This window comes from Dicentrarchus labrax, unplaced genomic scaffold, assembly GCF_905237075.1.
Source record: "Dicentrarchus labrax unplaced genomic scaffold, dlabrax2021, whole genome shotgun sequence".
NCBI lineage: Eukaryota > Metazoa > Chordata > Actinopteri > Moronidae > Dicentrarchus > Dicentrarchus labrax.
Window position 1 is genome coordinate 27185667 of NW_026136702.1, and position 144179 is coordinate 27329845.

Here is a 144179-nt window from a genome sequence, read left to right on the forward strand (position 1 = left end):
CACCAAGGAATTCCCTAACACCCGCATTGTGATCTCCACCCTGCTGCCTAGGACAGACACCCCTCCTCACGTCATCCATGACATCAATATGGAGATCAGAAGAGGTTGTGCCACCTTACCCAACGTCCACCTGGCCCTCCATCCAACCATTGGCACCTGGGACCTCTACGATGGACTCCATCTACACAGAGAGAAGGTGAATATCTTTGCAAAGACCCTCAAAGACACGGCCCTAGGACGCAGCCCTTCAACCCTCTCTTCTACCAGAAGCTTCAGAGACCATCACAGACCCCCCCCCATCATCAGCCCCGGATCATCCCCCCTGCTGTGAGGAGACACACCAGCTCAGCCCGGACCCTACACTAACCACACGCCCACCACCTCACCACTGTGAAACAGAACCAGCTGAGGCCACTTTCCCCCTCCTCAGTCCCTGCCCAACAACCCCTTATACAGCATCGGCAACAGAGCCATGGAGCAGCACGTCCCCCTCCCCATCCACAGCAGCAGAGCTATGCTGCAGCTGTAGCCCGGCCTGCTGTCACAGCCCCTCCCCCTGCTACCTGTGAGCTGAGAGACATCAGGGAGATGCTGCACACCCTGTGTACCCGGCTTCTGTCCAGCTAAGATATATTTACTCAGAGCACTTTCCCATTTGAGTTACAAAACAACATGGACATATATTTGTTAGTTAGTAATAGTAATAGTAATAGCAATAGTAGTAGTCAGTACAATGGTAATATTATTGAAAATAGTACATCTCCATGGAATTAATATCAAATTATTATTTTAAATATATAGATAGTAGAAGGTTTTTTAAATATTTGTCTCACTATACAGGTTCATTTTGATTGTTTTCTTTTTGATGCGTTCATTTCATATAAGCTGTTGGAATATTCAGGGTCTCCACTCCTCAACCTTTGAGCTGAAGAGTGGAAACCCTGAGTTCATGAAATCTATCAAAGACGTTGATATCATTGTATTGACAGAAACATGGTGTCAAGATGATTTGCTCACTCACTGTCCCCCCGGATATAATGAAGTCATGGTGCCCTCCATTAAACTAAAAAACATGCAAGGGTAGAACATCGGGGGGGGATTTTGGTGTGGTATAAAGGAGATCCTTGCAATCAGATCTCACCAGTAAAACAGGGCAAATCGCACATTTGGTTGAGGTTAGATCAAACCCTAGACATAACCGATAGGGATCTATACCTCTGTGCAATTTACATACCCCCAGTGGATTCTCCATATTTTGAAGAGGACATTTTTGACACCCTGAATTCAGAAATTGCCTATTTCCAGGCCCAGGGAAATGTACTTCTAACTGGAGATCTAAATGGACGTACAGGAATTGAACCTGATATCACACAGGGCAACAACTATGTATTTGGTCAGGCCCCCCTGTTTACCACACCAAACATCACCCGTCGGAATAACCTTGACTCAATATTAAATCAAAGTGGCATCTCTGTCGGGCCTTAGGCTTGTACATAGTTAATGGTAGGTTCAGAGGGGACTCTTTAGGGAGTTTCACATACTCCTCAGCTCTTGGGTCTAGTGTTGTAGACTATGCCATCACTGACATGGACCCCTCAACTATCAGTGCATTCACTGTCAGACAGCAATCCCCCCTTTCAGACCACAACCAAATTTATGTGTTCTTTAAATTGTCAGGTCAAATTAGTGACACAAAAAGGGAACCCAGTAAGCTGTATAAATGAAATCCTTCTTACAGATGGGCCCCAGACAGTGGAGACAAATTCATCAAGGCTTTGAACTCCCCTGATCTGATGAATTACATATCAATATATACTCACAATCAATGTATCCCTACCAGAGATGGGGTAAACAAGGCCATTGAGGATATCAATATGATATTTCATAAGGCAGCTATTAGGGCTGACCTCATAAAGCAAAGAAGGAGACCTGTTAAAAGGCAAAATACTGACAAATGGTTTGATCAATAATGCAAAACAATCAGAAAAGAGCTGAGAAAAATAGCAAATGAGAAACATCGCCAACCGAACAACTCAGCCCTGCGCATTCGATACAATGAAATTTTAAATACATATAAATACACAATTAGGATCAAAAAACAAAATTATACCCAATTGAAACTTGAAGATATTGAGAATGCCATTAACCAAAATCAATACTCGGATATGTCGAACAAGTTCAACACAAAGCAACAGCAGACATAACCCATCCAAAATGGTGAAATCTGGAATAATGGAATAATCACATTTTGAAAATCTGTACAAAGACATACCAATCAATCAAATTAATTCAGATCAAAGTATTATGAAAGAAAAACTCCAAAAATTAGAAGAAACAATGAAAGACAACCAAAACCCCCTTGATTTCGAAAATTACTGGGAAGAAATAACCACACAGACAAAATGTCTGAAGCCAAGGAAAGCCTGTGGTCCAGACAGCATCAAAAACTGCTCAAAAGAAATGCTCAAAAGCAGCACCCCAGAAATGCAGGGTGCAGTGTTACATTTGTTCAATGTTTTACTACAGGCAGGATGTTTTCCCAACCTCTGGTGCAAAGGGCTCATTTCCTCCATTCATAAGAGTGGGGACAAATCAGACCCTAATAACTACAGTGGCATCTGTGTCAGCAGCTGTCTAGGTAAACTATTCTGTAGTATTCTTAATACAAGAATACTAGATTTCCTTGAGGAACAGTCAATCTTAAGTAAAAGTCAGATTGGCTTCCTGCCAAAACACCGCACCACCGACCATGTATATACCCTTCACACTTTAATCAACAAACATGTACAACAAACTAAGAATGGAAAAATATTCACCTGCTTTATTGATTTCAAGAAAGCTTTCGACTCTTATTTGGCATGAAGGGCTCTATTACAGACTTTTAAACTGTGGTATAGGTGGCAAAATGTATGATCTGGTTAAATCAAAGTATTTGGAAAACATGTGTGCTGTTAAAATTGGAGACAAACTAACTGATTTCTTCCCCCAGAGAAGAGGCGTTCGGCAGGGTTGCAATCTTAGTCCGACTTTATTTAATGTGTGAAATGAACTGGCTGTTGAGTTGGATAAATGCGCTGCTCCGGGCCTCTCCCTCCTAGATAGAGAGGTGAAGTCTCTGTTTTATGCTGATGACCTTGTTCTACTGTCTCCTACTGAACAAGGACTACAGCTACAGCTGGACGTAGTAGAAAAGTACCGTCAGAACTGGGCCCTGGCAGTAAACATGAAGAAAACCAATGTCATGATCTTTCAAAAACGCCCCAGGTGTCATGAGAACAAACACCAATTTACCATCAATAATCATGTCATTGAACACAGCATGAGTTATACATACCTTGGAATAACTATAATAGCATCAGGGAGTTTCAACATGGCAGTGAATGCTCTAAAAGAAAAAGCTCGAAGAGCTCTATATGCAATTAAGAGAACATTTTATAATTTCCATATTCCAAAAAAAATCTGGCTTAAAATATTTGATAGTGTCATCCAGCCCATTGCGCTGTACGGTAGTGAAGTATGGGGTCCACTCAGTCATCAGAACTTTACTTGTTGGGACAAACATCCAACAGAATCTCTACATGCAGAATTCTGCAGATACACGTACACAGAAACACACCAACAAATGCATGTAGAGCAGAATTAGGCAGATACCCACTGATAATTAACATTCAGAAGAGAACGCTCAACTTTTTTAACCACCTGAAATCCAGCCCCAGAGACACCCTCCACTCCAAAGCCCTCCAAACCCAAGAGCCGAGCACAGAAAAGAGTCCCCTATGTCAGTTGGTACTGAGACTAACTGCCCCCTCTCAGACACACTCTGACCAGCCTCACAACAACACTGCTCTACAAACAGTAATCAGAGTAAAGCAAATTATAGCACAATGTAAAGAAAGCTATCTGGACCATTGGGAAGAAACAACTAAAATCCAAAGTAGATTGGAATGTTATCTTGCCCTTAAAAGAGATTGTGAATTAGCAGAATATCTCTTTACTGTCAGAGATAGAAAGCAGAGACAGATCCTAACCAATTACAGGCTCAGTGACCACAAACTGGCAATCGAAACAGGAAGACACAAAACGCTCAACTTTTTTAACCACCTGAAATCCGTACGCAGAGACACCCTCCACTCCAAAGCCCTCCAAACCCAAGAGCCGAGCCCAGAAAAGAGTCCCCTATGTCAGTTGGTACTGAGACTAACTGCCCCCTCTCAGACACACTCTGACCAGCCTCACAACAACACTGCTCTACAAACAGTAATCAGAGTAAAGCAAATTATAGCACAATGTAAATTCAATTCAATTCAATTTTATTTGTATAGCGCCAATTCATAACAGAAGTTATCTCAGGACACTTTTCAAATAGAGCAGGTCTAGACCGAACTCTTTAAAACATTAATTACAGAGACCCAACAGTACCACCATGAGCAAGCGCTTGGCGACAAGGGCAAGGAAAAACTGCCTGTTAAAAGGCAGAAACCTAGGACAGATCCTCCTGCGCTAGGTTGGTGGTCGTCTGTCTCGACCAGTTGGGGTGAGAGAGAGAGAGGCAGAGAGAGAGAGAGAGACAGACAGACAGACAGGTGCACAGCAACAACAGTATTGGCAATGGCAATCTAGCAGGACCATGGCAGGAGGCTCCACCAGGATCGACAAGAACCTGCGAGACGAGAAAGCACAAGAACTCCGGGGAAGAAGTGAAGTTAGTAACGTGTATTAATGGAACATGAATGAGTGCAGAAAGAGAGAGGAAGGGAGGAGCTCAGTGCACCATGGGAAATCCCCCGATAGTCTAGGCCTATAGCAGCATAACTAAGGGATGGTTCAGGACTCACCTGATCCAGCCCTAACTATAAGCTTTATCAGAGAGGAATGTCATAAGCCTACTCTTGAATGTGGTGAGGGTGTCTGCCTCCTGAACCACAAATGGAAGCTGGTTCCACAGGAGAGGAGCTTGGTAACTGAAGGCTCTGGCTCCTGTTCTACTTTTAGAGACTATAGGAACCACAAGTAGCCCAGCATTCAGAGAACGTCGTGTTCTAGAGGGGTAATAGGGTACTATGAGCTCTTTAAGATATGAAGGGGCCTGACCATGAAAAGCTTTATAGGTGAGGAGGAGGATTTTAAATTCTATTCTACATTTTACAGGGAGCCAATGCAGAGAAGCTAGTACAGGAGAGATGTGATCTCTTTTTCTAGTTCCTGTCAGTACTCGTGCTGCAGCGTTCTGAATTAATTGGAGCGTTTTAATGGACTTATTGGGGCAACCTGATAATAAAGAGTTGCAGTAATCCAGCCTTGAAGTAACAAATGCATGGATTAGTTTTTCTGCATCTGTCTGTGATAGTATGTGTCTAATTTTTCTAATATTACGTAAATGAAAGAAGGCAGTCCTAGAGGTCTGCTTTATGTGGGAGTTAAATGACAAATCCTGATCAAAGATAACTCCAAGATTCCTGACAGTGGTGCTAGAGGCCAAGTTAATGCCATCTAGAGTAACTATATCTTTAGACAGTGAGTCTCTAAGGTAAAGAAAGCTATCTGGACCATTGGGAAGAAACAACTAAAATCCAAAGTAGATTGGAATGTTATCTTGCCCTTAAAAGAGATTGTGAATTAGCAGAATATCTCTTTACTGTCAGAGATAGAAAGCAGAGACAGATCCTAACCAATTACAGGCTCAGTGACCACAAACTGGCAATCGAAACAGGAAGACACAAAACATCATGGCAACCAAAAGAAAACAGAAAATGTGGTCACTGTTCGAGGTGAGGTTGAGACAGAGATGCACTTTCTCCTACACTGTACAAAATTAAATAATACTAGAAAAATGTATTTGAACAAGTTTCAGCTCTTTGATACCAGATTTCAAAGAGCTGAACAACCTCTCCAAATTAAAAATACTCCTCGGAGAAGGAGAGCAGACACACCTTGCTGCCCAGTATGTATTAACATGCCACAACCTGAGGGACAGTAAGTGATCGAGGCACACACACACACACACACACACACACACACACACACACACACACACACACACACACACACACACACACTGTATATAACTAATATAATTTTCATAATGTATATATCTTTGATTTATTTTATTGTATTTGAATACTTTGCTTTGGCAACAAAGCCCATTTTGAATTTGAATTTGAATTGAGAAAAAGTCAAATTATTGCAGCAAAATATGTCTCCTCATGCCACGAACAGAGGACAACCAGTGGAAACTCAGATAAATGTATAAAATAATTGATTGTTTTAGGTTTTTTATATATATATATATATATATATATATATACACACACACACACACACACGTTTACAGTTGTATCTATGTATTTTAAATTAAAATATTTTAATATATTTTAATATTATATATATTATATATTATATTTAATCATTTGTTATTACTGTTATATTGACAACAGACTACTTGTTTTAACTGTAGCCTGTTACTTTACTACTGTTTTAATTACATTTTTAGTTGACACAAACTGATTGATTGACTGATTAATTGTAATTAATTAATTATTGACTGAGATTGATTGATTGTGACTGTGATTGTGATTGAGTCAATCATAGTTACAGTATTACCAACAGTATAGATTATAATTAATTTATTGTAAATATTGTTTTCCTTTATTGTTATTATTATTTTTAATTCCAAACGCTTGCTTTGGCAATATGTACAGTGTTACGTCATGCCAATAAAGCCATTTGAATTGAAATGAATTGAAGTGAGCGAGAGAGCAGGGGAAAGATACTGCCCTTCATCCGGCTCACCGGAAATTCTTTCCCAAGTGAAGTCATGTTAAATAAAAGTTTACTGCAGTGCTTTTACTTTGAAAAGGAAGTTTAAACTGTACTGAAATAGACTACGTAAATATGACTACCAACAGATCCTTTCACTGTGCTGTTTTGTTGGGAGACGCTCACGGCTCGCGGTAAAAATAGGCAAGACCTCAACTCTCTAGTGAAGCGTCACTGCAGACGCAGCTGAGAGGTGCGTCTCACGTGGGCAGTGTACCGCCACCCAGACATGGGCGGTGTGAACAAGCCGTGAACAAGCTATACTCTCTTCATCAACTAATGATTTAATCGACTACTAGGGGACAGGCTTGGGAACCAGAGGGTTGCCGGTTCCAGTCCCACAGACCACAATATGGACTGGTAGCTAGGTGCCAGTTTCACCTCCTGTCCAATGCCAAGGTGCCCTTGAGCAAGGCAACCTAACCCCAAGAAACTGCTCATGGGGCGCCACTAACTTGGCAGCCCATCACTCCACCATCTCTCTCCCTGTTTGCATGTCCACAAATGCATGAAGTGTGTATTTAAGCGTGTGTGTGTGTGTGTGTGTGTGTGTGTGTGTGTGTATAAATAAAAAAGAGTGAAAAAACAATTTCCCCAATAGGGGAACATATCTATACATCTATCTATACGAACATTATGAATGTTGGTGGGTTTTGAGACAGGAAGATATGCAGAAACAAACACGAATGTGCGCACAAGCATATTGTGATACATTTCCTGCTCTGCTCTTTTCCACTTTACCTTGTGTGTTCCCTATATTTAGCTCAGTCCAGGGAAATGAAGCAACACAGGCAGGAAAACTAAGTTGGGAAAGAATAGAAGGAAGTCTAGTGACCATTTAGACAAACAACTTTAAAACTAAGATCAGTGCTGGCTGAATTCGCAGCAGTACTATATGTGGCTGAGACAAAGAGCTTCAGAATGGGGCCATTTGAAGAAAGACTTGGGAGATATTTTTGATCCAGAACTGACAACTGGAGAACTATGCTGGTTTTAGTAGCAGCCTTGTGGATTCAGCTGGATTTTGGTTATGATGTGGATTTAAAAGGACAGCAGTGGACCTGTGAACATGTTTAAAAGAAGGATCTGTGTGGTCTCCTGGTAGATCTGGAAAATCTCAGAAGATTGGTAAGGTGCATAATGTGTTTGTCTAAATGTCTGAATAGAAACCTGCAACAACATTAAAAATATTCGGGATGAATAGCCATGGATGTGGGGAGTGGCCCATACAGAATACCTATGTACAGGGTCCAGAATTATGTGCAACACCCCATTGTGTTGGTTGGGAGACAGGGCAGCATACAAAATGAATGATAATACATACAGTATTATACAGGACAGCTGTGTGGGTTCGGTTCTGGCATCTAGATGTCAACTATGTAAGGGCGACATGGATTCAAGCAAGAAATCACATAATGGGTGTCTAGCATAATGCGGTGCTGACAAGACATGTTAAAAAAGCAAATAGAAAAATTGCCTCAGAGCACTTTAATGCTTAAATATTGAACACTCACTTGGTACAAATTATGAATTTCTACTACACCCCTCTTTATGACAAAATGTTAACTGTACACACAAGATATCTCATCTCTCTCATACCATGACATTTTCTGAGTACATTCATATTCCCCTCGTGTTTAATTTTAATCTCATTCATGTAAGACTATCCTCAGGACCAACTTTACATTTTTAACCCTAATACTGGTAAGAATCTAAGAGCAGAATGTTGCTCCTTGCACTCTGGGTGCTATCAACATTGTATCCTCTCCAGCCAGAAAGTGGACTTTTGTATCATGTTGGATCTTGTCACTTTTTGGACACATTTGGACCTAAATCTTACTCATAACTGGATGCACTGTTTATTATATTATATTAAAGCAGTTTGCAGAAACATATGGGATAAATTGATGGACACCTTCATAAAAGGGTGTCCATCCAGTCTGTTTTTATAACACTGTTGCATTGTGTAATTATTAAGCAGTTTGTTGGCCTGCTTGATTCCTTCTCAGTGATCAAAATACTAAGATGCAAAAACGTTAAACAGACTGGGCCTCACAGGTTGAAGTATGGACAGCTCTTGTGACAACCTATGAAAACCTCTGTGCTTCACAACTTTGTCTTTGCTCTTCTGTGTTTTCAAAATAATCCAGTTGCATACTGTGGCTGTGGCTCAGAGGCAGAGTGGCTTGTTCCTTAATCGGAAGGTTGTGGGTTCAATCCCCGGCTCCTGGTGCCACATGTCGACGTATCCTTGAGCAAGATACTGAACCCCAAATTGCTCCCGATGCCATGTCGGTGTGTGAATGTGTATGAATGTTAGTTTCTGTTCGATGGACTTTGCCGTGAATGTGTGTGAAAGGGTGAATGTGGCACGTAGTGTAAAAGTGCTTTGAGTGGTCGGAAGACTAGAAAGGCGCTGTACAAGTACAGGACTGTTTACCATACATAATGAGTAGTAGCACGAATGACACATTTAACACCTAATTAGCATAATTATTTCATTAGTTGTCACCTGAGAAACTGCACAGACCCTATTAATTTATAAAACAGTTCAGTTTATTCATTATTTCAATTACCTGCAGTTTGTTCAGAGTGCAGTTACCTCTGTGTTTACTGAATAGCCCTCTCCGGTTGCTGCAGGAAGACAATTTCACACACTTTTTATCATATATGAAAAAGTGGAAAGTTCAATAGTGACTGATAAAGACATTGTACATATATAATTTATATATGTTATCGGGAAGTCACATTGAGATTGAGATCTCATTTACAATTGAAAAATTAGTAGAGAGAAAAAACAGAATAAAATCATTTAAACAGCTAATATTGGGGCCCTGGGTCCTTACTGGTGAGGATTCGATACTGCGGTCGATACTGCGGCCCTCTGATACATGTGGTCCCCCTCTCTTTCTCTCCCCCTTTCCTGTATCCACCTGTCCTATCAAACAAAGGCATTAATGCCCCTAAAATATCTTTAAAAAAGGTCATATTTAAATATACGTTCATATAAGCAACACCATGACAAATTATAAATAATAATAGAAATAATAGAAATACTTTCAAAATGTCTTTCATGTAGGTATAAAAAGAATCGAGTAACAATAAATAAGGTAGTCATTTCTGAAGTAAACCTAAGTTTTATCTTAGCAGCAGCTTGGGCATCCAAGAAGGCACTTATGCTGCATTTTTTTTAAAAACATGGTGGCACCAGGGGGGAAATACAGTAGTTTTGTTAATGTAAATATCAATTGTTGTCTCTGATAATCACATCACATGATTTCTTTTAACCCAGCCCAGTATCTGTAGGTAATACGTCCATATTAGATAATTCCACACGTCACTATTTCAATTGACAGTGCAGGAAGTTGTCCTTTATGAAGCCAGACGGAAAGTGAGTCTGGAAATGGACGAGTTGTGTGTCTGACTTTCACGGGGGAGATCAGAGCGCATGTCCTGTCACAGACAAACCTCATACCTGAACAAAAGTTTATTTACCACCACTACAATTTTTCCCCAACATTAACCATACTGTGGTTGTCAGAGTACACCAAAGTTTAACGTTAGAAATGTAAAGTATGGGCCCCAGCATATAGAAACTGCCGGATGCTAACTTGCATATATTGGGCAATTAGCATTATTAGCATTAAATCTAGTATATGGACAATATTTCAGCAACTGCTTGGCTGATTTGGACAATATAGGTGTGGTTTTGGGTCACTCCCAGTGTGCCAATTTTAATTAATCATTTATGTGCTTAATAAACTGGGCTTGCATTTTAAGATGAAAAAGGCAGTAAATCAACAAAAAAAAGGAGGCAAACTAAACCCACAGAAATTAACACATCAATTGTAAGTTACCATCAACAGTTACACTATGATTATTCCACTGTAGTGACCCCTCCCTCTCGCCAGCCTGAATCCTGAGAGCAGTCTGTAAGATGGACCAAACAAGTGCACCCAGTCCCGATGGCATTTGATTCAGTAAGCTACTAAGGTGGGATCTTAATGGAAAAAAGTTGAAGGTCTGTTGTGTAGTATATTACCAAAGTGTCTAAAGGGGGCGTCGAAAAAATTAAATCCCAAAAGCAAATGACCCAGAGAAACTGTAGGCAATTACAGCCCTCTTGAGCATCTGTAAGCATGTTCAGTGCACTAAAGAGAGGTTTTATTAAATCTCCTGGATGTTTAGAGAACCCAGTGATACTAGTGGCCCGGGATGGTACAGTAAAGGAAGCCACTAGTAGTAAAAGTGGAAATCCATCCGTATGCCCGTTCAAGGGTGATCAATGTTGCAGACCACAGAATGGCAGGCAGAGCATTACTAGGCAGATTGACTAATTTGGGGAGGTTTATTGTCATCTGTTGATGGGAGCACTGTTCTGTTCGCTTCTCTTGTCACCCACAGTTGCGATAGATGGGAACAGCCCAAGCCCTTCTTCTACTGATTCCAACTTGTCAGGTGCTGAATTCTACTACTAGAAATTACTGCAGACTTGCACAAGGGCAACAACCAATACACTTGCCACAGCCTCAGTTAAGGATGAGAACACGGGAGGGAGATGAGAGGCTCAGGGGGCAGCAGACTTTCCTTATAGAGGGTATGCGTTTACGTCACTTCCGCCCCTCGACACGCCCCCTCATTCGAACTGAGTGGCAAAAGAAATTGCCCACAATATGTCAAAGGATAGTGAAACTAAATAAAATGGATCATAAAAACAAATTAACGGCAGTCGGACTCGCAAATGATCCATTCGAGCTCCCCAAAACCATCTGGTCCACGGACATTGATATGTGGCCAGATATCGGATATTCGGACATTTATATGTACCTGATTTGTACGCCAGGTAAATATATACACGGCAAAGCCTAAAGGCATACAAAAGCCTTGATGCTTGGTCATACTTTAAGGCGGGATTTGTCGGCGAAATTAAAGTGATGAGAACATCGATGGATATTCTGGTGGTCTGTGGACAGGTTTGTATACAAGTTATATATATTTATGTTTTTTATAAACTGAGTTAGCTACTGTCAGGCATTATTTGTCAGTCCCTCCAGAAAAACACGAATAAACGCTTGCATGATTTTATAATCCCCGCATTTTCGTTGCAAAAAAGTCACATATATATATATATCTTAGTAGAAAGTTGAAAAATGTTGCGTTTACTTTACACAAGAGCAGCCAGCAGGAACGTTATGCAATGACGTAATTATTATGCGACGTGAACGTCATTGAAAAGCTGCAAACCCTGCGATTGCACTTTTTTGTTTCCAGTGGGTTAAATCATACTACTTTCAAAAACCTTACAGTTGTAAATATTAGCAGTGTGTACATTTGCGTTACAGTAAGAGATTGCACTTTGTGCATTGGAAGCACTTATTTTAACAGAAGATGGCTACCTCTGCAAAACAGGAAGCACACATTTTATTTTTTTATATTTTATTTATTCATTTTTACAGTTGTAAAGTTGTAGCATATTCCTTTTGTAAAGCTACAGAACTTGTTTGACTCATCAATGTTTTGTAAGTCTGAAATAAAACCAGATGAGAACTTGAAGCACTTTCTGTGATGTAGTATGTTTGCTTATCATAGGAAGTAATAGGAAATTACTCTTTACATTAAGGTAGTAGCCTAGTGAGAACAGGGTGTTGGGGGAATCACTTTTTATTCTCTTTTACATCAAACCGCAGTTTTTGCAAGTTCCCACAATTTCATCGCATAAATTGCATACATATCCTGCTTATATTAATAAAACATGCCGCATAATTAAGGATTTTTGCCTGCAACAATCACAAAAAAAATCTGTATTTTTCTGGAAGGACTGATTTGTTTGTAACTGACACTGCCACTCGCTAATTGTACAGGTGAAACACAGCCAGAGAATGAATGAGCCACCCTTGAAAACTTGGATAGCTGCAGAGAAGACAGGGACAGTTGTGACAGCACATTGTACATGCATGGCAGGACTTGGAGAGACATGTTCACATGCAGCAGCGTTGATGTTTGCAGTAATGTCTGGTGTGAGGCTGCGTGATGACACGCCATGTACTTCACTGCCATGTCAGTGGCTTCAGCCAACACAAAAAAAGAAAATCGCCTGCTCTGAGTAGAAAGGTTTTAGGTCAAGTTGACATGAGTGTGGTCAATGAAACTAAATCAAGGAAGTCAGGGCCCTGTGATGCTACGTCCAAACCTACAGGAGATGAAGTTGCAGACTTTCTGAATAAGCTGAAGTATGCAAACCCAAGAGCTGCTGTGCTCTCTGTAGCTCCAAACCACTCCAAAGATTTTGTCCCAATGGCTCTGAGAGATGGCTATCCTATACCACTGGGACAACTTTATGATGCTGAGAATGCTTCTTTGACATACAATGAACTTATTGAAAAATGTGACAAGGTGTTTGAAGAATTGAAAATGACAGACAAGCAATGTAAGCTTGTTGAACAGGAGACAAAGGGACAGGCTTCATCAAGGATGTGGTATACCTACAGATGTGGCAGAGTAACAGCTTCCAAGTTTGGTGCAGTTATCAAAAGCAATGAAAATCAGCCCCCAAAATCACTTGTGAAAGCTGTATGCTACCCCGAATCAGCAAAGTTTACCACTGCAGCAACAAGGTATTATTTATTGCTTTAACAACATAGTCAATTTATGAAATTTCAAAGTTGTTCTCTTCTCAGAAGGATAGAACTAGTGAATGATAAAATCTCTTACAAAACCTGATGAAAAGTAATTGTGGACATGTATATGTATGCCCTAATTTAAAAGTAACATGTTTTCCTCAAATATTTTCAGGTGGGGCATTCATCAGGAAAACAAGGCAAAGGAGAAATACACTGAAACCATGTCATCAAGACATGTCAATTTTGATGTGACCCCCACTGGACTCAATATTTCCTCACATTACCCTCACCTAGGCGCTTCCCCGGATGGGAAGGTGTCTTGTGACGGTTGTGGCTCAGGCTGCCTGGAAATCAAATGTCCCTACTTGGCAAAAGACAAGACACTGCTTGAACTGTCAAAAGAAAAAGACTTTCCCTTGGTCACATCTTCATCCTCAGATGTGACGCTGACACCTAACAGACAGCACAACTACTACTTTCAAGTGCAGTGCCAGATTCATGTCACAAAATCTCTGTACTGTGACTTATGTGTGTGGACGCCTTCAGAATTGTATATTGAAAGAATAACCCCAGATGTAAATTTTGAAAGACATGTTATGAAGGCCACAACGTTTTTCAAATATGGAGTGCTGCCAGAATTATTGGGAAAATGGTTCACCAAAAATGCAGTACTGAATCCTGGTGCAACATCTCATCTGTAGGACTGTTATTGTGTTAAGCCCTTCACCTTAGGGATGATGTTGCAGCTTGCACTTAACTTGTACATATTTATACGTAAGTGACACTTTGCCTACAGAGAAAAGATGATATAGAAAGTTATTTTATGATGGGGGAACTACTGAACATTTTGAAAAGCCCCAAATTACTGACTGATGCTTGTGAACTGTTTCCACCTCCCATTCAAAGGAGCAGTTGGTGACACATTTCACATTTGTAAATATGTTACATTATTATTCTAAACCAAAGTTTTTACAGCATTTTTGGCGTAATCTTTTTCTTATTAGTCCTATCATTGTATATAAAATGTAACTATTTAGAATGTAAGTCTGGGGTTATTTCCACACACTGTTTACATGTCTAAGGTTGGAAAGTGACATATTAGCATATCTAGACTGACTTGACAGTTGTGTCAAAACTATTACAATTATTTTCAATAAATAAATAATAAACTTTAAGAGCCTATTCTCCTTTTGTGAAAGTATATAGGTATACAAAACAATAACAGTATAAAAGTATATAGGTATACTAAACAATAACATATATACATACTAAATATGATAACACATAAACATGAATATGAACATACTTCATATGTTACTGTGAAATAACTTACAGAGTAAATACATAACAGATACATCACAGAGTAAATATTTACAAAATGTAACCCTTTCCGGTCTTATCAATGAAAATCACGCAAAAGTTTTAAAATTAATATTTACACTTATCATCCAATATATATTGATACCAACTATTAAGACAAAAGGTTTGAACTAAGGTTCACCTCAATCTGAAGGCACTATGGACTAAGACACATATTGCATAAAGCACAGCATGTTAACACAATCTTGTCTATAAGGCTGTCCTCCACTTTGCCATTTTCCTCCACTCTAATGAGACTTACAGGCAGCGTTGAGCCCAGAACTGTGTATTTCTGCCTCAACATTCCAATCACTCTTTCGACGTGGATTCTCACACGAGAAATTTCACGAGCAGATTAAATTTCTTTTCGGCTAAGCTGTTTCTTCCCTCGTGTGAATGGAGGCGTTATTAATTCTGCGCAAAATAGGCCAACACTATCCTCAATTGTGAAACCTCGGTCAGCCAGTACCAGGTCCCCTGGTAGGAGCTTGTCAAGGAACCCACTGTGTTCTGTCAGGTGTTTGTCTGTAACACGTACACCCCAGGCCTTGGACATGAAAGAGATGCTTCCTTGTGGGGTGATTGAAATAAGAAATTTTATAGTGTTGTGTTGTTTGTAGTTGCTCCAAGTTTGAGCTCGAGCTTTTAAGTCAGAAGGACGCTCTATGAACACTTCAAAGCAGTCGATTATACTTACACAGTTCTTAAAAAATGTACGAAAACAAATTGGTAAGCTGTGTCTAAGGTCTTCTCTTTCTGGCCACAATATCAGAGGATGAAGCCTGCTTGCCATAACATGTATCCAATGGTGAAAGACTCTGGATACTGTTGACTGGTGAATCCCAAAGAGGTAACCTAAAATTCCTCTGACAGATTGAGGTGCAGCTTCATCAGTGTAAGAAGTAGTTCCTGAGCAGGCTTGAGGGACTGCTTTGGAGTAGCAGGAAAAACTGACAACACAAAGCTAAACAATAACATGAAAGTCTGTAAATTGGGAAGTCCTGTGAAAAATTTCATTTTGCTGTCATCAAATTGTGAAGGGTCAAGGGTACAATGCTTCAACTCACTTTCTAGTCCATGAATTTTATCTCTCAGTGATTACCATTCGATGTTAAAAGATTCAATTTGTTTATATAGGGAGGCAATGTCATTGTGTGTCTCCTCTGTCTGGACCTCAGTGCCTTGGACTCCAGTTTCAGTTTGTACCTGTTGTGAACACAGTCACTAATCATTAATACATGTCTGAATAGTGGATGTGCAAGTGCATGCAGAAATGTACAGTACAATGAAGAGTAAAACATTTATAACTGTGATTATAAACCACATAGTAATGACTACAGCAGAATCATGCTTTATAAATGATGAATTCAATATTTACTAATCCATAACTAATGTGCTTATCAATGATGAATAAAACATTTTTAACTGTGTTTATAAACTACATACTACATACATTCATGTGTTATAAATGATGATTTCATTATTTATTCATGCTTAACTAATGCTTAATAGTGTGTACTCATTTTAAAGTGTTACCATAAAGTTTTTCCATAATACTGTCATTTCTCTTGTGCCATTTCCCTCTTGCACTAATTTGATTGATAGAATACACCTGTAGTTGCTCCTGTGCACATCAACAGTGATGTAACCTGGCGTCACTGGGTGTTCAGGTCTTTCAACATCAGACACCCTCGCCCAGGCGATCCAGCCATGGTTGATAAGACCACAACTTGTGTTCAGGCATTTGCTCCTCCCCATGATCCTCCTTTCTTAACCCAGAGACATCTTAAGGCTTTCTCCGGTGCCTCTGTGTTGTTCTTGATGCCTCCTATCCTTTCCTTCCAGTGATGTCCAGTTCTATCCAGGCTTTGTGGAGTGTAAAACCTCTGCAGCCAACCTTGGGCATACACCTTGTCTTCCAGCCCTGCTTCCAACAGTCCACGGCACGGTCAGCTCCATTACAACGATGTTCTTCGTTGTCTCTGAGACCAGGATGATGTCTGGCCTCAAGGTGGTTGTGGCAATGTATGGTGGAAACTTTAGCTCTTTCTCAAGGTCCATGGAGTGGACTGTCAGGTTTCCTGATGGACTGGCAGCTGTACTGCAGCCTTTACAAAATAGTTTGGGTGGTGGGGTATGCATGTCTACCATTGCTGATTCCCATTTTAAAATGGGTTTCAGAACCTGGTTGTGGAGCCAGTGCCCTGCCCAAGAGCCTTTGGGCAGTAGCTGAGGATGTGCTCTACTGTTTCTTTGCCTGAGCATTGCAGGCAATCCAGGGATTCTGCTTTGCCCCAGAGAAAGAGATTTGATGGGCTGAGCAAGACATCATACACTGCATGAATCTGGAACTTGATGCGCTGACGCACGACTTTCCAGAGATCAGTCAATGCGACGCATCAGTCCATGGTCTGCTCCCACTTTGGTCAGGCCCGCTTCTGCCTCATGCTGAGCACTCAGCTGGACCTCTTCTTCTCCACTGCTGCCCTCACTTCCTCCTGGACCAGCCTCCACCTCTCCTATTCCTTGGCCTTGCACTAGGGAGCTGGAAAGGTTCCTAGACCAGCTCTTTCCCTAGTCACTGCTGTAGACTCCGCTTGCAGCCATTTTACAGCCATACAGCCATTTTACAGCCATACAGCCATTTTCTCTCCATTTTCTCACCATTCTCAACTCCACCCCTGCCAAGGTCACCTAGGGGTCGCTGAAGGCCTGTATTTCTGTTACACCAGGGTTGAGGTCTTTTACTGTGTCCCCCATTTTTTTTCCAAATGTCCCTGTGCAATTTGCCTAGTAATTCTCTGCCTACATTCTGTGGTCTACATACATATGTCCTCAGGATTTCTACTTTTACTACTACTCCCAGTGGTTTCCTTTCAGATACCATCCCAGCACACTAGTATCATTGGGTTTTTTTTCTGAGCCTATTGTAATTGGGTGCAAACGACTCAAGCAGAACTGGAGAAATATCTAAGAAGACTGAACATTCATATGGCATTGAGCTCTCTTTATTATAAAATGTAAGTCCAATTTATTCAGCATATAAATTCCCTACAATTGACACAAAATTAATCATATTAGACCACTGTGAGTTGAAATATGTCCACTTCTGGTTTAAATTCTATTTTGTAAATGTCAGAAATGGATTCAGCATTCCCAATCAGGAGGGGCAGCTGTGGCTCAGAGGCTGAGCAGGTCATCCACTAATCGGAAGGTTGTTGGTTCGATCCCTGGCCACGTGTCAAAGTATCTTCGAGCAAGATACTGAACCCCAAATAGCTCCCACATTGAATGTGGAATGATGCATAAAACCTTGGGGTACTCAACGTTTACAGGTTCAGTTGTGGACTCCCGGGCACTGAGATGACACATCAGAAAACAGTTATGACATTATCGTGTCATTTTTAATTGCTTTGAAAGGCACTAGCGAACAATGTTCTGGGCCTGATCAGAAAACAGTTTTATAGGTTGATTTGGAAGGCAGTAAGAAATAGTCGTGTTTAGTTTGACAACTTCTTTAAAACAAGTTTTAAGTCTCTACAAGTGGATTGGCATATTGTTCAGAAATAGATGGAAACCAAGGGCAAGAAAGAAAGAAAGAAAGTAAGTAATCTGGAACAACATCTGGTAATTAAATCTAACAGCAATTCATTATTTTAGAATTGTAAAAGGGCTAAAAATATATTCCATAATGACTATTATTATTATTATTATTATTATTATTAACTAGTCTTCCTTATCGCTGATTGGCTTCTTAAGTTAAATAGGCTGGTGCAGGGGCTGCTATGACTGCTGTTTTATTCAAGCAGTAAATAAGAAAAAGTTACTCTACTTTAAACTTTAATAAACATGGGAAAAATGACCGTCCACTCATCCTGTCTTTAGAGCTGAGTTTTTTTTTTTAAACTAGTTCATCAAAAATACCAACATTATGTAGAGTGTTCTGTAAAAGCAAATGTTCTCAGATGAAGTGGCAGCAATTGTACATCAGTATATCAGCCTGTGCTCTTTGAGAGGGATGTTATTGTATAATAGATCCAAATCTTTTGGTAATGGAGTGTCAAAGGAAACCTTTTTCTTTTGGTACCAGTGGATCTCTTTATCATCTTTATCTCTGTAACAAGAAACTGAAGTGGTAGCACTTACTTACTTACTACACTTACTTAAATAAAGTGAAGCTGTGTGCTCCTTACTCTGCAGAATGTCAAGTGGCTCTGTGAAGGGCATCAGAAGGGTATAGTACACATTACTCATTGATGTGCACATTAACTTGCATGTTAGAATCAAATGATCTAAATTAATAATTGATGAATACATTTGTTGTTGTTTTGTTGTTGATACATTTTCTGCCAGTTGGGTAATTAATTAAATGTGTGATTAATTCACATTTTAGACTATTGTGTTTGTTCATCATTCAGGTGGAAAAGAGGTTTGCAGTGGAAAATTCATCCATACTTCCATCCCCCTCTTGCCTATAATACAGTCCTGCAAGATTATTATGATAAATCATTTTAAAATGTGTTTCATATAAATACAAACTACCCCTTCATATACAATTCAAATAAAAACACAATTCTATTTATTTTCTATGGCATGAACAAGGTGGTGGTGAAGGTGTTTAAAAGGTTGATAGGAAGAGAGCAGGTTTTCAGGCTTTCATTTCTTGCTTGGCTGGGAAAAACACAGATGATATAAAATGCTGATATAAAAATATATCCCCTAAAAACCTGCTGTTTGCATTTTTTTTTAATATGACGTTGTCATCATCGTCTTCTTCATGTTCATCATCATCAGTCACTACTATTGGTCTAGTTGTTGCTACTGTTGTTGCTGTGCACCTGTCTGTCTGTCTCTGTCTCTGTCTATGTCTATGTCTCTGTCTCTCTCTCTCACTCTCTCTCTCTCTCTCTATCTCACCCCAACTGGTTGAGGCAGACGACCACCCACCTAAAGCCAAAGGGTCTGTTCTAGGTTTCTGCCTCTTAACAGGCAGTTTTTCCTTGCCCCCGTCGCCAAGTACTTGCTCATGGTGGTACTGTTGGGTCTTTGTAAATGTTATAAGGAGTTCGGTCTAGACCTGCTCCATTTTAAAAGTGTCCTGAGATAACTTCTGTTATGAATTGGCGCTATACAAATAAAATTGAATCGAATTGAATTGAAATTGATTATGGCTGATTGGTGTATATACACACTGAATGTAAAATGTGACAAATGTGTGCAGGTTGACACCAGTAGAGTTGCTGTCAAGTGTTGATTTGTAGTTAAGTGATTATTAAGTTAAGTCTTAACAGACTTACACATTTTATCTAAATTCACCAATATACTCTCAATTGGTCTTTAATTATCTTTGTTTACATATATATTATTATATTCACTAACCATGGCAATGAAAATATAGAATTATAATGGTTTATTGCATATAATGAATAAAGGTAAACAAAGATAATAAACTGTAAGAGGGATGAAGGATGAAGGGATTAGGTTCGAGGGATGGAGAAGATGAGAGGGTAAGGGTTTGGGGTCGAGGGATGAAGGGATTTCTCAAATCAGGGTCGTGGACGGATGGATGGATGGAGGAGTTTGGGGTGTGGTCTTTGTTCCCGAACTTTGTTAAAACTTCAAACAGAAATGCAAATTGTGTTTTTAGCTGTTTGTAGGTGGGAAGTAGGCAAGGGATTTGTTTGTAGCATTTACATTGGTGCATGCGGTTGAGAATGCGCTGTCCGAATTTCCAAATTGCAGCTTTTGTAAATTCAGTGTTGGCTTCAGTTGCCAGCCACCGAGGATGCTGCTTGATACTGAAGGGATAGCCACAGTAAAAGAGATTTGGGGGTATAAAGGGAAACTAAGCATATACAATGTGCATCAGTTTTTTTATTGCATTAATTACCTTTTATTAGAAGCAAATGAAGTACAGTAGGTGGGATTAGCCAGACTAACTAACCAGGCTGTTAAGGTTATGCACTCACTGATGAAAAAGAAAATGTGAGTGGCTGTGAACACACAGACACACACACAAACACACATGCCCACACACACACACACACACACACACACACACACACACACACACACACACACACTCATATAAACCCAAAGGCCATATGCTTAAGTTGTCCTACCAGCTGTCTGAACCCAGGGTTGATGTAACATCTGTCTGCAGCAGTGACTACGCATGAGTCTAGTGTGCTTCAAGCATCAAATTCATTCCTTATGCACTACCTGTTCAGTGTGTCTTAAATCCTTGTAAGAACAACACTGCGTTTTAGATAAGTCTTCTTCAAGCTACAGTTAGAAACCTGAATTAGCACATGCATTAGGTTACAATTACAGTTAGGTGCACACAGTTGAGGCATTCATTTAATTACCGTGAAATTTTATTAATTAATTTCTATGATGTATTTTACATTTACTTTATGCCTGAAAATGACTGCAGAAATCTATGGTATCTTTGCTTTGACATAAATAACTATCTTCTCTTTTTCTTCATCTAAAATTATATAGTAATTTTAAATAAATCTCCTTTCTGTCATCTTCACTGAATGATAAAAATGCAGATGAATTCAGACATTACAGCTGCACTAATCAATATTTATTGGATTAAACTATACCATGTGTCTGCTGGTACTGATGAACCCACACAGAATTAAAACCAACAACGCAGTTACCGATACGATACATTAACGATACAGTGGAGCCCCCTGCCAATACGATGCGATACGATTCACCTTTGTTCACGATGCGATGCGATTCATTAATGATTTGACAACGATTTGACTTTATACAATGCGATTCGGTTCGATACGATTCATGCTGCGATTCAAACCGACACAATACAAAGAATTTACAAGCCCACATCTGGTTTCTAATGTATTTGATACTTGATTGTTTTCTATAAAGCAAACCAACAAATCCAACTTGAAAAGAAGATGCAATTCAATATGGTACAGACAGAGGATTGTTTTATTCCTAATAAACACTAAATCATAAACAAAAAATATTTTTTTCATTACATGTGTTTTTAATCTCATTCTCTACTTATACAACACTAAATGTATTGTATTCGGGCAATTTCTTTTGGGCCTCTTAATAAATAAAACAAAACAGTCCTTTTCTCAGGTCCTTTTACTAATAGTGTTCTCTGTCTGTAATTTCACAATGTTTTACAAAACACTTATAAAACTTCCCAACATCAACAATGTGCATTGTGCAAATAACTTCATCATAGTGCAATGCCCATACTACTGCCTACCAGACTGATGTGCTTGAGCTGACACTCTTCTAGTTGGCTAACTGAGCAGTGAGAGCAGAAATCATTGAGATTTATACAACAATATAACAGTTAAACAAAAATAAACAATTGCAACTGCTTACAAATGTAAAAAATTTAACTATTGACTGGTAAATGGACCTGTACTTGTATAGCGCCTTTCTAGTCTTTCGACCACTCAAAGCGCTTTTACACTACGTGCCACATTCACCCTTTCACACACACTTTCACTCAGTGATGGCAAAGTCCATCGAACAGAAACTAACATTCATACACCGATGCACGGCAGCGGGAGCAATTCGGGGTTCAGTATCTTGCTCAAGGATACTTCGACATGTGGCACCAGGAGCTGGGGATCGAACCCACAACCTTCCGATTAAGGAACGACCCGCTCTGCCTCTGAGCCACAGCCGCCCTATTACTGACAGCCACAGAAACTGTAAACATTGCTCACACTGAGGTATATCAACTAGAGGTCTTTCTTTTCAAAGTGCAGAGTCCACACTACTCCTGCACTATTGTGTGTCTTCCAAGGTACACTTAATATCTCCTCTTCACCTGTTGTGTTGCTTCCCTCCATTTTTTCTGTTTACTAACGAACTGCGTCTGCGGCGCCACGCAAAAAGATAATGATGGTGCGTTCAAGGCGTCTCGAAAACACGGGTGCAGAGGAGATAAACTATGTAATAATCACACTGAAGCTACCGGTGCACTCGCATCGCAAACGTCTGTCTCAGACCACCGATTGAAAACGGTGAATCTCTCCATCCCTAATGCCTGTGTGTTTGTCAGAACTCACCATAAACTCAGCTTCTTTCAGTTATTTCTTCTAGTGTCTGTACATTTATGAGCCAGATTCATAAAGACTCAACATATGCCAAGTTGCTCAAGTAATCGTTCATCTAAGATGTGTCTTTGTGCCACCCTAAGCAATAAAAGGTAGCAGCATTGTTTGCATTGTAGTATGATGATAAAAACGCTATATGCAACGATGTAATGTAAAGGATTATGGTTTGGGTGTGGGTTTCAGGACGGATAAAAAAAAGGACTTGTATGGACTGACTTTTGACACATGAATTAACAACAATCTAAGTTAAAGGACCAGTCGAGTAAGATTTTGTGGCATCTAGTGGTGAAGTTGCAGATTGCAACTAACTGGGAATAAGAACAGGCTGTGAAGTGAAACTATAGTGGCCAAGAAACTAACACTAATGTAGAAAGATGGTTAAACATGGTGGTCTTGTTACCTTAGAATGAGCCTTTTTTATCCACAGATACTGCAGGTCGCTTCCCATGGAACCCAGAAGGGACAAACCAAACACTAGCAGTAGATAGGGGTGTTTGCCACCTTAGTTTCTCCTTCACACTTGAAATGGTAGGCTGAAACATGGGAGTTGTGATCTGCAACACTGCTAGATGCAACTAAATCCTACACACTGGACCTTTAATCAACAATTTAATCATCTTCATATTTAATTATTATTGTGCCTTGCATAAGCAAGCACAATACTACTCTTCCCCGTGCTTATTATTCTTCCGTACGCTTTTTCGGCGCGCTTCTTCTCCCGCAGCTTTTGTCGCACATACACAAAAAAGGTATCAAAACGTGCGGCTCGATGAGGACATTAGTGCTATGACTTTTCTAAGAATTTCGCCAAACGGTTTGCCGGTAAATCGCCAAAAACCGGTCCAAAAAATGAATAGGTGTGTATTGCGAGAACCTCCAACTGAAAAAAACTGCCAGAGTGCGTGACATCATCGCTAGAGTGTGGGGAGAGAGAAAAATTTGTGGAAAAATAAATTTGTAAACTGCTGTCATGGCCACAAATTTCACTCTACAGAAATAATTTATAGATAGAAACGTAGGTAAATTCGTTGGGGTCGCAGTGATACTACTGCTGAAGCTGTCAGACAAGTAGTTTTGGCGGGAGACGCACTGATGCGCCAGCAACGCCCTCTCACGGCCCCATCTACTCCCATGTTAAAATGGAGAGGAGGAATCTCGAAAGGAGCTCGTTGAACCTCTTCTCTCTCAATCTCCCCAGGTCACATTTTTTAACTTTAGCCACTGAAACTCGGCAGTGCTATAGTCAACAAGATGACGACGCCCACGGTGTTTTCGGTTTTCATTTCGGTCGTTCCTGGCCATGGGTTCGAGGGGATTCATTTTAAATGTTTCTGTCTCTCTGAGGAGTTAGAGACAGAGAGAGAGCACGCGCAGCTGCTGTGGGCTCCCCTGATTGCCATGACAACCAAAGCCTGCCACACACACACACACACACACACACACACACACACAGCTAGCTACAGAGAATGACAAGGCATTAATAAGCTAGCGCTAGCTGGCTAGCTAAAGATAATTAGAAGGCGGCTAACAAACAAACAATTTAAAGCTGAATGATTTTAATATTAACACAAAATAAGTTCAATACACCTTAAATATTTTACCCTACTATGAGCTGTTCCTTAATTTACATTAGCACTCCTTCAGGAGCATAATACAATTAAACACATTAACCAAAGCTAGCACTTAGCTAGCGATTAGCGGTTAGCTAGCGATTAGCGCACAGCTAGCGATTAGCGGTTAGCTAGCGATTAGCACGTAGCTAAGCGCTAGCTTTGGTTAATGTGTTTATGTGTGCTAGCTCTAGCTAGCTACCTAAAGAGAATTAGAGGGTATTAAAATGCTAGCTGAAGAGAATTAGAAGGTAGAAGAAGGTATTATAAGGCTAGCTAATTAAAATGCTTTGCTTGCTAGAGAGGATAAGCTACTAATGTTCTAGCGCCAGATAGCTAGACAGAACAAGGAATGAATGTGCTAGCACTCGCTAGCTAGAGAGGACAAAGGATTACTGTGCTAATTAAACGTCACAAAAGACACTGAAATTCTTAATTAGCCATCTATTTCAACTTGTTACACCTGACACAAGTAATACAGATTTAGTAATGTAATAAAACATCAAGTTAGATTTATTTTGTGAGGAAGAACTCAGACTGTTGTAACTGCCTAGGACTGCACAGTAAGAATAGTTTTCTTTCTTAATTATGTATTATTTATTAATATAAATATTGTTATTCATATTATTGAAAGCATTACTTATTATTGTTGTTATTATTATTACTATTATTATCATTATTATTATAACTACATACTTATTATTCCCACCATTGTGGTTATTACTTATTTAGTTACTTTAGCAATTTTAATTAAACCATGACGCTTCCTGCATAATCCCAGGACAATATTATGCCAAACTCCATTTAAGAAATACCATATATTAACAATTATTTGCGCTTACATAAAAGCACATAACTGTAGAAACACAAGAAAAAACTCATCATATCTCAACAGTCTTCTTGTTAATTCGGCATCAATATAATACATAAATACCAACTTTTTGGCCGACTTTGTCGCATAAACTCGTTACCAGCCTCACTATTTCAGTGGGAGAAGACCGTGGCAATAGATGGAAAAAACAAGATTTGTCATTAAAATACGTGGTTGTTAGTGGATCACGCGGACGCCGAATTAAACACGGGTGTCTCCCCTCATTGTACTGTAAACTACTCGGCAATGTCAGTAATGTATGGGCCAGTGTCACGGGCCAGAGCAAGGCACAATCAAAATTGCTTTAGGAATTTTCTAGTTAACAATTTTATTATAATAAATATAATTTAATTATGTGGTGTCCCTGCTCTCAAAGTGTGCACGTTAGAATTTAAGCACATAGTGGTAATTAAGATAAAGGCAGGGTTAAGTGTAATCAGCGGATGGCTCTCACAGATGTAATCAACCTTGTGTGTGTGTGTGTGTGTGTGTGTGTGTGTGTGTAAGGTCACATGGCAGGACTGCTGCTGCTCCAGGCTGCTATGTTTACCAACAAGAAGAGGAGGTCATAGTGTAGTATGCACTCCACCATTGGAGTCTCTCTGCTTAACAGCCAGTAGCAGCCTGCAGCATCCAGCAGCAGTTACATTTATCTCAGTGAAGGGACTGATCTTTAGCCTGGATGATTGCTGTTACACTGCTGTTTAGGGGGTAAGATTTGATCACTTGTGGAATATAGATTGTGTAGTTTGTGTAATTAATTTTTTTCTGTGACAGCAAGAATAAGATTTAAAGGCTGGCGGCTGTTGCCTTGCAAAATGAATGAACAAAATTACTGCTTTAGCAAGGAGTTTCTCAGTTATGGATTTATTTTGCTGTCAGTGTTGGGCTGTGTGTGTGGTAAGAAGTTCAAGTTAAAGATGGGATTATACTGTCGTTTTGTTTCTGTGAGCGTTAAACAGATGTGTGTATGGCAGGGCTATTTAATAGCGAGTACTGTGTGTCTGTACAGGTGTTCGTCTTTATTAGACTTTCTGTCTGAATGTACGTGTACGTGTTTGCCCCTACAAGCAGTGTATGTCACTGATAAAGCACACAATGACGCATCCGTAAACCAGAGGCAGAGACACAGTGACCCATTGTGGAGGCAGAAAAGCACAAGTCATGCTAAAGGGCACAGCTGACTGTAACATGCACAGCTGAGCTGTGAAATCAAAAGGATGAATAACATAAGAATGTGTCAGTGTGTGTATCCCGTAGCAGTTGACATATAATGCAATAATGTTTGACCTACCATGAAAGCAGCACAATGTCTACACAGACAACGTGAGAGAGAACACTTGTAGAAGTTTCAGATTGGCCTGTTTGTTGTTTGTGAGGGATCTCTGTGTCACACAAGTTGCGTCGGTGGCAAGCAACTTGCTTTGATTGTGCAGATTTCCTGTATTTTACTTAGATAGAGACAGTGCAAATGGAAGTAAAACAGTGCAAATGGATCTGCAAAATACAGATAGAAATTGTCCATTGTCTATTATCTGTTGTCCTCCCTGCCTTTATGAGACCTGTTGTACAGTCTGATGGCCAGGGCGACGAAAGAGTTTTTGAGTCTCTCTCTGTCTCTCTCTGTCTCTCTCTCTCTCTCTCACCCCAACTGGTCGAGGCAGACGACCACCCACCTAGAGCCGAAGGATCTGTCCTAGGTTTCTGCCTTTTAACATGCAGTTTTTCCTTGCCCTTGTCGCCAAGTGCTTGCTCATGGTGGTACTGTTGGGTATCTGTAAATAATGTTTTAAAGAGTTCGGTCTAGACCTACTCTATTTGAAAAGTGTCCTGAAATAACTTCTGTTATGAATTGGCGCTATACAAATAAAATTGAATTGAAAAATTGAATTGAGTCTGTTGGTGGAGCTAGACTGGGACAGCAGTCTGCCACTGAACACACTCCTCTGCCTGGTGAAGGTGTTGTGCAGAGGATGGTGGGTGTTGTCCAGTATGCCACTGTCACCAGAGAGTCCAGCCCTGTGCTCTGTGTTACTTAGAAGTAAGTGTGATTTAAATGTAGGTTACTGCTTAAATCAAAGCATAGGCTACCTCAAAAGTCAAGATTAGGACCAACAAATGAGTCTTATCCCAAGAACAAGCTTGAACAAGGAATCAGCTATGTTATTCTCAATTTCACTAGATTTAGATTTGTGATAGGAACAGTTAGTTACTGCTGTTATTGTCTTTTATGAAATAATAATTTAAAAAAAACGTTGCTTGTGCAAGTTGCTTCTCTTCCCATGGAGTCAGTGAGCAGAAAAACTACGGACCGTGCCACACTGCAATTGCAACCAACATTGTCATCAGAGGGTGTATTGTCTTAAAATTCTGTCATGGCATGTCATGTCAGGATTCAACAATTATGATCCCACCTAGCATCTACAGCCCACACCTAACCCCCCCCATTTTTTTTTACTGCCGCAATGTCACTGCCATATCAAGGCGGGAAGGTTTTTTCCTTACAAGACTAGGTTGAGCAATCTTATATTGCAATACCTATCAGCATACGAAGACATACTGAAAAAAATGCGAAATGTCACAACAAAATATCCACATTTGTTTTCCCTACTGTATCAAAGTATCCTTTGATAGTTGCTGGTGTGAGTCTGTGGATAGATGGTGAATGTTTTGGTACAACAATTTCTGTTATCAGGTCATGTGTAAGGCACACACAACCTCTATCCCACTGTGACCCTGCACATGAGGAGCAGGTATAAATAATAGACGGATGGAATCTATTTGGTGCTGACCCTATGCTCTTGAAGTATCCAAAAGCACTGCATATCAAACTCACATATTTACATGACTACTTTTATTACTATAGGGTCATGAGAAATATAGTACCTTAAACAAAGTCACATGTCAGAAAAGGCTACAACCCTGCTCCTTTAAAGACCAACATGCTATTATTCATGTCACCTGGCTAAACAAGGATTTAAAAAGGATGTGGGCCATAGATTCACCAAGGCAATGCCATCATAGAGACAAATCCCTTACCAGCACCTAACAATGCCAGTCATTAAGAAGAAGAAGAAGAAGAAGAAGAAGAAGAAGAAGAAGATATACTTTATTAATCCCCTAGGGGAAATTGTTCTTTTCACTCTTTTTTTTATACACACACACACACCCAGGCTGAAATACACACTTTCATGCACTTGTGGACATGCAAACAGGGAGAGAGATGGTGGAGTGATGGGGCTGCAACATTAACAGCGCCCCATGAGCAAGCTTGGGGTTAGGTTGCTTTGCTCAAGGGCACCTCGGCAGTGCACAGGAGGTGAAACTGGCACCCCTCCAGCTACCAGTCCACACTCCATATTTTGTGGTCTGTGGGACTTGAACCGGTTCCCAAGCCAAGTCCCTACACACTGAGCTACTGCCGCCCCAAACATTAACATTATAACAGAGAAAAAGTAATTCTCACAGTACCCTGAATCTGTTACATACTGTATACTCCAACATCCTCTAGCTACTGTATTCCCTGGTGTCAAGACACAGGATATGCACAATAGATCAGCTGTCTTAACAACCTTGTATAGCTCATAGTTGTACTATGGACTTCTAGTCAGCAGTAAATTCAACTGATTGATTGTTGAGATGGAATTTGCCACAAGCAAGCCAGAGTGTGGTTTGGTTACAAACGTTAGAGCTTGGCTAGATGAATTCTCTTCAAGAATTGTTGTTGTTGTTACCTTAGAATAAGCTGTTTTTATCTACAGAGGGAGCAGGTCCTCTTCTAAGGAGTCTGCCATGTTGAGCTGCCATGTTTCTACAGTAGCCCAGAACATACTTACAAACCAAACATGAGCTCTAGATAGCATTCTACCATTCTAGTTTCGTAGCCACCATAGTTTCTCCTGCATGCTTTGAAAGACTGTGCTGTATTCAAACGGTTGCAATCTGCAACTTCACTTCAAGATGCCACTGAATCCTACACACTGTTCCTATAACTAAGACCTTACAATCAGATGGGTAGCTGTAACCACTCCCAAATAAAAGTGGGGTATCTTTGGCTTTTCCTACAATTGTAAATAATTACTGGTAGCCCCGGCCGGGCACAGCCTGAAAGAGTGACGTGGCCAAATGGGTGGCAGTAAAGGCAGAGGGCCTAGACAGACCAGACCCGGGCAGCAAAAGCTAGCTTTGGGGACGTGGAATGTCACTTCGCTGGGGGGGAAGGAGCCGGAACTGGTGCGGGAGGTGGAGCGCTATCAATTAGATCTGGGGGGGGCTTACTTCTATGCACAGTCGAGACTCTGGATCCTTACTCCTGGATAGGGGTTGGACTTTATTCTTCTCTGGAGTTGCTCAAGGTGTGAGGCGCCGGGCTGGTGTGGGGATACTAACTAGCCCCCCGGCTGAGCGCCGCTACGTTGGAGTTCACCCTGGTGGACGAGAGGGTCGCCTCCCTACGCCTATGATCTGTGGGGGGTGTAACTATGACTGTTGTTTGTGCTTTTGCACCAAACAGCAGTGCAGAATATTTGGCCTTCTTGGAGACCCTGAATGAAGTCCTGTATAGGGCTCCAGTAGGGGACTCCATCGTTCTCCTGGGAGACCTCAACGCACATGTGGGCCACGATGGAGATACTTGGAGGGGCGTGATTGGGAGGAACGGCCTCCCCGATTTGAACCAGAGTGGTGTTTTGTTGCTGGACTTCTGTGCTAGTCATGGATTGTCCATAATGAACACCATGTTTGTACATAGGGATGCTCATAAGTGTACGTGGTACCAGAGCACCTTAGGCCAAAGATCTATAATCGATTTTGTGATCGTATCATCAGACCTGAGGCCGCATGTATTGGACACTCGGGTAAAGAGAGGGGTGGAGCTGTCAACTGATCACCATCTGGTGGTGAGTTGGGTTAGGTGGCAGGGGAAGCCACTGGACAGACCTGGTAAACCCAAACGTGTAGTACGGGTAAACTGGGAACGTCTGGAGGAGGCCCCTTTCCGAGAGACCTTCAACTCCCACCTCCGGCGGAGCTTCTCCTACATTCCTGTGGAGGCGGGGGACATCGAACCGGAGTGGTTGATGTTCAAAGCTTCTATTGCTGAAGCTGCTACTGTGAGCTGTGGTCTTAAGGTCTTTGGTGCCTCAAGGGGCGGTAACCCTTGAACACGGTGGTGGACACTGGTGGTCAGGGAAGCTGTCCGACTGAAGAAGGAGGCCTTCCGGGATATGTTATCTTGGGGGACTCCTGAGGCAGTTGCAGGGTACTGGCAGGCCCGAAGGACTGCAGCAGCAGCTGTGAGGGAAGCAAAACAGCGGGTGTGGGAGGAGTTCAGAGAGGTCATGGAGAAGGACTTTCAGACGGCACCCAGGTGCTTCTGGAAAACCGTCCGACACCTCAGGAGGGGGAAGCGGGGAACCATTCAAGCTGTGTACAGCGGGGATGGGACATTGTTTGGATTGTCTGACCTCAACTGGGATTTAATTGAGCGGTGGAAGGAACACTTTGGGGAACTCCTGAACCCGACTAGACCAACAAACCCACCCTCTGTGATAGAGGCAGGGCTGGAGTGCGATGGGGGATCTGCATCAATTTCCCTGCGGGAAGTCACTGAGGTAGTCAAACAACTCCACAGTGGCAGGCTGTGGTGTTGAGGGACTGTCTTGGTTGACACGCCTTCAACATTGCGTGGAAGTCAGGGACAGCGCCGAAGGTGTGGCGGACTGGGGTGGTGGTTCCCCTATGTAAAAAGGGGGACCAGAGGGTGTGTGCAAATTACAGAGGCATCACACTACTCAGCCTCCATGGGAAAGTTTTCTGTAAGGTGCTGGAAAGGAGGGTCCGGACGATTGTCGAACCTCTGATTGAAGAAGAACAGTGCGGGTTCTGTCCTGGTCGTGGAACAACAGACCAACTCTTTACTCTTTCAGGTGTCCTGGAAGGGGCCTGGGAGTATGCCCATCCGGTCTACATGTGCTTTGTGTATTTGGAGAAGGCATATGACCGGGTTCCCCAGGATATCCTGTGGGAAGTGCTGCGGTAGTATGTGGTGAGGGGGCCACTTCTCAGGGCCATCCAAGCCCTGTATTTCCAAAGCGAGAGTTGTGTCCGGATTCTTGGTTGTAAGTCGGACTCGTTTCCAGTGGGTGTTGGCCTCCGCCAGGGCTGCACTTTGTCACCAATCCTGTTTGTGACTTTCATTCCCACGACTACACCTCAATCATGGATATTGAGGTGTAGTCGTGGGGGGGGGGGGGGGTTGCAGTTTGGTGGGCTGAGGATTGCATCGCTGCTTTTTGTGCATGATGTGGTCCTGATGGCATCATCGGCCTGTGACTTTCAGCACTCACTGGATCGGTTCGCAGCTGAGTGTCAAGCGGCTGGGATGAGGATCAGCACCTCTAAATTGGAGGCCATGGTTCTCAGCAGGAAACCGGTGGATTGTCTACTCCGGGTAGGGAGTGAGTCCTTACCCCAAGTGAAGGAGTTCAAGTACCTCGGGGTTTTGTTCATGAGTGAGGGTAGAATGGAGCAGGAGATTGGCCGGAAAATCGGGGCAGCAGGGGCGGTATTGCGGTCCCTTTATTGCACTGTTGTCACAAAAAGAGAGTTGAGCCAAAAGGCAAAGCTCTCGATCTACCGGTCAATCTTTGTTCCTACCCTCACCTATGGTCATGAGAGATGGGTCGTGACCGAAAGAACGAGATCCTGGGTACAAGCGGCTGAAATGGGTTACCGCAGGAGGGTGGCCGGTGTCTCCCTTAGGGATAGGGTGAGAAGTTTGGACACCCGCGAGGGACTCGGAGTAGAGCCGCTTCTCCTTTGTGTCGAAAGGAGCCAGCTTAGATGGTTCGGGGATCTGATGAGGATGCCTCCAGGGCACCTCCCGAGGGAGGTGTTCCTGGCACGTTCAGCTGGGAGGAGGCCACGGGGCAGACCGAGGACCAGGTGGAGGGATTATATCTCAACACTGGCCTGGGAACGCCTCGGGATCCCCAAGTCAGAGTTGGCCGATGTGGCCAGGGAAAGGGAAGTTTGGGGTCCCCTGCTGAACTTGTTCCCCCTGCCACCTGAGCGGATGAAGATGTATGTATGTATGTATGTATGTATACTTGTAGCCATATTATCAATTAAGTTGTTATACAGCTGACAATTACATGTATGCCACAGTGGGCATTGATTCTATGGATCTATGACAATTCTTAATCAGGACTATGATCCACAAAAAGGGATTTACACATATTAGTGCAACAAAAGTCTGTGGGATTGCTAAGTGACAGACACACCCTGACTGGTAGAGGGGTTATATAAGGTTACTGCAATCACATAAATAAATTACATACATAAGGCAAAGGCTATTGCTCTTAGTATTATTTATGAATAAGAACTTTTTGGTAATGTGCGTACGGCAATTACTAGACACATTAGGAATGACCACATCTCAGCATAGTCCCTTTTAAGATCTTATCCATTTACACTCAAGGAACAATGCTTTCATTCACTCAACTGTGTGCACAGACAAACACACACACTGATTATGTTTACACAAGCATCAAAGAATAAATTAAATTTTAGCGATTATGTGCAAGTGATGTCTTTTCTATTTGTTTTTTACATTGATCAGCCATAACATTATGGCCACCTGGGCACCCCAGCATTAACTTTTCTTTGCTTCTAACACATCAGCTTTAAGGACAAAATGCTAATACATTTCAGTGTGCGGCAGGAGGAAGCTTGGATCGAACTGCCAGCCTTCTAATTAGTGGATGACCTGATAAACCTCCTAAACCACAGCCATCCCATTAACAACATAACAAATGTGCAATGTTTAAGGGGTCACTTGTGGTTTCAAACCCACAGAGAATTATCACCCAACTTTAGTTTATTGTTTTGTTTTATGGCCACATTTTTCCCATTTTAGTGTCTGTCATCAACCTTGTTCACTGCTATAGTATATAAGTGTACATTGTGGAGCATTTAACAGCTAAAGAGCCAAAGAAATTAGTGGAGACCAAAACAGAACTCAAAGGAGAGTGAATATATCTACTTTTGTCAGGTGTTCAGAAATTTGACCTTAAAAGCATGCTAATGTTGCTCCATATGTGTGTAATATAGACTATTTTTTATTTTATTGCCTTAATTGATAGAGACAGCTGAAGGTAGACAGGAAAGGGGGGAGAGAAAGGGGATGACCCGCAGCAAAGGGCATGGGACGCCAGCTCTATCGACTGAGCTAATGAGGCACCTGGCAACTTTTTTTTTAAATTCTGCAGCACATCTTTCGAATTTGCTTCAGGGGGAATGTAAACAGCAGCAACAACACCCACTTTAATTGCATTTGAGCAGCAAGCATCATCAATATAAACAGTCCACCTCCTCTTGTTCTGCTCTCTATCGGCTTAGAACACGGCCTGCCCATTGAGTGCTGATCAGGGATATTGACTGAGTAGGTCTCTGTCCATCATAGCTCCTATCCCAGATTTTTTCCCCTTCTCCTGAGGTTACAGCACCCGCCGACCTGGCTGGTCCTGCTTATCTGGCTGGGTGGACTGTCTCAAAGTTTACTGTTCCTTAATCCAAGCCCCACACTTCCTTCTCTGCTGACTGTGGGCTATTTCTGTCATAGGTAATACGTTTCAGCAATTAAGCCATTACTTGTTCCTCTGCTCTCATGTGGCCAGAATGATCAATTAAGGCTGCTTTAAACTCAAATGGTAGCATGATTTGGAGAGATTTTTTTTAAATAGTTATGGTCTAATAGACATGGTCTCAATAAATCCTATCAGTTTTGGGATTTTTATCTTTGATTATTATTGTTGAGTTAAAAATGTCAACTCATGCATATATAAAAAAGTTATTTCAATAACTTTCATAGCTGTGGTTACAAATAACCCTGGCATGTGTAAAAATAACAATGTGGGTTATCTAAATATTACTGTCGAGAGAAAAAATATCATCAAGGGTATAATATCCAACCTGTAAATATAAACGTCAACATTTTTGATAAAAAGTCATATCATGGGTTAAAAATATCCTCATTACGGATAGAAACATTGACATGAATAGAAGGGCCCCATCTAACAGACACTACAGCTCTGCTAGAAACGGCCTGAAGAAATGAGAAAGAAAGAAATAAAGGCTGCCCTACAGTGGAAGGACCTAATGATATGGAAATGGCAGTAACAAGAATACATATTGCAATATATATGGCACTGGCTGCGCATTCAGATGCTACAGCTGGATGACTAGCTCCTTCAAACTTCTCTGTTTGTGCTTTTTGTTGTTTTGTTTGTCTGTTTTTGGCTGAATCGTATTACACCATCTTATACCAGTGCAACTTGCTTATGTAATCCTAAAATGATATAAAATAATGTGAAAACCGGTCTCCCTGTTAAGGCTTGTGGCACAATCTACAAGGGGAATGGCCGCTTCATGGGTGCTCTTTCCAGGCGCATCCTTTTGGGGAGGTGTGCAATGCGGCTAGCTAGGCATCCTCATCAACCTTCACCAGGTTTTATCGGTTAAATTGGTATCGTGCTCCTGAAGGGTTATAGTCACTGGTACAGGTTCACCTACATTCATAAAACTGTGTTTACATATGTAAATAGTAATTTTCTGTATTTGGTTGTGTTTTCTGTATTTGGTTGTGTCTTCTCAATTTGCAGCATATTTTTCTAAATGCAATGTTGTATTGTTTGTGAAGATGTTTTCTTAATTTGCTTCTTTTCACCTCTGGGCCACTGTACTTCAGCATTTTATGGTTATAGTTTACATCCAATCATCCACTGAAAAATTTAAATGATCAGTGCATCTTTCAGAATATTATGATTTATGAAATGTTTTCTGTCTTTTTTGGTACTGGCAAAAGTACAAAACTTATACATCCTTTACTTTAATAAATTGTATTCAAATGCCCACCCAATAGCCTACCAGTTCCGTTCTACAGTGTCAATTCTGTCCCTAACTTAAATTAATATTGTTACTCTATAAAGTGTTATTTTGTCATTAATTGTGTAATTCTGGCATTGTTGGCTAAAAAAAATCTGTTTTGGTGGACACAGGGAAGCCTTAATATGTTTGGTGTGCATGCAAAAAATATTGTCAAAAACTGCCTGCTTTGCTCCTTTTTAAAGGAGACAAATAAAGAGTCAATATAGATTAACATTGCTCTGAGGTCAAATTGATTTGCATAATGAGCACATGCCTATGAGCTTAAAGGACCAGTATGTAGGATTTAGTGGTATCTAGTGTTAAAGTTGCAGATTGCAAACATCTGAATACAGTTAAGCCTTCCAAGCATGTAGGATAATCTATGGCGGCTGCAAAATGCAATCTAGAGCCTGTATTAGGTTTATCTGTTCTGGGCAACTGTAGAAACATGGTGGTTCAACATGGTAGCCTCCGTAGAAAAGGACCCGCTCCCTTTGCAAATAAAAATGGCTCATTGTAAGGTAACACAAACACAATTCTTATTTTCATGTGATTATACACTAATGAAAACATACCTATGAATTTTATATTATATTTCTGCCATTAGATCTTCCTAAATGTTACACACTGGACCTTTAACAGTTTTATTGATGACAAACAGTACATGGACAAATTTGACTTTACATGAACACAAAACTAGCAAACTAGCAAAATGCATTTATTCTCATACTAACAGTTTGGTTAAATTTTTTTCCCAATCATATAAATATTATCTTACTGATCTGTCTTTCTCCTGCTCCCAGGAAAACCCTGATTGGTCCGGAGCAGTGAGCAGTGAACTGTTGACCTCTGTCCATCACTATGGGATCATCCACATTGGGAAAGGCAGCATCTCTTGATGCTCTCTTAAATGAATGCATTCATGCATTTGGTGAGTGACTGTTAATTTTATATATTATATATGTATATGTAATTCTATTCTTACGGTTAGGGTTTTTAATTTTAGTTTAATGTATGCTTAATGTATATTTTGTATTTTGTATGCTACTGGATACTTGAATTTCCCTCGGGATAAATAAAGTATCTATCTATCTATCTATCTATCTATCTATCTATCTATCTATCTATCTATCTATCTATCTATCTATCTATCTATCTATCTATCTGACAACGTAATTAAATTGCAGTCAAGACTGGATTACCTACCTGACAAGGCGGCATAGATTGGGACCAAGACACTAAATTCATGTGTGGCAATTAGTTTGTGATAATATGAGTAAATGATTAACATGAACTGGAATGGAGAAATAATGTGAAACAAGGGCTCACATCTTTGCCCCACAAGGGTTAGTCCAGCCCTGACTGTGACTGAAAGTCCAGCCTTCATGAGTGTCAGTGAACATAATATTCCAACCGCCATAGCATTCCACACAGGCACATTCGCTTAAAGAATCAGGCTGGCAATTTTCTATATTTTTCTCATTTTAAACAAATCTAATAGAAAATCAGTGATGTGTCTGTCTCTTAATACTGTCTCCACAACTTCAGTTTACTCAAGTAAACTGCACCACAGCCTCTCTTCTGTCTCTGGATCTGGAGGGTCTCACTGCGCTCCTCATGTGAATAGACAGGCAGAAGCAGTGTACAATGCCTGCTCTACGTGTGACAATGCCTGTGCAAATGCCTTCCTGTTAATGTCCTGAAAACAGTTATATAGTTCAGGAAACTCTAAACAGCAGGGATCAGTCTCATCCATTGTAGTTATCAGTGGTTGTCGGTAGTGCGTGTCGTGTAGGAAAAGGTTCAAGCTAATTTAACTCAGGCAGCGGGCGGTTGTGCGTGTAATACGCGTCAGTTTCAGTTTGTGCCTACTTGTTGCTCCACCCTTCAGATTATCCCACTCATTGAACATAAATTACAGGCACATCAATTGCTACTTGTCAGGAAAGATCTTACTATGGACTAAAAGTGAACCGTGCTTTGCTGCACTTCAGCCTTGTGTGTCCCTGGTATACTAGCTACAAAGACGCAGAGTTTTTGGTTTGGATATAAATTGTAGGCCTACTTAGTGGCGAATTATGATTTAAAAAATAACGATTAGAGGTGGTTGAGATTGTTAATTCAGTTTTTTGCTACAATAAAACAAGCTCTTTCATCAGAGAAGAGCTTATGAACATCACAGGAACAACCCCAGCTGATCTATTTCCTCTTGTCCATGGTGTTATTGGACATTCTTCTCAAAGGTGCACTCACCTTTGCTCATGCAGTGAAATGTGGGAGGAGAGAGAAACAAGCTGGTGCGCTCGTGCGTCTCTGCCAGCGTGGACAGTGTGCAACAAACTGGATGAACTTCAGCTACTGGTGGGGAAAAACGGAGACTTTTTTTCATCTTCTGTTTTATGCTTTAAGGAAATGTGGCTGTGTGGATCGAATACACTACAGTTGGCAGGCTTCCAACTTTTCAGGGCCGGCAGGCAGAACTCTCCAGCAAAACAAAAGGTGGAGGTCCCTGTTTTTACACTAACAGTGGCTGGTGTAATGGTGTGACAGTGATCCTGCAGCACTGATCTCCTAATCTGGAATCTTTTTTCATAAACTGCAAACCTTTCTACTCCCCCTGTGAGTTTTTTACACTGTGACATCTTCATCAGTTTTTGTAAGGTCACTGTGGAGAGGCCTACAAGGACATCAGCAGCTACAGGAGACCATCGCTTTGGAGAACCAACTGGCTGACGACCTGAATGTGCTTTACTGTAGATTTGATAAACCCACATTCACATGTGACGTCATACACCAGCCTCTGGACTGTTGTGTAGGCTACCATCACCACCAGGGTGAGTTATAACAATGACTAACATAGTTCACAGCCAAACACAGACAGTTAAGTGTTCAGGAGTGGGCACAGGGACATGTTTAAAGAGTCAAAGTTTAGCAAGGCGAAAGAACAGTACTCTGAGAAATGTCAACACCAGTTCTCAGCCAAGGACTCTGTCTGGAAGGGGCTCAGGCCATTGACAGTATAGGCTTAGACCAACTACAAACCTAAAACGCCCTACTCCATCGACTTGTGCCTGGGAAACTTTCTAAATTCTACTGTCACTTTCAAAGACAAAGGGACACTCCTGATCCAGTTAGGTAAAAAAAAATATATATTTTGAGCGATTTACCTGGATTTTTATTGTGACAGGTCACTTCACTTATTCTCTCTCTTACCCCTCTTAAGCGCTTGGTATACTCGCAGTTCTTGACCTGTCGCGTGACAATGTGACGTCACAGGAGCGCCGTAACTATTTATACTTTTTTTTTTTGTTTAGCTTTATTGAAAAAGTACAAAAATAAACAATAAACAATTCTGGCACTTTTCATAGTACATACATTTCACAAGTGTAAAGAGAATGCCAGGTGAACATCATCCAACATTAGTGCAAGCCAATTCACAATAACAACATACACATTAGTGCTTCAATACAATAAATTCGGAGCAATTGAAATAAAATGAAAATAAACATCTCAAAATAAATAGTCAAAAAAATAAAATAAATAAAATATATATAAAATGGAATAAACATTGCTTTCATGAGGGGGATTCAAATCAAATTTAACTATCCTTTTCAGTGGGAAAATTCTTTAAGTTATCATATAATTTTTGTGCCTTAATTTCTGTTAGAAGTTTTAAAGATTTCATGTACAATTGAAATTCATTCATGAAGACAATAAATTTGGGTGATGACTTCATAACTCTATTCTTGTGGATGAAAAATTTGGCTAGACAAAGGATTACATTGCAACAGAGTTCATCATTTTTGTTTTGCAAGATCATACCGAAAGTGACATCATCTCTAGAGATAGCAGCTGGAAATAAAACTATTTTTTGTTTGATCCAATTGTGATTATAGGTTGGTGGGCCAATATATTTTTTGTTAGAAATATAAATCCACAAGGAAGTGCTTTTTGTAATTTAATAAAGTCTGATTTGGAAGGGTTGAATTTATGTTTAGTGCAAAATTGTTGATAATCTAAGAGATTACCATTGGCATCCATTAAGTCAACTACAGACCATATATTCCTCTCATACCAATCCTGATAATATAATGATTTATTTCGGTATAAAACATATCTATTATTCCAAAGCATAGTAGTGTGAGGTGAAAAGTTATGCACATATAGCATTTTCCAATATAATAGAATTTGTTTATGAAACTCTGACAATGGTATAGGTAATTTGTCGATGTTGAAGTCTGCCATAAGAAGACATTTTAAACCTCCAATCTTATTGAATAGGGAATTTGGGACACAGTACCAAAATGAGTTGCTATGTTTGAGCCAAGATTTCAGCCAATTCATTTTTAAGGTTCCATTGAGGCAATCAAAATCAATAACTTTTAAACCACCATCTTTAATTTCTTTAATCATATTGCTTTTTTTCATATAGTGTGGCTTGTTTCTCCAAATAAAATTCAGATTAATTTGGTTAATAGATTTGATTAGTTTATTTGAAATGGCATTAGAGTAGGCTGGGTAAATGCACCTTAATAAACATTCCATCTTGGTTAGGTAAATTCGGCCGAGTATTGAGAGGTCTCTTTGGAGCCATACATTTAATTTGGCTTTACTCTTTTATTTTTTATTTTCTACATTCAAGTATTGACTTTGTTTTTGGTCTTTTGTTAGGCGTACTCGAAGGTATTTAATTTCCGACTTGATAGGGATGTTACAGATGTCTTTTAGAGTTGTATCATGAATTGCAAATAGTGTAACTATTTATACTTGAGAGTGGTGGTCGCGACAATAGTTGCAGTCTTCTCCTGAACAGAGGTGTCCCTACTGAGAAAAGGCTACCGACTTTGCTATTTCTACACACTAGAAGAAGAGGAAAAATTATTATTTTATTTTTTTCCAATTTCCCCTTTTCCAACATTCATGGCGAGAATTCTGGCACCTCTGGGCAGCTGTGTTCCTTCTTTGAAGGATCGTTGAGTATACACAAGGCTCGTGTATACTCGCCGTTCCGACCTGTCGTGCGACAACGTGACGTCAAAAAGACGTAGATCTCGCTGGCAGGATTTTGGAACGGTCGTGCGAGGTCGCGCACCACTCTTTTTTTCAGCTGAGCGCCACAAACCGGAAACAGGAAGATGGACGATCTGTACGATCCTTCAATGAAGGAACACAGATATGCCCTGAGGTGAATTCATGGCGAGAAATCGCGTGAAAAGGTCGAGAACGGCGATAATCACTATAAACGTTACGAAACGTCCAAACTGCCTATTGCAACCAAGCTCGTCGTGTTGTGTGCCAAACAGAACGCAAAAACCCGCGGTTACTCGTTTTCAAACACGGATGTGACGTCGCTCTCGAGCTGCAAATCGCGATTAACGAACGCACCACGGTGTACTTTGAGGAGCACCGAGCTGGATGGCTGAAATTACGACCAAAAGGGGGTGTGTCTCGGTGAAATGTCGCAAGATATATATATATATATAGCTGCGAGATTTACACTTTCTAACTCGGCCGGTGGATTTACGAGGCAAATGGATAGCACCATTCTTCCTCCTTCCTTTCATGGACTGTTGGTAACTACTGAGCATAGAAAGTTTCATATAACTCAACAGTGTCAACAGGTAAGCATTAATTATTGTTAATGTTACTGTACTGATGTGTTTTTACTATGTTGTTGTGATGATATGATTAACGCTGGTTACTGTAGTAAGTGTAGTCTTTGAGACAGTGCAGGTGAGGTTAGTTTAATGCTATGCTTCACACAGACACAGTCTTTGCATGCAACTAACTCCCTTTACCGGCATCGTTAATCTAAGATCACTCACACACCAACACACCAAAATTCGGCTCTAAACCTCAGCATACACATATTATTTAAGGATGGGGCCCTGAGGAATTTAAATGTTAATTAAAGTCATTTTCTATTATCTTTTGATAATTAATAGTCTTTGATAGTTAAAATTAATTGATTGCACCAACATAGTTTGGTGAGCCTTTAAACCACTGTTGGCACTGATTTATCATAGAACCTATAATCCCAACCCCCTTTGACCACCCTCCACCAGCTCCATCTCATCCAGTCCCCCAGCTCAGCAGGAGCCTAGGTTTTTCCACAACTGATGGTTCATCAGGACCAAAACCTCCCACCACAAGAACAGTGTTTGAATCTGCAGCTGGCCCTGTCAACAATCAGCCATTGACACACTCTAAAAACAAATGTCTTGGCTCAACAAAGAAAATTAACACAGTTAACAGTTTCCATCTCTCATTTTGAGTTGTGACTACATAGAATGAATTTATGCGCAACCAAAGAACTATATTAAGTAAGGCGAATTAGCTTTTCCTCTACAATGACAGGTATTTTTAATTACCACCTACTAAATAATTGGTAGCTTAAACACAAGTTTTTAAGTTGATTATTCATGAAATTAAGTTGTTCCAAATAGTTTCCCCATATTATTTAAAAGGCATTTTAAGTTTCATGTACTTAATAACCAAAATATTTTTAAGGTGACACACATTTGCCCTCCAGGATTTTGGATCCCTCGACCATGATGGTTGCTGTCATATGGTCAGACTCTGGGGTGGACCGGTCACTGATGGTGGCAGTTTTCATCAGTTGTCTATTGAGGCCTGCCTCAAATGCTACAGTTTCCTTGTATAGCAAATTATAAGAAAAAATACATTTATTTATTAATATATTCAAAGTATTTTCCCATTCCATGCTGTCAACAGCTATCTGAACAGACCATTGTTATGATATTACAGATTGGGGTGTGGCCAGAAGTGTAATATACTTAAAACTTTAATGGACAAGGAGCAGGTTTCTGCCCTGTGTATTTACACTGCCTACTGTGGATTTAATTTTCTTTCAAGATGTTGAATTACTTACTCTAAACTTTTTGAGAATGGTCCTCTTCCTTCTCTCCAAGGCAGTGGTTAGCTACGTCTCTGTGTACTTCAGTTGTATTGGGCTATTTTAAAAAAAAAAAGGAAAAAAAGGATCAAAGGAAAGTAACTAACCACATATAATCTGAATTGGTGACTGTCAACAAAGATAAGCCTAATCATTTTCATACATGGAGAAGCATGTATTTTATATGTCTGATTGTCACTCCTGTTGCTCCTGTCCTTGATGAGACTACATCCTTAATTTTTGATGTGCAATGGTCAAGTCTGGCCATTTTCTCTGGAATTCTTTATTTATCTGTAGACCACACAAACGGAAAAAATTAGAATTTTAACGTAACCAAAGACCAGGCAATAGGAGGGGCCAGTCAAGTACCCTGCTAAATTATTAATATGTATCCAGTTTAATACATACAAACAACAATGTAGTTTACAGCTAAACACATAAGATGTATCATGCTGACTCAAATAAAAAGCTCTCTCAAGCTTAGCCGATTTGCCAAATAAAACTTTATCATTCGTATACACTGCTATGCTACACTGAAGGGTAGAATTGCTAAACTACGCTGCTAAATATGACTAGCCTTAACTATGTTTATTAGTACAACATATACCATCAACTGTATTAACAGATGTAGCCTTACCTTCAGTCACAAGTCCACTGCTGGTCAAATCACTGAGCTGCAATTTTCTGATGTTAAACTCAGAAAAAAACAAAATTCTTGTTCTTGGCCCCAAAAACCTTAGAGACTCACTGTCTAAAGATATAGTTACTCTAGATGGCATTACCTTGGCCTCTAGCACCACTGTCAGGAATCTTGGAGTTATCTTTGATCAGGATTTGTCATTTAACTCCCACATAAAGCAAACCTCCAGGACTGCCTTCTTTCATTTACGTAATATTACAAAAATTAGACACATTCTATCACAGACAGATGCAGAAAAAGTAATCCATGCATTTGTTACTTCAAGGCTGGATTACTGCAACTCTTTATTATCAGGTTGCCCCAATAAGTCCATTAAAACGCTCCAATTAATTCAGAACGCTGCAGCACGAGTACTGACAGGAACTAGAAAAAGAGATCACATCTCTCCTGTACTAGCTTCTCTGCAATGGCTCCCTGTAAAATGTAGAATAGAATTTAAAATCCTCCTCCTCACCTATAAAGCTCTTCATGGTCAGGCCCCTTCATATCTTAAAGAGCTCATAGTACCCTATTACCCCTCTAGAACACTATGTTCTCTGAATGCTGGGCTACTTGTGGTTTTCTATAGTCTCTAAAAGTAGAACAGGAGCCAGAACCTTCAGTTACCAAGCTCCTCTCCTGTGGAATCAGCTTCCAGTTGTGGTTCGGGGAGGCAGACACCCTCTCCACATTCAAGAGTAGGCTTAAGACATTCCTCTTTGATAAAGCTTATAGTTAGGGCTGGATCAGGTGAGTCCTGAACCATCCCTTAGTTATGTTGCTATAGGCCTAGACTATCGGGGGATTTCCCATGGTGCACTGAGCTCCTCTCTTCCTCTCTCTTTCTGCACTCATTCATGTCCCATTAATGCATGTTACTAACTTTACTTCTTCCCCGGAGTTCTTGTGCTTTCTCGTCTCGCAGGTTCTTATCGATCCTGGTGGAGTCTCCTGCCACGGTCCTGCTAGATTGCCATTGCCAATACTGTTGTTGCTGTGCACCTGTCTGTCTGTCTGTCTGTCTGTCTGTCTGTTAATGTTAATGAAGGAATTTCTTTTTGAAGGACAACAATGGTGCTCTATGGCACAGAGAAAGAAGATATATCTGGCTTTGGATACACACACAATACTTGTTAGTATTGACTGGTCTTTTCATGGGAAAAATGGAATATTGAATATTGAAGCTGCAAGCAGAAATGATCACTCAGTGATCGCAAAGCCAATCGAACAGAATCTAATGCATTCATGCCCATTCACTCACCGATGCACAGCATCAGGAGCAATTCAGGGTTCAGTATCTTGCTCAAGGATACTTCGGCACATGGCAGGAGGAACATACCAACAACCTTCCGATAAGTGGACGACCAGCTCTGCCTCTAAGCCACAGCCGCCCCACTATGTAAAGCATGGCTATGAAGCTGCTCATTAGGTGGCACCATCAAGCCATTTTGCCACGCCCATGTGTAAGACCCATATGGCATGTCAGTTTTTGTAACCACTGACATGTGCCATGTTTCATGAGTTTTAGAGCATATGTAGGTCGCAAATTGTTTTATATATTTGCTGTAATAATAATAATCCTACAATGATCCTTTAACAAAAACAACATGATTATTGTTCCGCCATGGACATAAATTTGAATTTGCACATTTTATGACTCACTTCTCTTCATAGATGACAATGGGGAGCTGCAGACCAACCAGCTTCCTCGCAGCCTGCTGCTGATGCATCGCTGGTACCTTACATCCTCAGATCTGGCTGGAAAACTACTGATGATATATCCGATATGGCCGAAAGCATACAGAACTACAGCTAACACACATCAACACAGTGCCTAATATCATTAATGCATATATGCAATATCTTGAAGTACTATTATTTCAGCTAGCTGTGGATATGCGCTTTGAATTCAACACACTGTAAAATAATCCCTTATCTAATCCAATTGCATAAATTGCAGGAAATCTTACTTTGTTTATTATTTTGCTAATTTAATTTAAACCAGGTCATTTAGAGCTTTGTTGACAAGCATAATTCATTGCATCTTTATTCAAAGATGGAAAGAATGATGTCTTATCTACTGCTCTGTGTTCTCATGTGAGAAGTAGGGTCATTATCTATTACATTACATGCAACTGGACTGCTTTTTGCTACCAACAAGTCCTGGTGGCCATTAGAAAGAATGCAGCTTAAATGCATTGGTCTCACTTCACAGACCCGAAGGCTCTGTCCACTATTTATTACACAGTCTATGGCTAAGACACAATGAATAATGATTGTACAATTCCTCAAAACTATTCTTGGTGATGTACTTGGATGTACACGCAAAAAAATGAAAGAAGTAGTTGTATGAAGAATTACAATTTCAATTTTAAATTTTGAAATTTTATTTGTATAGCGCCAATTCATAACAGAAGTTTTCTCAGGACACTTTTCAAATAGAGCAGGCCTAGACCGAACACCTTACAACAAAGAGAAGAAGTTCAAACCCTGCCTAGCCTACTCTCTCACCTCCACAAACCTGACCAATCACTGTGGTTGTGGTTGATACATTATCTGTTTCAATAAAGTTAATAGTTAGACACACTATTATAAAACCTTGACTTAAACATGAGCATGATGAGGATCTGCCATCAAAATCAAATCAGATTAGCAATAGCCACACAAAGAAATGCTGAGAGATGAAGACATGTAGGCTTCTCATAAGATTGTAAATGATGATGTTGTCAGCCAGCCGCACACAGCAGCTAATCTTTAAAGTTTATTACTAATGTGCTTAAGGTGTTGATATAACAGTGTATTAGTTTGTCAAATCAAATTGTCCTTAACTTAACCCCACATACCGTGACTGCAATGGTGACAACTGCCAGAGAACCAGGCTGAAGATTTGTTATTTAATGAGGTATGGTACTACCACATTAAGATTTCACCTTCAGTGTCTTAGCCTCTGTGAAATCTAAACCCAAGACCACAGAAAACCAAGACTCATTTCATCTTATGCCAGACTTTATTTCCCAGTGATTCTTTTTTTCAGTGGAAAGTTTTTTTGGTGCTAAAATTAGGTGTTTTCCATTCTGTCATGGGTTCATCATCTTTTCAGTGTCGAAACATATACTGATCAAATATATATGTTTGTGTTTAGGTACTGGATAGTGACATTCCCTGCTGAGTTCAATCTAGACATGGGTCTGATCCAGATAACAGAAGAGTTCAGAGATGTGGCTGCCCAGCTTGGCTGTGAGGAGCATTTCAAACTCCTCGACATCTCCACCATGTAAGACACCAATATCATATAGATACACTTGTAGAAACTATTGACCAGATGAGTATAGGTAATAGGTATAGGTATATCAGTATATGGGTAAGAGATTAATTGTGCAAGCAATTTAGTCCTCACCCTAAAGTAAAATAAATACCAATTCCAATCTTAACCCTAAACCAAAGTCCTTATGCTAAAATATCAAAATGACACAACCTCATTAATGAGTGGAAGCCCAGTTGTTCTTGTTTTGCATCTTAAACAACAGGCTTGAATACCTACATAGACATAGCTTAAACTACCTACAACCTTGAAGGATCATAGTGGTGATTCTGCAGCTTTTTAGTTAGCTACAAATCCTCCATAATTCATATTGGTGTGTCATTTTCTAAAGCATACCATACGTTTCTGGATTAACTGTGTTCGTTTTTTTTTGCGTTGTAGTCCATCATATGACTGGATGCGCAAGCTGACCCAGCGAAAGAAGCAGGCAAAGAAAGGCAAGGCCTCACTGCTGTTTGACCACCTGGAGTCCATGGAGCTGGCTGAGCATCTCACCTTCCTGGAGTTCAAGTCTATCCGGAGGATATCGGTATGTCTACAAGCAGGTCTGCTTTTGTCCAATTTTCCATTGATTTTACTTTTTGTGCAAGGGTCTGTCGGTCCTTTCGTGGGTCTGTCCACCTCTTTGGTCCTGACTAAAACATTTCTGCTTGGATGAATTGCATTTTGTACAAAAATAGCTGCCAGAGGAAGAATACCTTGAACTATGGTGATCCTCTTACTATTTGACATTGAATTTTTCTCTATTGAACATTTTCTTCACAACTATTGGATGGAATGCCCTGAAAGGCTTGAATGTAAAAAAACAACAACTTTCTATTCTATGTATATTCTTATTCTATGTGAGAAGCACTGGCTAAAGAGCTTTGATGTGAAGCCAGCTGGCTTCTGGGTGAACTGTTTCCACTGGCCTTTTTTCCACTGGCTAGGTGGGTCGTAGGTTAAAAATGCCAGCAAGAAAACAAAGTTTATACTTAGGGTGTTATTGGAATTGTGATAAAAATTGGAACTGATAAAATTAACAATTTTTGTATGTGAATAAGTTTTATAGTGACATGGAAAGCTGCTGCTTGAGTTAACATTAACTACTCACCTTCCCCACAAATACTTTTAAATTTACAATTTAATTTGGCCGCATTTCCAATAGCACGTATGTATTCCTACCTCATTGGAAGATTGCCTTTTTGGCACATTGGTGCTCCCAAAGGGCTAAACTTAATAGGCAAATTCACGAATATTTACTAATCACTTGGTTGAGATGGGAATGTTTTGGTGATGGGGTTGGCAGATTAGTCCAAAGTTGAGGTGGAAACGTAACTGGGGTTTGGAGGGGTCCAGTGAAGGGAGAGGCAGTCCAAAGAATGGTGTCCAAAAGTAGAAGGCAGATGAGACTGGAGGGAGTTATGTTGGTGGGAGGAGTCAGGTTGGGAAACTGCAGGCAAAAGAGAAGAGGTTTATTAATCTGGCAGAGACAGAGACGTGAATCATTTAAGGCTGGATGCGTAACTGACGGTGTTAACAAAGTCTACAATCTGGCAGAGTTTTAAGTAGGGGAGCAGGTATATGAAGCAGAGCAGGATGACAATGATGGCTGGCAGCTGGTGACCTGACTCCTGCACACCTGACTCCACTCCTGTAATCAAACATACACACAGTCACACAGAAGTGGAGGGCTGGACATAATACGGATTTTCCAATTTAATCATTATCCTATACATTGCACCTGAGGACCCTATAGGCCCCTGAAAATTAGACTGAAAACTGACAGCTGGACATCTAATCTGCAATTCCATTTTATCCCCAGTTCACTGATTACCAGAGCTATGTGATGCATAGCTGCCTGGTGGACAACCCGACCCTGGAGCGCTCCATTGCTCTTTTCAACGGAGTCTCGCAGTGGGTCCAGCTCATGGTGCTCAGCAAGCTAACACCTCAGACCCGTGCAGAGGTTATTACCAAATACATCCATGTGGCTCAGGTAAGACAGCATTTCCATCTTCAATGTCAAGGGGTTTATTTGTTCCAAACAAAACATGGCTATAATTTTCTTTGCCTAACACTGTTAAAATATACTGTATATGCAATGTTCCTGCTGACAACAGACCTCAGGGAGGAAGCTGATTGGATCAGACTACCACATACGTTTCACATTGTCCAGGCTTCCATATCCTACCCTGAACACCCAGCCAAAAACAGAACCCTTGCATGCATATTGCATATGACTCTGTTTTCCTACATAAATGCAACAGTAAACTGTATAGACGCCAGTATTTCATTCATACACCAGTGTTCCAGTTATATAAAGTCAAGCATCAGCTATTAAAATTTGTGAACCTGAAGACTACCATTTGGTCACAACTATCAAAGTAAAGCACGTATAAGGTAAGATCAAAATGTTTGCAGTGGCAATATAGCTGAAATTCTTTGTGTGTTAGTGTGGTTGTTGCTACTGTTGTTGTTGCTGTGTCTCTCTCTCTCTCTCTCTCTCTCTCTCTCTCTCTCTCTCTCTCTCTCTCTCTCTCTCTCTCTCTCTCTCTCTCTCTCTCTGTCTCTCTCTTCCCCCCCCCTATACAAATAAATAAAATCAAATTGAATTATCAGGTCAAATAATCAGGTGGGTCGCAGAATAAAGTGCCACACCTGTTATCCCGTAATTATGGGGTCTATTCTTTTTAAGAGATAGTGAGTTGTCATTATGAGATGAGGAAGTCATAATGTAGAAAACATGGAGAAAATAATTTAACATTTGATGGTATAATGGTAATAATTTTTTATTATTATTATATTACAATATATAATGTATATTTTTATTGTATGTATATCTTTCTTGTATAGTCAAGTATCTATCTATTATGAATGGTCAATTTAGCTGTTGCTTATGACATCACCTGTCAGTGAGGGCATGCAGTTTTTTGTTTTGCACAAAAGCAGAAAAACTAAATTTGGTTTTAAAGAATATGACCAGTTTTCAACCCAGACTTGCTGAATTGTGCATACAGCAATAGCCTAGCAATATGCAACACTATTAATGAGAGAAAGTATTTTAAGCAAAAACACACTTAACTATTAAGAAGAAGAAGAAGAAATACTTTATTAATCCCCTAGGGGAAATTGTTCTTTCACTCTTTTTTTATACACACACACACACAGGCTGAAATGCACACTTTATGCACTTGGACATGCAAAAATTGAGAATGATGGTGGAGTGATGGGGCTGCAATGTTAACAGCGCCCCATGAGCAGGATAAACAGTAAAGAAGCAAAAGTGATATCTTAAACATGTCACTTTCTGTCATCAGAAACTTCTGCAGCTGCAGAACTTTAACACTCTGATGGCCGTGGTGGGGGGACTGAGTCACAGCTCCATTTCTCGACTAAAGGAGACTCACTCTTTTCTGGCTCCAGAAGTTGTGAAGGTAAGTCAATACCAGCCTTTGAATGCAATTTTATGTACATCCACACACACTGGAGTATGCATTACTCCAGTGTAGTCAAATAAACATGCGTTGCCTGTTTTGTTACAGACTTTTCCTTCCAAGTAGAAATGGTAAAGACAGTCAGCCACAATGTCTGGATTGAGATATGAGTCAAAATGCCTTTCACTGCAGCTATCTGCTGGCTCCAGTTAAACTCCATCATACTGGGGTCAATGGAAAAGCGCCGTATAAACATACATACATTTTCTCAAGAGGTTGCCACAAAGCACTTATTTAATATAATAGATACAACATGAGTGCCCTCTAGGATGCCCCTCCAGGGAAGAAAATGTAAAATAAAAGTGGCAGTTGCAATGCTATAACATTTTTGTGCCTCTAAATGATTAAATAGTTAAAGGTCCAGTGTGTAACATTTAGGAGGCTCTATTGGCATAAATGGAATATTATACACAAGTGCTCGATATTGGCTTTTCTGCCGATATCTGATATTCCGATATTGTCCAACTCTCAATTTCCGATACCGATATCACCCGATGCCAATATATGTAGGCTTTTTACACCAAAACTGTTAGGTAACAACATAACATATCTCCTATTGTGAAATTAACGCATTATGCCTAATTTTATTGTGATGCCCCACTGGATGCATACATAAATGCAACATGGCTTTCCAAATGTAAACACTGTCAGTGCAAAATAAGAGAACAACTTCAACTTTCATTGTATTAATACTGAAAAGAGCGCTAAAGCTAATCGCTAGCTAAGCGTTAATTGCTAGCTAAGCGCTAGCTTTGGTTAATGTGTTTAATCGATTATGCACCTGAAGGAGTGCTAATGTAAATTCTAAGCCAATTGTTAGTTTGGTTAAGGAACAGCTCATAGCAGGGTAAAATATTTAAGGTGCATTGCACTTATTTTGTGTTAATATTAAATCATTCAGCTTTAAATTGTTTGCTTGTTAGCCACGGTTAGCAACCAACCAGTCTAGCGTGTAGTTGTTGTTATACGTCATCTAGCGCGCGCCGGTAAACGTTCCATGCTGCGTTCATGCAGGCTAGGAAATGCTGAAGCCTACAGAGCAAACATTGGTTATAAAAACCTGATACCGATAATTCCTTGATTACATTTTTTAGTGAGTATAGGGATGTCCGATAATGTCGGCCCTCCGATATTATCGGACATCCCTATACACAAGCAGTTTTAAGTTAGTTGCAGTCTGAAACTTCACCACTAGATACCATTAAATCTGACACACTGGACCTTTTCAGTAGTGTGTTTTTATTAGAGAGGAGTAGATATGTAGTAGACATAGGTGTAGATATATTTTAAAGATTCAGTGTGTAGGATTCAGTGGCATGTAGCAGTGTAGTTGCAGACTCTGTCGCTTCACCCTCAGCTTCCAAGGACAAAGGACAAAATTAAACAATTTTAATCTTAACCAGGGTTTGGAACTGTTTCACAATAAATGCATCACAACTTTGACTTTTTGAGTTTGCCACTGCCACAAAGGTTCTACACGTAGGATCTCTGTGGCTAATTTCACTTCCTAATGTGTATCTTGGTGTCAGTTCTTTAAAAAAAAGCATTGATCTAGTCATTAAACTGGTGCTGTTAATGTGCAATAAGTTGATTAAGGTGCAATACCCAGGTCAACGTGCAATTCACTTAATTATTATGTCATTCTTTATAATTATCTATAAATGCTGAAACACCACAATCTTGAAACTCATTACTATTTATTTTATTTCTGTCAGCAATACTGTGGAATATGTTTATATATGTTTAGATTCACATTTACTTCGTATATAGGCTCTTACTATCTTAATTTTTCTTAGGCTCTTATTATATGTCAATTGCCATTTTAACTTTTACTATGTGTGTATATATCTATACATTCATTTCTATTCTATATATTGTGTTAGCTATTATATATGAGTACTATTACAACTGTAACAAACAAATTTTCCCCCGGGATCAAAAAAGTATTTCTGATTCTGATCTATTAAAGCAATAGTCATCCAAAACGTAACTCTATTATCAAAGATTCCTAACATGTCAGCTTCAAAGGTGGCTGTCAGAACATGGTATTTTCTGTGGCTGTCAGTCCTAACTTTAAGACTCCTATGTTGTTGGCCCAAGAGTAATAGCCTACACAAAGCTTTTTATTGCTAAAAGTAGCTCCTGAGTGTGAGAGGTGTTCAAAGTAGCCCAGAGGAGTCACTACCAGCTGCTTACAGTCAATAAAAAGCTGCAGGTAATTATATTAATCAATTTAATTATATTAGTAATTTAATTAAATTTCAATAGATATTTTCATTTGATTCGATTTACTTTAATGTAATGTTTAAAAAATCATTAGTTATGAAATTAGACGTGTCACATGAATTGCCATATCTGAACAACTTTAAATTCCACAGATCTGGAGCGAGATGACAGAGTTGGTCTCTTCCAACAACAACTACTCTTGCTACCGAAAGGCCTTCAATGAATGCCAAGGCTTTAAAATCCCCATCCTGGGTGTGCACCTTAAGGACCTGATTGCAGTGCATGTAGTCTTTCCTGACTGGGTTGATGACAGTAATAAGGTGAACCTGGTGAAGATGCATCAGCTCTACATGACCTTCAATGAGTTAGTTTCATTGCAGAGTGCAGTGGCCCAAGTGGAGCCCAACATGGACCTCATCTACCTGTTAACGGTGAGGGTTTGGATTAGTCACTGCAGTAGTCAAGCATATTTGTAACAAATGCACACACAGCTTTGTATTTGGGGGGAAGAAAAAAAAGGCCTGAGCAGGAAAGCTGTTTTTTTTCACTGTATGCTGTGATATACTGTATTTCATTGTAAGTTCTCTCTTGAACCAACAACTACAATTTGAGGAAAATTTGTGTCACTCTCAAAAGAATAGTTACATACAAACAAACATACGATACATTTTGGTCAATATGCTTATATTCTTATTCTAGAATGGAGCTCTGCACTGGTGACTGCACTTGTGATTGTCAGCTCGGCTGTATGTTACCTTGTTAAAAGCCTCAAATGGTCATGTATTTACTTGCTGATGTACATACTGAAGTGCATTTGACCACGTAGCTTAGAGAAGAAGTGAACAAACTACATAGTCAGTGACTATGAATCTTTGAGCTGAGTTGAACAAAGCGATTTGTGATTTCCACTTATTAATATGGAATGTTCACCCTCTGTGATGAGAATTTATTAACTTAGGGAAATATAGACTTGACTGACTATGGCTTAGGTTGGACTAGTCAGACCAACTCTAAATTATTTTTGTTGCACAAAGCTTACAATCTTAAGTAGGACTAATTTGCCATGAATTCTGGGTAGATTAAAACTTTGCAAGGAGCAGGTGTGTTAAGCCGCTCAGCTCAATTCAGAGTATGTCTTCTGGACTTCCATTTTAGATTACTTTTTATTTTTGTGATAAACTTTTATTATTGATCTGATAAACTTAAGAGCAAAATTGGTCTAACACTTTAGATCAGTCTAAAATATCTTTCTGAAATTGGTCCCTGATTGCTGAGATTAAAATTGGTTTAAAGCTATGGTTTAAGTTTTCCAACCTATCAGCCAGAATATTGTTACTGACACTATGGAAAGCTGCAATTAGCTTCAGAAGGCCAAGAATACTTAGTTGGTCATTTCCAAAATTGCAGTTTATTGCTCAGAAATCAGACTTGTCAGAGGCTTGTTTCTTCCAAAATTTTGCTGAGAAACAGTTTGAAAGTTGTTCTAATGTATAGTGCTCTGTTGATTTGACTCTTAATGAGGAAGGGACACCAAATCCCTTCAACACAAAGATAAGCACTGGAATACTTTCAACTACCACTCACGAGTGTGATATATGACTAATATTCAGTATACATTATGAAAGCTTATTCAAGGAATTTTCAACTAATAATATCCAAAATCTGTGTTTTCAGCTTTCTTTAGACCTTTATTACACAGAAGATGAAATTTATGAGCTGTCATTGCTAAGGGAACCACGTAACACAAAGTCATTGGTAAGTCCACACACTGAGTGCACACAGTTTCAACAAAATTTATATTTATGCTGAAAGTGACCGTGCCCAGACCCTTTTACACTATTTGTGTACCATAATAGTTCTTTTTGACAACTAGTGCTGTCATTTAGCATTCAGAAAGAAAAGAAAGATATTACTTTGTTGCTTTTGAACTACACTCTATGGACAAAAGTATTCGACCGCCTGACCATTATACCAACAGGGACTGTAATGACTTTGTATTTAATCGAAACACCTGAATTCAATAATTAACACGTGTGGCCAAAAACTTTTGTCCATATAGTGTATTTGTAGCATTGGAAATCTGTAATCTGGGTGTAACAGAGTATTTGCTGAGTCCTGTGTATGTGTGTCCTTCTTCACAGCATACCTCACCAACGACTCCCAACAAGCCCCTGGCTCCACTGGACTGGGCCTCCCATGTCACCACTAAACCAGACCCTTCTGTGGTCAATAAACATATCAGGAAGGTGGTGGATGTGAGTAGACAACATCCAAAATTTCCAAATGATGCCTATAGAATAGACAGAAGTAAACACATGTGGGTAAAATAATATTGTAGTAATTTGTTTCTTGTCATTGGAAAAGTCTGTATTTAGGAATTATGACCATGACCATGATGACTATATTTCTCAAGAGGATTTTGAGAGCATCGCTGCTAACTTTCCCTTCCTGGACTCCTTCTGCGTTTTGGACAAAGATCAGTGAGTGGGGAACACTGAAAGTTTTGAACAGATGTTCAAATAATTAAATTCTGTAGATTTTAGTCCAGCCTAGTCACAGCATTATGACCTGGCTTGCTAGAACAAAGTTCTCAAACTGTGGTTTATGTACTACCAGCGACAGTCCCAGGTAGTCTGACCAGTGTTGGGAGATGCCACACATAGCTGTTCGTCCAACCATATTTGCCAGTAACATAGCTATTTTCAAAATGCTAACATTTCCAGTTGAAAGCTATTTCCCCTGCTAAGTAGCAGGGCAGCTGAAATATTATGAAAAGCAATATTTTTATTTTTAATTTTCTCTTGAAGGAAAAGCTCCAAAGTGATTTTCTCTGCTTCTCCATCACTTAAAGCACATGTTCCTACATGTTGCCACATTTCTTTTGTGGTGTCATAATTTACACTACAAAATAATGAGTGCATATGTATATTCAATTTATTTATTTGTATAGCGTCAATTCATAACAGAAGTTATCTCAGGACACTTTTCAAATAGAGCAGGTCTAGACCGAACTCTTTAAAACATTAATTACAGAGACCCAACAGTACCACCATGAGCAAGCACTTGGCGACAAGGGCAAGGAAAAACTGCCTGTTAAAAGGCAGAAACCTAGGACAGATCCTCCGGCTCTAGGTGGGTGGTCGTCTGTCTCGACCAGTTGGGGTGAGAGAGAGAGAGAGAGAGAGAGAGAGAGAGGCAGAGAGAGAGAGAGCGCGAGACAGCCAGACAGACAGCAACAACAGTATTGGCAATGGCAATCTAGCAGGACCATGGCAGGAGGCTCCACCAGGATCGACAAGAACCTGCGAGACGAGAAAGCACAAGAACTCCGGGGAAGAAGTGAAGTTAGTAACATGCATTAATGGGACATGAATGAGTGCAGAAAGAGAGAGGAAAGGAGGAGCTCAGTGCACCATGGGAAATCCCCCGATAGTCTAGGCCTATAGCAGCATAACTAAGGGATGGTTCAGGACTCACCTGATCCAGCCCTAACTATAAGCTTTATCAAAGAGGAATGTCTTAAGCCTACTCTTGAATGTGGTGAGGGTGTCTGCCTCCCGAACCACAACTGGAAGCTGGTTCCACAAGAGAGGAGCTTGGTAACTGAAGGCTCTGGCTCCTGTTCTACTTTTAGAGACTATAGGAACCACAAGTAGCCCAGCATTCAGAGAACGTAGTGTTCTAGAGGGGTAATAGGGTACTATGAGCTCTTTAAGATATGAAGGGGCCTGACTATGAGGAGCTTTAAAAGGTGAGGAGGAGGATTTTAAATTCTATTCTACATTTTACAGGGAGCCATTGCAGAGAAGCTAGTACAGGTGTGATCTCTTTTTCTAGTTCCTGTCAGTACTCGTGCTGCAGCGTTCTGAATTAATTGGAGCGTTTTAATGGACTTATTGGGGCAACCTGATAATAAAGAGTTGCAGTAATCCAGCCTTGAAGTAACAAATGCATGGATCAGTTTTTCTGCATCTGTCTGTGATAGGATGTGTCTAATTTTTCTAATATTACGTAAATGAAAGAAGGCAGTCCTAGAGGTCTGCTTTAACCTTACTTCAGTAGCTTGTAGTGTAGCTTGCTACTTTAAATAAATGTTTAGTGCTGAACTACTTACAATTTAAGATTAACTTGTAGCTAACTAGCTAGATTTTCATAGTATAGCTTCTCAAATACTGCAAAGGATCATAAAATCAGATTATTAATCAGATTGTACTGTTAAAACTGAAAGGAAGTGTAATTTCTCAATCTTTATAATGTTATGTTTTTGTAATATAAATATTATTGTGCTTTTTATACATTGAAAATCTGTATGTAAGTTGGAAGCTTTATTCCTGAATTTCTTTTCTGAAGCTTTTTGTGAGGTCCCTGCTCTTGAAAGGTGCTATGTACTTGCTTACTTACTCACACTTACACATGGTACCTATCATGGCTGATGTTGTAGTTTATTCTTTCTCTACTCTTTTCTATTCCCCTGTGCTGCTGTGCCAAATTTGAATTTCCCCTATGGAGGATCAATAAAGGACCATTATTGATGCCATCTCCAACATAGTAGTGGAGATGACATTTTTGTTATTTGCATTGAGGTTGAGGTTTTATTTTGGCCTCATATAAGATACATTGATTGTACTTGCCCTTAGGTGTGACCACAGTTTGAGAACTATTCTAAAGAGGCAGTTTGAGGGAAAATTTAGGAGAGAACACATTCCTTTGCTATGAGGCTGGAGATATACTTGCTTTTAACTACATGTTCAGGTATGCAGGATGACTGCCTCATGCAGCCTGGGTCCGTTTGAACTGTTGCTTGTGTCTGTGTCTGCTTGTGTCTCAGAAATGTTACGTTCATGTGGTTAAACACCTAGTTTATTTCCAGCAATACTGTGACTTTCGTTGAATCTTAGGGATGAATAATGTGTTACATTTTGTCTGACCTTGTAGGACAGGCGGCTGTGGCTCGGAGGTAAAGCGGGTCGTCCACTAATCGGAAGGTTGTTGGTTCGATCCCCAGCTCTTCCGCTGCATGTCGAAGTATCCTTCTGCAAGATACTAAATCCCAAATTGCTACCCATGCTGTGCTTCAGTGTGTGAATGTGAATGAATGAGTTAGTTTCTGTTTGATCGCCATCACTGTATGGCATGTAGTGTAAAAGTGTTTTGAGTGGTCGGAAGACTACTTGCTAAAGTACAGTCCATTTACCATTTACGACTGGAACACCTGTAAATGACTTCTTCTCTGGAGTAATTTACATTCTCACCTCCTTTCTTTCTTCTCTCTTTCTGCCTCTTTCTCTCAGAGATGGATTGATCAGTAAGGATGAGATGATAGCGTATTTCCTTCGGGCTAACCCACTGCTCCAGTGTAAGATGGGTCCGGGTTTCATCCACAGCTTCCAGGAGATGACATACCTGAAGCCCACCTTCTGTGAACATTGTGCTGGATTTGTGTGTATCTCTATGATTCTGTCACTGCACATTTCGTGCCTCCTTAATTTTGCTCCTATCAATGAATGAAAATAGCAATTAAACCATTGCAATTAAACCATTGCAATTAAACCAACTGACCTGCTATGAGCCAATCAGTCTAATTCCACAGCCAGAGCTGTGCCTGGCTCTTGAGCAGGGACCACACACTGTGAGGTTACATTCTAACAGAGGCAACAGGCAACAAGGTTACAGGAAATATTGTGATGACTTGTAGATTGTTTATGGCTTTAGCACCATGTCTCCATGCTTTTATCTCCTAATATTATATTTTTATTTTGTTTTTTTTTTGTACCTACCTTGCTGCTTCCTCACATTTCTGGAGCTACAGCTCTGGGGAATCATCAAACAGGGCTACAAGTGCAAAGGTATTGTTCCATTTCATTCCTCTGTTAAGTGAAATTTAAATCTACTTTAATTTTATCGTAATAGTCAACAACAGTCAACATAAATAAATGCCTTGCTCAGAAATGTTTAAGACTGGGAATGGCTCTATTGGTGTTGTCCAAGATGATACTGTATTTGAATTCAGTTTGATTTGTATAGCGCCAAATCATAACAGAAGTTATCTTAGGAATTTTCACTTTTCCAAATAGAGCAGGTCCAGAAATGTAAAATTATTTACAGAGACCTAACAGTTCCCCCTCATGAGCAAGCACTTGGCGATGGCGGCAAGGAAAAACTTCCTTTTAAGAGGCAGAATCCTCGGCCAGACCCCGGCTCTAGGTGGGTGGCCGTAGATATGCGCACAGCAACAACTACACTAATAGTAGTGACTGATGGTGATGATGATGATGAACATGAAGAAGTGTTCATATAATTCCCTAATGATGGTAGCAGTTTTGGGTGGTACTTCGTATGATGCTATCAAACACTCAATGCAAAAATGTAAGAGATGTAAAAATCTCATCCATGCATGCTAAACCTTACACCTACAAAATCCTGCCTGTTCTGTCTTAGCTCGACAATTTTTGAGGAGAACTCTGCTGAAGACCTTGCTAGGAATGGAAAGTTCCTAGCTCGCCAGTTGTCATTGCTGCAACTGACTTTTTAGGGAGACATGAGGCCCTTACTCTAGTTGTTTGGGATGACATCCTATTCCTATATCTTGGTAAAGAGATGGCAGTGGTGATATATGCATTTAGCAAGTCTGCAGAGGTGGGAAATAACTAAGTACAAATACTTAATTACTGTATATAAGTAGTTTTTTCGGTCTGTCTATTGGTCTGTCTGTAGGTCTGTCTAGATGTTCTGTTGTAGTAGTGATGTGTTTTACATTATATTATGGTTGTCTTAGTTTTAATGATGAATGAGCTATAAAAAATAACAGCCTGCTAAATAATTTGTTTTGTTTTCAATTGTGAAAATTGGTCTTAGTTTAATATTTGTCTGTACTGTTTAATTGTAAGAGGCATGCCAAATTAAAATATAGCAAAATAATTATATAAAAAAAGTATAAGATGCACAATAAACAATGCATGGAACAATCTAATGTTGTAAAAGAACATAAGTCAGCAGATAACCTAAGATAGAACACTTATACCCTAATTGCAAATATTTTCAAATTTTCCCCTACTCAGATATAGGTAGGGATGGGCTTTGCCATCGCTGTGTGAATGTGTGTGAAAAGGCAAATGTGGGATGTAGTGTAAAAGCACTGAGTGGTTGGAAGACTAGAACGGCGCTATACAAGTACAGGTCCATTTACCATTTATTTGTCCAGGTTTTGGTGATAGGGTGAATTGACCCTTTTTAAGAAATGTGAAACTGAACGGACACTTTGTATTTTCATACATGATCCCCAGATCATGCTACTATCTTGAAATCAAGTAGTATTATCTGCCTGTCCATTTGCCTCTCTTGAAACTTTTGTCCTGAACATAAGCTAATGTGTCTATATTACTTTGCAGACTGTGGAGTAAACTGTCATAAACAATGTCGGGAGCTGCTGGTTCTGGCCTGTAGGAAGCTGATCCGCTCCAACTTTCTTGGCAATGTTTCTCCAGCCAGACTGACCCATAGCTCACTACCCAGCAGCCCTTCATTGCCCACCTGTGAAGGTTATCTTCAGCTACATTTATTAAACAAAACACAAACAGCAAAAAAAAAAAAAAATCTATACAAATTATTTAGTTATTTATTTGATTGCCAAATTCCTATTTTCTGTGTTCCCTCCTTCAGATGAGGACGAGGTGTTTGAGTTCCCAACAATCACCTCAGCAGGTCCAGCTCTGGATCCTCAGTCCATCACCCTTATGACTGGCTCAGCCCAGAGGATCTCTGTGCGCCTGCAGAGGGCCACCACAAGCCAGGCCACCCAAACTGAGCCCTTGTGGCCCGAACACAGCTGGGGAACTACAGATGGTGGCTCCCACACCTTCCCCAAAATGAAATATAGGACTAATAGGAAAACATCTAAAAATAAAGGATTTGCCCGCTGGGAAAACCAAAATAACGGGCAGCAACAGGCATTTTCCACTCGGTGCAGCATGGACTCTCAGGAGAAGTCAGATGCCACAGGACAGTTTGTACAGAATGGGATTACACACAGAGGGAAGGTAATGGAATAGGTGGTTTTATTGTTTTATTTAGGTGACATCTGTAACATTTTAACATCAATAAAACATTACTATATTCATCTTAAGACAACACTTATCTGACAATGGTAGATGGTGAAATGTGGAGGTGGAATCAATCTTGTTGCAGACATGAGTATTTTTGACCTCAGGAAAAGTATAGCATTGGCAAAATAACTTCAAGGTCCACTTACTAGCTTTCTCCAGAGTTATCCCCCTCATCTCATAGTCATCATCTGCAGATAGTATTGTCACACTGATCACATCTGAGCTATTTCCTTAAAAAATGAGGCAGTGTCATTCACTAATGAGGGTTGAGAATATTTGGTCAAACCATGAACACCACCTCAATGAGGCCCCTAGGGGGCAGACAGAAATCAACAATGCATTAAAGCCATGCGTAGTAGCTAAATGTCAATAGCTGTTTTCCTTTTGGAAACAGAGCAGTTACAGCAAGAAATTCTACAGACGTGTCTATAAAGCTACAGTTCCACCAGTTGCTGATTCTGTAAATCAACAGAAAACCTTCAAAATCTCTCTGAGGCCAAAGTCAGTTGAGGGTGAGGGACTTTTTGCTGTGAGGCAACAGTGCAAACCACTAAGCCACCATTTCCCATTTTAATCTACATCATAAATAATAACATATTCAGGGCGAGTCTGATGTCTCTTAGGGTTGAACACATTTTAATCAACATTTCCAGTAGGTCATGTGAGGCTGAAAATCAAATCATTTTAAAACATTCTAATCATAAGCATTATCCACCAGAATATCAATAATTGCAGCAGCAAATAATAAATTAATAAAATAAAACATGTTGCTGCCAGTCAGTATTTGAACAGTTGATTACATTTATTCACTGTGGTTTGACTGATCTGATCTGACCACTGTAATACAGAATAATGCAAGTCTTTAATAAATGTGCAGATATTTGTCAAAGTTATTTTTAAGTCCTACTTTTAGGACATTTATATAAATGCACTGTCGCCTCACAGCAAAAAGTCCCTCACCCTCAACTGACTTTGGCCTCAGAGAGATTTTGAAGGTTTTCTGTTGATTTACAGAATAGTGTAACAGTCATGTAGTCACAACAGTCACTCTGATTTGATCAAAATATGTTAAATTAGGGGCGCACGGTAGCTTACAGAATAGTGTAACAGTCATGTAGTCACAGCAGTCACTCTGATTTGATCAAAATCTGTTAAACTACTGTGAGCGCATGGTAGCTCACTTGGTAGAGCGCATGTTCCATTAGGCTGGGTCCTTACCGCAGCGGCCCAGGTCGGATTTTGATCTGCATTTTTTAGAAATGCTCAAACTATAGGTGCTTAGCAGAAACCCGCAAGTGGCTGAAAGTGGTGTTTCTAAGGCAGTGTTTAATCTTTGTAAAATTATTTTGACAGAGAATTGAATTGTGAAATGATGCCAAAATGTAAAAATTTGCATTGTATTCTACAAAATCATGGGAATGTATTCTTTCACATTTGTTCCTCTAATATTTGTTTTATTTGTTCTGTACATTTCTTTTGATTAAAAGTGTGCCTTGAAAAACTGAAGAGAATTATGCTACAGTATGTTGTCCAACTCAAATTCAAATACAATTAGAGCAAGGTTACAGTGAAAGGCATGCATGAAAAGCTGTTTAGTGAAAATTCCAAACTCTAAACCAAAACAAATTCCAAACTAAACTAAGTATCCAAAGCGACTAAATATCTCTCCTCTTCCTCTCAGGACAGCTGACTTAATCCCGGTGGTAAGGGCCTTTCCCGGGGGTCCAGAAAGGCTCTAGCAGCTGGTACCAGGAAGCTCTTTGGTCTGGAGGATGTGCTGGGCTGCCTAATGTCCCCCTTCAGTGACCTGGAGTTATCATGTCCTCTCTAGATTGCAGCAAAGACAGCTACATTTGGACGCTGTGCAGCTGAATGGCAGGACATACTGTGTGATGGAGAAGAGCTCAGTGGATAAACACCCACCTCCATCTTTGCCTCCTGTGTGCCGTGTAACAACTAGGGATCAGAGTAGATTCCTAATAAGTAACGTAGGTTTGAGTTTTGATCCGGGTGTACATAAATTTAGCACTTGAAATAGTGAGACAATTTTTAAACATCACACAAGTGTGGAATGCATTCTGTTTAGTGTATCAATGCCACCCAGTTACTTACGTATATAAACCAACATAATGTATTCAGCTTGGGTACACTGTGACAAAGTAAAAGCCAGGAACAGAAACTTTATCCTGCATGAAAAAAGCGACAAGCAAGTTCTTAGTGGTCACTACCAGAGTTCGAATGATCAGAAAAAGCATGATGGATGTGGCGGAGTGCGTAGATTTGCGCAAAAAAGGGAAAGTAAACTATCAGTTTCGCTATATTGATATGATGGACAATTCCGCAAAAACTTGGATTATGTAAATTTTGTCATGTTCATTTTTTTTTTTTTTTTTTTTTTTTTTACAATATCTGCACCTTGCAACTACAGTGAGGTTAACCCTTGCCTTAAGGTTAAAAAATAATCTACTCATGAGTTTAACAGCAGAGACAACTGCCCCAAAATAAAAAAGCAGCATGCAATTTAATTACTTTTCCTGACCCAACCCCAGCAATAGGAAAATTGCTATTTTTACAATGACTGTACATCATCAAATCAAAGACATTTAGTGAAATATAATACACATTTGTATGTATTTCCATTTTATGTATACATTTTCTATGTCTTTATTAAATAAAAAACACATAAAATAGCAACTTTTTGTCTTTAATTACTGAATTAATTTCTGTCATTGTCAAGAAATTTCTTAGACACCTGTGATTCATTTTAAATGTGACAAAGTGTATGTTTGTACAGCTGGAAACCAAAATACCCAGCTATGTAATTTAGGGTCTTGTAGATGTACGTACTACAAATTTTCTACAAAAACTAGAATTTACTCTCAATTCAAACCAAATTTTAATGATGCAGCCGCAGCACACCCCGAGTTGCGTGGAGTGCTAGGGCCCGTTCATCGCTGCTTGCAGCTTTAATTATGTTTATTATATATGCCCAGTACAAGTATAATATAATCTTCTATTTCTTCTAATATTATATTGTGTTATGTATATAGGGTGTATATACCATAAAACTTAAAAATTTGAAGCAGCACCCACTTTACTAGCCTAGTGTAGCTACATGTTTTGAGAAAAGGTTAGATGCCTGCTCTGAATTTTATGGTTTTTTGGATGTATAAAACCTCTTAAAAAGCCCACCTATTTAAGAGCACTGTACCCTGTTGGGGCCCCTGTGCTGCAAAGACACACAGACTGCCACATGGCTGAATGGAGCATTAACTATCTCACTGACCGATCACAGTATGTGGGGGTCCATGACTGTCTGTGTTGAAAGCACTGGAAAAGTAAAAAAAACATGACCCTCACAGACAGTGGTCCAACTAAAATATAGAATAGTGAAGTTACTCAAATTGGATTGTAATTTTCCCAGTGTTCAGTGTATCATTGTAATTAAGATAACTCTTACAAATGCATGTTTCATTTAGAATTTCTTTTTTTAATCAAAGTACCTTTAAAAGGTAACTGCAAAAAGTGTTTGAGATTACGGTGTGAAGAGGATGTCAATTGAACATCTGAACAACTGAACCTTTTAAAAAGCATTTATTGAAAACTCATTGACCACAACCTCAAAGGGCAATGTTGGCTGGCTACCTGGATTTCACCTTGATCATTTATTATTTCATTCCTCAAACAGAAATACAAAACAAAGTAATTTGAAGCAGAAATCAAATTCCACAAAAAACTGAAAAAATTAAAAGTACCATACATTGCAAAAATTACACAAATGTTACAGTGCAACTGCAAGCATCTTTGTGCATGTCCAGTGACATCCAATAAGCTAGAACACAGGCTAAAATATCTGCACAAAATCCATAAATCAACATTAAATGGTGCGGTGGTGCGACTCCACAACAAAAACTGAACAAAGAGCATCAATAGTGTTTAGCCTAGAAGTCAAACAGGGATCTAAAAGACAGGCAGTCTTGGGGAACTTGTATAAAAAAAAAAAAAAATAGCAAACTCATCCCTGTTCTGAGCAGTGACTGTTAACTGATAACAGGACTGAAACTGATGTCTGGCTTGTATGCTCATCAGTCATGTTTACACATTAGTTTAACATTCACAAAGCCATATTTGCAGCCACCATATTGTTTGTTCTTTAGTACATTTACAGCATTTCATCTTCTCCTCCTCCGTACATGTCAGCCAGTTTTTTGAAACGGGGTCCCCATTCGCTGAGGCAGTCGTAGTCCTGGTCTCCGCTGCTCGATGAGTTCAGGGAGGAGATGCTTCCTGCGTCAGAGCCACCTCCTTCATAGTCAAACACCAACAGGGAGTCGTAGGGGGGCGCCGTCGGGTCGTTGTCAGCTGCCTTCAGGTTCTAAGAGGAGAAGCAGAGGTTATAGACCGATCAGCCATAACATTATAACCATAATGGGTGCACAGGTGATCATAATGTTATGCAGCCCCATACGCAACAAACTGATGCACTGTGTTCTGACACCCTTTTATCAGAACCTGCATTAACTTTTTCAGGAGTTTGAGCTACAGTAGCTCGTCTATTGGATTGGACCACATGGGCCAGCCTTTGCTTCCCAAGTGACTTAATGAGCCTTGGCCACCGATGACCCTGTTGCTGGTTCACCGCTTTTCCTTCCTTGGACTACTTTTAATAAAATTGAATTTTAATAGGCACAATGTAAATCAACTTTCAGTGATGTCAAAGTTGCTCAAATCCTTATGCTGCCCATTTTTTCTGCTTCTAACACATCAACTTTGAGGGCAAATTGTTTTGCTTGCTATATATATATATATATATATAAAAAATGTGGTAAATGTACCTGTACTATCGCCTTTCCAGTCTTCCGACAGCAAAAAAGCACTTTTACACTACATGCCACATTTGCCCTGTCACACACTTTCACTCAGTGATGACTCAAAGCCCACTGAACAAAAACTAACCCATTCATACACCGTTGTCACTCGGGAGCAATTTGGGTTTCAGTATCTTGCTCACGGATATTTCAACATGTACTGTCTGCCTGAGCCACAGACACCCACTATATCACTTGGAGATTACTGAAAATGTTTAGAATTTGGCAACATGGGATTGTGTAAGAGTTCAAACAAATATTTCTCTCTATTTTCTCTATAAAAACTAATTTATAAAAGCAGTGGTAAATGACCTATTGTAACCATGTTAGATTTTTGTTTAGTTTGTATGAGCGCTTGAATCTTTGACTCACATCATCAATGAAGTTGCCGATTTCCTCTGGGTTGGCGGGACGAGGTCGGTACTGTGGAGCTGGCATGAAGTTCGGCACAACATCATTCCTGAACACCTCAGGTCGGTTGTCCAGACCACGGTGAAGAACACTCAGATCATAGTCCTGATGTAGAACACATGTCGGGGGGTTACACAAAAGATGCTGAAGCTTTAATTACATTTTTATGTCAGGTATATGATGATATGCAAAATCTATATAGAATGATCTAATATTTATACAGAAAGGTATACGGAATGATCTATATGTCTTTACAGAAATGTATACAGAAATATGAATTATCTAATGCAGTGGTTCCCAAGTTGGGGGTTCAATCTTAACTTTGAAAATGTCTAAATTTGTTTAAGATGCTAAACAGCCTCATCCTGATTTTAAAAAATATGTAGTTAGCGCTAATAGAACAATGGCTAAGCATCAAGGAAAAGGACACTTAATACAATTACTACAGAGACTTGTAGTTTATATTAGTTGTTCTGTACTCAGTTGTCTTATTCTATGGACATTTCATATTATATTTAATGCAGTGTTACTTAGTCAGGGGAAAAGGTTGGGAAAAGGTTGGGAAACACTGATCTCAGACTTTGATGGACTACCTTGATAACATTAGGTAATGGTATGATGCCTTATTACATCTGTAATAATTTACCTGATCATCCTCTCCGCCTCCCTCTTCATCATAGTAATAGATATTGTCTCTGATATCATCGTCCTGCAGTAGAGGCTCCTTCTTCTCTCCTCGTCTCCGTCTTGCAAACAACAGCAGCAGCAACACCAACACTGAACATAGAGAGCACAAGCTTAATACAACACATCCACATGATTGAATGAATTAAGATCAGCATCTTTCCATATTTAAAATGGTAAATTGTATTTGTATAGCGCCTTTCTAGTCTTCCGACCACTCAAAGCACGTTCACACTACGTGCCACATTTGTGGCTCAGAGGTAGAGCGGGTTGTCCACTAATCGGAAGGTAGTTGGCTCGATCCCTGGCTCCTCTCGCTGCATGTCAAAGTGTCCTTGGGCAACAATTAACATTAACACAAATCTAATGTCACACTTACTGAGGAGCAATAGGATGCCTCCCAGTATCCCCAGGATTACAGACAGTTCAGGGCCACCTGCCACACGCCCTTTGCAGATGACTTCTTCCCCACTGCAGTCGCAGACTGTAGCCTGGACAGTGCTGTCCTGCGCTAGGCCCTGAGCGTCTGAAACCCTCAGGACCACAGTGTACTCCCCACTGGCCAGCTCAGTGGCTAAATTCAGAAGGATGCCTGTTTCTGCAACAAAATCATAAGAGGAACATTTACTTCATCATTTTGTCTAATTCCAGCAATATAGTGATACACTCAGTGGTAGACTGTGGACTTAAAAGTTCACAAATAATTGTTGTGTGCTTAAGACATCTTTGCCAAATCAAATCAAGCAGGGGCTTTTTTCCCCCACTGAGGTGTTCTCCTCAGGCAGTGCCATGATCATATCCCCTATAAACTTAAATCATTTAAAATGCAGCAAATGATTTGTAATCTTAGCTCAACTGAAGCATCTGACCTAATTCCTGAAACTTATTTAGGTTTCTGAACTTACTTTGCGTTGTACACAGCCTGTACCTGATTTATTAAATTAAAAAGGCCAATAACATTGAACTTCCTGTGCTTATCTGAGCAGAACATCAGTGACAGACAATTTGAAGAAAACTTTCAGCACCTGAACAATTTAAAATCTTTTTACACTCTTTCTTGATCCAAATTATATATTGTGGGGGTTTTCTGCTTTTGTTTTTTTCCCCAGGAAGGACATATGGGTTTCTCTGGGCACTGGTTATTTGACTGAATGGCCTGCAATGTGTATAAAAATTTAAATTACAAAAAATTCCCTAGGGATCAGAAAAGGTTTCATTTTCAGTTGAGTATTAATAGTTTACATACTGGAGTCATTCATCCGAGCGGTCCAGTTGTTCTTCGACAAGCCTTGTAAGGAAACGCTGTATGGAGCACCATATGGCGGTCCATCTTTATCTGTTACTGACAGCAGCTGAGAAGCCGAATTCTTGTTACACACCTGAGAAAACAATGTCAGAGCCTTTGTTTATACGGATTATATTATTGCAAACCACTGGCTTTCGGTTACTTTCACCTCTAAAGTTATTATTTAATTACTGATTTGAATTCATTCATTTAGTCACATCTTCAATATCAGTATATTTCATAATTACACCCATCACACAGTACTGATTCTTCTCCCAAAACATATACATTTTAAAATGTCAAATTAAGATTGCTCAAAAACATGAGAACCATTAAGTGTTTCAGAAAGGAGACGCACTTTGAGTTCACGTTCGTCAATGGTGGGTGCATTGTCGTTGACATCTGTAAGAAGGATAATTAAAGTACCAGTTCCTGTGGCTGGGACTTCATCTGGTGAGGTGAGAGAGACATACACAAACATACATAAAGGAGAGCAAATTACAATCAGTTCTAGGGAAGCAGTAAGATCACAGTAAGGTAAGGTCCATATTTTCATTATAGTCACTTTTTTGGGCTCTTCAGTATTGCAAACAAGATGAGCATTTACAACCAAGTCTTTCTTCCTACCTACCATTGTCATATGCTCCAATAAGTGCTGTGTATTTGTTGTCCTTGAGGAAGGTGGACTCCCTGTCCATGACGCTTTTCACCTTAATCAAGCCTGTCTCTTTGTCCACATTCAGCCAGCCTGCAGGGTCTCTAATTATTCTATACCTGGACATAAACAAGGCAGTCACAGAAAGATGTAAATGCAACATGATTACAACTGACATGCTTCATTCAGGATGGGGCATTCAGAGATTGGATAACTTGAATAACATCCAGTTGATATTTACTATACTGAATGTGTTTTGATTGGATATGGAAGCAATTCAAGCTTGAGGCGTTTCATAATTCACTTTGTTTGGCCACAAACTGAAAAGCAGGGGGAACATTTAGGATTAGGGTGATTACAGAATTTAACCATGATCAAGGTTTTATCATCACCTGATATGCATCCTCTGTATCAACTTCCAAAGTGATGCAGTGGCTATTAACAGCTACTGATTGGAAAAGTCTTAACAGAAACTATGTGTAGGACCTGCTTGACATAAATCTAAATGTTTTCTAATGCTGAAAAGGACTGAGAGGGGAACATGACATGCGAGTGATTTGTCTTTGTTGAGCTCTCATCACTTTAACAAAAGAATACACACCACATGAAAAGAAAGACAAAGAAAAACATCCATTTCCCTAATTAAACAGAAAAATACAACCATACACCTTTTAAATTTAGGTTTCTCTCTTATACTGAACAAAGACCTTAAAACCGATTTCATTCAAACAGAAACAAAACTCACCAAATCACCTTTATTAGTCTTACTACTGTTCCAACAATCACCAACTCTAGTGTCTAACCATCTAACAGAATTAGATGTAAAAAATAAATTCTGGCTCTACGCGATGTTACTGCCTCTCTGATGCCTGGCGACTACTCCTCCTCTACCACTTCTTGCCTCTCCTATCCCTGCTGTGTCCTTATCTTCCCCTGGAGTTAGAGTCTTGGTTTGAGCTTATGTGAATCACGTTCCCCTGTCGTCAAACTAGTCGACATAAACCCTTATACCTATACACACTGAACACATGTTCAAAGTAAAAAAACATGATCTTACATGACTTTCTGTTTGCGTGCAGTGTCTGGGTCTGAAGCGGTGTACTGCACTACATCACTGTCAATGATAAGGTCCTCCTGTTTTGACACAAGCTTTTCTATTGGATCAAAAATTGGAGCTTCATTGACATCCAGCACATTCACCACCACGGTGGCAGTGGCAGTGGGCAGCTTAACAGCAAAAGGGACCTCATTCTCCACTGTAACCAACAGAGTGTGCTTGCTGCTCTTCTCAAAGTCAAGACCCTGGTTGGATGGAAGGAAAAGCATAGCAGCAAAATGTCTCAAACATATTTCTTAAACATTCTACTTTACCACAAAAACCCAAATTCATTTTAAACTGTCTAATAAACTGCAAAAGGTGACAGAAGAGTAATCTATAAAATAAAAATAATATTTATTGACAAATCTCACCCCTTGAACATTGTGGCTAATTTGAGAATTCTGGTTTATTTCCTACCTTGACCGTAGAAATTATTCCTTCATGTTTGTTACTTCCTGTTTTCACTGTGAAGAGTCCTCCAGGATCACCACCAACAATGTTAAACTTGGCATTCCAGGCTGGAGAATGTGGTTCGTCATGATCCGTTACTGACATCTTAATGACTTGAACATCCACTGCGTTTTCTGTAACTTCTGCTTCATACTGGGAGAATACACGGGACGTGTTGAAAGTGTGGGAGTGAAAAAAACAGGAAAAACAAGGAGGGAAAAAGGATGTCGTTCCTTGCTATTTAACAGGAATAACTATTTTTAACCTTAGCCTTGAATTTTATTGTCTGTATGCAATTTAGTTAATTAAGTTTAATATTATACATCAAGTAGACTAGGGATGTCCAATCTAGTTTTTCTGTACCCAATCCCAGTTATTAAATAGTGAGAATCTGCCAATACAGAATCCCGATGCGATATGTCCATTTCCCTAGATACAGTTGCACAGTACAAATTTCAATGGTTCTCAACCTTTTTGTTGTCATGGACCCCCAAATACATCGGGCCTGTATTTGATGTGAAGATACACTACCGGTCAAAAGTTTGGACACACCTTTATTTAATGGTTTTTCTTTATTTTCATGACTATTTACATTGTAGATTCTCACTGAAGACATCAAAACTATGAATGAACACATGTGAAATTATGGTTCATATTTTAGATTCCTCAAAGTAGCCACCCTTTGCTTTGTTGACAGCGCTGCAAACCCTTGGCCTTCTCTCAATGAGCTTCATGATGTAACCACCTCAAATGGTTTTCACTTCACAGGTGTGCCTTGTCAGGGTTCATTTGTGGAATTTCTTGCCTTCTTAATGGGGTTGGGACCATCAGTTGTGTTGTGCAGAAGTCAGGTTGGTACACAGGTGACAGCCCTATTTGACAACTGTTAGAATTCATATTATGGCAAGAACCAATCAGCTAAGTAAAGAGAAACAACAGTCCATCATTACTTTAAGAACTGAAGGTCAGTCAGTCCGGAGAATTGCAAAAACTTTGAATGTGTCCCCAGGTGCAGTTGCAAAAACCATCCAGCGCTACGACAAAACTGGCTCACATGAGGACCACCCCAGGAAAGGAAGACCAAGAGTCACCTCTGCTGCTGAGGATAAGTTCATCCGAGTCACCAGCCTCAGAAATTGCAAGTTCACAGCACCTCAGATTAGAGCCCGGATGAATGCCACACAGAGTTCTAGTAGCAGACACATCTCTACATCAACTGTTCAGAGGATACTGCGCGAATCAGGCCTTTATGGTCAAATAGCTGTTAAAAAAACCACTACTAAGGAAAAGCAACAAGCAGAAGAAATTTGGAACTCTTTCAAGACTGTTGGAAAACCATTTTAGGTGACTAACTCATGAAGCTCATGGAGAGAATGCCAAGAGTGTGCAAAGCAGTTATCAAAGCAAAGGGTGGCTATTTTGAAGAATCCAAAATATAAAACATGTTTTGAGTTATTTCACACTTTTTTGTTTACTACATAATTCCATATGTGTTCATTCATAGTTTTGATGCCTTCAGTGAGAATCAACAATGTCAATAGTCATGAATATAAAGAAAAACCATTAAATGAGAAGGTGTGTCCAAACTTTTGACTGGTAGTGTACGTCTGATGAGATTTAGTTCTTCCATAACTGTCTATACTGTAGATTGGCACATTAACAGTGAAGAGTCTGAAATCTATGAACAGAACAGTCATAAATTCTCTCCTTGGGTTAACTTTTAGCCAATGAAATAGTGAAATTAAAATATTACCCAAAGGTTGAGAACCACTGGCTGATGTAGATTAAAGTGATTCAAATCAATCCAATGGATATGCTTAAATAAATAAATGCTTAAATAAATGCTTAAAAGTAAATCTTGATCGGCCCAGACGGCGATCTTTGAGACTGAGATTGTTAAAGAGTGCTTCAGTCATGTCATTAACTTCCAGGATAAATCCTATTTCAAGTACCATGTAAAATGACAACCCATTACATTTCCAAAAATGATGGTGAGCTACTTTCTTCAGCAAACCTGTTGTTGCCTTAAAGTTGGCCATGTATGAACTGACTATTCGCTAAGCCAGGCCTCCCCAAGTCGTTTTTAGCAGGTCAACATGGGAAATGTTAATGAGGCTTTTTCTAATGTATAAAATTTTTAACTTTATTCTATTCTTCTATTTGTGTTGCCAAAGGGAGTCGGGCAAAGTAAGTTTTTCATTGTACATATAAACCACTGTGTTTCTTACTGTACTATGACAATACACCTCTTGAATCTTTGGAACACTCCAATGCTAACCACAGTCCCATGGACAGTGCTTCAGCTTGGTCAGACGACCAGAGCTCAACATATCTTCTGTGCCTCCTTACAGTTGGATTTGCTATGACTGGACAATTGCACTTCAGAGGAGGGGTTTGGCAAACAGTATGTTGTACTTACAGAGGACTGAGTGAAGGCCGGAGCATTGTCGTTGCTATCTGTGACTGTAAGGATTACTTTTGCTTCTCCACTCAACCCTTCTCCCACCATATCTGCTGCTTGCACCACCAGAGTGTACTTCGGGTATTTCTGTTTGAAGAGACAGACAATGAGATCAACACATCAACTGGAACGCTTTATTATTATTTTTTTAACATTTCGCAAACTCCCTTTCAAATCAAATACTTTCAAACTGTTGACATTCAGCTGGTGTGATGTTACATGATGACACCTTCTCATGTCCTGTTGCTTTAGATATTGTCTTCAATTAAGAGCAGTTAACAGCAAGTGTGCTATAGAGCTGGTTGCACTAGCAATATCTAATTTGTACTGAGCAGTCCAATTTCAAAATGTACCGTGTGTCAAAGTAACAGACCCTGCCTTGAACTCCATTGGGAGGAATTTATAAGTTGTACTGTAACTCAGATCCACTGCATGTACTGTTGCTCTAACGAAATTACAGTAATGTTCTCGGTTAATGCAAAAAAAAAGGAAACTTAGCGAGCTGTGCTGAACAGATAATCATAAACACCGAACAATGTGTGAAATAATCTGAGGAAGAAATTTGGATTGCACACCACCACGCTCTGCACAACACCTTCATTAGTCAGAGGAGTGTGTTCAGTGGCCGACTGCTGTCCCAATCGAGCTCCACCAACAGACTGAAAAACTCTTTCGTCCCCCTGGCCATAAGACTTTACAACAACCCTTAGTCAAGGCATGGAGGACAATAGATAATAGACAATGGACAATCTCAACTTCATTTGCACTCCGTTTGCACCGTGTACTGTGGCTACTGTGTTAAGTTAACTTTAATGCTATTTTAGTTAACTTTAATTTTATTTAGTTAAAAAACTAAAAATAGTTATTTTTTTTGCCTTTTATTGCCTTTATTCGATAGTGTCAGCCAAAGATAGACAGGAGGGGCAGAGAGAGGGGCTCTACCAACTGAGCTAACCAGGCGCCCTTATTTTGTTAACTCTAATTTTACTCTAATGTATGTTTAATGTATGTCTTGTATGCTACTGGATGCTTCAATTTCCCTGAGGATAAATAAAGTATCTATCCATCCATCTATCCATCTATCCATCCATCCATGATTGGTAGATCAATGTGTAGTTTCATGTACAAAGCAGAACAAAAAACACCTTTCAGTCAGACTCGGTGCAGCTGTTTGGTCTGCACCTGAGCTTGCATAGAAGTATTTATACCATCCTAATTGAACCAAATCAAACGGGAAAACTGTTTCTTTGAAACAGAGATCATTTCAACATTTAGGTGTGAAAGCATGCAAAGACAGATAAAAGATGTTCTAAAAGCCTCACCTCTCTGTCGAGCCCACCGGCATTGACTCTGATGGCTCCACTGACTGGGTTGATGACAAACAGGGAGTCAGTGGGCAACTCTGGCTCCTGCCTCATAATGCGGTAGCGAATATCAGAGTTGGCATTATTTGGCTCATCCCGATCTGTGGCCACAACTTTAATCACCTCAAAATCTGGAGAAAGGGACATCAGAAGTGGAAATTAAGTACAAAGACTCCTAAAAGTGTTCAGAGCACTTCATTAAAAGAGGTGATTTACAAAATAAAGCTGGGCCATATGGGGCCAAGATTATGCTAGTTTTCTTTCCAACCTAACAATGTACCTTGTAGTGTACAAGGTGTATCAGTCAGCTAAGTATTTTTATCATTTTGTAGTCTGGTCTCTAAGCATTGAAACATTTTTTTGTGAACTGAAATTACCCCAAATGATAAAAAGGTGTGTACAATCCAGCTACTAACTACTATGATCCATTGCGCAGAGATACAATAAAGGTAGACTGTCAGATGAAGGTAATAGTAATTTATTCACTAATTAAGGAATTGTGTGTAAAGGAAGTTTTCTATGTAAATTAAGAAGGTGAGGGGGCCATGGCTTAATTTGAGTACTCACTTCATTGGCGCACACTTGTTCTTAAATATACGTCTTCTGCCAATTTGTCATCTTCTCTGTTCTTCTGGACTCTGACTTGCAAACTACCTAGACCCATATACTTTCATCTGAAAACTTTGTTCAGCCTCTTAGCATGTGTGCTTCACTTCAAATATTATAATTGCTTATTGTGATTTACTTTTGTGCAGTTTTTTTTTGCTCCATTGTACAGCTATAGAACAGTGATAAGACCACAAAAAAAGTAGTTGTAACTGCCATCATTGTCCAACTATATTGTTTGAGCAGACATCTCTTTCATACTTAAATTATCTCCATTGACAGTACCTTTTGGTGAGGCCTCGGGAACTTCTCCCAGGAAGGTGTCCTGGGCAAAAGTAGGCTTGTTGTCGTTCTGGTCAATTACAATGACTGTAATATCCATAGGCTCCTCAGCAACTGAACCATCTGCCACAGCATGTGCTTGAAACTGTACACAAACAAAACACATCTGTAATGTAACGCTGTAAACGCAAGAGTAATCCATGTAGATGCTTTCATTCCATATGGTAAATGGACCTAGCGCCTTTCTAGTCTTCCGACCATTCAAAGTGCTTTTTACACTAAGTGCCACACTTGCCCTATCTCAAGACGCTTTTCATATAGAGCAGGTCTAGACCGTACTCCTTATAAAATTATTTACAGAGACCCAACAACTCACAACATGAGCAAGCACTGGAAAATCAGCACCTATCTGATGGTGTCAATAAAATTTTAATTCTGAATGAAAATGGAAAGTAGACAAAGAGTGTATGTATAAATCTAACAGCAGAGAGGATTCTTACTGTGTACTTGGCTTGTTTTTCTCTGTCCAGTGGTTGTGTGATATACAGAGTACCAGAAGCTCTGTCCATGGTGAAGAGGCCAATGGGATCCTGATCAGCTCCTGGACCAGTGATGCTGTAATAGAGCTTCTTTACTTTATCTTCATTAGAACGGATCTAATAGGGAAAGGATCAAACACACCAGGACTGAGTTATACCACTATCACAGACTACAAAAATAGTTACAATATTGTAGAACAATTTCAACTGAGAGTGGCCTGCTTACATTATTCTACATCCTGGCCAACATCTCAAGTTAATCATATTATGATCTCTGGATAACTGCGTTGAATCATCCCATCAGCCATGGCACACATTCATTATTGTGAGGAAACATGCTTTTGATTTCTCCCAATAGGATAATTAAACTATTGCCATAAAAAAGTTAACAGGGTTACAGAATAATTGTAAGCACACTTGGGGATTGGGGAGAAATGCAAGACAACTGCAGCTCTATCTGGTCATAGAGTAAAATATTTTTTCCTTAAATCAAATCCAATAAATAAATACAAAATAAATAAAAATCAGAACCCTATGAATGCAATGGAAAACACCACAGAGAAACAAATATTCAAAATTCAGTTTAGTATCAAATACTCAATATCAAAAAGGTGTTTTAGTTCCTCTTGCCTGAGATACTCTGAGGGGGTAGGGTCCTCTGTCATTCTCAGGAACATTGAGGTCAGGAATAACCCAGTCTCTCTTTCTCCTTTTTAGCCCGTCACCATGCTTGGGGAAGTGCAGAACGGGCACCTGTGGATCAGCTGCAGACTGGGAAAACACAGACTTAGTAAGTGAGGGACTGAATAATACAACACTCTAAGAAATAAAAACAACCGCAAAGAAACACACCAATTTCATAGTAAGTATCAGCATCAGCTTAAAATGCTTATGACCGTGTGTTTCACGATTCCGATTGTTCAATGTGAGCTGGGATAGGCTCCACTTCCGAGTAATAGATAATGGATGGAGATTCTGATGACAGGCATTTGGAAATAATTTCAACATTAAATCATATTACACCTATGTCACTTGTGGTCCTAAACCCAATGAAACACCAAACTTTTAGCCATTTGTATTTATCATCAAGGCCTGGTGGAGTTATCAGGTCTCCAAATGAACACAAGAAAAAAGTTAGAAACAACAATTACAATCTCCAAAGAATTAATATGAATTTTCATTCTACAGGAGAGCAAAAAAACCCAGAGCTCTATGACTGATGACCTTAAATCAAAAGAAAAGAAAGTATCACCACTCATCCTCCCCTCTCTGTCTGATCAACACGTGCACATTTTGTGCACATTTTTAAAATGTCATGGCTTATGCATGCTCACCCGAGCAACAGTCATGCACAGAGAGGTATGTGCACCGATCAAGCATAACATTATGACCACTTACAGGTAAAATGAATAACATATTTTCTCGTTATCATTGCACCTATGAGTTGGTGTGATATATTGGGCAGCAAGTAAACATTTTGTTAGGATTTGAGAGCCTATGACTAGGGCTAGGCGACTGGGTCAGAGCATCTCCAAAACTGTAGCTTGTGTTGTTACGCAAGTGTTATGTTTAATCCTCACAACAATATTGCCATCTAGTGATCATGTACGTTTTTGTTATAATAACAGTTTATACTATTTCTTTTATTTATTAATAAAGTTCCCTACATTCTTTTCATCTTTTAATTGGTCATGGTTTAAGACATGTGATTTTTGCAGTTAAACTCCAGATGAAACAGTTCTGTAGAGTTTTATGAAGGAATTATTCTTTTCAGAACTATATCCTAAGAATTCTTTTGTATAGTCATACAGTAATGTATCATATACTTACTTTCACCATTGCCCAATTTACTGCATAGCTTACTTTGTCATCCAGACATTTTGCTTGCTTAAAATTAGAGCCCGAGCAGCAATCACTGAAGGAATTATTATTTCACACAATGAATTGCACTTTTGGGGCCACAACATGCTCCATATCTCATGAAGTGCAGCACAAAATCAACAGTATGAGAAATGTAATTATGATATGGGTCCCACACATAGGCATGGCAAAATGGCTCAACATTGCCCCTAAACAGCAGCCCCGGGGCACGTTTCACAGATATGCATGAAAATTGGTATACATGTATCATGTCCAGACGTACAAAAAAGGCATACTGCACGCATAATGCAAACTCAACAGGAAGTCGGCCATTTTTAAACCAGTATGAACATAAGCACTATTAAAAGTTGTTCCATTTGAGAGTTTGTCAGAGGGCGTGTTTGTAGCGCAGTACCAAATTACAATGTTTGGCCATGGAAGAGGAAGTTGTCATAACTTCGGTGTACTTTGTCCAATCTGAAACAAACCTCACAGGTCTGATAAGATTCCTGCCCTGAACAAATCAACATGCCAATATTCTTCCATACTAATAGCATAGTGCCCCCTACTGGCAAAAAGTCATGTTTTATACTTTTACGTACTATTCCTGGCAGATTTACCAGATCTTGCAGTAATTTGGTCAGAAGACCCTAAAGTAGTTGATGATGTGTTATGAATCTTTTTCGTTGAACAAAGTCTAATTTTGAATTCTTTTTGGGCGATTTGTAAGCGTATCTTAACGAACTGCTCCTAGGGAATTTATTGGGTCGATTTCAGATCTGGTCAGTGCAATCAAAAGACCATTATGATTGAAAGTGATCCTGGTGACTATGTGTTAATAATGTCTCTAATCTTACCTCTGAGTCTACTTCAGTAAAGTGGTGCTGATGGTTATGGTGTTTGTGGTCTCCATGGTGATGCTTAACATTTTGGTTGTTCTCATGGTTATGCCCGTGGTGCAGTACCCTGACAGGAAGAGTCATTTTGCGACCTTGTGAATCCCAGGAGTTGATGAAGAAGTCCTGGTGTCCTTCATGAAGAAAAACAGATCTCTTTACCTGGGGGGGGGAGAAAGACTAATCAGGAAAGGCCAACATGCTGATTTTGGTTTTTAGAAAGCTTTCCATGTGACTATATCAAGCTAGGGCAAACTGAACAGTATTATTGCTGTTTAAATCACTTCGGTCTGTCAGGTGATTTCAGGTCAAAAAAATGTAGGGGCCCTCTCTCCACAGAGCTACTTCTGCCACATTTTGGAATTCACATGGGTTCTATTCTTTATAATGGATATCACACCCACATTCATCTAAGCTGAGTGTAAGATTTGTTTAGTTACTGCACCGCTACCAGAAAACACGTGAACTGTTGCTGAGAATTTATATTTCAGTCCTTTATAATATATCCTTTATAAGACTAAAAACAATTCCCCATTCCAATTACTCTGTATTACCCAAGCAAACTTACTCAAATCCCCTAATCATTTTAACTCATGTTTAAAAGGATGTGTGAGAATTTTGGAGAGGTAAGCATTAGTTTTTCAATCAAGAGTTAATACTTACCATCAATGTGCCATCTGTCTGTACTGTGAACCGGTGGTCATCACTGCTGAAAGAAAATTCTGTGCGGCCTGTGCAGTCCGTGAAGCCCACTGGGATTGGACAGAAGAAATAATTATCCATTACATATGCAGTCCATACTATACAGACAAAATAAAGACGTAACTGTTAAGTCGTCAGTACATAACAAAATAATTGACAATTTTTGCAAAAGTGTCATTATAGCTCCTGTCAGGCAAACAAATTAATGCAGACAAGGAACAACAAAACACTGCTAATTGGCTTTGGTCAAGTCCCATTTCCTCATTCAGCCACCCTCTAGTTGCTGTACAAGATTATTGTCAGATGAAATGTAGGAGCTCCAGCTGAAAAGTAAAGTGGCATGTTCCAAACTAAAAACGGTGCATTTAATTTCCACTCACGGAACAGGGTTTTTCCTGCATAGACCCCCACACAGGTGTTAGCCAGCGGCAAAGGAAAATTATATAAAAAAAAGTATTTTAGTCTAAATGTGACGTCTCTGGATGAGAAGGGAGTTGACTACTGGAAGTCAAAGCTGCTACATTTTACACTTGCGCATTTTTTTTTACTGCGGCCAAACCCTCTGCTCTATGTGACCTTTTTGTCCCAATTTATTGCTCATCTCAGCAATTTTTATCTACATATACACATATATATACAAATATATACACACATATACACACACACACACACACACACACGCACACACACACACACCATTCGGATTGGACAAGTGCGGCCGGATGATCTCAAAGAGAGGCAAGATGATCAGAACTGAAGGGGCTGACCTACCAGAGGGCAACATAGGTTATATCCAAGACAGCTACAAGTACCTTGGTATCCCACAGGCTAATGGAAACCATGAGGAAGACGCAAGGAAGTCAACCACAACCAAATACCTCCAGAGAGTAAGGCAGGCCCTGAAAAGTCAGCTGAATGGCAGGAACAAGATCCAAGCCATCAACAGGTACGCACTACCAGTCATCAGATACCCTGCTGGGATCATAAGCTGGCCAAAGGAGGAGATAGAAGCCACAAATATCAAGACAAGAAAGCTCCTCACCATGCACGGAGGGTTTCACCCCAAATCCAGCACCCTGAGACTGTACGCTAAGCGGAAAGAGGGAGGCCGAGGACTAGTGAGCATCAAGGCCACTATCCAGGATGAAACATCAAAAATACAGTACATCATGTATAGTACATCAGAAAAATGGCCACAAAGGATGAACTGCTAAGTGAATGTCTCAGGCAACAAAAACCTGATAAGAGTGCAGAGGAAGAGGAGCAGACAACCTGGAGGGACAAGCCCCTACATGGCATGTACCACCGCCAAATTGAAGAAGTGGCTGATATCGAGAAGACCTACCAATGGCTGGAAAAAGGCTGGACTCAGAGACAGCACAGAGGCACTGATCATGGCAGCACAAGAACAGGCCCTAGGTACAAGAGCCATAGAGGCCAAGATCTACAAGAATAGATCTGACCCAAGGTGCAGACTATGCAAAGATGCCCCTGAGACAGTCCAGCACATAATAGCAGGGTGTAAGAAGCTAGCCGGTTCAGCGTACATGGAGAGACACAACCAAGTGGCTGGAATAGTGTACAGGAACATCTGTACCCAGTATGGAATAGGAGTACCCAAATCCCAATGGGCCGCACCACAGAAGGTGGCTGAGAACAACAGGGCCAAGGTGCTATGCGACTTCAGATTCCAGACTGACAAACAGGTCCTGGCCAACCAACCGGATATAGTGGTGGTAGACAAAGAGCAGAAGAAGGCGGTGGTGATAGATGTGGCCATACCAGCAGACACCAACATCAGAAAGAAGGAACACGAAAAGGTTGAAAAGAAATAGAATGAAATAGAGTTACTATTGTTAAGTTAAGGTAATGGGAATCCTGGGCGTGTGTGTGTGTGTGTGTGTGTGTGTGTGTGTGTAATTCAGCCCCGCCCTTGGTCAAACAGACACACAGCACTTTATACATCCAGGGCACAGACAGAGCGCAGAAGAGAGAGATGAAGACAGTGAAGCAATATCCACTACGTTTTTATAGAAAGTATAGAGCATCATTTGAATGAAGCTTCATTAATAAGGATGTCATTGAATTCTAATTCTACAAACTATTCGTTATAGCCATACAAAAGGCGAGATTAAATGAAAACCTTTTTAACCCTTTTAGATCACATCCCTAAAAATTTAAAATAAATCGTAATATTTTTTTCTTTTGTTAATGTAGATCCTATAGAGGCATTTTTATTAAATTGAGACTGTTTCATAACAAGTTAAAATCCCCTAAGAAAGAAGATTGGCCATTTCTACACAGTTATTCAGATTTTCACCAGGATGAATTAGATTTCCCTTGAAATCAATGAAAAGAGGTGGAATCACTACTGCTTTTGTCGATGTGAGCCACCAGAATCAACAAATAAATGAAAGTTTCTTGCTGCTCTTTTAAGTGACACAGAGCTAAGATTCACCCTTAACCCTTAAGAACAGTGTGTGTCTGGGGCCTCACTGATTACTGCACAAAAACAACTTCACGGGTGAAAGTGGATCATTTTGTATATAGGAAATATAGAAATATTTTCTTGGTTCCTGGTGGCAGGCATTAGGAAGAACTATGAAGACTTCAACTGTTGATGAACAAGTACGCCTAAAGTTGCGCAGAGGAAACCAGAAGCCTGACTCATGACAGTTTAACCATGTGCTAGACTAGCAAAGATGTGACAGTCAGACAAACACCTAGACCACAACCCAGATAGGGTAGTTAAATTTTCAACTGAGACAGCTGAAAATGTTTCATGACTTTTCATTTCAGAAGCCAGGTCTGCCAAACAGACATGAGGACATTGCTTTGCAGCATTGCACGAAGTGCAAGCTGAGACCAAAGGTTATTTGGGGTACATTTTAGAACAACGAGAACAGCTAATCTGTATAAGGCAATCTGAGCCCGAGGAGCATTTTACAAAAAAAGGTTTAATTTATGACTATAATTTTAGATTTTAGATCCTAAAATGTTCTTTAGATTTTACAATGTAAATATAATCCATATATAGTGATACTGAACGTTGTAAATGAACACCACACAGTAAATCAATGTGCATTAGGTAATGATAGTACAACTTTCTGGATTACTCTTACCTTTGCCGAGTGTCATGGGCGGTCTCAGGTGCTTTCGGGCCACTTTGAAAATCAACACATCTGACTGAAATCCTGGTACACATGTTGGCTCCTCAGCAGTCACTAAAACTGAGGCCTATAAGAGGAAAAACACATTTTAATGAACCACTAATCCAGATATATGGAAAATGTACAATCAGAAGCTACAAAAAAACCATTTAGTCAGATTTTGTTGAGAAAACTTAAAATGGCATTCAGTTTGTGTGATTAAAATACAGTATTTAACAACAGCGAAAAAAAGAAAAATTCCCATTTGAAAAGCTGAACAAGCACACTTGCCATTTTTGTATAATTAAGCAACAGTTAAAAGGCCAATTGAGTAACATTTAGGAGGGTCTATTGGCAGAAATGGAATACAATATTCACAGGTATGTTTTCTTATATAATGTATAATCACCTAAAAATAATAATTGTTGTGTCTTAAGCTGTCAACATCTTTAGACTAGGGATGTGCGATAATTATCTGGGCCAATTAATTATCAGTTGATAATGAGAAATTAATATTGTGCATTATTCTGACAATGAAATTAAAGCCAACAAATTATTGTCCATAATAATAATAATAATAATAATAATAATAATAATATTTCATTTGGCATTTTTATGAAAAATAATTGATTGGCTTTTATAGAACATAAAGCCTTAGTTTTTTTGATGAACACCAGAAAGGATACATTTTGTTTGTTGTTGTGTTAACAATAATGATGTCAGTTAGATTTGGTTAGGTCAGAGCTATGGAATATAAAATCACGCATCTTTGCTCACTACACCTTAGTCTTTCTTACCATCAGGTGTGCATAAACTGCAGGTTATGAACTTATTGTCTTCTTGGTATGTGCCATGAGAATAAGGTAATTATTGGTTATCATTTAAAAACTGATTCTGTATTAAAAAGTCCAATTCGCATAATTTAAGAAAGTATAAGATATGGGTACAATCCATTGGTGTTTGATTGTAATGAAAGAATGTGTATTAAACATGTTGGATTGGAATTTAACCTGCCGACGTCACCAACGGAATAAGGGCGAGGCCCGTGCGGACTCACTGACTCTGGGGGGAGGAACTCTAAAAGAAAAATGGCGATTTAAAGCTTTGTCGTGTGTCAGTTGGTTGACATTTATGTATATGGTATCTTCCTTTTGAATTAGGCCTACTTGTGACTGAATGCGTTATGTTTAATTCAGCTTGGTTATGTGCGCGTAGTATTTCGCTATTAACCCCCCCCCCACACACACACACACACAGACACAGATCTCCGTTCAGTTGAATGCAGGCAGCGGCAAGTGGCTGAGAAAAGTAGAGATTTTGCTGAAATAAACCTGCAACATACCGACAGATGCCGAAATTATCTTTAGAAATTGTAAGGAAGGTTTCTGAAAACGCCCAACAAGTTTTCTTTCAGATGTAATAAGTAAGGTAACAACAATAACTACCAGTTTTTGAAGTTACACACTAAAGAACGACAGACATGGCTGGAAGCCGGCGGTGTCTCAGTATGTTCCCCGTCGAGGTATGTTTCCTTTAGGTATGTTTTTGCAAGAAGGACAGGTATGGCCGGAAGCCGGTTTGTAGAATTAACGACAGAAGGGGAAACTCACCTGAAAAACGACGATTAAAATGGCCAAACCCGCGAACCAAACGGTCCCCATCTGTATGTAAATCTTCTTTCAGTATTCTTCGGAATGAAAGTAAAAAAAACTATGAAATATGAAATATAATCCTTCGTGAATTATCGACGTGGCTTCTTTGTCTTTTCGCCTGAATGTAGTTTCAGTCACTGAGTGAGTCGAGTTCTGTCGGACGAGTTACTGCAGGTACTTTCAACGTATGACGTCAGCTCACAGGTGTGCGGTTTCCGTGTTCCTGATATGGTCATACAGACTGAACACACCTGAAGAGACTGATACTAGTAGTTTCTGTTACTTCCCATTCATTCACACCAGCAGATATTCAGCAGATAATAGTCACTAATGACAGTGTTCAAGCAATATGCTGCATCTGAGCTAAGAGAGAACTCAGAGCTCGTTTCCTCTACTGACAATAGCTACCCCCCCCTTCCCTCTCTCTCTCCCACACACACACACACACACACACACCCTGGAACTGTAAGACACTTTACAGTATTGTAATATCGACAACACCCTTTTGCATATTTGGTGAGGTAAGAATTTAAACCCTGTGTAAGAATTCCAACCATGGTTCTTTGTCAAAAATGACATGTTGACGTACCTGAAATATGTATCATGTTGAGGACTGCTGAAAGAAACAATTTTTCATTTGTGAAGTCATTAGTGTGAAACCAACCTGAGAGCGTTCAAGTTGTGAGAAACCAGCCTGAAAACCACCCAACGGCTCTAAAAAACAGTGATAGTTTCAATTCCCCATTTTCATAACTAAATGAGATCCTTCCTAATCAAAATGGCGTGACAGTACAGGTTTTAGAATGTCATGCAACAAAGATTTTATGTGAGATTTGATGTATTTGGTGCTGTATTTACACAATACACACTTTGGACCCACTGTTAGATAGAACACCAGATCCCCAAGAAAAGAGCACTTCCTTCATCCATTCATCCTTTTCTGCTCCTGACTGTCTGGACATCAGCTGACTGAAAGACTAGTAGGTTAATAGCCTGCACTGTAACCTGATTTGTCTGAGAGTGTCAAAGGACTACAGACTGCACAGCAAATTTTATGCCCCCACTCATTTAGCCCACAAAGATGATTCCTTCAAAGGACCTGAAAGCCATGCTAAACTTGCTATTCCTCCATAAATGAGGCAGCCTCACAGAATCAAAATGATTGTGTATTCAGGTGGTCTTCATCAACTGGAACTTTATAGTTTGAGTTGTCATGTTCCCCTCAAACACATGATGACAACTGACTGGTCTTTCCCCCCTTAAATTGCACGCAGACAACATATCTAGGCTGCTAACAAGAACAACCAGTGGGTTATGTGCCTTATGTTTTTATAGAATGAATGTAATAAGAAATTCTTAACAAAGTTTGTGGCTATCTTCTCACAGGGTGCAAACTACAGGGAAGCCAACAATCCCAAAATCCCAACCTAGTTTTCTTTGTAGGTTGTTTTTAGGAAATTTTTGCAATGAAATTGCAGGACATTTTTTTATAATTCATTAAACATTTAAGGCAACTTAACAGGCATTGGTAGAAACTGCATTGTAATTGTTGTGATTGCAACTTCCTGGAGGGACTGCAATATGCTATTTTTGCCATGTATTTCTATTTTTGGATAATGTGTAAACTTACTATTGATGTATGATTTGTGCATTAGGGGGGACTCATCACTAATTCACTTTAAAAAGGATACTTATATTCTTGCAATCACCACTGAAGTGTGATATTATTCACTTCAGATCAGAACATATCAGAAAATATACCCCCAATGACAAAAAAAAAGTGAGCTCCTCTGAAAGCCATAGTATAGTTTGCACAATGTCTTAACAGGCAATTGGTAATTAGGCGGCTGTGGCTTAGAGGTAGAGCAGGGGTAGAGCGGGTGGTCCAGTAATCGGAAGGTTGGCACTTCAATCCCCGGCTCCTCTCGCTGCATGCTGAAGTGTCCTTGAGCAAGACACTGAACCCCAAATTGCTCCTGATGAAGTGCATCGGTGTATGAGTGTGTATGAATGATTAGTTTCCATTCTGGTGAGCAGTTGGCACCTTGCATGGCAGCCAGTGCCATCAGTGTATGATGTAAATACAGTCCATTTATCTCTTTCTCTGTCCTTCTGTCTCTCTCTCTCTCTCTCTCTCTCTCTCTCTCTCTCTCTTTCTCAAATTCAAATTCAAATTCAAAATGGGCTTTATTGGCATGAAAGTTTAAAAAAAAAAACAATATTGCCAAAGCAAAGCATCAAAATACAATACAATAAGTAGAAATATTCAGACAATACACAATATGAAAGATATATACATTATGAACATTATATTAGTTATATACTCTGTGTGTGTGTGTGTGTGTGTGTGTGTGTGTGTGTGTGTGTGTGTGCGTGCGTCTGCCTCGATCACTGAACTTGTTAAAATAAATTGTTCTCATATCACTTAATTTTGTACATTGTAAGAGAAAGTTCATCTCTGTCTCAACCTCACCTGTCAAACAGTGACCACATTTTCTGTTTTCTTTTGGTTGCCATGATTTTTTGTGTCTTCCTGTTTAGATTGCCAGTTTGTGGTCACTGAGCCTGTACTTGGTTAGGATCTGTCTCTGCTTTCTATCTCTGACAGTAGAGAGATATTCTGCTAATTCATAATCTCTTTTAAGGGCAAGATAACATTCCAATCTACTTTGGCTTTTACTCTCTCTCTCTCTCTCTCACCCCAACTGGTCAAGGCAGACGGCCACCCACATAGAGCCGGCCTCTGTCCGAAGTTTCTACCTCTTAAAAGGAAGTTTTTACTTGCTGCTGTCGCCAAGTGCTTGCTCATGGTGGTACTGTTGGGTCTCTGTAAATAATGTTATAAGGAGTTCGGTCTACACCTGCTCTATTTGGAAAGTGTCCTGAGATAACTTCTGTTATGAATTGGTGCTATACAAATTGAATTGAATTGAATTGAATTTGAATGTAACTAGCTGTTAGCTAAACAAATGGGAACAAGCTAACAGTCAGCTCCTAATATTGCAGCGTCAAATGAAAAAGTACAGAAATTACATGCATTTAAATATTTATGTCGGTTGCAAAACTCAAGGAAGCACTTCTTTTGTAAGCGTAAATGCCATTAAAATATATTTAAACATTTTCAGTGAAACTTTGAATTTAGCTTTCCTTCTCAGCGCTGCAAGCTTGGAACCAGATAATGCTACTATTAATTTACTATTTTTTATTTAACATCAATAAAAGTTCAATGTTCTGGATACTGATAATGTTAGTATTTAAATTACATTATTATTATTATAAGTACATTTAAATAATGACTGTTGATAAATTCATGATCTTTAGCAAGTTACCTGTCCTTGGAGCAGGAAATTCTTGCTAAAGAGCTAGCAAGTCCTTTCTAACTTTACTCAGTTTGCAAACAAGAATAAAAGCAAAAAGGCAGTAAATCTCAATAAATACTTACTATGAGTAGCAGGCAATCTCAGGAGTAGACAGTAATGTTTGCTGCTGTCGCTGTTTTGTTTTTTTGTTTTTTGTACTTCCTGATTTGGGGGCAGAGTGAACCATTTCTGAAGTTCTTTTATTAAAGTCGTTGAATGTACAAAAAAGCATTTTATATTTCTTATTATGTAGTGCACAATTATATTAAATATTATTTAAAAACAAATTAAGATATGCCTAACTGATGTAGGACCACCATAATTTCAACATTTACTGTGTTTCCAAAGGTGAACATTTTCCAAATTGTATTTTGCCCTGGGGTGTTCACTCCTTTCTTTGTCCATTATATTTAACAAACTGGGATTATTTGTGGCTCTAGATGCTAACAGTAGCTTGCTAACTTTGCATTATAACATGCAAAATGTTAGCATGATATGTATAATATGTAATTATTTTATTATTATATTTTGGCCTGGTTCTAAGAGAGTGCAAAAGCATGCATTGTACCCATAGTTTTATGTGTTAAACACTTTGAACTGAGCTACAAAAACTGATTTTGACAAATATATTCAAATGTCAAATTCCAGAAAAATTTGGTGAATTGTAGGTGGACTGATGAGTCAAACACTGGCAATCAAGCTATTTTGTTGTTTAGCTATTTATTTAATTTTATTTTTACCTTTATTTTACTAGATAAGTCAATTGGGGTGGGGAGTAAAACACAAGGAATAAATGTAAGAAAGGTTTTTATTAAAGGAATAATATATATAACAGATAAAAATAAAACAATATATACAGTTTTTCATATGCATATACACCTAAACAGCCAGGAAATCATTTTACAGGAGAATGTAAATAGCAGCAGATAGTTATGATAATATGGTTTCATCTTCACATACATTTGGGCGGCTGTGATGCAGAGGCAGAGCGGGTCGTCCCCTAATCGGAAGGTTGTTGGTTCGATCCCCAGCTCCTGTTGCTACCTGTCAAAGTATCCTTGAGCAAGATACTTAACCCCAGATTGCTCCCGATGCTGTGCATTGGTGTGTGAATGTGTATGAATGAGTTAGTTTCTGTTTGATGGGCTTTACCATCACTGAGTGAATGTGTGTGAAAGGGCGAATGTGCCATGTAGTGTAAAAGCGCTTTGAGTCGGAAGACAAGAAAGGTGCTATACAAGTACAGGTCCATTTACCATTTACCATACAAAGAAACATTGTCCATCCACTTTGACTGCGTTTGAGCACCAAACATCAGTCGACCTCCTCTTGTCCTGTGTTCAGCTCGGAACACTGTTTTAACAATAAAAGAAATGACAGATTATGTGGAGATTGGAGGAGTTACGACTATATGCACTGCCTTTGTCATAGTCAAAATCTCCTGATCCAGTTGATTAGAACAAGTTGAAAGTCCAATCATAGTCCTATTATAGGCCTTTATTAGTCTATAACATAACCATATTACAGCTTCAGAGTGAAGAAGCATGAAAGAAGGGTGGCTTTTCAAAAAGCAATTAGGTGATGTTATCTTTTGCTCTTCCTCTCCATCAGTCATCCATTTCCACAGAATGACAGAGAGATGTGGGGGCAGAAGAAAGACTGGTCAGTTTACAGTAGCCACCACTTAGCCAGTGAAAAGGGTCAATGTGGGACAGAGAGAGAAAAGAGAAGAGGAGGCATGGAATGATGGGGCAGTGAAGGATGGAGAAAGAGTGGGAGGAAGGCTGTGAGCAGTGTCAAGTTACATTGTTAGACTGTTGAGTTTAAGGAGTGAGTGATTCACCTCCTTAGTTGTGATCATGGGTGATCTTTATAAGCAGAATTGGATTCTTTGTGACATTTTTGTTTTTGGGTCATTTTAAGTTACTTAATTTAGTTGGTTTGTTAGTGCCCACTTCACACAAGTTTTTTTCATCCCTTACCTGCAACCAGTTTACCTTGGGTGTCCCTGTGAGCAATATAGGTGTTAGTAAAATTTTAAAAAAATAAACAGAGACATGACTGAACCTGTTGTACCTCACTGGTGTTGAGCTGTGTGGACTACTTCCTTATCCATCCAGTTCATTTACCAAAAGTGACTAAGGCTTTGTGGGAAAGGAGTGGATTGATAAGAAAATTGTTACAGATGCGTAAAATACTCACAGATACATTGAGGTTGATGCAATCTCTTCTTGTTGCTGACCGTTTACATTTTACAGTGATATTCTTCTTATTTGTATGTGACATAAATGAACAATAATATCTCCACTTATGAAGCCATCCACTTCCCTTTACCAATTTTTGCCTACTTCCCAAATAATTAAAATTAAATCACAGTCTTGGGCTGCCCTGTAAAACTCTCATTGAATTTTATACACGCTATATGCAGCTGTCTTCGTGGATCGTACTGCAGTGTGAATTCAGTGAGAAAAACCTGAAGAAACAGAGCTGTAGCAGGATGTAGCAGTCACTGCATGTCAACTAAAACCCAAAGTTTATTCTAACCATATTTCTTATCCACTGTGGAATTTCTAACTGCATAATATTCTCTGTATCTCACTTACTCACAAGTACTCTGTCCTTCTACTATCATACTGGAATGTATAACAAGTTCCCAAACTCCAGATGAACTTGAATCTGGTGAATTAGTAGAGAAAGCATATGGTTTGTAGTGGTGGAGATTTTGCCAGAGAAATAGCAATCAAACAAATGTTATTTATGTATAAAGAAGTTTTAAAACACATCTTACGCAGTGACCATTCTTTACAGGAGGAAGAACACACACTAATTTCGACCGCAGGATGAGTTTTAAAAATTTCTTTAGGATCAAATACCTGCAAAACTAATGGCATTCCCATCAGCCTCAGCTGTACTTTGTGTTTAAGGCTAACTAACAAATATAAGCACGCTAAGACACTAAACTAAGATTGGAAACCCAGTTAACATTATACCTGTAGTGCATACATACAACCTCACAGAAATGCTAGTGCGGTCTTGGACTCTTTTTGTAAAATAACTGGTCATGATCAATAAGTAACTGCACTGAGATCAGATGGGGAAAAACTGTGGACTGCTTTTCTTTCACTTTTGATATTCAACAACAAAACACAACTCCTCGATCTTACTCAAGATTAGACTTAACTAACTTTTATCTGAGCCCTCAACCTTATCTCATGGTCCTTGCTCAGCTGCCATAAAATCAGTTGTTCATTTTCGTCACACTCATAACACATAAAGCAGACCACACAAAAACTGAAACTCTGCTGTCAATCAATATAATGCTATGTAATGTTCCACTTGGTCATTGTCTGCTGCCCTTATTCATTGAATAAAAATACTTAACTTATAATTCTATTCAACACAGATCCTTTGTCAGGAATAAACACTGAGCTCCTTTGTTTTACAGCCCAGCAGATTGTCTTCCTCTGTCAAGGCCATTAGTGATGGCTGCTAAAGGGACACCATGTCAATTATTAACTGTCTGGTCAATGATTAGAGAATCAAGTATCTGCTGACAGTGGTGGGGAAACAGAACCTGGTGGATTTTAAACAACAGCACTGATACATTTCAATACAATAAGAGCTTTCAAAACAATAAGATGAGCCATAAATTAACATTATTATATGTTGCTTTAGATTAGGTTTAGATTACAAGAAGAACGCACACACCTCTCCCAGCCTCTGCTTTGCACCCCAAAGCAATGGGAGTGAAACCACTGCACTCATTTTCTTATGTATACTAATCAAGACACATCATTCAAAGGAGTGTATGCTAGTTTTTTCTAACGCTCTACTTTTTTAATTCTGGTACAATGGTTCGGACTTGTGCTTTAGACGCTGTAGAAACACCAACAGTATGCAGTGTTTACCTTGATCCCATGCACTGACAGTCCCCCTACACACACACACACATACCAGAGAGTTAGCCTCTCTTAGCTGCTAGCTTAGCTACAACACAACCGCTAGCTCAGCAGGTACCGCACAAAAACTGACCGTCAAAGTGCTTCTAGTGACTGTAAAAGGTCCAGCATTCTCTCTGTGTTTCCAGTGCAGACACAGAAAGTCCTTTGCATGTCTTGTTTCATTAAAATAATTTAAATGATACAATTCAAAATATAAAATTTAAATGAATGAAAGAAAAAAGAACAAATAAAAATAACTTACACTGGCAATTAATGTCTGTCTCCTTATAAATTACATAGTTCTTTCCACAAAACTTTTATTATTATTAATTATTATTATTATTATTATTATTAAATTATTAGGAAATTCTGAACCTGTAAAATGAAACATTACCAAAAAGGCATATCTTCATTAAAATCTCTTTAAGTCATTTATAAAAGAGACTATTTGTTCACATTTCTGAACTGTGATAGTAATGCTTAACACTTACACTAGTGAAGCAATAGGGGCCAGCATACAGCACACCGTTCCCACTCGTTTATGAGAACACAGTTGGGTTACAGGAAATGCTCCACAGGGAGGACATTAGCTCTCTGTGTCCCTCTGTCTCTGCTGGTGGGGCTGTAGAGGAGTCCAGTGTTGTTTTTCTATATGTCTGCAGCTGACTACAGCATAAAAGCCCTTCCATCATCAAGTAACTCTGGACTTCCTGTTAAAAGCCCATCATCAGGCCATTCATAAGCTTTTAGTTCCCATCAAATCTTTATGGCTGCAAAGCCTTTTACCTTCTGATTAGAGCTTCATATGCAAACACAGTCATATGATCACAATGTCCACAGTGTGCACTATAGACAAGAGTTTAGATTATATCAGGTTATGTTTTTGTATAGTATCATCTTAATTTTCTTTAAGATGCATAGAATAGTATAATGGTATTGTAACTGAGCATTCTGGTTTCACCTAACTAAATTACTAATTTAATAATAATCAAAGTGTTTTTATTGATTTTCATATTCAAACATCAAACATCCCATTCAAGACAAAATAGTAGGATACAAAATATGCATCACAAGTACAGGCCTAAACTACAGACAGAACAGTAACAAGACAGATCCTACTACTACTAGATATCAGACATACCCACCACCTGTGTGGTCCAGACACTCTGGGGTTAAACATAGATAGATAAATAAAAATGACAAAATTGACAACAATAATAATAATAGTAATATTCATTTAAAAAAAAAAAAAAAAAAAAGGGGGGGGGTTCAGAAGCTGCCAGTTATGTTGGAGCAGATGAAAACTCATGTTCAAACTAAGAAATAAAAGACTGCCAGATTTTAGAGTATCTCTTAGTGTTGCCCTGCAAAGTAAATCTAAGATGTTCTAATTTAAGGTGTGCCATCACCTCCTCTACCCATTGTTTGTGAGTTGGCGGTGCTGCCTTTATCCAGTTAAATAAGATCAAGCTCCTGGCCAACAATGAAGAGAATGCTATTGCTTTCCTTTGAGCAATCGTTAGTTGTGTTTCCCCCGGTGCCACACCAAAAATGGCTGCCAGAGGACCGGGCTCTATATTTTTGTTATAAATGGATGAGAAGGTTTTGAAAATTTTGGTCCAAAACTCTTTGAGCCTGGGACAAGACCAGAACATGTGGCTTATGTTGGCTGGCACCTGTTTACATCTAGGGCAAGTCGGATCAGCTCCCTGGTAGATTCTTGCCAGTTTGTCCCTCGTGAAATGAAGTCTGTGTAACACCTTAAACTGTATCAATCCATGCCTAACACATACAGAAGTAGAGTGTATTAATTCTACTGCCCATCTCCATTCAACATCCGATATGTCCAACTCTAACTCTTCCTCCCAGTTCTTCTTTATGTAATCAAGAGATGGGGAAGCCACCTTCTGGATATTCACATAAAGCATAGAAACCATCCCTTTAAGAGTCGGGTTCATGTCCAATAGCCCATCTATCCACCCACTCTGTGGTAACTCAAGGGATGAGGAGAATGTCTTTTTCACAAAATCTCGAATCTGAAAGTATCTGAGGTAGTTAGTCTTTGAGGGTCTGTTTTTAAAATGAGTTCTGAATTGAACCCAGATTTTGATAGAGCCATGTACAACAGGGTTGTTTGTGTAAAGATGCTTGCTTAAGGGCAGAGAGGCACAGATCAGGGAGCGTAGGGATACTGGGCTAGATGCATATCTTTCCATATGTACCCTCACTGGGGTTTCATCATCAACTAACTGTGAGACCCAAAATAACAGTTTATGTATATTAGCCGCCCAATAATAGTGCATATAATTTGGAAGGGCCAAATTCCCTCTGTCTCTCAAGAAACTCTCTTCTTATCCAGGGGACTGTTTTTTTCCAGATAAAGGTAGATGTACATTTATTCAGTTCTTTAAAAAACGTTTTAGGAATGAAAATTTGGTATTGTCTGGAACAAATACAGGAATCGTGGCATTATAGTCATTTTAACAGAATTTATCTTCCCTGCTAATGATAGTGGGAGAGATGACCGCCTTTCCATATCTAATTTTGCCTTATCCAATGTTACTTTAAAGTTATGATTAAATAAGACTTTGTATTTACTTCTTACATTAACACCTAAATAGATGAATTTATCTTTATGTGTTGTAAAAGGGTAGGCCTGGAATGATAGTCTCCTCGCCTGTTTATTAATTGGCAAAAGAACACTTTTTTCTAGGTTAATTTTATAGCCCGAAACCCTCCCAAAGTCCCTGATAATACCAAGAGCCACCGGAATGCTGGTGACAGGGTTCGACAGGAAAAGGAGGAGGTCATCAGCGTATAGCGAAAGTTTATGGTTTTGCATCCCCCTGTGTATTCCCCCCAATCCAGCAGGGGTGACAAAGGGCACCCCTGCCTTGTTCCCCAAAACAGAGGAAAAGGTTCAGATATTATATTGTTTGTTCTTACCATAGTCTGGGGGTTCGCATATATTATCTCAATCCATGAACGACATTTAGGACCAAATCCGAATCTCTCAAGGGCTGTGAACAGATAGAAATACTCTATTCTATCAAAGGCTTTGTGGGCAACTAAGGCTATCACAATCTCGGGCTCAATGTTATCTTCAGCAGTATATATCTCATTAAAAAGGCGACAGAGATTACTGGAAAGTTGTCTGCCAGTAACAAACCCTGTCTGGTCAGTATTTATTATCTTACTTATAACAGGCTCAATCCTAGCTGCCAGTACTTTGGTCAATATCTTATAGTCACATCCAAGTAAACTCACTGGGCGGTATGATTCACATTTAAGTGGATCCTTATCCTTCTTAAGGAGCACAGAGATCAGCCTGTGACATTGTTTTAAGTTTTATTATCAAGAACCTCCTTATATACTCTACAGAGCAGGGGTTGGAGATGTGGTTTCCTCCTTCTGAAGTCCACCACCATCTCCTTGGTCTTTGAGGTGTTCAGCTGCAGACGGTTGGATCTGCACCACCTCACAAAGTCCTCGACCAGGCTCCTGTACTCCCCCTCCCGTTCATCCTTGATACAGCCAACTATCGCAGTATCATCTGAGTATTTCTGCATGTGGCAGAGCCCAGAGTTATACTGGAAGTCAGATGTGTACAAGGTAAAGAGGATGGGGAGAGCACGGTCCCCTGTGGTGCTCCGGTGCTGCTGGATCCATGTCACCAGGAGTGGGTCCACCCTCATCTCTGTCAGCTTGTCTCTCAACAGGAGCGGCTGGATGGTGTGAAGGCTCTGGAGAAATCAAAAAACGTGATTCTCACAGCACCGCTCTCCTTGTCCAGATGAGAATACGCCCTATGGAGCAGACAGAGGATGGCATCTTCCACACCCACCTTCTCCTGGTGTCCAAACTGCAGTGGAACTTGTTTGTGGTGGACCGGTGGTCTGAGGACATGGAGCAGCAGCCGTTCGAAGGTCTTCATCACATGTGATGTCAGTGCTACTGGTCTAAAGTCACCCGGCTCCCTGGGGTGTTTAGTCTTAGGAACCGGGATGAGACATGAAGTCTTCCAGAGCACTGGGACCCTCCCCAGCTACAGGCTCAGATTAAACACATGCTGGAGTGGCTCCCCAATTCTGCAGAAGACTTCCACCTGTCAGCCAGCTCCCTGCCTCACCTGCCCGCTTCTGTTCTGGTTTTGGTTCGGATTGTTATTAATTGTGTGTGTGCATCTCTGCTTTGGAGTTCAAGACTTAAAGAACTCAACAATTATTTCATGCAGTCTTATTTGAAATTTTACAATAAGACCATAAACTCACTTCTTTAGGTTTCTTTAGGTTTCTTCAGGCGTGCAGCTTTGACATGAAGCATGACCCATTTCCATACTTCCAACTTGGACCGAAAATAAACATGCATGTGGGAACAAAAGCAGAAGGCGGCTGTGGCTCAGAGGTAGAGCAGGGTTAGAGCAGATCATCCATTAATCTGAAGGTTGGCGATACCCGGCTCCTCTTGCTGCATGTTGAAGAGCCATTGAGCAAGACACTCAACCCCAAATTGCTCCCGATGCTGGGCATCGGTGTACAAGTGTTAGTTTGCATTCAAGTGAGCAGTTGGCACCTTGCATGGCAGCCACTGCCATCAGTGGATGAGTGTGGCATGTAGTGTACAACGCATTGAGTGGTCAAAAGACTAGAAAGGCACTATATAAGTACAGTCCATTCACCATTCACCCATGCTAGTAGATCAGACAGTTATAATAAACACAGGCAGTATGCACCTGACTGTGAGAAGTAATGGTTAAAAGTTTGAGCTGCAATGTAACTTATTTCTCCTCAGTCTCATGTGTGACTTCCCTGGACGTATATGAAGGCTCTTGTTTGCAAGCAATAAATAATCCCCAAAGACGGATAGGGTGAGTGTGATGTTATTGAGTGTGAGTATTTAATTGCTCTTCATCTCACCCTAAAAAGACACAACAGGTTTTCTGATTGCCATGATATTAGCATTAAATAAGCCAAGTGATACAGTTTCAAAATGTTTTAAAATTAGAGGTAGTGACACTAATAATTCTAACTAATAGTAATTTAGTACACCTTCTGAGAAGAAAAGTTCAATTTATGCCTAATTTTCAAAGAACATTTTATTGTTGTTGTTGTTAGTGTTGTTGTTAAGATTCTTTAGGTACAAAAGCTAATTACTGCTTAATACGAATCAGAATCGGGTGCATTGGTGCATAAGAATCACAAAATATCAAGTACTTATTAAAATATAAATAAAGAGAAAGATCCAAAGCTGTACAAGAATGATATTTACAATGTGCAAGATAGAAAAACCAACGAAAGTGCATTAATGTAATGCATATATACAGGGTGGGTTTAAGAGTCAGTGTCAGTGGGGGTTGGCCTTGTTAATGAGGCCAGCTGCAGACGGGAAGAAATTGTTCTTGTGGTTCAAGGTTTTGGTCCTGATGGACCGCAGCCTCCAGCCAGAGGGAAGTGTTTCAAAGAGTCTGTGTCTGGGGTGGGAGGGGTCAGCCACAATCTTGCCTGCACGCATCAGGGTCCTGGAGGCAATTAATTGGGATTCATTTGGGATGTACCAGAAAGTGGCAAGGTAAGGTATTTGTCATTGTACACATGGATGCAGAAAAATAAAAATACAATTCCTTCCATAACCGATAATTAAACTTAGATTAAATAAATAATATATAAAATAGATAAATAAAATGAAAGGCTATATATGTATATGAAAGTTATTTACATACATATAAATATACACGTATTATACACGTAGGAAATAATTCTAAAATGCATTTTTTAAATTTGGACGTCAGTGACATTTTTCTAATATAAGAGGTTTTCTTCTCGTTTGGTATGTGTGCTGGGGGCTGGAGATGGGCACAAGACTACTCAATCTAGAGTTCAGTTGTTGACAATCTGAAACATAAGGCAGGCATTATGATATTCATTTAGCTCAGCCAGTCTTAGTAACTCAAAGCGGTGGAATAGAGGGTGGGTGGGGGAATTTATCTCTGACCAGGACAGAGCCCGTATGACTTTCTTTTGCAAGGATACAAGTTTTTTAAGATGGCTGGTGAAGGTGTTGCACCATATCACATTACAGTAGTTAAGGTGTGGTTCAAAGAGAGTTTTGTACAACGTGAGAAGGGCTGACAGAGGAAGGAAATGTCTGATGTTATAGAACAAGCCAACATACTTACAAACATACAGTTTGTTTACAAGATGGTCGATATGACATTTAAAGTTGAGAGGACCCCTAGGAATTTAGTGGAATGCACTCTTTTTATCTCCTGCCCATTAATTTTAATCAGGCAGTGATCAGTGTTTTTAAATTTTTTGCTCGATTTGAATAAAGTTAAATTTGTTTTGCTGACATTTAATGACAGTTTGTTACATTTAAACCAGGAGTCCACTTTGGTTAACTCTGAGTTTACTATATCTTGTAGGATAAGTGGGTTCCTGTGTGATGTGAACAAATTTGTGTCGTCAGCAAAAATAATTTAATGAAATATTTTAGAGGAATTTATAAAATAATTTATATATAGAATGAATAAGACTGGCCCTAAAATGGAAGTAATATTGCCACCCATATCAATGCAGTGCTGAGATATTGATATGGGTGGAAATATGGTTTCATCTTCACATAAAAAAGATCAATTTTGACAGAGGTGCTTAACAGAATGACATAAGCAGCAGAGACACAGAAGGTTTTGCATTGCGTATGTTCAAGTTGCCTACTGTGGCTTTTAGTAAGTTGGAGTCTGGCAGGTTTGTTGTGAAAGTTAAAACTTGTGTTTGCTGTACAAACTTTTTGTCTTGTTTCAGATTGAAATAATCCCAAATTTCTAATCTGTATCTTCTCAGCCCATTTATTATTTTCACCGAGCAACACCATCAGATAACCAATACTTTGGTTTATGACCAAATACCTGAAAATCTAATGACATTCTTATCAGCCTCAGCTGTACTCTGTGTTAAGGATTAATTAATAAATGTTAGCATATTAATATGTTAAATGAAGATGGTGAACATGGCAAACATGAGTCCTGCTAAACATCAACATGTTCGATTCAATTCAATTCAATTTTCAAATTTCCAATTCATAACAGAAGTTATCTCAGGACACTTTTTCATATAGAGCAGGTCTAGACTGAACTCCTTATAACATAATTTACAGAGACCCAACAATTCCCACCACGGGCAAGCACTTGGCGACAGTGGCAAGGAAAAACTTCCTTTTAAGAGGTAAAACCGAGGACAGACCCCTCGGCTCTAGGTGGGTGATCGTCTGCCTCAACCATGTAAATGGTAAATGGACCTGTACTTGTATAGCGCCTTTCTAGTCTTCTGAATACTCAAAGCGCTTTTATACTACGTGCCACATTCACCCTTTCACACAGCGATGACAAAGCCCATCGAACAGAAACTAACACATTCATACACACCAATGCACAGCATCGGGGATGGTTCGACATTCATACACACCAATGCACAGCATCGGGGATGGTTCGACATGTGACGGGAGGAGCCACGGATCGAACCACCAACCTTCCGATTAGGGGACGATCCGCTCTGCCTCTGAGCCACCGCCGCCCCCTGTTAGCAATGTAATTGGGAGCTTGTTATTCTAACATTAGTATTTAGCTTGAAGCACCAGTGTGCCTATAAGTACATCATTACAGAGCTGCTAGCATGCCTGTAGAGTAGAAATAGCTCTGCATTAAAACAACACAGGTGTGTTGTTTCAGGTACCACTATACTGCAGACCTTGAAGAGACAGTATAGCATATAAGATACTGTATAAGTAGAGTACCTCTCATCTAAAAGGCCCAGGCAGAATTTCTCTCTATGTTTACTATTTTGTGATATGTTTTAAGAGAAGAAAGAATCTTTTTCTGTAAGTAGTCAACAGTATAAAGAAACTTGAATGATGGTGAAGAGAGCAGTAAAACAATTAATTAAAGGGGAGATACATTGTGTGTCTGACAGGGTGGTCAGCAACACTGGGGCCCCACAGGGGACTGTCCCCTCTCCCTTCCTCATCACCATCTACACCTCGGACTTTAACTATTGCACTGAGTCTTGCCACCTTCAGAAGTTATCTGATGACTCAAAAATAGTTGGTTGTATTGAAAAGGGTGATGAGAGTGAATATAGGACTGTGGTGGGCAACTTTGTCACTTGGAGTGAGCTGAACCATCTGCAGCTCACAAGTTCATAGTGGATCTGAGGAGGGCAAAAACACTGTGGAGGAGTATAAGTACCTGAGGGTGTACTTTAATAACAAGTTGGACTGGACCAGAAACACAGAGGCAGTCTACAAGAAGAGCCAAAGCTGACTCTTTTTCTTGAGGAGGCTGAGGTCCTTCAACATCTGCCGAAAGATGCTGAGGATGTTTTATGAGTCTGTTGTGGCCAGTGCGATCTTCTTCGCTGTCACATGCTGGGCAGGTGGGCTGAGGGTCGCAGACACCAATAGACTAAATAAACTTATCAAGAGGGCCGGTGATGTCGTGGGGGAGGAGCTGGACACCCTGACGACCGTGGCAGAGAGGAGGATGCTGTCCAGGCTACAGTCTATCTTGGACAATGTCTCACACCCACTCTATGACACACTGGCCCAGCAGATGAGCATCTTCAACAGAAGACTCCTCTCACCCAGATGCACCACAGAGCGCCACAGGAAATCATTCCTGCCTGTGGTCATCAAATTCTACAACACCTCCCTCAGAGAGTCAGACCCCCCGTCTCTGTAATCTGACCTCAAACACAGACAATCAGAAACTGCACAAGATCACTGTACATATGGTCACTTAACACATGGACACCTTACACATTGATATTGTACACATGGTCACTTTACTCTTGCCATTTTTGCACATTTTACACATTTGACAGTGTGACTTTAAACTGTACATTTTAAATCTTAATATATATATTTTTTTATATATATTCTTAATATATTGTATGTCTATTACATCTGGAGTATATGAACGAAAGTAAATTCCCCCTGGGATTATTAAAGTATTTCTGATTCTGAGTGACACACTCTGATACTCTACTCTCCATTAGTGCAACTTCCTCTTCCTTCCTGTGTGTGTGTGTGTGTGTGTGTGTGTGTGTGTGTGTGTGTGTGTGTGTGTGTGTGTGTGTGTGTGTCATTCCCCTGAGGCCTTGTGAGTCATGCTGTGATGAGCCTGTCGGTCATGCTGTGAGGGGGAACTCAGACAGAAAGTCTGTTGAAAGACTGCTCTCACCTCCTCTTTTGTAGGCTTCTTTACTTTCATCCACATACATAATGTGTGTGTCTTCCATTGTTATACCGATTAAAGCCCCCTCTACTTTTCTTTAAGGTCCACTAACCTCAACCTCAACAGTCTGCATGAATACCTGTTGTACCTGAATACCTGAAGTATTGTTGCTGTGGTTAATTGAGGATTATTATACCTTGTTGACTGATAATCTGTTCAGAACTTTGTGTGAGGGGGTACAGATAAACCATTTTACATGGCCACGGTATAATGAGAAAAACGAACATGAACATTCAGTCTGAATATCACACTACATGTTTGTATTTTGTTTGTTTAGATTTAAAGTCACAATGGCTAAGCAAACAATGGTATGGAGCCAAATGTCACATGATCCAGTTATACTGGAAATGTAGATTCAGCCACTGTGATATTAGCTGATGAAGACAGATCTGTCATTTGATACATGAAGGAGTGGCCATGCATAATTTTGTGTCTATTCCCATACAGGCCAAAAGCCCCTGAGATAGTTATTTCCTGTCATGTGCCATGTGAGAGGAATATCTGGTTCCCTATTTTTTGCCGTTGTTGATCTTCCAAGTGATGGCAGCAACGACAGTACTTAGCAGCTGCTACAAGGGATGCAAAGTTGTGGTACAAAACAAAAAGAGGATAAGACTATATTTTTCTTATTGTTAATGAATCCCATGAAAAGAAAAAAACAACAATGAATGTATCCTAACATGTACTGTAACCCATTGTCTGATATATCTTATTCCTCTGTGCCATAGAGACATACACTGTCCTGATGAGCCCAAATATTCATTCAACACAAATTACCTTTTTGACTTAAAAAAAAATAATAAAAAAATTCAACTATATATGTGTGAGCTGTTTTCAGTTATTTTCAAAAAAGAACCAGTGGACTTGGAGCTGAAAGCCACAGGCAGAGTATGAATGTCAGAAAGTATTAGAAAATAACTAATTGTCAAACGCTTTTCATATAGGATTCTTTGGAAAAAAATAATTAAATCTAACATATGTCATTCATGAGTTTCATTCAAAAACACATCTTTAATATACCAGAAACATACTGTTGTGTCATGTGATGCTGTTGTTTTTCCATTCCACTAGCCCCATTTTATAGAACAGTCACCTCCATGTTCAAATTGCCTATCTGCAATATATAATATAGTCAAACTCTTACTGAAGCCAGTCAGGAGAAGAGTGAAAACATCTTTTCCATTAAGAAATCTAATATACCACTCATATACTCATCTGACTTCAACCATTTATTTCACACAAAAACTCTGGTTATGGGTAACAAAAACTAATTTCCCAAGCTGTAATCAAGTGGTATTTTCTCCCTACATGGATGTAAGCATACCAGTACACACCAGAATAATTGGAAAGGTGAAGACTGCCTGAGGACATGGCCTGTCTGCTGTTTATCTCCTGACCACACCCTAAACCTTAACATCTTTTTATCCTTATTGCATATGTTTAATTACCAGTCTTTTGTCATGGCTCTGTGAGTGTAGGTGTGGTTCTTCTTCAGAATTACAGTCATTGACATTAGTAAACACAGGGAGCAAATCCACCTTAAAAACTGAGAGAGCGGGGCAGGATGAGCAAGCATTACACCTTACTTGTTATCTAGTAACCCACTGGGATTTTGAATAGAAACATAGTTTAAAAAAAAAAAAAAAAAGTACCTAGTCTCTGACCATGCATGGCTAATGCTTGCTATTTTTTTCAGGTTCAGACACATATGAGTTTGTAAGTATAGCTCACAGCTGAGCTGGGTGGGGCATCTCTATTCCAATGCAAATAGAAGTAAGTACACACATACAGAAACAGGAAGAATCTTATTATGGTCAGCCATAAAACATCACACAGACTGAAACCGATAGTCAGGCAGACTGCAGCAGACATCAACACACAGAAATGCAAAGAGTTGGATTCAAGATTACTACTCATTAGACATGAAGAAATACATGAGAAAACCCATGCCTTTCAACTATAACTGCAGGCCTATTGTTCTTTTACAGTGTAAAGGGTCACAACTAGGGATGGAAATTGATTTTATTGATTGAGTACCATGATTGATCCTGCTTATTGGCCCAATTCTTTATCAGTTTCCTTATTCAGGCCCATGAGTGTGTTTTAAATATAATTGTCAGCAGATTATAAACTGTCATTTGTTGGTGTAATACAGTTTTACTTTTGTGTTCCATGTGTAACCATAGTCTATTATGTTTTAGCAATCCTATATATTAGTTATGACAGTGTGAGGTGTAACATTTCTTTATTTTGTTTTTATGGGCCCAGAGCCTGCAAAACAGGGGGAAAGGTCTGTCACCACAATGATTCAGCAACAATTAAGTTGTCTGTTCTTTGTTTCTTCTTTAAGTAGGACCTTAATACTTGATCCATACTGTAGCTGTATGTTACACAGCAAAATACAGTTATTAATAATTATTAAAGGAAAACCTTATTTTTTTCATTTTGAATCACAATCGCCTGTTTAAAGTGATCATATACCAAACAGCTAATCAATGCTGGGGTAAGTAAGGTGGGTGGTAAAAATAAATATATGCTAAAATACTATGAAGAAGTGGTGATAATACAGCAGGCTACATGCTTTGAATTCCTTAGATATAGCTATGCAGAGTTCTAAGCACACCGGTTGACATGCAGCAGTAACCCTCATTACAACCGCAAGAAACTTGACCAAATATTTTACTTTGACTTGCAAGTGAGTAATGAGCATCTGTGGTTGGATGTAGCTGAGCAACTAATTAGCCATCTAGTACACTTTTCCCCAAAAGGATGTTTGTTTGGTTGCTAGTTCAACAAACTAAAGCACAGGACAAGGTGTATGTTTATCTGTAAGTAAGTCTGTCTGTAAGTTAGATAAAGAGGAAAGCTAATATAGGTTGCTGTTTGGAGTCTGTGGCTCTTGTGTTGTGCACAAAGCTGCTGTCTGGCTCAGTGTGACAGACTGCTCTCTGCCTATGATACAATGCTTACATCACTGCTTAATGCAAGATTTTCTGATGTCAGCTCTCCATCTACGTAGACAGATACCTTTTGATTAGTGGACAACTCACTCTACCTCCTGAACTATAGCTGCTCTTCAGCACCAAACAGTAGACCGACAAAGTTGGCGACTAGCTGGTGAATGTAAAGGAGCTTTTAGGTGTGTTAATGAGATTGGTGAGACTCCACCTCATAGTCTGTATGTGGGTTGGGGAAAAACACATAAAAACAGACATCGGCTCATCATAGATTTCTTGATATGGTTATTATCTCCAGGCAGAGAATGGCTGTGCACGCCCACAAAGTGCAGCATGTCTGTCTGAGTTATTCAACTGCTTTGCTCAGGAGTGAGGACTTACCCTTTAAGTTTTTGTATGCCGAAAGTGCTTTTTTCAGTTTGGAGGAAAAGTTACATATTTTATGATATTTGCTCTGATGTCCTGCGGCTTCTTTGAATTGAATTTAACTGAATTTAAATGTCTTTAATGTCCCCAAGGGGCAATTTAGTTCACAACAGGTAGCCAACACATACACATTCGGACAGTAACACATAAAAACATGAAATAATGAATAAATAAAAGCATAAATACACATGTACACTATATATATATATATATTTGGAATAGGTCCACCTTAAATATATTGCCTACTGAATGAGTGACTCCCTGTGCAGGGTGCATATACAAACTATTGTAAACTGAGACTGGAGTCTACTGTAAGTGAAAGTAAAAAAGCAATGGACTGCACCCTCCTTAAATAACAGGCTGTTACAGACAGGCGCAGGTTGTGACTTGCATTGACACATAGATGGGAATGCTGCAAAGCCTGAATCATCAAACTGTTGTGTAACTGGGACAGCTACACATAAGGCTTGGCAACATGAGCAATTCAAAAATCTTTTTAAAAAGTTGTTAAATCATGCATCAGGCTTGTTGTGTTTGTATGTTTGTTTTTACCCCCCATCTTACTTGCCCCTCTACCCTCCCCCCGTCTCTAACCCCAACTGGTCGAGGCAGACGGCCACCCACCTAGAGCAGGGGTCTGTCTGTGAAGGAGTACAGTCTAGACCTGCTCGATTTGAAAAGTGTCCTGAGATAACTTCTGTTATCTGGCGCTATACAAATAAAATTGAATTGAATTGAATTGAATTGAATTGATTACATCACCTGGACACTTCAGGAAGTTGACTTGTCTAACATGATTCCCTAAATTAGTTAGAATATTTTGAACAACGATGTTCCATTACTTTTTATTTACTAGGCTATTAAATCCTTCTAATGTAAGATTTTGCCAAACTATTTGGTAGTTGGTCTTTTATAGAGAATTTCACCTTTTTTAAGCTTAAGCTTAAGTTTAAATATTTAGTACAAAGTTATTATAGTTAGCGACACCCCTGTTTTTATGTCATAAAGCCCTATATTTTCTCTCAAAGCTGATTAAAAGTTTCTTTTAGCCCCGATCAAAGTCCTTTACGCTGGATATAGATACCACCTCCCGATCCAATACCTACTTGTGTTTCTTGTTTAAGATAATACAGTGCGCATTGCAGTGCAAGTACATTCATTTATTTATCAAAATCAAACCAGTGTACCAGTGAGGTCCGTGTATGTTTTGGTCATTGGATTTTCCTTTCAGAAACGGGTATTAAAAAACAGAAAACGAGTGGTTATTTGATTTTCGTTTTAAAATACAAAAATTAAAATTGAAATACAAGGCGTTTTTCTTTTTCATGGTCAGAAAGGGATGAGCGAAATTTAAAAAATTGTTCGATTTTCATTTTCTATTTCATATAACAAAAAATAAAATCACTAGAAAACAGAAACAGAAAAAAGGCCTGTTGTTTCATATTCTGAAACCGGATGTTGTCATTTACAGGACGGTGCTGTGGAGAAGAAACAGTAGGCTAGTAGACTGCGGTCAATCCAGCCGTGAGTCCGATTTCCGTGGTCAAATCAGCCGCACTTAAATTTAGAGTGTACAAGTATTCTCAGCATTATGGTAAATGCGGAGAAACAGCGTATTTACTTCCGGTTTTCAAAATAAAGGTATTTAGAGCCGTAAGCTATAATTAAAATATGTTACATTAAAGTGTTTCATGCGCCCCTGATGAATAAAAAAAAACTTCATATCAAGTATCTTTACTGCACCAGTGTGGAGAAATGCCAAAATAAAAGCCTCATATTTATGCCTCCAGAGATTGCATATTTTCATATATTTGAGGTACTGTAAAAACACATTGCTCAGTGTTTCCTGGCTACTGATGGTATATTTGACTTTTACACATATGAGACTACAAACATACTTAATATCAAGCATTTTTACTGTACAACTTTGGAGAAATTGAAGAATAAAAGTCCCATAGTTATACTTCCAGATTCCATATTTTCTTATATTTGAGCTGCTGTAAAAATGTAAACTGTATGTGGAACCACCTGCAACAGCTGTCACAGAATAATATAAAAAATAATATGTGAGGAAGAGACAGTAGGTACAATGGTGTTTTGAAGTTAAAACTAATTATTTTTCCCTTTTACCTACAAATGGACACAGCAGAGCTGCAAAATAAGAAGAATGTGGACTGGCATTGCATTGTGTGAAAAGTAAACAAATTAGAATTGTGTAGGATTTTGTGTTTAGTGTTTAGTGTTTATATTATCAAGATGTTATTAAACATTTGTGTGAAATTTTGTCATGATTACTGCAGCATTATTGAAGTATAATGAAAATGCTTCACCCATAGCCAGGAAATATTGAGCAATATGTTTTTACAGTAGCTCAAAAATATAAGAAAATATGGAATCTGGAAGTATAAATATGGGACTTTTATTCTTCAATTTCTCCAAATTGGTACAGTAAAAATGCTTGATATTAAGTATACTTGTGGTCTTAGATGTGTAGAAGTCAAATATACCATCCATAGCCAGGAATTATTGAGCAGAGTGTTTTTACAGTAGCTCAAATATATGAAAATATGCCACATGGAGGTACAAATATGGGACTTTTATTGTTGAATTTCTCTAAAGTTGTACAGTAAAAATGCTTGATATTAAGTATGTTTGTAGTCTCATATGTGTAAAAGTCAAATATACCATCAGTAGCCAGGAAACACTGAGCAATGTGTTTTTACAGTACCTCAAATATATGAAAATATGCAATCTCTGGAGGCATAAATATGAGGCTTTTATTTTGGCATTTCTCCACACTGGTGCAGTAAAGATACTTGATATAAAGTGTTTTTTTATTCATCAGGGGCACAAGACTTAAATGTAACATATTTTAATTATAGCTTACGGCTCTAAATACCTTTATTTTGAAAACCGGAAGTAAATACGCTGTTTCTCCGCATTTACCATAATGCTGAGAATACTTGTACACTCTAAATTTAAGTGCGGCTGATTTGACCACGGAGATCGGACTCACGGCTGGATTGACCGCAGTCTACTAGCCTACTGTTTCTTCTCCACAGCACCGTCCTGTAAATGACAACATCCGGTTTCAGAATATGAAAAAACAGGCCTTTTTTCTGTTTCTGTTTTCTAGTGATTTTATTTTTTGTTATATGAAATAGAAAATGAAAATCGAATAATTTTTTTAATTTCGCTCATCCCTTTTTGACCATGAAAAAGAAAAACGCCTTGTATTTCAATTTTAATTTTTGTATTTTAAAAGGAAAATCAAATAACCACTCGTTTTCTGTTTTTTAATACCTGTTTCTGAAAGGAAAATCCAATGACCAAAACATACACGGACCCAGTGAGTAGGCTTATTGGCTTTTTGTTCGCGGGACTTGCACTTGCATTGGCGTGTTTAGTGCGGTTGAATCCGAGCTACCACTCTTTCCTCCGAGCACAGGCATCTGCAGCTGCAGAGTTTACCGCATTGCTGTTGATCACTCTCATAACACAAATTGGAGGAAAGAAACAGCAAGATAGTTGACGATGGCTGCACCGTGCTCAGTGAGTAAACAGCTGCGTGACAGCTGACGTAAAACAACTCAAGCCGATACCGATCAGTTAAATAATGCCTTGATCAGCGCCAATACCGGTCGTTGAGATCATCGCTATTCAAAACACTAATTTACATGTCACTGAGATGAAATTTCATGACAAACCCATATTGTGAAGAGAAATAATTTCCGACACTAGAAGTATACGCCTACATGTTAATCAGTTATCAGTAATTCTTTTTGTGATGAAGTCTTTGTGAAAATGAAAGTAATTCATGTTGCTCTCTCCCACCATTTTAAATACTGTCCAGTGCTGAACTGTAGGCTATAGTAGGTAGGCCTATATAGATGCATGATAATGTGTCTCCATCTGCTGGGCTACCGTAGATTTTAGTGTGACAAACGTCCTGTATGGCAAACTTTTCTTTACTCTTATGGGACCGTGGCGGTTGTGTCCTTTTGTTTGTATTATGATGTAAAATTGAATCTTTCATTGGGACCATCTTGATTTAAAGTGTAACCAGGGCTTTAGAAATAGTATGCAAAGGGGATTCAAGGTCATTTTAGACCTCCTAAATGTGTGTGTAGGAGTAAGGATAAACATTTACATTATTATCTGATTTGTATATTCTGCCCAACAGCTTTTGCAGTCTTGTTTCAGTAGCTGGTCTGGATTATATTAGTATCTTCGAGACCACTTTTGTAAATCAATATAACAAATCAATCATCTGATACAAAACACTTGTAATTGTTTTGGGGACATAGCCTACATGTACATCTATCTATCTATCTATCATCTCCATTCTTCTGGTGGGCACAAGGGAAATCCCAGAACTTGTGTTTATTTTTTGACTGCCTGCTGGCGTTGGTTCCACAGGGCATGCTATAACCCAATCCCAATACCATACTGACATTGTAGCTGCAGAAATACTGTGCTGGCAAAATAATCCTGTCTCCTAGAAAGCAAGTTTACATATAGACAGACACAACAGCAAACACATTTCAAAAGAATAATAATGCTGGCCAGATTACATTTTCTATTGACATCATGAAAAAATTAATTAACATAATTGGCAAGTCACAAAAATGTTGATACTGAGCATATCTGTAAAATGTTCCTTGACATGCATTTCATTTGCTTTCCAGCAAAATATCAGATTTAATTCAGTTCAAATTTATTTGTAGAGCACCAAACCATAAATCTCACACTTTTCCAATAGAGATCTAGAAATACAATATCTGCTTGTAACTTTTTTTAATGGTTATGTTACCATAAGGTATGGTAAGTAGCACTTTTTTCTTAAAAGTTGTGCACATAATCCAGGCAACAATTACATTTCCCACCACAATGTAATTGAAAAACAAAAAATAGAAATATATCAAAGGACAAAATTAAGCATTACTCTCAAAAGCAGGTTACTTTCTATTACAACAACTGTCACAGTTTCGCCAATCTATTTAGACTTTTTGGTAATTGCTTATGACCAGTGCACTGTAAAGAGAAAAATGTGATCACTCACATAAGTATTTTCCTTTATCTGGAATATCACCACAGGTGACATATTGGGTTATCTTGTATTTCAGATAAAAATGCATGTTGAGTGCAAGTTAGAAGAAAATGGAACTCAAATGCAAAATCCAAATACAGTTTCTAACACCACAATGCTGTTGCTCCTCGGAAAACATGCACACAATAGTAATGGTATTGAGAAAGAGGAATATGTAGTCAAAATTAATTCACTGCTTAATTTTTTCAAACATTTAATTAAAATATGAAAGTAGGATCTGAGGGAATAGTAATAATAATAATACATACCATACATCAACATATTCATTGTCATGTAAAAATGCGTAGGAAGCCAATTAACAAAATGTAACGACAGCCAAAACAAGTTTATATCAATGTCATTGGTGTCCAGTAGAGATCAGGCTGGGATCTGTTTGACCTTGGTTGGCACAAACAATGGAAGCAGCCCTTTTGAGAGTGGAACATTTTCCTCCCCTTCCAATCTTGGTAATAACTATAGGTAAGATGTTCTGTTACTGTGTAACTGTACTAGATGCACAAAGTAACTAATAATAATCTTTTCTTTTGACTAGATCTGATAGCAACAAGTGCACTTACTAACATATCAGATTTCCTTTAAATAGCTACTACACACTTAAACATGTTGTTTGAGCTGCAAGCTAAGTTATATGACTGTACAGTGATAAAACACATCAATGCTGGTGTTAATATGGACTTAACCAAATTTATAAAAAAACCAACGAAATTTCATGGCCTATAACTGGCTCAACGTGCCATCTATAGTTTTAAATCACCCTTGCAAGGGCAATACTGACATAGTTGACCATTTGTATAATAACACTCTGATGATTGAAACATATCATTCAGAGGAGTATATGCTAGTTTTTGCTAACCCTCTTTTTTCAATTTTGGAACTGTTTAGATGGTTTGGCTGGAGAAGCACCGGACTGCAATCTTTACCTTGATCCCACGCGCTGACAGTCCCTGTACACACACACACACACACACACACACACACACACACACACACACACACACACACACACACACACACACACACACACATCCGGAGTTAGCCTCTTTGAACCGTTAGCTTAACTACAACAAAGGTACCACACAGATATAAGTTTACAGACGGCAGTCAATGTGCTTCTACTGACTGTAAAAGTGACTGTACCACGCCCCCTGAAGTGGCTGTCCTTTACTGGTCTCTGATGCATTTTTTTATTTGCTTAGAGGGAGGAAGCTAGCAGAATTGAGGGATGTCTTCTGATCACACTAAAAAACAAAAAACAACAAGAACAGAACATTGAAGAGAAAAGAAAACAACAATGTGGTTCCCTTGAGTGTAATGATAAAATTCAAACCTTCAAGTGTAGAATCGTAGGCAGCAATAAGCTGCCATAATCATCTCAGGAATCAGTACATATGGATATGGAAACTGACAAGCACAATACAAAAATTAGGACTTGTCCTTCTTCTTCTTTTTCTCCTTCTTCTTTTTCTTTTTAGATGATTTTGCTTTTGGTATTTTTCCTTTGTCGTTGTCACTACTATCACTGCTTTCATCTTTTACTTTAACTTTTTCTCTGCTGTCCTTGGATGATTTCCCCTTGTGGTCTGCGTCTTCCACTTTGACTTTGCTATGGCTTGCCTTGTTCACCTCGTCCATAACCCCGATATCCGGAGGAGGTGTCAGTCCACGGGATACCGTTATGAGCATCCTCTCCTTTCTCATCTCTTCTTTCAAGAAGATGTTTTCCTGCCCAGTCCTGTGGCTTCTGTGGTGGTGGTCTTCATATTTACTTCTGTGATCTCTATCGTCTCTCCAGTCTTGTTGGTAGTGATTCCTGTGGTCTCCTGAATCTCTATCGTAACCATAGTCCCTGTGATCTCTCCTGTCTGAGGGGTTTAGGTGTTTGTTATTGCTGCTGTTAAAATAGCACGAGTGTCCTTTGCTGTCTCCAGCATGCTTGTCTCTCTGCACTTTCTGCTAAAACACATAAAAAAACAAATTTTGCAGTGTGAAGATAAAGAAGATAAAGAAACTACGAGCTAAGAGGAGAAATTGAATACCATGATATAGTGTGACGCAGCAAGTAATGTAAGCTATGTTGTGGGTTAACAAAACTAACAACCTGCTACTATAGCTAACATTACAACAACAGCATATTTTGGCAAACTAGAAAGTAAGCAAAAAGTCTGTGGGTAATTAATTTAATGTTACCTGACACACAAATCCTGGCTGGAACAGCTGGACTAGCAAGTTAGTGTTGTGTGGCTTAGTCCACTTTCTTTGTTTTGCATTTACAGATCCAGGAATGTGTACAACCACCGGGTTTACAATTAGAAGCACTTGCCCCAAGAATTTAGAGGCTTTTGCCTCATACAATTATATTTATCCTATAAGAACACCAAAACCAACAATGCATCAGTTTGTCTCTTAGTAGTTTCTGACTTTCCTACTCTGGCACTCAGCTCAAAGCCCATTAGTTCATAATGAAGACATACGTATTTAAAAACGGCTCACAAATATACAGACTAATTTTAAAAGTGATTTGCTAAAACACCTGGCCTGCAGTTTTTAACAAACATGGATTTGTTAGGGACTATTTTCAGTGGTAGATTAATCCACATTTGGTGCTCTAGTGGTTATTTGGGACAGCAGGATGGTGTAAATAGGATAGAGTACAAATAAACTACAATGTGTGTGTTCATGGCAATAAAGGAAAATGTCACCCACTATAAAGTGTGGCTGACATTGGACAACAATGGAGCTTTATGGCACAGGGAAATAATATGTATTAGGCAAACACAATACTTGTTAGTAGGAAACATTCATTTTTGGATTTGACTTTTCATGGGATTTTTGAATACAAAAAATATAAAACGTCACCAGATGTCCACACAGAGGTATATGGGAAGTATACGTACACTGCTAGAGTTACTATGGCGGTGAATAGCCGTATGGTTTTCAGCACTATTCAAATCTCCAATGAACTCCTCACACCTCTGGCAATAGAATCCAATTACTGGTGTCAGAAAACTCATTCCTGCAAAGGGACAAAAAAAGGAACGGAGCATATGGAGTATTTAAGAGGAAGACAGACAACATGAAAGACAGGGTTTTCATTAGAGAAAACTGCTTTACCATCCTGTTTCAACAATCCTTCCATTTCTTTCATCAAGGATTCCATTTTAATCATTCTGGCTTGTTTCTCTCTCTTCCTTTCCTCATTGTCACCTATCTGGGAAACACAAGTGACAATTTCAAAATTAGGGTTTTGCCATTCTTTAATGTCAACACTCAAATGTTGTCAATGACACAGCCTGGAAATCCTTTACCTTGTGTTTATTAGAGGATATCTGAGTTGTGCCACTGCCATCTCTTTTTGCCCGCTTCTCCTTTGTCGCTAAAGGAAGACAGAACAACAAAATAATCTTGTATTCTATATCAAAAGCATTAAACAATAAAGACAGAGAAGATAAATCACCTGGCCAGGTGGCAGCAGTTTCCAACTTATTTATCATTCGTCACTTAATTCTCACATAAAGCAAACCTCCAGGACTGCCTTCTTTCATATACGTAATATTACAAAAATTAGACACATCCTATCACAGACAGATGCAGAAAAACTAATCCATGCATTTGTTACTTCTAGGCTGGATTACTGCAACTCTTTATTATCAGGCTGCCCTAATAAGTCCATTAAGACGCTCCAATTAATTCAAAACGCTGCAGCACAACTACTGACAGGAACTAGGAAAAGAGATCACATCTTTCCTGTATTAGTTTCTCTGCACTGGCTCCCTGTAAAATTTAGAATACATTTAAAATCCTCCTCCTCACCTACTCACTCTTCATGGTCAGGCCCCTTCATATCTTGAAGAGCTCATAGTACCCTATTACCCCACTAGAACACTGCGTTCTCTGAATGCAGGGCTACTTGTGGTTCCTATAGTCTCAAAAAGTAGAACAGGAGCCAGAGCCTTCAGTTACCAAGCTCCTCTCCTGTGGAACCAGCTTCCAGTTGCAGTTCGGGAGGCAGACACCATCTTCACATTTAAGAGTAGGCTTAAGACGTTCCTCTTTGATAAAGCTTATAGTTAGGGCTGGATCAGGTGAGTCCTGAACCTTCCCTTAGTTATGCTGCTAAAAGCCTAGACTATCGGGGGATTTCCCATGGTGCACTGAGCTCCTCTCTTCCTCTCTCTCTTTCTGCACTCATTCATGTCCCATTAATGAATGTTACTAACTTTACTTTTTCCCCGGAGCTCTTGTGCTTTCTCGTCTCACAAGTTCTCATGGATCCTGGTGGAGCCTCCTACCATGGTCCTGCTTGACTCCCATTGCTAATATCATTGATATTATTGTTATTATTAATATTATTATTACTACAGTTACTATTATTACTATTGTCACTGCTCATTGTCCCCCATCGTTGCTGTTGTCGTCGTCATCGTCTTCTTCATCATCATCAGTCACTACTATTGGTGTAGTTGTTGCTACTGTTGTTGCTGTGCACCTGTCTGTCTGTCTGTCTGTCTCTGTCTCTCTCACCCCAACTGGTCGAGGCAGACGACCACCCACCTAGAGCCGTAGGGTCTGTCCTAGGTTTCTGCCTCTTAACAGGCAGTTTTTCCTTGCCCCCATTGCCAAGTTCTTGCTCATGGTGGTACTGTTGGGTCTCTGTAAATGTTATAAGGAGTTCGGCATTATTTTTAACAGTTAAAGCGCTCAAATACTGGCATGTTGCCAATAAGGAAAAATAAATTCAATTGTATTTTTATCATAACAAAAGTTATCTCAGTTCATATAGAGCAGGTCTAGACTGTACTACCCAACAATTGCCACCATGAGCAAGCACCCTTTAAAGAGGCAGAAACGTCAAGTAGACACATAAATAACACAAATGTCAGTAATGCATCATAGTAGGACTCAACACACGACCACTTTCTCACAGTGGACTAAGTTGCACACATGAAGGCACAAAAATGCAGCAGGGCTCGAGTACATGCTTTAATTCTGTTTTATCTATGACCGAGTATGGTCGCATATTGCAGCAACAAATACTGTATTAGTTACTGCATTGGCATGGTCGGAACCTGCAGTGAGAGGCTGTTCTAATGCTGTGGGGAGGAGTTGCATTCCAGGCAATTTCCATCTCTCATTTGTATTTGCCATTCAAAAGGCAGCAACATTGCATGAGTTTGACAAACCTGGCCAACAGGGCTAAGCTGACTAGCATGCTACAGCTGATAAACAACTTGCGCACTACCAAAACTTTCGGGATAAAGCCTGCGCTCTAGAATTTCTGTTCCAGTGCGAATAGTAGACATAAACAGACTTGACAGTAACTGTTTCGGTCACAGGTCATACCAAACTGAAGAAGTCTTATTGGCTTGTTTTCCAAACACAGGGCTCCAGACTAACTTTTTGCATTGGTTGCACTGGTGCGCCTAACTTTTTTTTTTTAGGTGCACCAGCACAAAATTGAGGTGCACCCAAATTTTTCATTGCGTTGCCTTTAACGCCATAAGGTCACCTTTTTATCGCTCTCCATAACTTTTATATAATGTGAATGATTTTTAAACAAGAATAAGGTGTAGAGAAATGCTTGTCTTTATTTGAAGCACAATTATATATAAAAAGAAAAATAAAGTGTTTAAAGTGCTTCACTGAGCTGAAATTGAACATTTCAAACTAAAACACTAAGCAAAATAAAACATTTCCAAATGAAAGTGCTTGTGCTTAAATTGCTTCACTGAACTGAAATTGAACATTTCAAACTCAAAATGAAAAAATAAATAAAATAAAATAATTATTAATGATAATAATAATGATTACTACTTCCTGCCGCTGAAATGCAGCTGGGAGAGGGGCCACTTTCTCTACACACTTGTCACGGCATATCCTGTGTTTTTTAGACATGTTATGTTTTTTTAAAGTTTCGATACGAACGTTGTTGACCCGCTCACGAATGCACTATTTCCGGCCTTTTCTGACCGCACTCCTGACATTACACACAGTGCATTGTGTTACGTCCTTTGTTGTACCTCAGCCAGTCCTGTCTGAAGGAATATATTTTGACCTTTTTAATTTGGGTCTCAGAGCCGGGCTCTATCCCAGACTCGGTTGTCTCCTCCTCTGGTTCCGAGTCTGATGCTGTCGCCGAAGGACCGGGGCTTGGTATCTCACCAGGGACGGATGGACTCTCAGTAGTAGGGCTGGTTGTAGGCTTGGTTTTCTTAATGAAAAAACTTTCAATATTTCTGCCTCTCTTCATTTTCCCTCGTTTTGTCGTGTTTATTTTATTTTTCCGTTTCAGTTAGTCAGCTACTCTTGCGCTCAGGTCGTGCACAATTTTTAACACACAAAATTTAGCGCGGTGAACAGGACCACAGCCAATCAGAGGCAAAGACCTGCCCGAGCTCTGTCTCTTGTTGGTTTAGAACACGATATGATCCTTCCATGAGTGTGTGAGCTTGCGAAATAAATTTATGTTTTCACCCGGGCAGCGTCAGGTGCACCGGTACAACCTAGAAAAATTATTAGTCGTACTCTTAAAAATTTTGGTCGCACTCTGGAGCCCTGAAACATCCTGTACTTAACAGTTTGGGAAGAATACACCCTTGAAACCCAAACAGCTTTTTATTGATATTTACTATCAAATAAAAAAAAAACTGTAATTGAACAAGCTCAATAATCAAGTTGAATCTTTCATTCAATACAGGATACTCACCTTTGATCAGTGATTGTAGAGACTCCAGAGCTTGTCGCACATTTGGGTCACTCAGTGCTGGCATTACTAAGCCTGTTGCTGTTGGGTCCGAACCAAGAAGTGCAGGAAACATATGTTTCCCCTCTTTCTGCCCCTGCATCTTCACCACGATCTCGCTGATGTCTGCAGTGCCCAGACTTTCTAATATGTTCTTGATCTTCTCACATTCACTGCTGTCTAGATTGGAAGAGACTAAACTTGAGGAAGTCATCTGAAGGGGTTGTTGCTGTTGACTGCCAAGAGCAAGACTATCCATTTCCTGTGGTTTGGCATGTTCTCCAATCTGGGAAAACTCTGTAAAAATTGTGGTTCTTTTAATTTTAGAGGACTTATTGGCTTGTTTTCCTTCAACGTCTTCATTCCCATACAAGAATGACTCTTCATCTTCAAGCTCATCAGCTTTTCGGACTGTGGAGTCCTCTTGACTTTGTACCTGGAGCCAAGAGAAGTCACTTCCTACTCTGTCATGAGGAAGGAGCATACTATCATTTTCCAATGATATTGAATTCTCCCGACTGACGTGCTGCTGATGCCTGTGCTCATCTGGAAAAGACTCCACTTTTTTGCTTTCATCTGAGGCCTGGACAGAAGAGATAACAATGAGATAGTATTAACCAAAGTCTCATTGGTCAGGTTATCGCTCGTAATATCACTTTCACTAAAATAAATGCTTCTATTTTTGGGGATTGGAGGGACATATGCAGACCTGATGTATGTTATATTGTTAGAAATAACAATATGTATGAAAATATCAATATATATATATATATATTTTACTCTTTAATAATCGTATGGTTTAATAGATGATAAGACCCACAAGCCAGAAGTCAAAACACCAGGGCTCACTTTATTGAACATAACTCAGCTCCAAACTAACTGACACAATGGCACTACATTGGCCCCCAGACTCACAGGACAGAAAAGCTTTATTTAGAGGGTTATTCATATATTTTTTTATACTGCGTTATGAAGGTGACTCATCCACGGATAAACAATGACTTGTGGCTGCAAATTAACTAGCTTTTATCAGTGAAGCACTAACATCGTACTATTGTGCTAGGCTAGATCAGTTTTACAACAGATACACTGTACAGAGTTTTTGTTTTCTTTCAGCTTGACATGATCCAGAACTTTCATCTGTGCAAAACATAGTGCGCTCTTTTACTGTATGTAGTTACATGGAATAAACAAAGCCTCCATGCAAAGAATTTTCATCAATGATTTTTAGTAACTGAGGTTACTTGAGGAATGGTTTCAGCCCTAGCCCTAACTATATTATAGTTTGATATTAAGTGATATTAAATGTATGCCAAAGATCTTTATAAAATCTGGTTTCCCTTACTGTTTATGGTTTATACGTCTGTCTGGAATGGTAGTTGTACAAATAATCTTGTGATGTTTAGGTAGACAACAAACTGTATGACAAACTGCTGCTCCATGTAGTTGCTACAGAATTTTTTGCATTGAATGGAACTTGAATAAAATGTATTGTGAACATCTATGATGATAACCCACTGAAACAAGACATTTTGTAGTATTAATAATGAGATCTACCTGAATAGTGAGGATGGCATCTTTGAGGGTGGGCAACCGCTCTTCCATTTCTTTGCTGTTCATGACCAGCTTCAGTCCTTCCAACAGACTATTTTCTGTCAGATTATTAATGCTGATGCAGCTGTGGTTCGGACTCCTCTTTCTTTTTTTGTCTGTGCCATGGCTCTTTTCACCACTGCTACTTCGTGACTTGGACCTCCTGACCCGGCTCTTGCTTCGCACATGACTCCTCTTCTTGCTTCGGCTGTGGCTCCGACTCCTACTGTGAGCCCTGCTTTTACTTCTCACTCTACTCTTGCCACGAGCACGACTTTTACTCCTTCCTCTGCTTCGGCTGCGTGCATGGCTTTTGCTTCGTGCACAGTTCTTGGCTTGAGATCTGCCGCGGCTTCGGCTTTGGCTTCTGCTCCTGTTCACATGCTTCTGAAACGCAAGGTCTGATTTGACTACTTCTTTCAGGACTTTAGCTGACTGAAATGCATCAGCCAGGTTGTATGCCATGTTCCCTTTGAGATAGTCTGGGAGAGGCTTGTTGGCTGCAATGCATCTCAGGAATTCCTCACCAGCTCGGTCACTGAAAATCAACAAAACAAAATGTGTTTCAAACACCAGCAAACACAAAAAGGACAACTGGTCCAGCTGAGACTTATACAAAATACTTAATTTAAACATATATACACACCTGTTGTCTGGAGAATGATGTTCTGCAGGACTGGGATGCCACTGTGGGACCTGAGTGTGCGTTGGTTCTGCAGGAGGGCCGATCTGCCGCCTGCCTCCCAAACCAATCACTGTACTATGGTCTATGGAGAAGCTGCTACAGTGGGGCTGAGAGTATTCAGAATTTATGTTATAGTGCTGTACAAGACAGAACTGCAATAGCATATTTAAGATAATACTTATTTAATTTGGAACAGTTGTACTCGTTCAAAGGTTTTACTTTTTAAATCTTTGAGTGATAGGAATATTTGATATTAGGTCGGTCCTTGTTACAGAGGCAATGAAAAATATGTTTACAATTTGCCAGTCATATTGCATCTTGTTGATCAGTGAAATGCTAGTCCACAGAAATCAATGGCACTGGAAAAGCTGAAATGAAATAGTAATAATCCTAATTATCAGTAACATCTACAAATGACTTAAAGGTTGTCTTCACAATCCCTACCAGCCTTGGATACTTACAAAGAGAAAACACAAGTAGGCCAAGGTGACCAGTTACAGTTCTTGCGGTACACACAATGTGTCTGTTGTATTGTGGAAGACGTGCACCCAAGCCACGGCGTAGCTATGGCAGAAATGTGCGTTGCTGTAGCTATGCCGTAACCCCTTATCACACAACTATGAATGCATCTTTTGGGTGTGCTTGTCAGAGAATGGTATAACCTTTTCGCCATTCATCACGTTTTAAGCACTTGACATACTCAAGACAGTACTGGTATGATAAGCAATAAGGTTAAGATAATAGAAAAAGGTATACGAAAATACGGTTACACAGTTTTGCAATATTCTGTTTCGGTGTATTTTTATCAACTAGTGCAGTGCCCGTAGGAAGTATGTATTGCTATAGAAAAGTGTGAGGTTAAGTAGCTTTTTCATTGATGGCCAAATGAGGTTGTGTTTGAAGGTGGGACATCAGGGACATTTAGGACATATTATTTAGCCCTGTAATATAGGCCAGCATACATCAGAGAGACAGAGAGAGAGAGAGAGAGATTCAGGGATCCAGCGAGGGGGGAAATGTCGCTCCGTCCCTGATCCTCCTCTGGAGGTAGTATCAGGGACGCATTATTTTTTTAATCGCCTACAGCGTGAACGGATAAGCCGACGGCGCGGCGCGAGGGCGTGTCGGTCAGACAGTCTGATAACTGCACAGGTCTCTCACTCAACTTAATAAAGAGAAATGTCCCACAAAAGCAACGTTACAGGACCAAACAACAGTAACGTAACTGTCTTTGGAAACTTACATGAGGAAAAAAAATACCACAGCTGTACGTGGAGAAGCGTCTGTCCTCCTGTCTGTCCTCCCGCCTGTCCTACCGACTCTTTGTCACATTTCTGCCCGAAAAACAGCGTCTGTCACCGGCGAAAAACTCGCGAAGTGTTAAAAGATTCCTCGTCTTGTGAGTCAGGGAGTCAGTTTACTGCTGGTGATTATTATGTAATAATTGTGTAATTTAGAGTGAATAACTTAACTTCGTCACTTTCCAGGATTGGTGGGTCAGGATCTCAATCACTACACATTATAACAGCATCCATATGATTATGAAGTGTGTGGTTTAGATTGACAGGGGGAGACAACTGGGAAACCAGCACAAAATTTAGGTGCACCCAAATTTTTCATTGGGTCGCCTTTAACGCCATAAGGTCACCTTTTTATCGCTCTCCATAACTTTTATATAATGTGAATGATTTTTAAACAAGAATAAGGTGTAGAGAAATGCTTGTCTTTATTTGAAGCACAATTATATATAAAAAGAAAAATAAAGTGTTTAAAGTGCTTTACTGAGCTGAAGTTGAACATTTCAAACTAAAACAATAAGCAATATAAAACATTTCCAAATAAATATCGAGCTCTGTCTCTTATTGGTTTAGAACATGATATGATCCTGCCATGAGTGTTTGAGTTCGGTCACAGGAGAACACAGAGAGATGATGCGCTTGTGAAATAAATTTATGTTTTCACCCGGGCAGCGTCAGGTGCACCGGTGCGACCTAGAAAAATGATTAGTCGCACTCTTAAAAATTATGGTCGCATGTGCGACCAAAGTGGTCGCGCTCTGGAGCCCTGTTTCTGCTAACTTGTTTGATTTCCTTAAAGGACAATTCCGGCGCAAAATGAACCTGGGGTTAATAACACATGTGTACTGAGTTGGTCCGTTCTCTGGGATATGTTTTCATGTTAATCGACTGTGACCGGTTTTAGCACAAACCGCTAATTAGCTTATAATGCTAGCAAACGGGGCACAGAGTAACGTGAAAAGAAATCGCTTTTTATACCACTAACAAGACTCAAAATAGCACCACACTTACACGGTACAAGACCACAGCCAATCAGAGGCAAAGACCCGCCCGAGCTCTGTCTCTTATTGGTTTAGAACACGATATGATCCTACCATGAGTGTGTGACTTCGGTCACAGGAGAACACAGAGAGATGATGCGCTTGCGAAATAAATGTATGTTTTCACCCGGGCAGCGTCAGTTGCACCAGTGCGACCTAGAAAAATTATCAGTCGTACTCTTAAAAATTTGGGTTGCACTCTGGAGCCCTGGACAGACAGACAGAGATTTCTTGCTTTATAGATAGATGCTCAATTGCCTACAGCAGTGGTTCCCAAAGTGGGGGGGAGATCCATTCCAGGGGGGGCGTGGTACGGCTACAGGGCTAAATGAATGAGGCATGCTTGGACACTGCTAGCAAAACATGGAGAAGTTTTTGACTGGGCTCCCACCAGTAAAGCAGAAGATGAACAGTCACCAGATGTGCTCCCAAAGCTAGGCAAGGCAAAGACAAGAAAATATGACGAGACATATCTCGCCTTTGGCTTCACCTGTACAACGGTGGGTAATGAGGAGAGACCACAGTGTGTTGTGTGTCTCAAAATACTAGCCTGTGACAGTTTGAAGCCAAACAAGCTAAGGCGCCACTTGGAGAGAATATACCCAGAGCACAAAGACAAGTCAGTTGACTTTTTCAGAAAAAAACTCAAACTGCCGTGCTCAACAGTGTCGCTTTACTAAAGCTGCATCCGTGCCTGCAAATGCCCAACTCGCTTCGTATAAAGTTGCCTACCGAGTGGCACAATGTAAAAAGTCGCACACAATAGCTGAAGAATTAATACTTCCCTGTGCTATGGACATGGTTTCAACTATGCTTGATGACACAGCAGCCAGCAAGCTAAGGGCTATTCCTCTGTCCGACAATACCATTGCCAGGCGCATTTATGATATGTCAAAGGACATAGAGGAGCAGCTTAATGATAAGGTGCGTGACATCCGCTTTGCTCTGCAGATGGATGAAGCAACTGACAGTAACAAAGACTGTTTACTGATAACGTACGTCAGATTCATTGATGATTTGAGGGAGGAATTGCTTTTCAGCAAAAAAAAGTTCTTGGCAGAGCCACTGTAGAAGAACTGTTTAAAATCATTGACACTTCTTGAAAGAGGCCAATCTGAATTGGGAGGACTGTGTGGGGATCTGCACAGACGGGGCTCAGGCTATGGCTGGGAAACATGCAGGGCTGTAAGTGCTCATCAAGCGCGTCTCCCCCAAAGTGCAGTGGACGCACTGCATGATACACCGTGAGGCACTGGCGTCTAAACAGCTGAGTCCTGAGCTGAATGTAATGACCGACATCATTGCCACAGTCAACTACATCAAAACACGACCTGTCAAATCGCAGATTTTTTCACCACTATGTGAAGAAATGGCCTCCGACCATACAGCTGTTCTGTTTCACAGTGAGTCCCAATGGCTGTCACATGGGAAGGTGCTGTCCAGGGTCTTTGAACTGCTAGATGAGATCTGCATCTTTTTGGAGAAAGAGGGCAGTGATTTTGCCCACAAGTTTAACTCAAAAGTTCCTCATGAAACTTGCATACCTCAGTGACATGTTTCTGAAACTCAATGAAGTGAATTTGGAGCTGCAGGGCAAAAACACACACCTTCCACATCTGGCAGATAAAATCACATCTCAAATTTTCTCAGCAACCAAAGGGGGGCCAAGCAGAGAAAGTTTGGGAACCACTGGCTTACAGTATCGCAATTTATTGAATTGTAACCCCTGTATCATTACATGGATTATGTTACCAGACTCTTACCAAGTCACAGTCCTAATGAGCACAGCAAGTATTTCCAGTGCTGGCAGTATTTGTAGCAGACTAGTGGTACAATGTGTAGCATGCCAGTGCAGAGCCCAGGGACTACAGTAAAGATACAATGGACCAGACTTAAGAAAGACAGCAAACTAGTTTTCTTTTAAACTGTTGATATATTTGAAGACAAAACATAGCAACAGGACGACATTATCATGAGTTATTACACACAGTGGAAATAAAAGACACAATGCATACAATGTATATGAAACATGAAATTGTCAAGTGGATGTGAAAAAATAACCTTATTTCATGTAGTCACTAAAAATATTTTATCCACATTTCATTTACTGCTTAGCTTAACTTTGGTGAACTCAGACCACACAAATTCCTGATGTAGCAAGACTTCTTGACAGTGTTTGAGAATCGAGAGCTGGAGGGTCCAAAATGGACATTAATTGCTGTTATGTCTTTCCGTAAAACTTGTAATAATGGTCTAGGCCAGGCATGGGCACTCTACGGCCCGCGGGCCACATACGGCCCGTTAAGCTTTTTAATCCGGCCTGCCTGACTTGTTCAAACTATATTATTAAATTTAATTATTAAATTGCATTCATTTTGACATCCCTGCAATTACCACGTTTCCCCATTTGACACCCAATTACCCTTGTTGGAGTGTGGTGTTTTATGCTGCGTTCAGGTGCTCCTTGGATTATCCTAAATAAACATTTGGTCATTTTGATTGGCGATTTGGCTCTTTATTTAGGGTTAAATCCCAAGCCGTTGTTGATAAATCACTTTTCTAACACGTCTAGATCACTTATGTGGACGTTGAAATGTCTGAGCTAAACGCTGACATGCAAAGTTTTTTAAAATCACAAACGATCGTTGGCTGACATTTAGATGACGAATATGACATCATTCCTAGATCAACTAGGGACTTGTTTATCTGATGTTTCCAAATGCACTTGAATGCAGCATAACTCTCAACTTTACTTTTTCTACATTGCATATTGAGCCTGTGTGTAAAAATGAGCGGACCAAAGAAAAGAAAAGTGGACCGTAAGTGCCAAGAGTTTAATAAGGAGTGGACAGCAAAATATTTTTTCAGCCATCACTTTGCAACAAAGTATGCTAACTATGCTAGCAAGCAGTCAGCGCAAGAACGGCTGGCTACTGCTGAGAGGTTGGTGGCTAATTTACAGACTCAGCAATACTTTTTTCACCGACAGACTGCGTTTCAAGAGTCCAGCACCAAGGCAAGTTTTTTGCTGGCATTCAAAGTGGCAATGCCAAGCAAGCCTTTCTCAGAAGGCGAGTTTTTGAAAGACTGCATGAATGAGCTGAACATGAAGCTACAGGGAAAAGATCACTTTGTGCACGACATGTACACAAATGTGAGAGCCTTTAAATCCAAGCTGACTTTATTCTCCAGAAAAGTTTCAAACAAATCTTTCGCTCATTTCCCCACACTAGCCACGCAGAAAGAGGCCACCCGAAATGCGGAGAAATGCAGAAAATCACTGGACAACCTGCACAGAGAATTCTGCCGTCAGTTCTCTGATTTTGAAAAAATTGACAAGTCACTTCAGCTGGTGTTCTGTCCCCTGTCACACGACCCCGAAACAGCACCACCTGACCTGCAATTGGAACCGATCGATCTTCAGTCTGACTCTATCTTAAAGGAGAAGTTTAACTCTCTTAAACTGTATGACTTTTATGCTTCACTGAAAGAAGCCACGTTTCCAAACCTCCGGAGGACGGCACAGAAGATGCTGGTGTTGTTTGGCTCGACCTACTTATGTGAGCAGACGTTCAGCGTCATAAACATCAACAAAACCTGTCACGGACCCAAGTTAACTGACCATCACCTCAGATCCATCCTGAGAATTGCCACAACAAAACTAACCCCAGACTTTGTTGCTCTGGCAAAAAAGGGAGAGCAACAACACTGTTTCCACTGAAACTGAACGTGAGTTTTCTCTACTGTTATGAATACATGCATTTGTAAAATTATTTGTAAATATTCATGCTTTTCTAAAGGCCAATCCTTTTATACAATGGCTTGTACATGTCATACATTAGTTCACATAAACACTCCATCCATCTGCTCCTCGCCTGGGCCCCTCTCAAATTTTAAAACTCAGTAAATGGATGGTAAATGGACCTGTACTTGTATAGCGCCTTTCTAGTCTTCCGACCACTCAAAGCGCTTTTACACTACGTGCCACATTCACCCTTTCACACACATTCACTCAGTGATGGCAAAGTCAGAAACTAACATTCATACACACTCACACACCGATGCAAGTCGGGAGCAATTCGGGGTTCAGTATCTTGCTCAAGGATACTTCGACATGTGGCACCAGGAGCCGGGGATCGAACCCACAACCTTCCGATTGAGGAACGACCTGCTCTGCCTCTGAGCCACAGCCGCCCCAGTGTGGCCCACAAGTCAAAAAGTTTGCCCACCCCTGGTCTAGGCATTTATTTGTTTTGTATGTTATTATACAGTGAGAAATGGACTTCACATGACAATATTCACAACTTGGAGTAATTTTATTAAAACCCTTTTATCCTTTTGATTGGAGACCCTTATTGAAGGAATATTAATAATGGAGGAGTGAACACATACTATATGGTGCTAGAGAACTCGACTCGAGTCAGACTTAAGGCTCTTATACACTCGCCGTTCCCGACCTGTAGCGCGACAATGTGATGTCACAGGAGCGCCGTAACTATTTATACTTGCGCGTGGTGGTCGCGACACTAGTTGTAGTCTTCTCTACAGATGCCTGTAGAGGTGCCCTTGCTCGGAAAGTTTGCCCTCGAACTCGTCCATCTTCCTGTTTCCGCTTTGGTGCGCTCAGCTGAAAAAAAGTGTGCGTGACCGGGCCTAAATCCTGGCGCGCCAGCGAGATCTACGTCATTTTGACGTCACATTATCGCGCGGCAGGTCGGGAACGGCGAGTGTATAAGAGCCTTTAAGTCACCAGATTGAGGTTTTGTGACTTGCTTGATTAACAGTGATGAAAAGACTTGACTTTGACTTGCAGGAAATGACTCGACAAGTTGCTATCTTTATTAATATGTGAATTATCAAAAATATATTTTTTTTTCAATCGGATGTTTCCTGTTGCATGTGGGCGAACCTGGCAACCTGAACTTAAACAAGTGACACACCCATCACTGGCTGCAGCGGTTGTAGAGTGGCTGGAGCGGAGCACTTGGAGATGGAACTGGAAGGAGCTGCTGGCACAGCAGCTGTTCCCAAAATTATAAACACAGACACGCGAGCTCCGGGTTGACACTGAGATTGTGCGCGCATCCACAATCTCTTTCTCTCGCTCTCTCCCGCCAGCTCGCTCACTCTCGCTCGTCCACTCACACCTTACGCACATATACACATTTTACGCACAGCTTGTTCCCCAAGGGAATTACGCTACTCTTATAACGCTTGAAGGGTGACCAGTAGAATCAAAAGTTACATTAGCCAAATAAGAGGTTTCTGCCAACGGTAATGTCATACATTGGATATTACACTGAAATATTTGTTGCAAATAAAAGTCAAGCACTTTAAGACGGTTGTTATCCAGCTTATTATATTTCCATGACTTGACTTGTGACTTGCTTTGACCTAAGCTATGACTTGACTTGAGTTGACTTGACTTGACTCTCACAAAAATGACTCGGACTTGCTTATGACTTGAAGGTTAAGACTTGAGACTTGCACATGTGTGACCTACTCCCACCTCTGGTGCAGACTTTATGACAGCTTCAAAGGTTGGGAGTCAGCACTTTTTTCCATCTGTCTAGTTTATCGATCTGAATGAATTATACAAATCAAATGATGGAATTGTGGAGACTCTAACCAATCTAACAATGTGTAGTAGTCCATAGTGACTAATACTGACTAACCCTAATTCACCACAGAATTCAAAATGGCCAACTTTGACCGCACGCCACAGACACACCCTTCAATGTCGCAAATAAAATTTTTTGACTGTACTGACCAATTTTGAAGCAGATCCGATAAATTACCTAGGAGGAGTTCGTTCAAATACAAGGCAAAAAAGAGAAAATCAAAATCAAAATGGCCAACTTCCTGTGGGTTTTGGGTATGGGTCCAAGAGGCTTTTTTGTACGTCTCGGCATGTCGGTGAAACGTGGCGCCGGGGCTGATTTTTTGAAATACTGTAGGGGGCGCTACAAACACGACAAACACAATTTTTGGTATGTGAGCTACAGGCACCAGTCTACACGTGCCCTGTGAATTTCATATTCATAACTATTACGGTCTCCGCACAGTGATTTACCCTGCCACCAAAGCGCCACCTAGTGGCGTATTTCTGACACATTCTGACACAGATCCTCAGGGGGCCATGGGGAATCATTGTATCAAGTTTCGTTTAAATCACACGTGCCGATGCAAAGATATAAACTTCTTCATTTTAAAGAGCGCCACCTTGTGGTGATGGTCTGAAATTGTGCACGATGCCTAATGAAGACATGGGGAACTATGGACCCAAGCTTAAGTCCTAATTTTATAGCGCGCTTATTTTTTGAAATATCAAAATTCTTCAAATTACTTTTTTTGCCAAGACGGCCCCCAGATGCTATGTGAAAATTTTCTTGCGAATCGGACAAAGTGTATAGGACGAACACAAAGATAAAAGATATTTCGCGCTCCAACCGAAAAAAAAATTAGGCGGAAGTGGGCATGCCCTATATGGGGAGATTCAGCTCCATTCACCGAACGCGTGGACATAAGGTTTTTGAATACGCGACAAACTATGCAGAAGTTATTAGCCCAAACGCACTTTTCATGATAGTAGCGCCACCTAGTGTAGAATATAAACATTTTCGCCACCACTGACATGTGGGCCTCGTTTCATGATTTTTTAAGCATGTTGCAGCCTCCAAATATCGAAGGGGCAGAAAATAATAATAAGAATTCCTTCAATTACAATAGGTCAGTGCTCGGGCCCTAATAATTAAAGTGACTAGTTGACTAGGGTAGCAACTCTAACCGTGCCGTTCAATTCCCGAGCTTCCTCTGTACATGTGTTGAAGTGTCCTTGAGCAAGACAGTGACCCCCAAGTTGCCCCCCAGTTGCCCATGGCTGCCCACTGCTCCTAGTGTGTAAGATGGGTCAAATGCAAAGGACAAATTTTGTTTCCATGTATGTAAATACTGAGAAATAACAATAAAGGCTAATGGCTAAAAGACTGTAGGCCTGATTCTTCTTTTTCCAAGTACATTTACTCATATACTTTCATTTTACTTAAGTATATCCTTTTGGTGATACTTAATAATTGCACACCACTATATTTAAATTGATCACAATTTTGTTTACTGATGCAAATGAGGTACATTCCAAGTCAGTAGTGTGCTTTCTTCTGATACAAGCTTACATTATTTTTTTTTTGACTCTGCCAATTCCTCTGCTTTAATCCGTGTAAAGCTATGTACAGGGAAGTAATGTAATGTTAAACATTATTGATCAGATATAAGCATGATAATTTCTACTAAATAAATCACATAAAATAGAAGTGTAAACTTAATAATTGTTAGATAATATGGGTGTTCTGACCAGCATTATACCACTCACTCTTCACTGGGTATATTTTAAGCCTTCTGTTCAATGTGAAGCCTTATTAGGGATCGAGCCAGTATCAACTGGAAGGTCCCTATAGTTTTTGCTATGTTTATTATTATTATTACGCTTATACGCTTATCACTGCATTTCTGACCCCCTGAATATATAATCTGGACTCGTTTTATTTGGCAAAGTTGTCGGGCCTGGTGTAATCTTGGATATTCTTTGCGTCGCTTTCAAGACGGCCACTAGGAAGGCCACTGGGTGGTGCTACTTTTAGGCAAAGTTAGATAAGCTAATAACTCCCGCATAGTTTGTCTCACATTCAACCTTATATCCACGCGTTCGGTGAATGGAGCTGCATCTCCCTATATAGGCCACGCCCACTTCCGCCTAGATTCTAGAGCGCAAAATGTCCAAAAACAACGTTTTGGTGTTCCATCCATGCCCTTTGGTCCGATTTGCACATTAATTTCAAGTATTTTGATATTTCAAAAAAATAAGCACATTATAAAATTAGCAGTTCCTGTTGATTTTTCATCAAAAAAGGAAGTGGACCATTTCTCCACATTGGTATGTCCGATTGACACCAACCTTGGGTCAATACTTCCTTATGTCTTCATTAGACATAAGGAAGGCGCTCTTTAAAAGAAGAAGAAGTCTATATCTCCACATTAGAAGTGTGATTAAAACGAAACTTGGTACGATGATTGCCCATGGCTCCCTGAGGCTCACCTAAAAAGGAAAAAAATCACGCCACTGGGTGGCGCTCTGGTGGCAGGGTAAATCACTCTGCAGAGACCATAATATTATGAATATGAAATTCACAGGACACGTGTAGACTGGTGCCTGTAGCTCACATACCAAAAATCGTGTTTGTCGTGTTTGTAGCGCCCCCTACAATATTTCAACAAAGCAGCCCGGCAGCACGTATCACCAATATGTATGAAACTCGGTAGGCACGCGTAACGTGCCGAGACCTACAATCTATCTGATCTGACCTGATCTACTTCAAAATTGGACAGTACAATCAAAAAATGTTGCTGACTGAACGCCATGGTATTTGTGCCTGTACGTTGAAGGGAGTGTCCGTGGCGTGCTGTCAAAGTTGGCCATTTTGAATCGAATGTCAAACTGTGATGCCATTTTTGGCATTTCAGAGCTTCTATTTTAACTAACTCCTCCTACAGGTTTTATTAGATCTACTTCAAAATTGGTCAGTACCGTCAAAAAACGTTGCTGACTTAACGCCGTGGTATTTGTGCCTGTGTGTACGTTGAAGGGTGTGTCCGTGGCGTGCCGTCAAAGTTGGCCATTTTGAATTCCGTGGTCTTGTATTTGAACGAACGAATTTATCAGATCTGCTTCAATATTGGACAGTACATTCAAAAAATGTTACTGATTAAAACTTACGCAATTTGCGACTGTATGTTGAAGGGTGTGTCTGTGGCGTGCCGTCAAAGTTGGCCAGCTTGAATCAAATGTCAAGCTGTGATGCCGTTTCCGGCATTTCAGGGCTTCAATTTGAACTAACTCCTCCTACAGATTTTATCGGATTGACTTCAAATTCGATCACTGCAATCTAGACACATAGGTGATCAAAAGTTAATCAAATATTTACTGTGTGTCACATGGCGTGTCCGTGGCATGGCGCTGAATTTCCAAGTTTCGCAGTGAAGAATCTCACTATGAAAGTTTAAGTCTTTTGCAAGGTGTCTGAAACGTGTGACAATGTAGAGCTGTCTCCCTCAGCTTCCAGCGATGAAGGCTTGGGCATGGGGTGACGTGGAGGGCGAGGTCTAATTTATATAACTATTCTTAACAACATTGTATATCAGGAAATAAAATTAAGAGATTAATTTAAAGTATCATGAATTGACAACTGTTTATTTATTGGCAGGCAACATATTACTACTCTCTCTCTTAGAGACACATCTTAAACTAGCAGCGTTTCCTGCATATTTCTATAAGTAATTTCTTATTTCATCATTTTAATTGTACTTAATTCTCCACCTTGTAGTGTTTCACAAACTACTGTAATTTGCTTTTCTTCCCCCCAACTCAACTGTTTGGGCACGTAGCTAACCTTGTTGAACTGGCGCCCCATGTGCCCCAAGTCCTTGTTGCAGCGACCATGGTTTTGAGTCTGACCTGTGACCCTTTGCTGGGTGTCGTGCCCTCTCTCTCACCGCTTTCTTATCACTCTTCAGCTGTCACTGTCGATTAAAGGCAATAAAAGCCCTAAAAACTGTTCCTTTAACTGGTCTGTGATTGTAAAATATCCACTGTGTCTACTAGATAACATCTCTCTCGGTTTCTCTGCAAAATACTATGAGTCGCCAGGAGTTAATATACCGGGCAGCCTGCCAAAGTACAAATCTATGGGTGGGAAAGACTAAATATAATTTTCCTGTAGAATACAAGAACTGCGTCATCTGATTGGATGTTCTGATTGGCATTTACAGCCACTCAAACTATTTAGAGCGCATATTGGCTGATAACGATTGGTCAATCAATCAATCAGAGCACTCCTTTTTTTTTTTACAATGCTTTAAAAGTTATTTTTTCTCCAAAACATTTTATATACACAATACAAATTACCATGCTACTGCTTAAGCTTATTACTGTTTGCACGATAACAAGGTATATAAAAGGTCACTATAAGCCACCCAAAACATTATTTTAGGCCTAGATTAATATGCACAATAATTTTATACAAGGCTTACAAACAACATCTATTTTTCTTTAAAGAAGAAACAAAAATTTCTTATACCGACTTATCGAGAGAGCAGTTACATCATACTGTGTTGACAAATGTGCCTGCACCGTAAGATAAATTGTATTTTCATTGGCATTGCAATATAGACATGAACGATGAACATATCGCAAAAGACTGCCTGAAATGGGATACATAAGAAAAATCATATTATGTAGGGATGGGAAATCCGGAAATCCAGAAATCTGGTATTAAAAAGTTAAAAAGCCAACACCTTATCAATACACTGTTCCAAAAGCATAAACATGTAGAGACGCGATCTGCTCCATGCACTTTCCCTCATCCACCTCTGCTATGTTTGTGTATGTGTACATGAGTGTGAACCTATCATGGCGTCACCCATTAGTTTGTGCAGTACTGCTCTGAAGCCTTGAGTTTGGCGTTTTGGTCGTCGCCACGACAGTTTGTCAAAGCCATAACACTTAAAAATAGGTTTAAAACACTCCTGTGTTGGCGTAACTTCACAGACGTGGAAGCTCTGTCCATTACATATACTGTCAATGGTTTTCACAAGCACAGTGTACTAGCACAGCTAGTACCAAATTATTACACATAAGCAGAAAAAAATAAATACAGATTCTGATTAAATAAGGACATAATGGTTAAACAATAAAACATTTCAAAATGCTAAGTTGGTTCAGATCGATGAGTGCAGCCAATCCAGGCATTTTGGCCTTGCAACATGCCCTGTCCCTTTTTGGGTGAAATCAGTCCCTCTATTTTCACTGCCGGCCTAAAGCCCATGGCCAGTAAGACAAACAATAGAATTAAAAGATAGTAAAAATGCATAGGGCTAACACATGTTTTCTGCAATACATCACACTACTGTAGTGTAATACAGCACAGTAGGGGTCTATACATACACTGAATTAAGTCATCAAAGTATGGTCATCAAAGATTAAGGAAACTGAATAGAAATAGTGGCGTCTCTGACAACAATGTCATAACCTGTCTCATCAATCTCATTTTAAATTTACATTCTGGTGTGAACTAATGGAGTCTGTCCGACAAGCTTTTTCCATTTGAGGCAGCTGGCCAAAATAAAGCCAATTCTATCAAGGCAGCACTTTGAGACGGTAATCCACGCCTTTGTTACCACTCGGCTGGATTACTGTAATGCACTATATGTGGGGGTTAGTGGGTCCTCCATCGCCCGTCTTCAGATGGTACAGAATGCTGCTGCACGTCTTTTAACTGGCACACGTAAACATGAGCACATTTCCCCCATTTTAGCCTCACTCCACTGGCTGCCTATTCAATTTAGGATCCATTTTAAAATTCTTTTATTTGCTTTTAAATCCCTGAATGGTCTTGCCCTGCCCTACCTCTCTGAGCTTCTACACCACTATATACCCGTCCGCCCCCTCAGGTCAGATGATCAGCTGCTCCTGAGTGTGCCTAAAACTAAGCGGAAGCTCAGAGGGGGCCGTGCCTTTGCTGTGTCTGCTCCTAAATTATGGAATGATCTGCCTCTGCACATTAAACAGGCCTCTTCTCTGTCTGTTTTTAAAACCAGTCTTAAAACCCATCTCTTCTCTGTGGCCTTTGACCCCTAGTAAGATGTCGACTTTATTTACTTGATTTATTTTTTGTATTTGTTATTTTTACTTTTTGATTGCTTTTTATTGCATGGTTATTATTTTTACTCATGTTTTATGTCTTTTCATTTTATTGCTGTATTATATGTTATTTTGCGCCTCATGTGAGCTGTTATGTCTTTTATTTACGATGTCTTATTTATTCTCCTGTACAACTTTGGTTGTTTTAAAGTGCTTAACAAATAAAGTTGGATTGGATTGGACCAAAAAAGTCTCTGCATCTGTCTAAAAGCTCCATGACCAGAGACATGTTTAAATACGGTTAAATGTTGGAGGTGCATTTGAAAGATGGAGATAGCTTGTACCAAAAAGGATTTCAAGATGGACGTTGTGTTGGCAAATTTTGTCCTGAACAAGTAACATTGAGCTTCAGTTAAGGTTATCTGACTAACACTGACATGCTTACACTCTTTATTCAGACCAAACTCCCTTGTTGCAGCAGTGTGTGGGGATGTTTATTTTTTGCTGAAGGTAACAAACCTGAATGATCCTCTATGTCTCTCAACCAAACAAACAAACAAACCAAAGGAAACTTGGTATCGCTGTTTTGCAGCATAGACCACAGCCAGACACAGATGTGTCCATAAAATAAACCAAGTGAGGACATAACTAGGAGAGTATCATAGTTTTCCATGAACTCCACCTGGATAGTTACAAATATATTCATTTATCAACATAAGATGTGATAAACCTAGACAAAATGATCAAATTTATGGCAGAACGGGTTTATGTTTATTTACTCTCCAGGAGCTGTGGGTCGCTCACCATCTCGTCAATTACGTGAGCTCACCTTTCCCATTACTTTTTGCAGTGTAAAATTAGTCAACTCAATTAGTTTGGTAAATTGGGAAATAACAGATGGATGTGTTTTCAAACGTCCTCTTAAACAACAACCAGCATAATGCGCTGCTTTGAAAATGTCAGTGGTGAGTTTAAATATATTTTTAATTATTGGGTCGATTTGGAAACTGTGTCGACTTTGTCGCGTTTTGTGTGTCCTCGGCTGTTTCAGGCTCTCTCTCTTTAAGCAGCGTATATGGTCTGTTACTGATGTGTTCTGACTCCAAGTTGTTGTGGTCTGGGTAGATTAAGATGCTGTTTTAGGACAACACAGTAAAATGTGCAGTGTTTTTTTGGTGGTTTGTGTGTCAAGTGATTTGGCCTTCCCTCAGCTCCTACTGTTTCTAACATTATGGGCTCACACTCGCATCTCGCACATGGTGTGACTTACAGTCTGTTAGATACTTGTGATGGAAAAAGCTATAAATATTTTCATTTTTATGTTTGTGTGTTGGTCAAATATAATTATGGGGTTGAACTCCTCTGTCTACCTCTGCCACAGCTTATAGACACACAAACAACTTTTTTTCATTCATATTAGATGTGAGATCTGGATAAATGTATGTAAATTTGTGAATAGAATGATAATGTGAAATTTGATTGCAAGTTAGAGTCAAATACTCACAGTTGTTTAGGTTTATGATGACATTAATGAAATCGTCACCAGGAGAATTTGAACTGTACCGATTGAATACTTGCTTTCAGTCTAACATATTGCTCCTTTAAAGTTTCAGACAAGCATGCTTAAGTTTAAGGGTTAAGACCTTTGGTTGTATAAACATTTCTTTATATGCACTCTAGAAAGGGGCAAAAAACCCAAGATTTTGACTACCTACGCCTATCGTAACTGACGTCATATTTGTCTAAAAAATGCGTGGTATCGTAGGAAAAATAGTTTGATACAATAATATAAGATGCTGTGAACTCAGGCGATCCTTCCTCTGGTGAAAATCCATTGACATACAGTTACAGTCATTGACATTTTACATTTACATTTATAGCTAATTCTCACAGAGCTCTGTGAATCTGTTTTCTCTAGTTAGCACAATACTAACCAATCTCTTATCTGAAACATGTAACGTTAGCTAACTTAGCCAGCTGAGCTAGCTTTACTATACTGTTGGGTACGTACCCTGGTGAAATGCCCTCTTGGTGGCCTGTTGTGGAGAAAATGGCTATCTGATGCTGAAGCCGAAAATGGTGCACACGGTCCAGGGGGTAAGTGTCCAGGAGGAGGAACACTACAGGGCCCTCCGAGCCTGAAAGGAGAACCATAGGTTGGTGGGGGTCCGAACGGTGGGGGCCCGTGTGCAGGTTTACCTGGGCGGTACATGTTTGTGCTCAAGACTGCATGCAAACACCCATATCGCCGAGAAAAGAAATTTCCAGCAAATGTGCAATTTTTCTGGCCAATTACGCGTAAGGTTCATCTGTCTAAAATCTTGCTGTGGCCGCCACCAAGACTACCACAGTGACATAGGAAACAATTATTTTTCTTCTGCGTTTTTGCTTTTGTTGGCAGATTGTAATCTCAAAGTGCATACTGCCACCTACCGTGCCGGAGTACAATCAAGTTACAATCTAAATCCCTAAAAAAAAAAAAAAACTAAAAGGATCTAGATCATTTCGATTCAAGGTCCAATTCAATCAACTTTATTGTCATAGTAATACTTGTACAGCATAACAATTGTATGATTAATATGGTAGTACAGTATACAAAGTTTAAGTAGGATCCAGTGAGATGCAGTAGAGTGACAGAGTGCAGTGTAGTAGGATTTAATGTACCAATCAGTGGAGTTGAATAGATAAATAGGTAGTATAATAGTAGCAATAGTAATAGTAATGAAAATTACGATAATTGTGCAATTTATAATTTAGTGCAATGCAATGAATATAGTATATGTATACAGTATATGTAAATACAACAATTGAAATCAGAGATAGGTAAGTAGGACAAACAGGTGGGGACATACTCAGGTATGTGGGGTCACTGATGATGCCGTGGGCTCTGCTCCTGTATTAGTAAAGGATGTGTGCCCAGCTACAGGGTGTGGTGTTAAATCCCTATTTGTCCAGGTTAGTCAGTGCAAGGTGAATGGCTGTGGTGATCCCCAGTGGATTTGGGTTGCCAGGTAGGCAAACTGATGCAGGTCCACAGTGTTTAGGACACAAAAAGGCAGTGAGTTTGAAGGTAGGCCTAAATAAGAGTTACAGTTCAAGTTTACTCAAATTATGTCAATTATCCTATCAAAAGCTTCTAAAGCCATGACATCATATTCTATTCTAATTCTGGCCCACTGGAATTGTGATATAGTGAACTGTAAGTGAAATAATCAGTCCCTAAAATAAAACTAAAATGTTATAAAAAATCCTCAATTCACAAAGTAGATGTCCTAATCAAAAGTATGTCTGACTTAAACTGTACATCATTCTACACAGTAAAGCTCAAAAATCCCACTGTAGGAACAAGAAAACACATTGAGTGGAAAAGGACTTAAAATAATTTTAAATTCTATAGTGAATTTATACTGAATAATCTAAAACTATTTACTAATGTTATGTGTAATTATAATCAGATGTTTAGATTATTTTGTGCCTGTGCAGATCTCTGTCATTTGTACAGTAAACATTTGAGTGAGGTGTCAGGCAAAAAACTAATTTTGCTCATTCATTTCTTTATCAGTTCATTGACTTAGATAATCACACCACTGAATGAAAAAGGGATACGTTCTTTTATTTCAGGTTTTATTGCTCATTCACACATTCATGCAAGCTTTCCAACATCCATATATGTATGCACACAATCTTCCATGAGCAGTAGATGATATCTTTTAAATAAGTAACAAAGGAGATGCCAGTCAAATCTATTTCTTGTAATTGTCAAATTTAATGAACTTATTAACAAATTCAACCCTACATGTAATAATGATGTGTACTTCAAATGTCAGATCCATAGCAGACACACTAACACTGAAATCTTAGGAACCTTTCCTGTTTTTCAAAATAAAGTCCAACATAAGGCTAAATAAGTCAAAATGAGGTCAAGACAGCAGAGTCCAACTAACCATTTATAGCAGAGCTGCTGGTTTGAATTGAGGAGGCAGAGAAACATTAACACACCAGTATGAAAAAGCAAAGGACTGCATCTGAACTGCCTTCTCTAGTAAAGCAATAATTCCAAAACAGCCTGTAGTGAGTATATACAGTACATACTTATACATCCGTATGTGTATATGTCCTAGTTCCTCATATAACGTTGTAGTTAACTTTTGAAAATTCAAAATCAGATGATAAGGCATTTCAAATCTATTCCAGCATGATAAGCAGTCGAGCTCTGAATGGACTCTGCTGCGATGCCCCACACTGTATCTTCAACTAGTGTAGTGTCTGCCTTGGTTAAAGCCAGCTTGGTTGTAGTGCTGCCCACCATGTTGGAAGAACTGTTCAAACTGTCCTCCTTGATTAAAATTTTGACCCCCTCTCCCTCCCCAGCCTCCTCCTTGTCCTTGTCCTCCTCGACTTCCTCTTCCCCTGCCCCCCCGGCCTCCTCGAACCCCACCTCTTTCCTGATGCCAGCCTCCATCTTGGTGGTAATTGTCATGGTAACCGCCTCCTCCATGGTAGCCAGGGTCCTGGAAACCTCCTTGGTTGTTCCCTCCTGCTCCGTAACCACCTCTCCCTCCTCCTACCTGATGCCCTCCTGCATCTTGATAGTGGCCCTGATTGTAACCGACTCTCCCACCTCCATCTCCCCAGCCTCCTTGCACCTTCCCCCCTCTACCACCTCCTCCTCTGCCTCCCCTGTCTCCATGTCCTCCTCCGCCTCCTCTCTCATATCCTCCACGGCCACTTTGGGAGTAGTGATCATAACCCCTGCCCCCTCCGTGCCCACTCCCACTATAGTGTCCTCCACCTTGGGGAGCATCCTGACGCTTCTGCCAGGAGGGCATCTCTGGAGGAGGGGGTTCAATCTCACAGGGTCTGCCTCCCCTGTCTGGGACTCGGCCCATTAGGACCTGAGAAAAGGACATAAGACAGTTCAAAAGGATGTCTACTTGCACCTCCAAATTTGACCCCAATTTTGCTTGTTGTTTCGATAAGATTACATTTCTGTCACTTTGACTGGAAATTATGTGTAAGAAACGGGACAACAACTGAAATTCATCCGATGCTAGTGCTTCAGTCATTCAGAATCAGAATCAGAAATACTTTATTGATCTCGGCGGGGAAATTTGTTTACATGAGTAGAAACCTGTCGAATCAGTTAAAAAATGCCTTGATGATGAACTCAGTATGATCAGTTAAATTTTTTAACTGATTGGTATCAGCTATGTTGAGCTTTATTGACCCAATCCAATGTTTTGTTCAGCTGTCACACAGCTGTTTTTAATCACAAAGCTTTCATGCACGGTGCAGCCATCAACTCTCTCTATTGTCACTTTCCTCCAATCTGCTCTCTGTGTTAGCAGAGTTTCATTGTAGATGGGCGCTACAGCTGTAAAGAGCTGACAAAACCACACTCACCACGCTACTGCAAGTACAACAAAAGCCCTGCTAACAAGAAGCGTAATTAATTCATCTAATCTGCGCAAAAGATGTAGAGACAACGGAAATCAACACTCGGCAGAATACAAACAGGACCAACAGGTTTGGTATTTTATACCTTGTGTAAAAAAAAAAAAAAAAAAAAAGATACATTAAGGAACAGCTTTGGCTTTTTTTCTTAATGCATTGCAGAGCTATTCAGTTCTCAAGCATATACATTGGATTGATTTTAATAACTGCACTACACTTGAAGTATGCACTTGCACCTATATTATATAAAAAACATACAAGTATTGGGCTGGGACTCGGTTTCACGAGACACTCTATATATTTAATAACTCGGATTGGGGGCTAAAAAAAAAAAAACTTGACTGGAACATCCCTAGTCGCTGATAATATCAACTTCAAAATGATCTCTTTCAGTTTTTCAGTAAATCTTGACTCCAACTCCAGACAGAAATTTTTCAAGGGGAGACACAGGTAAGACTATAGGTGAATAGAGTAACATTTTTAACTAATAGATATCACCATGACACTTCCCAAGTCAATAATGACATTAAGACAATTATTTTTTGTAATATAATATAATATAATGTAATAAAACTGCAAGATTCGGTGTAAGTGATTTTAAAGGGGAGATTTCTGACTATGAAAAAAACTCCTTTTGAGAGAACCTTTAAAAGATATGGTAAATGGTAAATGGACCTGGACTTTAGCAAGACACTAAGGTGAATAAGGTAAAACAATTTAGATATAGATAGAACATATCAAGATGCAACTTCCCCAGTTGATTACCTACATTACCACAATTACTTTTTATGTTACTTTTATATTTTCTGAAATTGTATGTTTAAATATGCAAATGAGGCATTGTCTAATGCTAAATTTGGTGAATTTAGGAGAAATGTACATACACTAATAGACAAACTGTAGTAAAATAAACACCTTAATGGGTATTTTGGGCATTTTCCTTCCAGTACTCATAAAGGAGAAAAATAGCCCACAATTGAGCGGTGCATGACAAAACGATGTTTTTGCCTGTATTGTCTCATCTTTAGTGTAGGTACATATGACTCAGTGTCACAGTGATAGTGTCTGTTTCATTTCTGCCTCTGTTTTAGCACACAACACACTGAAAAGTCATGTTAGACTTCCTCACATCTCTTATTAGCAGAGAAACAGGACAACAAAACAATGTATTAATAACACATGAAATACGAAACAAATTTGTGACTACACTGTGTTTAACCCACCTTATTAATGGCACAAGCAGTCTTCTCTCTTATCTTGCCACTGCTTGTACGTAGGATTTTGGAAATGTCTTGTCGAGCAGCAAGAAGGTGGGCAACAGAGATTTTACTTTTGGTTCCGAGGGAAGAACGCAGTGGCTGGTAAACTTTGGACAACTTTTCAGCATGTGTCTGTAATAAGACAAACAAAAGGAAGTGCTTTTTTTGAAAGCAATACATCAAGTACTGTATCAGTCATATATTGTATATATGTATAATATGTATAATATGTGTTTTGCAGCAATGATTTGTTTTTCTTTGGATCAGGAAGCTGTTGCTTATATGTCGTATTATTGTGAGTTATGCAATCAATTTGGGGTAGTAATTTTAATGGTATGACACAAAAAATAAATAATTTATTGTATTGCAGAAGATTAGGCCAACACACAATACTTTGAGGAACAACAAAAAACATTAAGATATTTTCATTATAAGCAAGCAGAAGCACTTCTACAAGATCTACTTGAACAAGAACAATTGTTATCAGATACTGACAGACTTGAGAGGACTATCAAGTGTTGCCGTCTATATTGGAGTCAGAAGTCAGGTCAGAATATGATCAAGCTCAGAGCTGCAACGATTAGTTGATTGACAGAAACTCTGATAAATTATTAATCTTAGAAGTCATTTGTCAAGCAGAAATGCCAAACATTTGACAGTTCCAGCTTCTAAACGGTAAGGATTTGCTACATTTCCTTTTCTTACATTAGTAAATTTAAAGATTGTTATCTTTATAACCAATATATATAACCAACCACACTCTCCTGCAGAGAACAAAGAGCAGACTCACAGACAAAAGAGGCCTAACTATTGCTAAAGTAAAAGTGTACAAAGACTTCCTGATTAAGTGTATTACGTGTGCTTCGTCAGTGCACTGTACCCTTTTCAGATTTAGGAAGATCCACATACCTTTGCTCTGTCAGACCAACCAAAAGACTGCACTGTCACATCGAGACGTTTCAGCAACATTTTTCTTCTCACTTCATACTCATTTACAAGTGCTTGGTTTATAGCTTCAATTTTTTCCTAGAAAAAACAATGAGAAGAGAAAATGTATTTATTTTGTCTTTCATTTCTGCAGTTTTCCTCAATTATATAGTATTTCTACATAATTGTTTTTGTTTTACCAAGTGCACAGGTCCAAGGGCCTTCTTCATCAAAGGCTCTCCTACATGATTTGGTGGGACTCTACTTATGGCTTCTTTCAGCTAAAGAAAATGGAGAACATGCAGATGTGTATAGTATGAAAGTATAAATGGACAGTTAAAAACATAGATCAAAGAGCAGACTTATAAAATAAGTAATGTGTACAACTAGATTTCTTCTGACTGTGGCTGTAGCTAACATGGCAGTTAGTTAACTACTTTCTTCTGCATATCGTTATATTTCCATGCTAAAACATTCCAAACAATATAGGAATTTCCTGTGAGGACAGAAAATCCTGTGGAAAAGAATTCACATAAAAGTAACAAATAATGCTAGGATTTAAAAAAATTGTGAGGTTTTCAGTTCTTGAAGTAGCTTTTAAGTAATGTTTACAAAAGGAAAATATAAACTTTATAAAGTAATACCACACAGAAAACAAATCTAAAATGTCTATAAAATAAAATAATTCCAAATACAAAACATCAGTCTTTCATCCTTTCCTCTGTCCTCCACTGATGTGATTCATTGACGACCACCTCATACAACTACAACTACAAATACTCTTGCCACAGAAAGAAGAACATGAAGATGGCGAACAAGAAGACGGCAACAAGTGCTGCTTTACAGGTAATTTACTTGCAAAATTTTCACCCACAGTTCTCCATCAACTCTCCTGTTTGTGTCTTTGACACTGTGCTGTGTGTGTGTGTGTGTGTGTGTGTGTGTGTGTGTGTGTGTGTGTGTGTGTGTGTGTGTATGCAGTAGCTCAGCCCTGCATGCATACACACAGGCAGTGCTGAGCTCCTGGTCAGATGCGAGACGGAGTACGGTGCCACACACTCACCACGACACAGCAAGGGCCCTCGCACTCCACTCAACTCGGGGTGTGCTGCGGCCGCATCACGTGCAAGTGTAACATGTGCAGACCGCGACATGAATATTGTCACTTAGATGTGTTTAGGCCAGGGCTCTTAACAAACTTGATAAATTTGGGTTCAAAGGGAGAATCTGTACTGCAGTCAGATTTAGCAGTAAGATTAGGGTTTCCATCATCATGTCAAGGCTGATTTTTGAAGGCACGCCACAGACACACCGTTTGACAGAATATAACATTTTTGATGACGTAACATCCTGAACTTCTCTGGATTGTCTGGAGTCGACTATAAGTCGTTCTGATCAATTCACCAGGAGGGGTTTGTTAAAATAGAAGCCCTGAAATTGCCGTAAATGCGACTCAGTTTGACATTCGATTCAAAATGGCCGACTTTTGGTCACAAAAAGCACAACTTTTTAATCGTGAATGTCTATAGATTGCAGTGTCCAAATGAGGAGTCATTTAAATTAAAACGCCCAAAATGGCTGCTAAATCCAAAATGGCCTACTTCCTGTTGGGTTTGGGATATGGCTCTAAGAGGATTTTTTGTACGTCAGGATGTGATCTAAATGTGTACCACTTTTCATACTCATAGGTGAAACGTGTCGTTGGGGCTGCTCAATAGGGGGCGCTGTCGAGCCATTTTCCGCGCATATGTCCGAGATCCATAAATTCGCCAAGTCTCGTCACGAATGTCTGAATAATAATAATAATTCTTACAATTACAACCAGTGCAAGGACCTAGTATTTGTTAAAATTGGCTATTATTATTTTTCTGCTGAAATGATCGTATTTTTTGGAGCCTGAACATGCCCGAAAACTCATGAAACTTTGCACAAAATTCGAACATTTATGCATTGTCTTGGTCCCGCACATGGGCGTTGCAAAATAGCTTAGCCACGCCCCCCAAAATCAGCCCCCAAGACACGTATGACTGACATGTAAAAAAATTGGTACACATGTGTATCATGATCGGACAAGCAAGAAAGCCTCTTGGACCCATAACCGAAACCCAACAGGAAGTCGGCCATTTTGAATTTCGTGGTCATTTTCTTAGATTTTTTTGTGTTGTATTTGAAAATTTTTTGTGAATGTACGTCGAATGGCGAGGCGTTTCGTCGATTTTCAAAGATTCACATGAAACGCGAAATACTTCAGTGTACAATGTCCAATCTCCACTAAACTTCACATATTCTGTAACAGCCCCACCCTGAATACGTCTACAAGCCAATATTCAGTTATAGTGATAGCACCACCTACTGGCAACAGGAAGAAATATATTTTATACTTAGGCCGGCTCCTCCTTACAGGTTGATCAGATCAGCTTAATTTGGTCAGAAGATGCTCAAGATGTTGATGATGTGTTATGAATCTGGTGGGTGACTTTTCATTCAAAAGTATGTCCTGAGGTGGTGTTTAATTCCAATGTGTCTCCATCAACGAAGTTGTATTTTCAGTGTATTTTATCCAATCCGCTCCAAACTTCATATATTTGAGTCCTACCCCAGAACACATCTACATGACAATATTCAGATATACTCGTAGCACCCCCTACTAGGAAGTAAGCGCTGCATGGCAATTTTGACCTGATTTATGTGAAATTTTGTTGTGGTCCACGTGTATTATGCTGGCACATGACCCAGCCACAGCACAACCAAACGCGCACCGAGTGCAAGGGCCCCTTTATCACTGCTTGCAGTTTTAATGTATTGATGTAATCCACACAAATTATGCACAGACGAGGAAAATAAATACTCAAACTTTTCTTCTTAATGCAATGAGAACTACTCACCTGCATTATTAGAGAAAATACAAGCTGACGTATTGGATCAGGACTCGCTATCAGCAGACATTAAATGGGAATCGGGGGCAAAAAAAAAAAATCAACTACTAATTTTCTGGTATTATGACATCCCTAGTCTGTGGGTAACGGTGGAGAGAGAAGTGGAGCTGCCGTCTCAGCCAGAAGCCAAGTTTACAAGAATTTTCCAAATTTGAAGATATGTGGCAAACTAAGAATCAGAAAGCTTTTGTTTTAGGTTGTTAGCCGAGCTATGCTTCTCTTGTGTAAACCTTGGCGGAGGTAGATGATAGACTGCCAACAGAGCAGATTGCTTCTCTACATGTTTATGCTATTTAAACAGGTGTATTGATAAAGTGTTGCCCATTTAATACCAGGTTTCTGTTGCATCCCTAAATAAAATTATTTTATTGATCACATTTCAGGCAGTATTTTGCAATGTGTTCATATCGCGATGATGAGGAAAATACAATTTAACAGTCAGCCCTAGTTGAAGGCAGGTTAAACAATCCACAGATTACAATCCAACTGCACTCTGGTTCTACAAGGTGCTTTTTCGGTAGCTTTTGTCAAGAACTGAAAAAGAATGCCCAGCTTGAAATACAGGTTTAACCCTACTAAACGCTGTTTAGTTTTCCTTGTGAGTACACACCATCTGTTTCACCAGACCAACTGACCTTCTTCTCAATTCCAGTGAAGAACTGGAACATGGTGATGTTGGCTGGAGGCTTGGACATACCCAGCGCCATGCAGATGCCCTTCAGCTCCTGGAACACGGGACTTCCTGACTCCTGAGCTTTCTTCTCAGGCTTATTAACCAGGATCATCCTCGATGCCTCTAACTCAGACACCAGAAAGGCTGAGATAAAAATTGGATTTGGTTAAATTTGCTCTTACAGGACGCTTAGGTTTCAGTGCTTTGAAACATTGAAAAATCTGGCTGAAACAGTTGCCTTGTGACATATAAATAAGAAAAAAGTCACCAGGAATTGAATTAAGGCTTATGAACTTCAGCTGTGTTTGCTAAGACATACAGGAAATCTACCCCTCATAGACCATTCTAGTGCCAAACATTTTGACGTCATAGCAGGAAAGCACAAGTGTAACTGTGTTTTGTCTTCAATTACATAATAATGTAGCCTGCAGGACATAAATGAGTAGTTGGCTATTTGGCCGACAGCCGGTGCTAATGGACAGCTGCTCAAAAGACCTTTTTCAAAGCAGCCATTTTGACATGAAATAGTAGGGTAAACACAGTTACCAATAATTCTAATCAAGGTTCCATTCGCATAATTAATTGAAATATTATCAAAATTGCAATATGGCCAAGTGCAATATACAAATTGCAGAAGCTGAAATTTTGTCATAGGTAAAATGTGTCAAAAAAAAGAACATGATGAATTACTGTAGAATTGCAGAGATGCCCTGGCCTACAAATCTTGTTCTCCAGATTAAAAAAAATATAAAACACACCCGTAAAAAATAAAATCATGATAATTTATATTATCATGATTTTAATTTTTTTTTTCTGTGAAAATTTAATTATGATGCAAAAATTATCATTCCCACTCTAATAAGGAATCCCATCGCAATGGCAATTTGTCAAAATATTTTTTTTTTACTATATCGTGCAGCCCTAGTTTTGTTCCATTTTTGTGTAGCAGAGCCTTTTGAGTGAGCCAACATGCATAACAGCAACACCATGACATTGTTTGACCTTAATGGAGCATAACATTAATTAGTATCATTGGTAACACCTATGTTTACCTTTATATTTATTGTCAAAACTGCCACTGTGAAAAACTTTGTCTTAAAAGTAGTTACAATAGCCTTACGTTCAACAAAACTGCCCTGCATTCAGCCCTGAAAAAGGATGTTATGTCACAGTTACAATCTAGATGAACACTGTAAACAATCTGTCAGAGTAATGCTATTGGAATATTGTACTAAACTGGCTGATGCTAAAATGATAACTTTTCGATTTCCAAAGTAGAGCATCAATGTTTCTAAACAGGACGAATGCTTGAATTTGTCTGTTGCATGTGTTTTGAGTGAAAAAAACTGGGAGTGGGTGTGGATATTTATTGAACGGATATGTAATGGGATCATAACAATACAAATGGTTGCGCTAATTATAAAGGTGTTCAGGCTTGATGTTGGCAGTGTAGGATTAACTATTAAAATCTAATAGCAAAGGTACTGAAGGTATCAATATAAACAAATCTCCAACAAGTGTTGGATTAAAAAAAAAATTAAAAGCCACTGAGGCCTGATTAGATCTCTTTTCAGGTCTATGTGGCACTGTGTTAGATCTCCCTCAATCTCCTGTTACTTTTGTGTTTTGTTTGTGTGGGTATGTAGAGCTGTGCAGGATTTATTGTCATCTAGCAACGAAGTTGCAGATTGCAACTAACTCAACACCTCTCACATCTGTATTTGATGACCTGGGAATTGTGTAGGAGAAACTACAGTGACTGCAAATTTGCGGAACACACGAAATAACCTATCTACAGCC

The 144179-nt window shown here is 39.6% G+C and overlaps 5 protein-coding genes across 22 annotated transcripts in view; 2 read left to right on the forward strand and 3 right to left on the reverse strand.

Annotated features, from left to right (window-relative positions):
• The first annotated feature begins 295 nt into the window (after positions 1–295).
• Positions 296–6218, forward strand: LOC127376873 (uncharacterized). The gene is made up of 2 exons (XM_051424243.1): positions 296–4288; positions 5528–6218. The coding sequence occupies exons 1-2, from the start codon at positions 3517–3519 to the stop codon at positions 5770–5772; spliced, it is 1017 nt and encodes a 338-aa protein (XP_051280203.1). The 5' UTR covers positions 296–3516; the 3' UTR covers positions 5773–6218.
• A 1394-nt stretch (positions 6219–7612) lies between these two features.
• On the forward strand, positions 7613–62735 carry rasgrp3 (RAS guanyl releasing protein 3 (calcium and DAG-regulated)). 11 transcript variants are annotated; one of them, XM_051423269.1, is made up of 19 exons: positions 7625–7944; positions 36124–36251; positions 37730–37819; positions 37972–38154; positions 44590–44692; positions 45755–45817; positions 46058–46189; positions 46619–46766; positions 48042–48215; positions 49537–49653; positions 52092–52370; positions 53614–53694; positions 54081–54194; positions 54304–54419; positions 57231–57378; positions 57749–57785; positions 59328–59477; positions 59599–59975; positions 61723–62735. In XM_051423269.1, exons 2-19 carry the CDS (start codon positions 36182–36184, stop codon positions 61729–61731), a joined length of 2391 nt encoding a protein of 796 aa, XP_051279229.1. In that variant the 5' UTR covers positions 7625–7944; positions 36124–36181; the 3' UTR covers positions 61732–62735. The 11 variants fall into 11 exon arrangements, 10 of the variants coding, with proteins under 10 accessions (XP_051279294.1, XP_051279283.1, XP_051279220.1 ...); XM_051423260.1 differs by lacking the exon at positions 61723–62735 and having other exon boundaries at positions 7624–7949; positions 59599–61552; XM_051423249.1 differs by lacking the exon at positions 61723–62735 and having other exon boundaries at positions 7624–7944; positions 59599–61552.
• Positions 62736–63620: 885 nt separating this feature from the next.
• LOC127376287 (B-cadherin) lies at positions 63621–83618 on the reverse strand. Of its 2 annotated transcripts, none has more exons than XM_051423026.1 (18): positions 83594–83618; positions 81326–81440; positions 78165–78253; positions 77463–77663; positions 75376–75516; positions 74707–74862; positions 74210–74351; positions 73277–73449; positions 71913–72041; positions 69461–69646; positions 69002–69246; positions 67921–68063; positions 67648–67739; positions 67251–67383; positions 66384–66602; positions 65967–66097; positions 65282–65425; positions 63621–64416 (listed from the first exon to the last, which is right to left on the reverse strand). In XM_051423026.1, the coding sequence occupies exons 2-18, from the start codon at positions 81339–81341 to the stop codon at positions 64204–64206; spliced, it is 2553 nt and encodes an 850-aa protein (XP_051278986.1). In that variant the 5' UTR covers positions 81342–81440; positions 83594–83618; the 3' UTR covers positions 63621–64203. The 2 variants fall into 2 exon arrangements, with proteins under 2 accessions (XP_051278986.1, XP_051278979.1); XM_051423019.1 differs by lacking the exon at positions 83594–83618 and adding an exon at positions 82963–83343.
• A 24012-nt stretch (positions 83619–107630) lies between these two features.
• On the reverse strand, positions 107631–133498 carry si:ch211-195b21.5 (transcription initiation factor TFIID subunit 1). 6 transcript variants are annotated; one of them, XR_007887502.1, is made up of 11 exons: positions 133142–133498; positions 117062–117207; positions 116380–116953; positions 114787–115405; positions 112635–112733; positions 111389–111456; positions 111195–111291; positions 110978–111096; positions 109411–110036; positions 109204–109321; positions 107631–109027 (listed from the first exon to the last, which is right to left on the reverse strand). XR_007887502.1 is itself a non-coding variant. In XM_051423097.1 (9 exons), exons 1-9 carry the CDS (start codon positions 133340–133342, stop codon positions 109506–109508), a joined length of 2454 nt encoding a protein of 817 aa, XP_051279057.1. In that variant the 5' UTR covers positions 133343–133498; the 3' UTR covers positions 107631–109505. The 6 variants fall into 6 exon arrangements, 3 of the variants coding, with proteins under 3 accessions (XP_051279057.1, XP_051279075.1, XP_051279086.1); XR_007887501.1 differs by having other exon boundaries at positions 107631–109321; XR_007887500.1 differs by having other exon boundaries at positions 109204–110036.
• A 1239-nt stretch (positions 133499–134737) lies between these two features.
• The window catches only part of fam98a (family with sequence similarity 98 member A), a 12470-nt gene continuing 3028 nt past the window's right edge, over positions 134738–144179 (reverse strand). For both annotated transcript variants that reach the window (XM_051423980.1, XM_051423990.1), the window contains exons 4-8: positions 142342–142523; positions 138971–139051; positions 138753–138869; positions 137808–137975; positions 134738–136025 (exon numbers count right to left, since the gene is read on the reverse strand). In XM_051423980.1, coding sequence (XP_051279940.1) covers positions 135381–136025; positions 137808–137975; positions 138753–138869; positions 138971–139051; positions 142342–142523 — 1193 coding nt within the window. In that variant the 3' untranslated portion in view covers positions 134738–135380. The remainder of the gene's footprint in view (positions 136026–137807; positions 137976–138752; positions 138870–138970; positions 139052–142341; positions 142524–144179) is intronic.

Coding starts and splice junctions, on each gene's coding strand:
- LOC127376873 (XM_051424243.1), top strand. CDS start 3,517: ATGGGGTCCACTCAGTCATCAGAACTTTACTTGTTGGGACAAACATCC. Junction 4,289..5,527: donor AAAGCAAATTATAGCACAAT/GTAAATTCAATT, acceptor TGAGTCTCTAAG/GTAAAGAAAGCTATCTGGAC.
- rasgrp3 (XM_051423260.1), top strand. CDS start 36,182: ATGGGATCATCCACATTGGGAAAGGCAGCATCTCTTGATGCTCTCTTA. Junction 46,767..48,041: donor AGTCTATCCGGAGGATATCG/GTATGTCTACAA, acceptor TTTTATCCCCAG/TTCACTGATTACCAGAGCTA. Junction 54,420..57,230: donor TGCGTTTTGGACAAAGATCA/GTGAGTGGGGAA, acceptor TCTTTCTCTCAG/AGATGGATTGATCAGTAAGG.
- LOC127376287 (XM_051423019.1), bottom strand. CDS start 83,013: ATGGGGACCGTTTGGTTCGCGGGTTTGGCCATTTTAATCGTCGTTTTT. Junction 73,450..74,209: donor TCCCGAGGCCTCACCAAAAG/GTACTGTCAATG, acceptor CCCTTTCTCCAG/ATTTTGAGGTGATTAAAGTT. Junction 66,098..66,383: donor AGGCATCCTATTGCTCCTCA/GTAAGTGTGACA, acceptor CTCTATGTTCAG/TGTTGGTGTTGCTGCTGCTG.
- si:ch211-195b21.5 (XM_051423097.1), bottom strand. CDS start 133,342: ATGTACCGCCCAGGTAAACCTGCACACGGGCCCCCACCGTTCGGACCC. Junction 115,406..116,379: donor ATGCCATCCTCACTATTCAG/GTAGATCTCATT, acceptor TCTTCTGTCCAG/GCCTCAGATGAAAGCAAAAA. Junction 111,457..112,634: donor GACAGACCCTACGGCTCTAG/GTGGGTGGTCGT, acceptor GTCTTCCTTTAG/CGACAAAGGAGAAGCGGGCA.